Genomic DNA, 144,179 nt, shown 5'->3' with positions numbered 1-144,179 from the left:
CTGGTGTGCCCTGTAGGCGATGCCTTAGATCACCCAGTGGAGCTGTGGGAAATGGAACTGTCCTGGTGACTGTCCGCATCTAGGAGCTCACCTGCAGTTTGACCTGCCCACGCGGGAGTGTGGGGAGGGAGCAACGTGGCCACCTGCCGGGATGCCTCGCATTCCCGGTCGGATCGCTACAAGATCTCCTACATGGCTGACCCAACGCTCTTGCACTAGTGCTGTATCACTGGGCACCATGTGCAACGTATGTACCATGCGTACCAAGTACCATGTGCAATAGTACCGTTGGGTGCCATGTGCAATGAGCACTGTGTGCACCTAGTTACAAAAGTACCAAGGGCTATGCGTGCACAGTGGTACCGAAGCACCAGGGGGGTGGGGTGAGTGGGGGCTAACCACATGGTCACACACCTCGTCAGCGCATAGCATACACCAGGAAGACACAAGGGCTGACACTGCGGCAGACAGCAAAAAACCACAGTAGAAATAGATAGATAGGGGAGAGCACACTATTTGTTTACAAGGTCCAACTCATTGAGGGCCTACATATATGGTGAGGTCTACTCGACAGTGGGGATGCGGCAAGGCCTAATCCCGTGGAGGAAACACACGGCTGTAAGGGTCACTCGACAGCGGGTGTGCGGCAAAGCCTAGCCCCGTGGAGGAACTGTGCTCTCCCAAGAAGGAGTAGACAACCTCTCATGAGGGTGACTGCACAGGCAGTCACTCACACACGACAGACAGATAAGAAATAGAGGCTTACCATGCAAGTGAGGAGGTCACTGAAAGACAGAAAAGCAAAGCAAAGATTTTGCTTAGGAGGTTTATTATTGTCTCGCATTTCAGGGGCCAGACCCACAGCTGGTGTCTGCCTGATTCTAGGTGCCAGAGGGTGTCTTGCGCCTGACTGAGGAGATCCTTGTGCAGCGGGATCTCCCAGGGAAAGTGTACAAAAACACTTTATGTCATTCGTTGGCTAGTGCACTGCTCGAAGCTCCAGCATATTTATGTGCAGGGATATCCAACGGCCTGTCCAGGACCTGCTGACTCCTCTGCCTGCCCAGACTGCACCCCAACCCAAGTTGGATGAGTCACCACTTGATGGTTGTGTATCACTCCATCCTTACGCCTTCGCTCAGGTGAGAGGCTTGCCTTCACCAATGTAGGGTTTCCCAGCATAGGCAAGACACGGTCAGCGGACAGTGTCTGTCATGCTTGGGGTGTAGCTGAAAGGCACTGAGACAAGCTTGGATTGGGCACGTGTGGAGTAACCCCAGTTGGATGGTTGATAAAGCTGCAGCCATTGACCCAATAGTGCTAGGGAAATGTTGGCTCGACTAAAAACTGCTGTCTGGGAAGGAACATTATTCCATTTTATCTGATCACTCCTGTATTAGACCCAGTACATTAGAATAATATGGTATTTCAATATCTTATAAGTAGTTATTAAAAGGTTTTGACATATTAGTGACAGACATTTTAACAAGGACTTTTACAATTAGCCTGTTGCTAGTGGTATTTGCTGGTGTTACTCTTCCACGATACAGAGATGAAGGTTTATTACCATAAAAAAGATATGTTTGTTGCATTTAAATTGCTTCTTTCTGAAGTACACCACCATCACGCCTTTAATCATATTGTTACATTAATCACCCCGCAGCAAATTCAAGGGAGTTAAGAGTTGCTAGACACCACAGAGCAACCTAATAAAGCAAGCAGTTATTAAAAAAAATTAAGAAAGCTGAACAGTATATATTTTAATATTAGCTACTCCTGTAGAAGAATGTGAACCTGGAATAATTACTCAATGGAAAAAGCGAGTTCCAAAATGTCATATAAATAAAGTAGTAAAATTGTGCAGAAATTACAAGTATGATACCAGCACCAGTTTATTGTCATAACTGATCATATTACAATAGCCCTGTGTTTTCATTAGGTTTTCTAGAACCACTGCTACATTCCCATATTCTCACAAAGGAATTCTATCAGGAATATCACTGCTGTTAAATGACAAATCCCACTCAATAGCCTTTAATGCTAGGCAAACTTTTTTTTTGATATTATCCATTATAATATCGGTTGAGCTATAATGTTTTATTGTATTAAAAAAACATCCCAGTATCACTTTAATTTTAGGCTGCAGACAGTAGTTACAGATTAAGTGCAAATGAACTGTACGTGCATATGTATTTCCATTGTATTACAGTAAATATAAGTTAATTAAATATTTTATGCATATTTGTATTTTACTCAGTTTGCTTGATCAATTCCCCTAATATGATTATTCCTGTAGGTGTTGCATTTTGTTATTCTGACAATACAAATGCAGGGATTTAAAAAAACAAAAACAAACAAAACATATACAGTATTTGCTATAATAAAGGGATCTGGTATTGGAAAACATCATTTCTATGTCTAGTTGCTGTTTCCAATAGACTTGACAATTTAAAATGACCACAATGACAGTGACTAAAATATCAGTAAGTAGTTTAGGCGACAGCAAGGTCTGATCTCTGATCAAGTTTCTCTCCCCAAAAGAAGAAATTACTCTTAAATTACACTTGAATGCAAGTGAAGAGTCTCTTCCCCAAGCTCTTCCCCATGAGGGACACAAGTGTATTGGCAAGAGATGCAAAGATCCTGTTAAATAAAGAAACCCATGGATTTATGTCAATTAATTTAAAGACAGAAAACACATTACATTTCAGTTACATTGAAATATAAAGTAAATGTGTAATTATAGAAGAAGAAGATCTTTAAAAGAAAAATACAAAAATACATTTGCATATTTCATTTGTTATTTTGACTAAGTACGATTTTTACCTTACATCATTTTTTTCTAAATATTGATTTTTTAAATTTATTTTTCACTTCTGTATGGTGGCTCATTGAAGACAAAAAAAACCCCCAAAAACTTGTTATGTCGAGATCACCTGGGGCTGGTTTTTCAAAATTTTAGTAATCAGATTTCCGCGTTTGATCAGTATTATATTGTGAAATTGGGTTTTTCAAAACATCAAAATTCGATCGGGATTAGTGTGATCCAGATTTTGTTTTGTAATCCGATTGCACTTTTAATCATGATGAAATGTTGCAATTGGGTTTCTCAGAATTTAGATAGGAGATCAGGATTACCCAAGGGGCTTTTTCAGCCTGAAAAAAGAAACAAGGACCAGGGTTCACAAATGGAGATTAGACAAAGGGGCATTCAGAATAGAAAATAGGAGGCACTTTTTTACACAGAGAATTGTGACGGTCTGGAATCAACTCCCTAGTAATGTTGTTGAAACTGACACCCTGGGATCTTTCAAGAAGCTGCTTGATGAGATTCTGGGATCAATAAGCTACTAACAACCAAACGTTTGTAAACTTTCTTATGTTCTTATGTTCTTACTTTGATCCAAAATACCAAATTATTGTGATCCTACTGCAGAGGTGGATTTAGCTTTTGAATGATCATAGAGCATCAATATTTTGTTTTATTTGTCAGAAAACACACATTATATGTCCAAATAGTGTTATAATATTATATTTATATATTTATTTAAGTTTTGTATCCATGCAAGCAAAAAGGAAAACATGTATTTTAGTAGTACAGCTTTAATAAAAATGCATTTTATTTTTTTATATATACATGATGTTCAACAATTATTTTTAAATGCATGTTTGCTTGTTATGTAGAAATAAAGATGTGGGGGGAAATTACATATTTATTTCATATTGCATATTTTAATGTGTACATCAAAATAAATGTTCAGGTAATGGAGGCTCCTTTCCTTACAATGGCATCCCTCTCTACCAATCCACCAAGACCATCCTGTTGTGGTACAGCTACAGATACATCATGGTTTTTTGGGGTGGAGCTCCACTCTGCCACTTATTTATTACCTAAAGTCAACATTACATTATTTATATTTGTATGTTATTGATACAGATACATTTCGTGGATCCTGGTCCAAATTCATCAAGGGTGAATTGCCTATACTGCTGTCAAGCTCACAGTGCGTAATACAGCACTGGCTAGCGGGCAAGGTTTTTATTTTATTTTTTACATACCATACATAGAAATACTCAAATCCTGTGACAAACTACTTAATTCATAACGCGCTCCTTGTTTTCTACACAAAAATATGAATAAGTGTTATAATAACCTTTTCGTCTTCACCTTCTTACTTTACTGCAGCATATCACAGCTGATGGGATTGTAAACTATAATTCATTGTATGTACTGTTAACACTGACTTTCACAAACACAGGTGCAGAACTTCATGAGGGTATACAGTAGTTTACACTGGGAAGAATTCTTAAAAAATAGACTACCGTTTGCTTTTAGACACATGTTAAATTATAACTTTTGAATTTATTAGGAGGCAAGTGCAAAACAACCACAAATGTATTATTATTATACTTCAAGTAAATTATGTAACTATGCTGTGCCACTTGAGTTAGTACACATTCACTGAATACATCGGCCCATATTCATAAAACTTACCATCCCCTATATTGTGCCAGTAATAGTGCTTAATATGTATTCGATCAGGTGATGCATAAACGTAATTAACCATCACAAAACATCACTCATCACAACGTTAGAATAATGTGCCCTTAGAGACCAATTAGCATATTTACCTGATTCATAAATCTGTATTGTGATGTTATTGACCCTTACCGGTGATGGAGCAAGGTCCTCCACATTTTTGATTAACAAATTGATTAGACAAGTGTGGATTGACATTTGATTTTGCAGTTTAAATGTTGTGTTTACAGTAGTCTTGTAATATGAATAAAACAATACATGTTGTATTGTTTTTTCCCTCTAAAACTGTATTTAAACGTTATTTCAAACTCACTTGAAGTTTAACCTATTAGGTCACTATCCTCCTAAATTGCATAACATGACCCCCTTGCAAATGAGGCCACATGGTCTGAATGGGTTAACTTCCTTCATATATAATAAATACATACATCATGAATCAATGACATGTATTTTATAAATATCATTTACTGCTTTTATGTTAATTTAACAATAAAGAAAAAAATTGTATTAAAACTTTTGTATTTCACTAGATGCCCATTTTTCACACCCCACAATTAACTGCTAATTGAAGATTGAGCAGCATCTTTAAAATCTGTTTGGGAACTTTTTGCTCAAAGCACATTTCACAATTTGAGTGTCCCTCTTTACTGAAAGACCGAAGAAGCTGTTTAATCTTTTGCATTTTATTACAGTACAGTTACAAAAAAGTATGCTTATTAAACATTTATAATATTTAGACAGCAAACATTAAACAAACCAGATTATGCACAGACACGCATAGTGAGCTCTCTGGTAGGCCATCTGGGTCAAAAACACGTTATGCTGCTTTAGAGCGAGTCAGAATCTCATGGGACATAAAAAAGGCAAGCACATCATACAGAAGTGCCCAACTTGTGGGAAATTTTGTGTGTGTATATATATATATATATATATATATATATATATATATATATATATATATATAGATAGATAGATAGATAGATAGATAGATAAATATATGAGTTTCTGTTAAGTGGAATTTAATAAACAAGAACCTACACGGTGAGTTTTTTCCCCTTCATTTTACAATGCCATTTCCACATTTGTTTTATTTGAAATGTTAAAAGTTAAATTTCAGTTTTTGTTTGCTTGTTCAGCTACAAAAAGGCACAAGTAAACATCATGTTATTACTTTATGAAAACGCGTCGATGGCCACTGTTTACTATGAAGAAACAGCAATGGCAAGGAATGAAAAAAAAAGTTAAATAATTCAAATGTATATATATATATATACCCATGCACTTGCAACAGTAAAGTAACCTCCATCAAACATAACAAGAGCTCCCCGATCAATTCATATGAGGAAATACTGGAAAGCATCAGAATAATTTTCTGTTGTTTTATGCAGTACCTTGCTTAAAGGGTATTTTACCTAAGAAGTACTTGGAACACCTTGTTCTTTTAGTACATGGAACATATATACTGCTCAAGGACTCAATTTCTCACAATGAAATAAATTCTGTTGATATATGCTTTTAAAAAATTATCATATTTTTTAAAGCAATATATAGAAAATGTCATGTGAGCTATAACGTGCATATTCTACTTCATGCCTCTGAATGTGTTAAAAACTGGGGTCCAATTTGGTGTTGTAGTACATTTCCATTTGAAGGAAATAACGGAATCCTCCTGAAATTGTTTCACGGAACACAAGGAATACCTGAACACATTTTTTAAAAGTTTTGTATGTATCAGAATATTCCTAAATTTCTGACACTGGCATATAAAGAAGATAGTATGTCACCAGCAAATGTTTTGTTGATAAATGCTGAAAGGTTATCCGAGAACAAAGAAAAGTGTTAAAAAATTCAGTGTTTTGTTCTTGGGATCTCCAGAGTCAAGGTTTCCTTCACCACGAGAATCATATTTACTTGAAGCATCTGGTATCCATGCATAAGAAATTTGCAACTTTTATAAAAGGGCAATAATTAATGGAACAAGGATACATACAAAAAATGTTAAGCAATTACAAAAAAGGGTCACACTGGGCTATCTTGTTAGCAATTTGTAATTTTCCCAAAACAGACTAATGGGTGTGGAAAGTCACAAAGTCTATACACAGCCCAGTTCTGCGCTTCTGGTACTCTGTACATCCCACAGCTTTGCAGCCTTCTCTTCTTGCTTTCATTAGCAACGGCAAAGCAGTCCATCTTGACAAATCGAATCTCGACGGACACCCGACTGTTTGTCGTACCTGCATGGGCCATCGATAGTCTCCCAGCTCCTTGGGGCAGTGCCTTGTATCTAGTGAGGTAGGTTTTAACGATATCCATCCTGAAGTCAAGCTGTGGTATGTGCAATCCTGCGGACTGGGCCAGGATCCAAGCATTATGCACAGCAATGTCAATGAGCCAAGAGAAGAGGGTCTACCACCACTTCTTGCCTTTGATTCCAAACCTGTTCTTCACAACATTTTCAACCATTCTGTCAGTTCCTCCCATATAAATGTTGTGTTGTCTGAAGAGTAGGGGACAGTGCACTTGGATCTTCTTCTTTGCCGACTGAGAATATCGTCGCACAGTCGAGACAGGAGACACACCATGCCCCATTGAGGCAATGGTAACAATGGCATTGTCAACCCAACGATTCGCATTTGGGTTCTTTCCTTGCTATACATCGAAGTTGAACAAGTATCCCCTGACGTGTATTGAGATACCACACTTTGTAACCAAAGCAGATTGGTTTACCATGCAGAAACTTTGTAACCATGGTGACCATAGTAGGCCACCATGCAGTCGAAGTCCAGCTGCTGTTCAGGCTTGAAGTGAGAAAGATTTTTTTTTATCATTTCCATAAGGAATCTCAGCTTCCACATTCTGTCCTTGGGGTCCATCCTGGTATTATCTGCACAGTGGATGAACCTCATCATTTGTACAAAATGCTCCTTCTTCATGGCTGTGTACACAAGCTCATTTCAGCTATCACCACCACTTTCCCAGTATCAGCACTTGACAAGCAGTTTGTTATAACCACTAAGAATAAGGATCACAATGAAAACTTGCATTTCAGAAGTGCTGATCTTGGGATCTGCACACTTCAAACACAATGCATAATGGAGTAGACTCTTCCAGCAAAAAGGATATGATCATCAAATATGAATTCAGATATTTTTTACTGTTGTGTCATTGCAGAGATCGAAATAATCAGATGCAGGAAAAATGTGTTTATGGTTTTCAGATCTTCTCGAATCCAAGTGATCTGCCTATTCTTTTTCTTGGACCTACTTTCGTAGGACTCTTTCATCCTACGTTTCATTGGGGCTCTTGTCTCCCACGTGCTCCCCATTAGCAAGGACAAGTGCTTCTGATCTCAGCTGCCTCCCACTAAGGTTGTCAATCAAACCACCCTCATCCTCATCAGCTGAGTCATCAGATAGAATTGCTGGCTCAGGAGGCTCTATATGGATTTCTTGTTTATCCTCCTCTTCAGTTTCCAGAAGATCAAGGACCTCCTGCACTGTCAATGTTCTGGAATTGGAGATAAGCAGTAGGAAAAAAAAAAGTATTTGATGGGTTTTGACCCCACCTAAACCTAGCATGACCAAATGGTAACGCATGTGTTTACACAATAAAAAAAAAATATAATATATAATTCATATGTACAATAAAAGTTTTAGACTTACCAATATTGACTCGCCATGTTCGGTGACTCAGCAGAAACTGATATTTTCTTCTGCTGTAAAAATACTTTTGTTGAAAATATAGTACTGTAACAACACAACCAATACAGTATATCTAAGACTGCTTATTTTAAAAAAGTCGTTGGAACAGGACAAAATGAAATAATCAGATGTGGGTTACACCAGTTTAATAGTCGCTGGAGTCAAGATTTTATAGAGTTGGATATTTGAGTGCCGACTGTATTATCAATTAATGGGATCATTCAAAACAATTTTTAAGGTGGTGTCATGGAGTGTGTTTCTTTGTTTTTCCCCAGATAAACATAAATTGAAAAGTTTGTTTTTTGCCTTTTTGATATGTTCATTCCTAGTTCTATACTGTAAAAAACATTTTATTCGTTTTTGAAAATTAACTTTTTGCTTCACAACAGGTTGACACTGTTGCTTTAAATAAAGTTAAGCATTGCAAGGAATTTAAAATCATTCCAGTTAAGGAAAGGAATCAAAAAATCCTTAGACATGTATCAAGTTAAGTTTCATAATATCAGGCCAAACCACAAGGCAAATATGTTCTCATGGCTCTCTGGGTCAATCCGTGGTAAGTATAACAAGTTTCTTGTACCAAGGTAATAAAAGGATAGACTGGATGTCTACATGTATAATGTAATCATATTGTCCAGATAGCTTCTAGCATATATAATTAATTCTATTCCCAAAGTTGTGGTGCTCCTGGTTAATCGAGAGGAAAGGTATACAAATTGGGAGCAACTCATGGCAATCTTTTTTCTTGATGAGTCAGTTAATAAAATTCTCTCAATAATGGAAGAGAGGCCTCCAGGTCCAACAATAATTTAAACGAACTGCTTTGGGTTATGACATCAATCTTTGCAAACTATTTGAACATTCTTGATATAATTACCTTAGTAGTAATGCATGCATATGTAAGTGCCTGAGCAATATGATGTCGCAGTTAGCTTATGACGTAAAACTCCATGACAAGTGACATAGTGAAACCAGGCCCTTAGGCTAGTCAAGGGACCAACAAAATGTGGCGTTACTACTATTGAAGGTACTTTAATTAATTATAACAAATAACTATTATTTTAATTATTTTTTTTTTTTCTTTCATACACGGCTTGGAAAAATAATAACCTCTGATTGGTTAAACAGCATCACATGACTGTGCGTATATATAGCGTATACCGCTTCACACTAAATAAATCAATACGCACCACTACATTCTAAATTCCAAGCCAAACAAACCACCATTTTATTTGTTAAAAAAAAAAAAAAAAAAAAAAAACACTGCCAAAAATGAGCGGCATTCCACTTATTTCCTTTAATATATTTGGGGATGACACTCCAGATAACTAGTACAACATCAACTTTGAGTGATGTCAGTGGGTCACTGGAGAAAATACAAATAAGTGTACCAGAAACTGTCAACGCATAACAGCAGATGAGAAACAGCTAAATGAAATAGAATTAAACTAAGATTGAAAAAAAAACTAAAAAAAAAACGACAGCATGGGCTGTTAATGTACTTAAAGACTGGTTTAAAGAAAAAGATATGGGTATTCATTTTAAGGGAATAAGTCCAAAATATCTCAACAACATTAAGGGAATTTTATGCCAGTGCTAGAAGTTAAACTGGGGACCAGTACTCGGATATATAAACATGAAATGTTTCTGGTTTTGTCTTAATTTAAAATGTGTTTTCATTATTTTAATTATTTTAAAAGCCATGTTATAAGCGGTACTTCGGCCCGTGCAGTTCCGATAATATATACCACTTCTGCGGTGGTTAAAGACCCTTTCTTACACCTCTGTAAAGTATTACAGATTTGAGCAAACTAAAGGGATGCCACTGGTAGACATGGAGACTCCTGCTTCACTTGTCGGAAGGAGGAACGTCAAGAGAAACTTGAAGTCATACAATAACAGCTTAAGAAATCTCAGTTTTTAGCCTTGGCAATCAGAACAACTTCAAATATCTGAAAATGTAAAACCAAACATTAAAATGTGTTTTTTGAAACTACAGTACTTTATGGGACCTATGTTATCAATTACTGCTGCAATTAAATCTGAATTATGTGTTTAATGGCAATAATCACGGTATCAGATTTAATTCATTCATCATGTGTCAGCTTCAATGAACCGTTGTGAAGTGTAATTTTTTTTAAAATTTAGAATAGCAAGATCAATCATATGTGCTTTAAAATTGACTGAAGTACATTGTAGTAACACTTGATTAAAATATCATGACAAGGAACCCCATCACGGCCTCATAGGGGACCCTCTGAGGGTTCCAATAGAATCGTATGACATATTAATTAAAATCTGCTGACAGACTCATGAGGACCTTTTTTAACAAACCCATAAAATACTATGGGAATTATCTGACATCCTCCTTAAAACCCCAGAAGAATCTAACAGAGACCTTTTGACAAGCTCATGGATGCCTCAAGATACACTACCATACAGATACTATTCTTCTTGGTTCTATATTTTCTGATAGCATTCTAAGGATTTTTCTCAAGGGAAAAAATAATATATCATGTTTAAAATTCAGTATTACATGGTTTCAGTGCTCCAGACATTCAAGATTCAGTTGATTTTTGGTTTCATTTGGCGACTTCAAAATAGTGTTTCCTTATTGGGTGGATAAATACTACAGTATATGACTGTACATTTGGCTAAGGACGAGTCAGGCTGTTGGATGTTTAATTTGATATCTCTCTCATTCTTGCTTTCTTTCTTTACTAAGAATGCATGCAAATAGTTAATTATATATTTTCATTCTTATTTGTTCGACAGAAAACAGTGGGGAACAACAACCAGCCCTCAACCCACACCAAGGAGGACAATAGTAAATATAATCAATTGGGTTTTTTATTTAGGGATAATAGGTTCAATAAAAATAGTAATCCATATGTTGGAAAATAAATAATGAAGAGAGATATAAGAAGGCAACAAATAAACATAGACAACAAATCACAGCTAGATATTGCCGATGCCCTGGCTGGATCTTCGGTGAAGGACATGGCTCCAGTCACCTGCTACCCAAATTTAGTATAATCAATTACCATTTTCCCAGCCGGGGGTACCCCTCTGCCACTGGGTCCGAGCCAAGCTAAATAGCTCTGAGCCCTCTCAATCTTATTTCCCCAGCAGGCAGCCGATCAGTGGTAACTCCCACAGACTGGATTGGGTTCGATGGGGGGGGATTCAGTCAGTGTTCTATTAGAACTGGCCTCCATCTCAGATTCAAAAGCCTTTAGATAATGCACTCCCAGCTCCTCAAATAATAAACAGATCAAGATTAGTGCATTTACTTTCTAAACAATGCAATCATTTCTTTCTCGATTAGTTTATACCTGTTATATCTATATATGTACTATATTCTAAACATAAAACAATTGCCTCCTCTCTGTTCACATAGATTACCAATAACTTAAAAACAACAAGTCATTCCAATTACTAAAAATGTGATCGCTATAATTAAAATAGAGTAGCATTTTACAGACAGGCAGAAAGGATGGACATAACACACTTGGTTCCTGTTCTTCAAATCCTTTTTATTTACCCAAAGCTGTTACAGCAATACTGAACGCTCTCATACCACCCAGTCCCGAGTCCACAGTTCAGTCAGTAATACAAGAAACAATAGACCATTTAAATACAGCAATCAGCTTTCAGAACATCAACAACATATAATTGGCAACACAGTGCCCTTTTATAACGTAGCTCCGCCCCTTATGCACATCGGATGCTGGAACTTACACACATCCCATTGGTCTTCAGCTGCACACCAGGACCAATGGACACAGACAAAAAGGGGAGACACAGACAGTACCACACACGCAGGTTATAATCAGTGTTGTCCAATTGGGCTTGTATCTTCGTATTGTGCGTGAAAAAATGGCTTTGGGCGGGTACCTATATTTTGGGCTAGTTTTGGGCATTTGTGCGGGTATTACATTTGGATATATTTTGAATAGTATAAAATATTTACAATATTTTTAAGCAAAATACTAAGCTATATGATGCACAACCGTTAGTGTTTACATCACCATTGCTAAACATTGTAACAATAACTCAAACTCTTTCTTGTGACCCCCGCCCCAGATTTTACAGTGAGTGGCTCATGTGAAATCCATATTGTATTGAAAAGTATATGTACAGTAGACCCCACTTGTCTGAATAAACATATAATACGACCCATGCTGTGATAACACTATGTAACACAATTTTTGTTTCTGGGTAGTAAGTGTTATTTCCTAATTGCTTATGCCTCAAAAGTATAGAAAATGTCTATTATTCCCCACAAACTTTGCTTTTGTGACCAGGACAGTGATATTTTGAAATTTACCTATTTCCAATGAGAAAACGGGAGAATTTGTGTCTTTTCGTTCACATAAAGTCAGAAAAAAACAACATATGAATCCAAATTAACATATATTTATACTAAAGTAATATAAAAATGACTACAAAAGATTTAGAAGTGAGTAGTTTTTCTAGATTTACGATTATACTGTAAATCACTTTCAAATGTAGTCTCCCATCATGTTCTCGTTATACTGTTCTTGGTAGTGACATTCAAAGTCCAGTAAATCCTGGTGGAAGCGCTCGCCTTGCTCCTCCGAGTACGCTCCCATGTTCTCCTTGAATTTATCAAAATGAGCATCAAGGATATGGACTTTGAGGGACATCCTACAGCCCATTGTGCCGTAGTTCTTCACCAGAGTCTCAACCAGCTCCACATAGTTTTCGGCCTTGTGATTGCCCAGGAAGCCCCGAACCACTGCGACAAAGCTGTTCCAAGCCGCTTTCTCCTTACTAGTGAGCTTCTTGGGGAATTCATTGCACTCCAGGATCTTCTTTTTCTGTGGTCTGACGAAGACACCGGATTTGACCTTTGCCTCAGACAGCTTAGGAAAGAAATCTTGAAGGTACTTGAAGGCTGCCGACTCCTTATCTAGAGCTCTGACAAATTGTTTCATAAGGCCCAATTTGATGTGCAGTGGTGGCATCAGCACCTTCCGGGGGTCCACCAGTGGCTCCCACTTGACGTTGTTCCTCCCCACAGAGAACTCGGTCTGCTGTGGCCAGTCCCGCCTGTGGTAGTGTGCCTTGGTGTCCCTGCTGTCCCAAAGGCAAAGATAACAGGGAAACTTGGTAAAACCGCCTTGGAGACCCATCAGGAATGCCACCATTTTGAAGTCTCCTATGACCTCCCAGCCGTACTCATCATACTTCAAGGCGTCCAGCAAGGTCTTGATGCTGTTGTAATCCTCTTTGAGGTGCACCGAGTGAGCCAGGGGAAGAGATGGGTACTTGTTACCATTATGGAGCAGCATGGCTTTGAGGCTCCTGGATGAGCTGTCAATGAAGAGGCGCCACTCATTCTGGTTACAGGCGATTCCGATTGCCTCGAACAGACTGGTCACATTGTGGCAGAAGCAGAGCCCATCTTGACGGGTGAAGAAGCTGGAAAAAGGTTGGTGATGCATCCTCTGATCTGCGACTTGCACACTTTCATCCAACAAGTTCCACTGCTTGAGCCTAGATGTCAAAAGCTTGGCATTGGACTTGGTGAGACCAAGATCTCTAATCAAGTCGTTGAGGTCTTTTTGGTTGGGGTAGTATGGGTTTCTGTCCTCAGCTCCACCTCTGAAATTGTCATCTGGATCTACAACGTCTTCCTCGCTCTCTGACTTGCTGCTCTCTTCTAAAGATGGCTGCTCTCTCTCCGGAGGAGTGGGTACGGGGAGCTCATGGCAGTGTGGCACCGGGGCGATGGATGAAGGAAGGTCCGGATACATGATAGCAGGTGCATTCTTGCCAGTCCGACGTTTGGAAGGGTCCACCATGCAGAAGTAGCAGTTGATTGAGTGGTCAGTGGGTTCCCGCCAAATTCTTGGGATAGCGAACTTCATGGCTCTCTTTTCCCCTCTGTACCATCCTACAAAAATACATTTATTTCACCCATGACTAATGTGTAAGAGATTCTCGCAACATTTTTCATATATGATATATTTTTTCAATAACATTGAAAATTGTAAAACATTTTAAAATTAAAAACTTTTATAATTTAAAAAATTTTAACAAATTTTATAACATAAAATTCCGAGCAACAATTGTCCATCTTACCTTCCAGAGTTTTTTTGCAGTGTTCGCAGGTGAAATGAGGTGCCCAGGGTTTGTCTTGATCCCCGACAGGCATGCCAAAATATGCCTTGTAGGCCTCACACATCTTAGCAGATGCTTCCATGGAGTACTTTTTCGCTCTTGTCTTGATAAATTGGCCGCAGACATAGCAAAACGCATCTGCCGGATGCTTGCAGCCTCTTGATGCCATCTCAGAAAAATGCAGACATGTATCCACTTAGGCAGCTGGAACTAAATTGAACTGGTGGGCTTAAGGCCCCTGTATTTATACTGCTATTTATATTACTGGAAAGTTCTAGAAAGTTCTAGAAGTTACTCCAAGTTTACTCAGCACTGAATCTATCTGGAATGTTCTGGAAAATACATAAATTTCAAAATATCACTGTCCTGGTCACAATAGCAAAGTTTGTGGGGAATAATAACCATTTTCTATACTTTTGAGGCATAAGCAATTAGGAAATAACACTTACTACCCAGGAACCAAAAAAAAAAAAAAAAAAAGATTTGTTACACGGTGTAATGAAATCAGTGCTGAAAGTAGCTGTAGAAAACAAATCATAATTCTGATGTGTGTGTGTATAAAGCATTCTTTTCAATTGTTTTTATTACTAATTTTTGATTAAATATAAGCATAAAACAAAAAAAAGAAAAGACTAGAAAAAGATCATTAACAAGGCAGGCTGGGATTAGTGTGAGTCTACTGTAGGTGTTAATACAGAAATAACAGTAAACAAAACAAATTAATAAAATATGTTATGTTACAGATGTTTTACTTTTGTATTTCTTAAGATCATAGTGTCTTCTGCTATTCCTCTTTTCTCAATAAATAATGCATGCTTTTATAATATTGATGGGTATTCAGTTTTTTAACGATTAGAGCTGTAACCTGGTAAAACAATCATTTTTTCAGTCATATTAGATCTTAAGTTTACCATAGCTTTTCCCAGCAATATAGAAAACTGCAGAAGTCACGAGTTTATTTAAATGAACAAGCTATCAGATGTCATAAATGAAACAAGCCCTGACTCATTTCAGAATAATAATCACAATTGAACAAAGAGGTAGGGAAGAAGGCCCATTGTCTTACACTGTACATTAGAAATAATAATGCAGTGGTTTGCTTTTTTTGTTTGTTTTTTTATCTTACCTCTTGTTGATGGTATAATATTGAGATACAGCCAGTGTACAGGGAATGACACTAAACATTAGAAATACAGTTTGATACTTTAGAATAATGCTGACAATGATATTTCACATTTTATTTTTGTAGTCTAATGGCAGAATAATTCCCAACTATAGACTTTTACTTGCATTAAAGATAGCATCTTGCCATCCATTGCTTTCATTAGCCATCCTTATTCTTTCCAAATTACATAAATGCAGAATCTTTTGCTGCTATAAAACACGAATGCACGAGTGTAGTTCTTTTTTAAACAAGACCTGAGTTAAACTATTGTCAAGTTTATATTAGGCCTTAAAATACATCGAATGCTAGTTGTCCTCTGAGCTAGAATTGAGACATAATGAATTACTCCAGGAGTGAAACTTAAAAAAGTGGCCCTTTTAAATGTACTTTTAAACCTACATTAAGATAGAACAGATCATGCAACGTTGTAAAGACAAAAATGACAACAAAGTTTTCCTGGATGCCCGTATGAATTATATTCCTTTTGGAATAATATTGGTTTAATATTAAACTCTGTTTAGCTGCGTGTCCTCCCTCTGGGGTTTGCAGCCTGTGTTCTGTGCTTTTGGAGTCATGATTCTTTTGCTCCAGAGGGGTTGCCAAGATGTTGACTGATCTCATAACATCACATGGTTTCCAGTAAGTCAAGAAGCAAGTTAACTTGAGAAGGGCCAAGCTCCACTGGGAAGCCACATTGTAAGCTACCACAATCCAGATCTGTACTAAGTTACACTATAAACATGTTTTGCAAGAACAATACAGCTACAGAAAGTACAAGGCAATCAATTTGCATTCTTCACACAAATGTCTGGCTAACAATAATATACAAACCTTGGATAAACTGAATGCAGTCAAATGCCATAATATTTCTTATGAATTTCAGATTCTTTGTTATAAAAAAAAAACACAATTCTATCTGTTTTAAATAATTGTTGATATAACAGTTGTTTTCAGCCTGCCCTATGAATGTTCTGTGGTTTTATTGTTTTATAAATGTTGAGAGTTACATAATCACATGGTTTGAAGGAGATATAGTGAGAAAAGTTTCCAAAGAATACCAGGAAATGCCCATGCTTTTTCCATGCCTGGGCCTTAAATGTCAGGATGTAAGCTTAGCTCTGAGCCAACATCTTTCTAGCCCTTAAACTAGCCCATTGACTTGTCTCTTAAATCCATTTTCATTTCTTTGGAAAAAACATTGTCAAATGAACAGACTACAGTCAAGGCAGAAGTGTGTAAAATGTTGGAATATATGCACAAAATGGACAAAAAAAAGTATTTTAAAAAGTAAGCATGTTGATCCTAATAGTTATGTGCTAAGCCTATAAAGCACAACACTTGTACTTGCCTTTTTAATTGTTTTTCAGTATCTGGTATTTGCACATCTTCCAGTGTCCTTTTTCACAGTCTTCAAAACAGACTACCTTGGCAGCAGAAAAAAATAAAATAAAAAATCACCTTCACATTCATGAAATAAAATGTTTTATTGAAATGCCAATGGCTTCCAATTCCTGACCTTCTCTAAAAAAATAGATGTCGATATACTGAACAGTTACAACAATAAAAAAATACATTTTATTTGACTCTTCATCCCTCTTTAATTACTGTGCAGTGTTGAAAATAGGCTTACAGTACACAATATAAAGATGTTGCATTAAACAAGCCTACACCTACGTTAAGAATGAACAATAATGACTGCCAGTTACATGTGGACACATTTTCAACTAAATACAAATCAGCTAAGAAAGACAGTATTTAAACAAAAGGCCTTTGGCTAGGGATTACTTGTGGTATTCATAGATAACACGTGGGTTTGATAACGGCAGTATTAATGTATTTATTAATGTGTTTTTTTTTTTTTTGCCTTTTCTAAACAATAGTTTACAAACATTTAATTATCATCAACTAATACAGTATGCTTACTGAAGCTTACCAACAACTCCCTTCACCTTCACTTCCACCTCATAGAATAATATACTGTTAAATCAGTCTCTAAGATGAAAGCAACTAAAATGGATCTTAAGTGAAACTTACATTAATCAAACACTGTCAGTGTCCATAGAAACTACAGAACACTGTTTTCTTTTTTAATCGAAAGCTATGTTATTTTGAAAGGTTAACCTCTTGCGTTTCTTTGTTTCACAGACTGATTAGCATAATGCTGACACAGCTGTGACACTCCAGTTTTGTGATGTATCTTCTAATCGTCTCAGCATTTTTCTCCATTGCTATGTTATAGCATTTTGGAAACATTGTGTAAAAATAATCTCTCTTGATCTATTATATTAGCCCACCTGTAGGTGTGATATTTTGCTGGCAGATTGTAGTTGCTAGCATTTTGGACTCCACTGGAGACTAAAAGCCCACTAATTTAAAACAAGCAAACTGCTGATAACATGCAAACCAGCTTTAATCATAAAAAAGAGGGGGGTTGTGGATGGGGTGGTTGGCTCAATGAAATTCAGACAATATATTTACTTAAATACCTTCTTACTGGACTGGAAAATACTATGGAGTCTATGCCATGTTATGTGAAGGTTGTGATCAAGTGTCCCGAGCCAATTACCATATTAGTTACAGGTTTTAATAGTGGCCACATAGTATAGGTTTTTGTGTGTTTGGTTACTGTTATTCTGTTTGTTCTGTCTGTATAGTGAGCAACTACCAGTGCTCTCTATAGAAACAACATTCAATGTAAGAATAAGATAGTGTAGAACCTATCACAAGTCTATGATAAGTTTAAGACAGTCAAAATTAGAAATTTTAAATAAATTAAAAGTACTGCTGTGTTGTTAAGAATTTCAAATCTTTTTAACAAACAATTTGTTTCAAGGCATACATGTCCCTCAGAATGCTACTGTAGGTGCTAATTGCTTATCCAAAGAGCATGTGGACAGGATGATATGTCATTTTGTCACTGCTACAGTTTCTAAATTCTGTCCTCAAGATAATGCCAGTGTGACACTTATTCAAGTGCTGCTGAATGTTTTAATAAATGTCTCAGTACTGACTTGGCAAATGTTAGAGTAACAGAAAGCATTGTGCGACACACTGCCATTACGGGTTCTGTCCCCTTTTGGTGAGATGAGGTTAAAATCTCTAAAACCACATATGAGCCTGACTCTTTTGTATAATGGTTAAGACACTCAATTGCGGCCTCTGCCTTGTTACATGAAGTTCCATAAACTTTTTATAGGTATTTATTTCAACTGACACACTGAATTTATACAACCCAAATTTTACCCTGCCTTTTAAACATCAACAAAACAGCAAGTTCATCTGAAATGGCTGATTGACATGGAGTAGGTTTTGTTTATGTTAATTACCCAGAAAAATTAGTATTGGAAGAAACCAGTAAAGGCATCATGCTTATAAAAGTAGAAGACACTTAATTGTTTTCATAAACTGTAGCTATACTAGCCATTTAATTGTTTTTAGATTTCATCGATAATAAAGCCAAATAAAATTATTGACAATACACGTGATTGTTAGAGTAATTGTGCTGTCCTGCCATTTCATTACATTTTTAGACATTTGGCAGCTGGTGAAGGCTGGTCAGCAGCTGAGATCACTGTCTTGTATTATCTGTTGTCCCAAAGGAAAATGATTAAGGACAAATGTCAATTAATAATACAAGAAAGCAATTCATCCATTTGATATCTCGGACAAGAAACAGGTACAAAAATAGAATACTTTGGAATTATCTACAAACATTTGAATTACCTATTAAAATTCCTGTTTCAGATTTGCTTTATACCTAGAGAGGAAGGGAAAACTTATGTGTTTGATAAGTCTGTTTTATCTTTCCTCGCTTTGATACAAGATTGCACCCTAGGAAGTTATGCACCGTGGGTGGTCCAAAGGGGTGTGTTTTCTATATGATCTTACTAATTGCACAATAAGATTAGCAACACCGCTACAGTATATAATTTTCTCATGTGATTATAGCATCATGGCACGTGGTAGTATAATTTTCTCATGTGTTATAGCAGATCATGGCAAAGCGATAGCAGAAATCAAGCAATTAAAATCATCTTATAGTATACTGAGGTGGTCAATGACCATATTAATTCTTCTGAGCTTTTTAGCCGACCAGTCAATTTGATAACCTGTTTAGCTGTGTTCTGACATATCAATCCCATATATATATAAATATAATATATATAATATATATATATATATATATATATATATATATATATATACACACACACACACACACACACACACACCTTGCAAAAGTATTCAGACCCCTGACCAATTCTCTCATATTACTGAATTACAAATGGTACATTGAAATTTCATTCTGTTCGATATATATATATATATATATATATATATATATATATATATATATATATATATATATATATATATATATATTAAACACTTAAACTCAAAATCAATTATTGTAAGGTAACATTGGTTTTATTTTGGGAAATATTTTTAAGAAAAATGAAAAACTGAAATATCTTGCTTGCATAAGTATTCAACCCCCACACATTAATATTTGGTAGAGCCACTTTTCGCTGCAATAACAGCTTTAAGTCTTTTGGGGTAAGTATGTACCAGCTTTGCATACAGTGTTGGAGTGATTTTGGCCCATTCTTCTTGGCAGATTTGCTCCAGGTTGTTCAAATTGGTTGGACGACACTTGTGGACCGCAACTTTCAAACAGTGCCTCAGATTCTCAATGGTATTGAGATCAAGACTTTAACTGGACCACTGTAGGATATTCACCTTTTTGTTCTTGAGCCACTCCAACGTTGCTTTGGCCTTATGCTTGGGATCATTGTCCTGCTGAAAGGTAAATTTCCTCCCAAGCTTCAGTTTTGTTAGCGGACTGAAGCAGATTCTCTTGCAGTATTTTCCTGTATTTTGCTCCATCCATTCTTCCTTCAATTGTAACAAGATGCCCAGTCCCTGCTGATCAGAAGCATCCCCACAGCATGATGCTGCCACCACCATACTTCACTGTAGGGATGGTGTGTCTTGAGGCATGGGCAGTGCTAGGTTTGCACCACACATAGCGCTTTGAGTTTTGGCCAAAAAGATTTATCTTGGTCTCATCTGACCACAAAACATTTTCCCACATCGCAGCTGGGTCACTCTCATGCTTCCTGGTAAACTCCAGACATGCTTTCAGATGGTACTTTTTGAGTAACGGCTTCTTTCTTGCCACCCTCCCATACAGGCCAGTATTATGCAGAGCTCTTGATATGGTTGACTGGTGCACCATTACTCCACTCCCAGCCACTGAACTCTGTAGCTCCTTCAAAGTGATTGTTGGCCTCTCTGTGGCTTCTCTCACAAGTCTCCTTCTTGTTTGAGCACTGAGTTTTGAGGGACGGCCTTTTTTTGGCATTGCCTGGGTGGTGTGATGCAGCTTCCACTTCCTGATTATTGATCCAACTGTGCTCACTGGGATATCCAAACACTTGGATATTATTTTGTACCCTTTCCCTAATCTATGCATTTGTATTACTTTATCTCTATCTTCTGTAGAATGCTCTTTGGTCTTCATTTTCCTTCAGATTCAAGAACGTAAGAACATAAGAAAGTTTACAAACGAGAGGAGGCCATTCGGCCCATCTTGCTCGTTTGGTTGTTAGTACATCCCCAAAATAGGTTTCAGAGTAGTTCTTGAAGGATCCTAGGGTGTCAGCTTCAACTATATATATATATATATATATATAATATATAAATATTAAGATATATATATATATATATATATATAGTTAAAATAAAGCTGTAGATCGTACAAATAACATTTAAAGTTACAGGGTGCACCAGTAATATTCAGGTCCCTATGGATTATTTGTAATGTGGTCGATTACATTTATCATAAATATCACTGTCATTTAGATAATTAAAACAGGACCCTTTGTGTGCCAATTTTATGTAATTGTGTTCGCCCTCAGAGTTCCTTAAATCATTTACAAGATACAATGTCTTCACTTTGTCTCTCGTGGTAGTTAGATCCCTGCTCTATTTTTTTTTTATGTAGTTGGGATCTCGGTTTTAACATCTAACGCAAAGTACAACCCTTACAATAACAGAGTTTATTATTACCCAACACTGATCCCATACTGTCTATTTAAAAGCTTTTCAGAAAAGTAGGGCAAAAATGCTTGTGTAATCTACGTTTTAATGATACTCCTGGAATAGTTCATTAATATTATCACCACACCTGTAGCACTGCAGTAGATGCTATAAATAACTGCTGCCATACAGTGACAGTACCAATCAAGAACTAAAGAAATGGATTTAGACCGACTGGTGCACAGCAAAAGAACATCATCTAATATAATGAACACATATTCATGGTTAGTACAAGATTATTAGATATCAAAATTAAATTATCCTGCTGCAATCTATGTAATGCAATATAAGATATTGGAGAACAGCTACACAAAATGTATTACTTTGTCAAAGATTTATTTAAAAACAAATGATTGCCTGTACAGACTTGCCAACTGCATGTACTGTACTGTAAAAAAATAAATCTTTATGTAAAGTGTACTTTGATGCTGCAGTAACTTTATTGTGTTTCAAACTAAATATAAAATGTTTTGGAGATACACATTATTTCAAGCAAAATTGGGGAACCCTCTTCCTTTCTGAGGACCTTTTTAATTAGTAACCCTGTTGGGGTCCTTTTGTGCTGAACTGGTCTGCCTGCACCATATGCACAATGAGCAATGTAAGGGTAGACCTGACCAGCATGACATGGGCAATTCTCTCTTACATATGTATGCTGTACTTACAGTTGATCTGTTCAGTGTCGTATAATAATCTTAGATGATAATGTTCAGATTTAGTCAACATCTTCAAGTACAAAAATAAAATAGAGAAGTCAGGGAGATAATTATATCTTCATTAGAACAGTGCCCACAGAGATGCAAACTGTAACATGATGGAGAAAGTTTACATAAACATTCTTACCTAAGGACACATTGGCAGATAAATAAAAATTCTAACAGTGAATAAAGGATTGATATTTCAAAGAGCTGAATTTGGCAGAAGGTTTTAAGTGAGGTTGGCATCTCGTTCTAAAAAACCTGACCCCTGCAATGAAATGCTGCCTCATGGGTGGAAATAATCAACACAGTCATGAGATTCAATGTTGGACAAAAAAAAAAAAAATCCAAACAGACTTCCAAGTACTTAAACTACTATAAGGGAATAAAATGGTTTAGGTGTCAATAATTGAACATGTGGGTGTGTGGAGGTCAAATTTAGTCAACACTTAAGAGCAGCCCCCTACTTGTAAAATATAGACAGACTCCCTCAAATGTAATTAGTGTATATAATTGTTTGATTATTGTTGTGAATATGTAAGTAGTGTGTATAGTGAAGCGCCCAGTCTCATATCTCATCAGAGTACCCATATCCCAAAGATTATACATATGCCATTGTCAGTTTGGGTGGATTGTTTAATTTACCTCAAATTGAAAAAAAAACGACCCCCCCCCCCCCCCCCCCCCCCCCCCCCCCCCCCCCCCCCCCCCCCCCAGCACTTACGTAAGCAGGCTGGAACATTCAGGGAGGCTGTAAGTCCCTCCTGAGATAGGTTCCGAGGCTGTAGGAGGGAGCTGAGATAGGTTCTAATATAGGTGTTGCATACTAAAAGGGGAAGCTACTTTATAAATTACAGATCTGCTGGAGATAGTGTTTATGTTTATTTTTTTCCGACCTATTTTGTATTTTTAAGTGCTGCAGAAAACATTAGTTATTCTGATGCTTTCTTTTTGGCGGAATATATAATGACCTAAGAATCTGTGCCTATTTTACAAAGATCAAAGTGGTAAATAATTAATATTTCCAACAGCTTGTTTTCTGCCTGTGACACTGTGTACATGTGTTAGAAGCTTGTATAGAGCGGTTATTGAAAATATCCTGAAAAAGAATATCCGGTTTTGTTTGTAAATTCTCAGTGGCACCACATGCTAAACCAGCTCATCACGAATACCAATAACTAAGGTACTGCTTTGTTAGTAAAAGAAAGTAGGCATGCATACACAGTTTCTCATATGACAAAAATGACAGCAAGAGATGGGAATTCATTGCATGTTTTTTTTTTTTTTTTTGTTTCTTTTTAGTCTATAAAGTTACTGATGCACATCACAGGGAGAGTAGCACCTATAAATAAATGTTTGGGTGCTCTACCAGTCGGAGCCTATTTGAAATGCATGTATGTGTATACAGTCTTCCTACATATTTTTATTTGGATGGATAACGTAAAGCATTGCATGTTGGTGCATCTTAATAAATAGCCATTACTTGAACAAGATGTACAGTTGATAGGAATGAGTGAAAACAGCTGCTTTACGACAACACTTTTACTTTTAAATATTGCACAGTTAACAACTTAAATTTTTCACACATACTAATATTGTTTCCTGATCTATTTGTACCGTTTAATTTCAATTTGATCAAATAATTGTTAATGTGGACAGTGATATTGCTTCTGGCTGCCATAACTGTCAGTAGATCTGCCAGTACATTATATACGTTTTTTGACAATTTACATTTACTACAAACAATCTGTTAAGACTACACTGCTGCATTGTCCTGCAATATTACATATTTTCTTAACAGTGTACATGATATATCATGTTTGTTTGTTTTATGCTGTCCTAAGTTAAACAAGCAGTTCTGATAAGACGTATGACACAATCAGCTCAGATGGGTTTTTAATTTATTTATTTGTGCATTGATTGTAAACCTATACGATTCATTAAAAAACATTCTCAACAGTGTTAATTGTCTATTTTGTTTAATAACTGTATCGTAAAAGCATGTGCGCTGGGGTATCGCAAAATCACATAAAACAATGACAATTAATAACACAGAGCCCAATGTACATGTTTTATTGATGATGCAATTAGGCTATATAGTAATTAATCAATAAATAAATAAATACATAGCCAAAATGTAGCACCTACAGTCCTCTTAAAGGAACCAGTGGCAAAAAAAAAGTTAGTGCAGCCATGACCTTAAATGCAACAGGCAATGCGTTATATATTCTCGTATCTCTTTCCAAATCTGTCTGCACATATCGGCTATAATTTGCTTGCTTAGTCAGAGGCGATGTATGCATTCGGTGTGTGATAGGCATAAAAAAGAGACACAGATTCAGAAAATTCTATTTTGATATATCTTTCTTCTCTCCCTTCGATGCAGGAATGCTGATCCATATTCCATTCTCTCTATAAACAAACAAACAAACAAACACAACATTAATACATTTTTGATTTATACAGTATAGATATGGATATGTATATCAGGGTTGTAGCCAAAATCATAATCATTATTTATTTAGGTTTGTTTACATGTTGCTTTGCTGCAAAATAAAATGCATTTCATCCCTTGTTATGGGCATACATTGAAAGTCCTGCTGATATCTATAGCCTCTTCAAAATATATTACTGTCATTGCAGAATACAGACACACCATATGGGGATGGGGGGTGGGGGGGCTGGGGTGCCTCTGTGATTTTTCATGGCTGGCTACAGCCCTGTATATACTTATGTTTTGTCTTTATGTTCCTCTTCTCTTGTTTCTCCACGTTTCTCTTCCTTCTACCCCCTGAGCCAATGAGTGCACTCCAAATAAGCCAGCCTGAGAGGTCTCTTTCAAAATGCAAATGCAACACCCAGCACTGAATCATTTCACAATGACATGTTAATGACACCATGCCTCAAAAATTATGCCAACACTAGCGCTAGCCCTAAAAGACGATGTAACGCATGGCTCCATCTCATCTCATTCCAGAGACTTTCAGCTCCATGAATCGTGCCCAAACGACCTTTGCACTTGCGACACTACTTTGCAACATCATGAAAATCAGGCATATAGTGTCAAAACTGAATTTGTCAAGTTTATATACTATAAAGGGTTGGTTTAAAATAAATACTATAGTATTGTGCAGGAACAATACTTTGTGGCATTAGTACCCTGCAGAGGTTAATGGAGTCAGGGTTGACTCAGTTTGAGTTAATTGCTTTGGTAATTGTTTAAGGATATAATTAGTTATGTTTAAAAGGTGTGTGTGTGTGTGCATATTCAGAACACTGGAGGTGGCATATTCCACTAGTATACGAAATACTAGTGGAATATAAAGCCATGTAAACAGCACACTTGCACATAAACAAAAAGTCACAGCAGTAAACATGACAACACGTGAGAGAAAACACAGCTACTTTTGGTCTGATGAGGAGACATCCCTTTTATTAAGGGTTTTAAAATAATTGGAAGTCATAAAACAGCTTGAATCAGTTGAATCTATAAATGTTTCCTTACTCAGCTTTATAAATGACATACTTGGTAATTCCCCTTTGTCTTCACCATGCAAACGTGCATCCCATGAAATAGTGCACCCCTTCAGTGTAGCAGTGTGCCTTTAACATGTGAACGTCATGCATTGCAAGGGGAGACGATGGAAAAATCCCTGAGTTTAACATTTTAAAACTAGAAGAAGAAACAAGCACATATTCTACATTTTCCTCTTTGCAAGCTTATTCCGCATCTGTACATTGTAGGTGTGGTTATTCACACTACTTTTAACTCTTATTACAAAATTTGACGATATTGATATTTGACGGTAGCGCTGTATATAACTAGTATGTAGCAAAACTTACAAAAAAAAAAAGGAAAATGTATTTCTTATGTAAGGGGTGCACTGTCTCATGGGTGCACTTTCGCACTGGAGTGGTGTGGACATCGAGTTTGAATGATGAGACTGAAGGAAAATAATTCTATCAGTATGTCACCACATTCTAAAATATATTTGAGCATCAAAAGATACGTATCACTTATATTTGAGCATCAAAAGAAACGTATTACTTGTATTTGGATAACATTCACTAGATGTGATCGAAAAATGACAAACTCCGTTTTTATTGTGCTGATTAACAACTGACATCACAAAGATGCTGCAAAATGATCTGTCAATCTTGGGCAGGTGTTGTAACTCTTGATCTCCCAGGTGATTAAGTGATTAAGTGCATATGCTTCAGTCATAGTCACTCAAGCGTGTCATGGTCAAGGATGAATGATCGAGTGATTAAAAAGAAATCAAAAACATTTTGTCAATGTCCATCATTTGTATACCTCATTTTTTTCCAAAAATAAATGTGTTATAATAGTGATAAGTCTCTTTTGATGCTCACTATATTAGCTATCACATACATATTATCTATTTTATGTATTTATTTTTCAGAATTTCAGAAGTGCGTCGGAGCACTGTATAGATACAATATGAAATGCTCTTACAATTTCAGTACAAAAGAATATACAGAAAACAAGTATCATTACATGCTAGATCTGCAAATATACATCTACATTTAAAAACAGCTTACTTCTATTTATTTATTTATATACACTCACAGCTCTTGGATAACAGAAATTCAATCAAATGTTCTTTGAAAAAGCAACTATGCATGTGATGACACACACACACACACACACACACACACACACACACACACACACACAGTATTTGCTTTATTTGTTTATTTACTATGGTTATTATTCTGCTGTACATTTGTTTACTGTAAGCTCTGTTGATGATGTGCTTGGCTAAGCAGGGGCAACTCAACTCCAACCTGTCTCCTTGTTATATTGATAAAGACATAAACGTGCATGTCTCTGTTAATACATTGCACTGAAATAACCCACAAGCACCTACACAATCTCAAAATATCAGATTCCATATCTGAAAAACAAATAACAGAAATATACATCCACACCACCAGCTCTTTACAATAAACAACAAACTATTCTACTACAATCAGTACTCTTGGTTTGCAGTGGGAAGCAAGGTACATGTATTAATGGTATAAAAGGAATATTCTGTGTACCATGTAAACGCAGAATACGAAAGGAATAAGAGAATTCCGCCTGCATGTATACAGAGCATTCAGAATATTCTAGTATTCCAAATACTTCATATTCTGAATACTTGTGCCATGTAAATGTACGGATAGATGCATGAATTGACTGCTTATGAAAAGTGAAAGAAAAATTGTATTCCAAATGCAAGCCACCGGTCCATCCTCAAACTAGAATTGCCTTGACAGAACTAGTACTGGTCTGACCAAAGTTGAGGTACAGTATAATTCTGATTGATTAGTGCAATTGGGTGAAAAGCAAATTCTCAATTTATATATATATATATATATATATATATATATATATATATATATATATATATATATATATATATATGTGTGTGTATATATGTTTTGAAAGGTATATCATTTTAGAATGACAACCTGACCATGTAAAGTCGTCCCCTTGTCTCATGGGATTGCACAATTGTACCACTGGTTTTCAGTAAGATTTACACATCTGCGAGATATAAGACTATAGTAACAATATTGCTGCTTTTACACTGAGAAGTGGGTACGCAATGTTTAGAGTTTTTTGGGTTCTGTTCTGTGATGAAGCTGGCAGCTGAAAAAAAAAGCATAATATACGTTTTGTTTCGTATGTACAGAACGGTATCTAATTATTTTGTGGGCCATTTATTAAGTTTAACAGATTAAGTCGATAGGATGTGCTTGATTTTTGTCTGACACTCACAAAACAAAAGTTATGCAAAGTATATTAAAGTGAAGTGGTACTGAAATCTAAATGCTAAATTAGTGTTGTATTTTATACATACGTTGGCAGTGAGTAACAGTTAAGTTTATTAGAATAAATTACGGTGAACTGGTGGTTTTCCAGCCAAATTTGGTTTGTATTGAAAGCACCGAGCAGGTAAATATTGGCTTTGATGGTTTGGTAATTTTTTGGCTCTTTCAAAATGCCATCAAATGTACATGCCCAGTGGAGTTCGGCATGCACAAAATTACAGTGGTTGACTGAAAATTGTCAACCAAAGAATCAGTAGTCTGACAGCTACAGTAGTGCTGCAAAAGGTTAAATATTTGTCAACCCCCCAAAGACACGAGAAGTAGCTGTGTAACAGGATGCAAAAAAGCCAGGCTCCTCTGCTCCTTTTCAGTGCTTACAGCGCTTTAATCTCCGGACAAAGGGCAGAAGAGGCAGAATCACTCAACACTGCCTGTTGCATCAGCTAGAAAATAAATTAAAAAAATAATTGTACGCAAACATAAAAGCAAGCTGATATTTAACCAAACATGTCTGAAAATAAATAACATTAAAGCACACCCCACTGTACAGAGTAAGGTTGTAGTTTTCTCCTGGTGCTGTGGTGACACTAAACCAACTGCTGCGAAGCTTGAGTGGTACATTGATATCTTAAAAAATAAAAAAATAAAAATCTGGTTTAATTCATAGTAATTGTTCTTGTCAGCAGTATTTTCTTAATTGATGTAATTTTGTTAAATTTGCTCTTACTGCTTTTCTGAGGCAAAATTGATTAATTATCTACAGGAGGAATGTTTCATCTTACCTTACAAGTATTCATAATGAGAAGGTACTGACATGAAATTGGGTGTCTGAGTTGTACTTTATTAAAACATATCTTGCTTTTGTTGCTGCACAGACAGCTGTTGTACAGACAGGTATAAACGGGATTTATTGTATGCCTACTTTAGATTGACTATTTGTTTATATTATTATTATTATTATTATTATTATTATTATTATTATTATTATTAGAGTAGGCCTTGTTGTAGTAGAAATAAAAGCCATATTTCCCTTACATTGGCTGCACAACAACTGGAAACTAGAATACACTTCAGCTTGGGATTAAATATAATTGATAACCATACATCAAGGGATTAACATACTGTAGATCCTCACTAAAATGTAGTTTTGGTTACACTTTGACTGCAGCATATACAGTGCAAGTGTGTGATTAAGGATTAGATATGTGTTATGGGTATTAAAGGACTCAATGCTGTATCATTATACAGTACAATAGAGCATTTTTTACTTATCTCATACAGCCATCTGACGCTGGCAGAGTTGAAAGTGATTTGAGAACAGTCTTGTTTGTTTTCACCGGATCAAACTGGTTAGGTTGTTTTTTTTTTTTTTTTTTTTTTTTTTTTTTTTTTTATATATATATTCTATCAGTTTGACATTTCTACTTTGACACTATTAAAATTCTAAAAGCTGACACAATGCTATATATACATTGTATGTACATATAAAAAAAATACTGTCCTTCAGCTTTTGCCTACTTTATATTTTGAATGTCTTCTAATTTGCTTAACAGCTTGTGATTTTGGCAAGTAACACACAATTATAATCACATGACAATTTTAGCCTTAGGGGATTACTATCGACTATTACTGGATGACACCATATTTACTGGATTTCATGTGTGGTCAAGTGGTGAACAAATCAACAGCTAAACAGTAAAAATGCCAATAAGAACTGCCTGTGGTTTTAGAATGATGCTTATAATGTTGTCTAATGGTAATTCTGAAGTCACGAGAACATAAAAAACAGAGCATTGTAGATCCTATTGAAACATAAGAAATGTTGTATAACTGTCAATAAAAGTGTACATTAAAGGATAACAGAAATTGGGAGAAGTGCAGAACACTTTACTGATGGATTTGGTGTCAGAAATGCAATGATCAGTGAGATTAGAAAAGGTATCCCTGAGGCTAAAAGCTGTCAGCAATTGAGAACACATTTTTGTTTTCAGTAAAATACACATCAGACAGGCAAAGGAGAAATAGGGTGCCATGCAATATATGCTTAGCTCTGCTTACAATTTAGTTTTTTTAAAGCTAAAATCAAATAAACCCCACTGCCTTTGTAGGTTCTGCAGTGTAATTCTGGCATAATCCGTTATCGTTAGGAGTTGTTGAAAGCTTTTGCTGTGTAGAAATCAGTCATTTTAATTAAACCGCTGAATTGTGTTCTATTTCTGGAAAAGCTGTTCCTGATCATAACACTCATTAATGTATATAAACAATGCAAATCAAGTAATATTGAGAGCACATGTGTCCATATTGCTTATTAGCAGCTGCTCATAAAATTTTGACCTCAGTGTCTTTTGCATTTTGTGCGCTATGGACCATGTGAAAATGCCATTATAAACCCCTTACGTAGGATATCAAAAGCATGGAATTTGCAAAACAAAAACCAAACAACCTTGGTTATGTACTTTAGACTTGAATGTATTTGAAAGGTCTCATTTTTGTTTATTTGGTCTCAAAAAGCAATACAGATAATTTCTACAGACTGCTATTACACCTGTTTTCCTATCTGAATATGTTGTTAAATTAAAGTATGTGCTGATCTATTGTTATCTTCATACTTTTACTATTTAAATGCATAAAAATAAAATACTAACATGGTGTTGCCATTAATTTTTGCTTTCTTTTGTGGAACTCTTTCTCACTTAGGACCTGGAATCATCCATCATCCTGAATTGTAATCATCCAGACAAAAAGCCCTAATTTATAAACTAAATATTGTTGTTATTTCTTACCGTTATGTTAATTGAATAAATTAACAGTGAGTTAGAACAATAGTGTACATGAAAATGGAAGATACAACAATTGTTTTCTTGACATGTTTATTGGCTTTTAACAAGTAGTATATGTGCAGAATTTATTATTATTTTTTATTTTTTTTTTTGTAATCTGTCAATACTGTATATCTTCTGAAATGTGCTTGTATTTAAAATAATATCTAATTATTTCTTTTTGCAAGACTATTAAACAGAGACAAACATAAATTGCCAGCTGCCAACTCAGTTGTTATACTGTATTATAACAATCTGGAATTGTAGAATTGAAGCCATTATTTTAAGAATTGTATACTGCTAGTTTATAATAATTTTTTTCAGTAAATTTAGACATTTAACTGCAATGTGATATCTTCTAATTTTGCTTCAAGCTCATCCTGAGACAGATGTAAATGACATTTTAACAAGATGGATGTAATCAGCTTATCAATTAGTGAGGATTAACTCTGCATTTTGCACATTGTGTGGACCTTTCATTTGATTAACTAACGAGGATCATCGCTCTTCATGAGGACCATTACGTTTGTGGGATTTAATTTCAGCCCTGTCTTAGGCTTTAAGACCATTAAAACTCAATAAATCCTGTAAATGGAAGCTTTGAAGTAAAAAAATAAAAAAAAAGTGTGCTAGAGTTAGGATTAATCCTTATGGGTTATGCTATCATGTTGAATTAAAAAAAAAAAAAAAAAAAAAAAAAAAAAAAACTGTAAGCATAACTGGATTGTGTTATCTATTTTCTGTTTTCTTCACAACTTAGACATAGAATGTATTAACAATAATACAAGAGAAATACCCTTTTTCACACGTGATTTAAGCGTGATTTAAATGAAGCAAATTAATGCTTTTAATGTGTGTTTATCCTGAATAATTTACTTATCAGAGCTGCTATCAGTTTATCTGAATTGAGCAATATTACTGAATTGTCCATGTCTCGGTTTGTTGTCGTTGAAAGACGCTGAGCTCCATCGAGCTGACAGGCTGTGATTGGCTGTCTCAGCAGTTGCAGGACTGGTTGCTTTTATCAATGCAAGTTATTTATTAGCTGGTTTTGGTGGATAATAAAATACATTTGGACCAATTGTGTCTTTGTTTAGTATTTGTTGTCCAATAGAAATAAAAATGAAAAAGCGGGCACTTGGGTGGACTGATTTTAATTTGGATTCACAGCTGATGCTGTGACGTTCCAGCAGGCAACTACCTTTCAATAGAAGCCACTAGATTGGCAGATGGTACTGAAACGTTTAATTAGGTAATAATGTGCTCATGTATACATTTTCCCGGTGCATCGAGAATAGGCTGGTGGGTTGTGGTACTTTAGTGAGGGTCATTTCTTTTTACTGCCCTTTTTACTGTGTGCGGCTGTTTGAAATCATGACAAAGACATGAAATATTAAAAGAGGAAATTATAAAGTTTATTAGGGACCAGTGAACAGCGTCCTTTTTCCGTTGGCTGTTGTTTGGTTTGTCTCAAGAGGTGTACTCAATTGTGTTTATCCGTATTTTTTCGCATATCACTGACAGCCAATCAGAGGCAGAGATTTTCGTTAGCTATGGTTGAATACCGGTTAGTTTTGCAAAAGATGTCTGGCACTTGATTATTCTGGTAAAAATAAAGTCAGTTCAGGACTGGTTGAAGGAAAAAGTGGAATCTCTTCCAACCAACTTGGATGGGTTTTCTTAGAAAAAGTTTCATATTGAAATAAAGCTTTGAACACAATAGCAGGTTTATATTAATAATGAGAGGCTCTGGAAATAAGACATGAAATGCCATGCTGCTGGAATTGTGTATCAGAGTCATCTATTGACCTTTGCTATTTATATTAATTAAACTGGCTTTCTCTGGCATGTTATGACTGATGCATTCTGCCTTTACTAATGAATCTGAACACAATTAAGGCTGATTTATTTTAAAAAGTATACGACAACAAGGATATGTATATATTAACATGATGATGTACAAATTAATCAGCTCCTCATAGCACAGTATGCTGTCATAGGCGGGACTTGGAACTAAAAAGTGTGTGTGTGTGTGTGTGTGTGTGGGGGGGGTGTGGGGGGGTGGGTGGGCCACCCGGTCCGCCCCTCAAAAAGGTCCCCTATGGGGGGCAGGCGGGGAGGATTAATACACTTCCCTAGAAAAAAAACTAAGTTTGCTTTCCTAGCTTTGTTTTACATACATTTAGCAAGACCAATCAGTTCTCCAAATATATTACATGTTTTGATAGCTTTTTTTTTTCCAAATTGAAAAGCTTTACATACAAAATGTATCCTCTGTGTATCTAACTCAACAAGGGAAACAAAATTATCGATGAAATGTTGTGCTATATGCTAAATATGTAATTTCTTTAATATAAATGAAATTATTTTTTAAACCCAAGAGTACAGCTTTGCCCCTTCAACACATGTTTATGTTATAAAAAGCCCCCCCCCCCAAAAAAAAAAAGAAAAAATCTGCCTGTATAAGGCCATAGAACTAACACCTCTTCAAATCGATATCATTCAAAATGAAGCTCTTTGTGTGTGTTGGATTCTAAATTTGTCAGATTGGAAACCTGCTGGCTAGTTAATAGGTAGGTTTACTAAATTATGCTTCTAAAATCAGATTTATTAACTAGGCTCTCGTATTTTGTCTGAAATAAAATGCTGACAGCCTGTAAACTTAATAACCTTTTGTAAAAAAATAAATACAGATATAATAAAAACATGTGCTGGCATACAGTCAGCACTCACATATCTGACCCTATAAAATTTTTACTTCAGTGATGGTTAATCAAGTGTGATGCCTATCTGATTTTTTCAGGGAACACAAAGATAGAATGTCAAAAATACATAGCTGAAAGGATTGTGTTTTAAGATAAGCAGGCCTCCATTTAGATGTACTGTAGTTGATTTTGTTGGTACAGTACTATATTTTCAACAGATGACACCGACATTTCCTCCCGTATCTCTACCTGTCTCTTGGCCATCTCCTCCTGGATGCACTTACATCATATTATACTCAATATGACCAAAACACACCTCCTTTTCTTGGCACCTCTTTCTCCCCCAGAGCTAATCTCCCTATCTCTATTCCTCTTGAATTCACCACCCTCTCTCCCTCCTCATCCACCAAGAACCTCAGTGTCACACTCGACCCCTCCCTCTCCTACTTTCAACAGCATATGCAGAATGTGCCCCTTCCTCACCAACTACTCCACAAAGCTCCTAGTTCAGGCCCTGGTACTGTCCCGCCTTGACTACAGCAACTCCCTCCTGGACGGCCTCCCTGATTCTGCCCGGAAATACCACCGGTTGTCCTTCCTGCATATCCTTCCCCTCGATATATCTAACCCGTTTCCAAGCATACTGTAACGTGGGATCATTTTGTTGTTCATATCCCAAGTCAATATCTCGGTCCCAATGGTTAGGTACACAGAGAGGAGTGTCTTTTATTACATGACCTTCCACCTCAGTAACCTCGCAGCCCCGGTTACACTGAATACCTACTCCCTTTCCTTGCCGTTTCAGCGATTGGTTTACTTTTGTGTCAGACCCCTCCCCTTGTCGTCTCAGAGTTCCCTCATATTTTTCCACCCGACGCTCTCTTTTTGTTTTTCTTGGGCGGATTTTAGGGTTAAACAGGTCGGATTGCAACGGAAAAATCTCGCCAATTGTTTTCTCCTGTTGCTTTAATTGTCCCCTGGTAGAAACTAAGACCATTTCCCGACCTAAAATACGATCAAAAAACGGCCAGTCTCTTCCCAGGAGAACAGGGTATGGTAAACATTGCGCTACAGCCACTTTAACGCAAGCTGAATAATCACCTACAATAAGTCTAACTTTAGTGGTGGGATAAACCCGAGTTTCTCCATGAATACAGGAGATAGCCACTTTACCCTGTGGCTCCCAGGCTACCCCATCCAAGAGAGCTTGCCGAATCAATGTTTGTGCACACCCAGAGTCCGCAAATGCGTAAGTACTCTTTCCCCCGACCTGTACTCTTAACTGATAAGGGCCCTCCCGACATTCCCCAGTGTTCCTACCTGTTACTGCTGACCAGGATCTTGTCGCCAGGTCCACCTTTATTACTGGACAATTCCTGGCAATGTGTCCAGGCTCATTACATTGGTAGCACACTTGGTTAGGAGGCATCAACGGAGTTAATCTGTCCTGCGAGTCCGCGACCGGCAGGTTAGGGGGATTCTCTCTCGCCCAGGATGGGGCTAACCTCGACCTCCATGGTCTGAAGGTCCGGTTACCCCCTCTGGGCTTCATTGGTTGGTTGGTCCGAGTTAGTTTAGGGGCAGGAGTGGGGTCTGACCCGGCACCTTCGTTTGCGTCTTCGTAGGCCTCCGCCAGGAGGAGGGCATCCTCGAGAGTGGTAGGTCTATTCCTCTTAATCCACTCTCGATTCCCTGGCGGTAGTATAGACGCAAACTGTTCTATAACTATTTTCTGCACCAGTTCTTGGGGTGTATGTTCTTCTGGCCGCAGCCACCGGGTGCACTGATCTAAAAGATATTGTCCCGCAACCCGGGGCCGCATCCCCTTGGACAGCTGGTATTCCCGAAAACGGCGCCGGTATGTTTCCTCCGTGATCCCGAGGCGTGAGAGAATGGCTTCTTTAACTTTAACATAGTCCCCTGCATTCGTGGCCGTCAGGGCTCGATATGCTGCCTGAGCTTCCCCTGTCAGGCAGGGTGCCAATTTCATGGCCCAGTGTTCCCTAGGCCACTCTGCAGCCTCTGCCACTCTCTCAAACGTAATCAAGAAAGCCTCGGGATCATCTTCCGAGGTCATCTTCTGAAGATTAGGCTGAGCTGCAAACATCCGGGCAACCGCTCTCTCTGATGTTGATATTGATAGTTTTTCTACCAGCTGTCCCAAGAACTGGGCGAGCTGTTCCAGGTGCCGTGTCTCTCTCTCCTCTCGCTTCTCCTCCTGCTCCCTAAACATTGTCAAAACTGTAGCTGGATCCATTTTCACTTCTGACACCACGTGTGAGGAGAGAGTGTATTAAATGGAATGTCCAGACAGTAATTTATGTGTACAGAAATAAAATAATTTATTTTTATTTTCTATACACAACAAAAGGATTAAATAACAAACAAAAAAACAAAATGGTGTGAGGGAAGGAGTGCAGGGGTGAAATCCAAAACAAACTGATGACTCGTCTTTAATTTGTCTTCGTGGTGACCATAAACAAAAAAAAGACAAAAGAAATGTTAGTATTTCAAAAATCCCGCTGCACAAAACCAGTCTCTCCCTTCACCCGTTACTCCTCCTACTTTATTTTCGGACCAACCCCGAACACAGTAGTACGTTCCCTTTAGTATGTAATGTCCCGCCTCTGTAGTCAGTGGAACACCAATCCCCAACCGACACGTGTCCTTCTCCTTCACTTGACTCCAGTGGCTGGAAGTTACATACTCGTACTTCCGCCCCTCACCAAGGTGCCGCCCCTCAAAAGATGACTTTTGCCATGGTCACGAGATCTTGGTAAGGGAAGTCCCGAGTTGGTTTGATGCCATCTACTGTCGGGAGGCTGAATCACAGACCGAAAACCCTTTGACTCATCACAGGGCCATACAGCAAGACAATGATCCTAAATATACAAGTAGATCTACAAAAGAATGGCTGCAGAAGAATAAATTCTGCGTTTTAGAATGGCCTAGTCAAAGTCTGGACCTAAACCACATCAAAATGTTATGGCAGGAGCTGAAGTGAGCTTCACATACTTTTTCAATGTTGAATGTTGAATCATTTGTAGATAAATAAATGTAGAAAAGTATCATGTTTTTGTGTCATTTGTTTAATCAGGTTGTCTTTATCTATTATTAGGACTTAGACTAAGATCTAATAACATTTTAGGTTTGAAATATGTGAAAATCGTAAGGGGTTCACAAACTTTTTTTTCTCGGCACTATATATATATATATATATATATATATATATATATATATATATATATATAGTAAGGGATTGGTCAGTTAAAAAAACGTAAAAGACAATGTAAGCAAGCTGGTTGGTAAACAAAGTAATTAATGTGAAGTGTTTGGAAGTAAAAACTAAAGATGGGTTAATGAATACCCTGGTAAATGATACTGGTGTGGTAAATAAGGGATATTAAAAAGAATTAAATCAGGTTTAAAATAAATAGTTCTTATTGTGCAGAGACTTTACTTGGGGGCATTAGGACCCAGTAGTGGTTACTGGAGTCGGAACCAACCATGTAATTAATCATTAATTAATATTACCATATATATATATATATATATCATATATATTATATATATCTATATATATATATATATATATATATATATTACACACACCACACACAACACTGCTGTAAGGATAGCTGAACCATAGTTACAAATTAGTTGTAGGGATTGTCCTTTATGAGAAGTGATAAACGGTCAGATTACTTTAAACTTTGGAGAATGCAAGTAAAATATTTCAACAGAATGGCAATACATACATTTTTAAATGAAATAACTGTAAAAAGAGATTACAGTTAAAGGTCAGTCAAATGTATGACATCAATAAAATGTAAATACTGTGCACCATTGGTTAAATGTCAGTGCTAAGCAAGGTAATTAAAATATGTACTTACATGATCAAATAAAATATTGGACCCATAAAAAATTCATTAAAGATCACAACAACATGATGCAGTCTTAGAGTTGTCTTTTAGTTACCGGTATAGTTATGCATAACCAAGAGTTTCTCAAGCATGTGAAAATAATGATTTATCTCCAGTACATTTATGTAAAATAATACATTTTTTTGGTCATTATGAAGCTATCTATAAAATAAAATAAAATATAGGGCCTTGATTTAATAACATATTTGATATGCTACCTGACTGACTCTGGTAATGTATTTAAAAATTAAAAAATTAAATAAATAGTCGATGAGGCCAATATGGATCATCGGTGGCCTACTGTTAGATGTAACCAATATTTCAAGATGATGTCGGTGAATAATGAAAATGAGTAACACAAGACATACACTGTGGCCTTTCAAGAATAGGATTTAGACAGTGTCACTTTCACTATCAATCACATTATAATCTTCTCACCACCAATGCCTGGCTCTCAGGCGGTTTGGCAGCATCAGAAAACCGTCTCTTTAGAGACATTTCATGGAGACCGCCCCTTGACCACAAACATTCCTGTCTGGTTTACTTCAGACTTCAAAGATGTAGGTTTTTATTACAATCCCTTGAAACCAGCTATTAGATGGTTTTCGAAAGAAAGTTTATACATTAAAGTAATTGATGTAGATTCATAGGAATTCTACCAGATTTGCTGCTATTCCTGTTAAACTTCATTGTAAATGCAGATTTTGATATATGGTAAGACTTTTGAGTTAATTATGAATGTGTGGCTATTTTACTCCTGTGAATCCTGTACAATAAAGACATGTAATAAGTGTAGTCCTGACAATGCCACACTCTTTAGTTGTGGTGAGAGACCCCATAGAATATTTAATTAATACTTAGCACTTTAAAAGTAAATAAAATAATAACCCAATAAGTCAATGTCAATAGAAAGCAAAAAAAAAAAAAAAAAGTAAAACAACTACCAAAATTATTTTGGTTTATTCAGAGTCTGTGAAACCAGCTACCAGCTTCATTACAGAACCAACCCCAAAAAACATGAAACATTGCGTATTCACTTCTTAGTACAGAAGCAGCAACAAAATACAATTCTTTATCTGAGACAGCCATTTGGAGAAGGCATCAGCCCGTGCTGTTGTGGATTATCTCAAAAATAACTCCAGACTGTCAAGCATTTTAGGTGATGATGAGCCACTATTATGCTTGTAATCCTATGAACCAGGGGGTGGAATGTTTAAACACTACAGTAATGTACAGTATGTATGCAGTAATGGATATACAATTACTGTTCCTAGTAACAGATTGCAAATCATAGGGTTCAGGGGTCCAGTTCTAAAGCTTGCTAATTGATAACTTTCTGGTTGCTCAACTTCAGTTTTTTTTTTTTAACATTTTGTCTGTTATAGACCACTATCAACCACAGAAGAATTTTTGACAGTTCTTTTTTAATCTGCCTGCATTTACTGACATCATCTACAATGTCAGGGTTGACAAGCAAATAGCTTTAAATTATTCTCTTTCTAAGTGTTCCTTATAGCAATTACTGGGTGTGTTTAATTACATTTTTGATCTACTCTGTGTCAGGGTAGTTGAATGTCATGTTTTTTTTTTTTTTTTGTTCTTAGTCTATAAGAGGAATTTTCTTTTGCTTTTAATTTTCACTTCACCCAGAATGACTGGAAACAGTGTAAAAAAGGTTGTAAATAATGTTCTGCTCCTATACAGGTATTCATAATTAATCTAGCTCTGCTGCTAAATTTGTTAACGTGTGTAGGGGTGCTGTGTTCATTTAGTTTGACAGTTAGTTTACTAACGTTAGTTTGTCTTTTACTTTATAATTAAAGTTTATTAACATACACTTGCCTATTGCTTTTCTCTTACTTATTCTGTTCATTTCATATGTTGATGCATGTGCTTAGTAAATAATATGTATTTATTAATTAACTGATTCATATCTTAAACAACGCTTTGGCTAAGACAGCAATTCATTTGCTTCCCGAGGGATGTTCTCTTAGCTGGAGACAACTGTATTTCTTCACAGCAGGTCTTGTCTTTTTATATAAAAGGTGTATTTGTATACAGAAGTTTATAACCAACATTGTAATTGATCTTTGCCTGCAGTTATAGCTCTGACTGGTAGCAGCATGCTTGTTCATTTTCCTGTCATTCACTTCCATTTGCACTTGTTCCCTTCTGAGCTTGTTCTTTTTATCAACTGTCTCAGTCACTGAATGATTGCCCTTGCCATTGCTGATACATTCTGTGTGTTTTTTGTTTTTTTTTTCTCAGTAACATCTTTTTTAAAAATTGTTGTTATCCACACTGCTTGCTTGTATTTTTTATCCTTTATTTTTTGTAACACAAAACAAAGTAATTACAGTATACTATACAGAAAGTAACTAAAATCTGTAAAATGTAAATGGTTATCTTCTGTAACTCCTCATCTCCACAAGCAGTTTATGGATGGGCATTATCCTTGTGCAATATGCCAACATATTAATGTGTTGCCAAAAACAAGTTCTTCAACATACCACCTTCGAGATAGGCAGCTATGAAGTATCTATGAACAAGTCCTGGTTAGCGATAGTGAGTTGGTGCTTGACACTTTTAAAGTTTAAAAATAATTTTAGAGCAATTGCATTTCAAAAAAATATGTTGCCACTTCACTAGAATTCTTCAGTCAAAATCCTCAGTCAATATTTAACTGATATATTTAACTGATACTGAGGGGGTATATCATGCAAATAGTCAGTTTATGCAGCACAGCTGCTACCTCCTGAGACACCACCACAGTGTCCTGTGGGCCCGTGACTGATGCTACAGTCATGCCCCAAAAGGGAGGGAAACGGTGCTTGAACTGAAGTGAGTAGCTGGTCTGAAAGGTAGTAAGCACCTAAATGTCCATGGTGCACTGATGCCAATACTTCAGATGGCTCCTTGAAAAGGGGCCCTAGGCCTGTGGCAGCAAACTCTTAGGGCTGCTGCATGGCTTGTGGCTTGGCCTGAGGCTTCTGCATCTGCGCCATGCAGCGAAACCTATTGTACCAGGTGACTGTGCCGGTCTTTGAGCTCCAGTTTAGAGCTGGTTTGCACACTGAGGGTGGTCGCTTGGGAAGCAAATGCACCAGCTCATTAGTGGATTCCTGCACGCGGTGAGAGTGCTGCAGTGTCAATGGGACCAAACTTTTGCCCTGGTGTAATTGAGGCATCCAACAGTAGTGCTTTGTCCCTGTCAGGCACACGTGCCTTGGAAAGCCAAAGCTTCTCAATCTGCTCCAAGTTTGCCGATCACTTGGAATGGCGACTCTTGTTCTTCCTTGGGGATGGAAAAGGAGAGGGAGGAGGAAGACCATGAAGACAGCTTCCTGCGTGGGATACTTTCCCGGGTGCGTCGTCCACTCTCCCTTGGGAGAACCATGGGTTGAGGACACAGCCACCTCTCTACCAGAGAGTGATGGGGAAGAGTGAGGGACGCAGAGTGCTTTGTAGAGCTCTGGGAGATTGGACAGTTCATTATTACCCACACCTCTCACCTCCTGACAGTGGTATATACCCATTCAGTAATGATTACATTTCGTAGTTGAAAGGGAACTTTGTAATACAAAATTATCTAGTTAAGCAAGTTTTCTTCTGTCCCCAGTCAATGCGATGAGGTTAAAAGTTTTTGTGGTTAAAAGCGCTTTGTGATGAAAGGCGCTATAAAATAAAGATCAATTGATTGATTAAAAGTTTAGTAATCTTAAATGCAGGCAAGCCCTGTATCTTTTACATAGTGGTTAAGACGCTTCCTTGCGGTATACGGGATCACCTAGCCTCCACCCCTGTTACATAAAGCTCATTATTGGAGGTTTATTATCACAGACCAGCTAAATGCTCTTCCTATGGTTCATTGAGAATCATCAGGACACAGCAACCCCCACCTCGGTCCAATAGTGTAACCAGAAAAGTATCGTTAAAACTTACAGTTTTTACTAATCTATATCAATATCATTGGAAAATATCGAATTGCAATTAAAAAATAGTAAACAACAATATATACCCAACGGGACACTAGAAGAACTTAATGAGGATGAAAAGTAAATGACAATCATGCACTTTTACAAATAGTGATAAAGAACTACAGCCTGCAGCTATAACACATTCAAAACATGTGATGTGACCTGTTATTAATCTATTAGGAGGTCAGTGAAGTCAAAAGGGGTTATAAATATTGGACACAGACTGTTATAAAGGTTTGTATCAAAAAATAACTAACAGTTTTTTAACTTGACTGCCATGCCTTCTGATACTGTAACATGAATCAGCAACATGCCTGGCCTACTGGTTGACCTGTGTCATTTTACTCCATAGTCTTTTATAACTGGGGTGATAGGGTATTTTAGCTATAATATCTTCAATGTGTCTTCAAAGCAGTTCGTGTCATTTTGACAAAGCTGTACTGTACTGTTTTATTAGTAGTATAAAAATTGAGTCCCTTGGAAATATACTGCAATCCCCAATTTCCTTTCCCATGTGACTGGTATTTTGTTGATCAACTCAGCACATAAAGACATTTGGATTAAAAAATAAGGATACAACTACTTCTATGACTTTCAGATAGGGAATGAAAGATAGACGTGTATGGTGTGTGTGTGTGTATGTATACCTTGAATCACTTCAGAAGACACAGATTCTGATTATTTACCCTCATGCCCACCTGTGAACAGGCTGGCTGGTGGTGATGTCAGACCAGGAAGGATAATGGACACAGAGTGTTGAGTGAGTGCTTTTTTGCGCCGGTTTATTACAAATAAATGATTTAAACGCAAGACAAAAGACAGAACAAACAAAATGGCACGATGGCCAAAATAAATAGACAGACAAAACTGTGAACAAACCTCAAAACAAGTAACCTCAAAACAAGTGAAACAGTTCAGCCAGTTATTATTAGTATTATATTATTCACATATTATATTATGAATTATAATAATATTATAATTCATATTAATAATAATATTATGAGGAGAGAAGACAAGATTTTTCTCCTCCTCTCTTCTGTTCTCCACTCTGAACACCCACCCTATATATATATATATATATATATATATATATATATATATATATATATATATATATATATATATATATATATATATATATACATACAGCTGTGCTGGGATTCAATTGCTAATTAATCATTCACTTGAATCCCAGTATGTGAACTAATCTGTGAAATCCCCATGCCTAAATACAAATATATAGTTTACATCACTCATGCTACCTATCCCACATTATATCCTGTGGTATATATATCACCAATATTTTTTATATCATGTTATGGTGTCTCTGATTACATGATGTTAAATAATATCTCATATATTATATATATATATATATATATATATATATACTATATATATATATATATATATATATATATATATTTTATATGTATCATGTCTTAATCCTAAAATTTTAGGTGATGTAAAACTTTTGGCCTTAGCTGTAGAGTCGTCAGAGGTTGAATACTGAGTCCTTATAAAATCTGGTGTATACTTATTTAATTCTTCACATATAGAAAATAATTGACTATATACCAGCTTCAGGATCAGTGTCTCAGCTTTTCTCCTGCTGATATTGGGAAGAAATAAGCAAATAAACAACAAATCAGAATATTGGTTTTGTTTGATATTTTACTGTTAATGATTTAAACAGAAACCACAGTAAATTGCACATATACATTTCCTTATGGGCCATAGACAATTTTTTTATAGGAACATTTGAGCCAACTGTACGAGTACAAGCTATCTTATGTAAGTGACTTAATTGGTTGTCATAAAGTTTCATGTGTCAGAATTTTAAAACAGCTGTGGATTTGCCAGATGTTATAATGGATGTAGTTGCAAGATATATGAAAAAACTAACAAAAAAAAACCTACTGTAACTCTTTTGTAAATGTAATTCTCATTCTATTTATTGTTCTTCTCACCCATCTATCAAGGCTAGGAGCTCTTGTATGGCACCTGGAACTAAATAATACTATCAGATCACGCAGCACTTTTTGAATAAACCTGTATGTTGTCTTTATTACAAATCCTCAGCCAGCTGTGATTAGGGCTTCTATTTTGGAATCCATTTCACTATACCAGTACAGGCACTCTATTTGGTCTTTCACAACAGCTATGTAGTCATACACAATCTGTTTGGTATCTTTGAGTAATCAAGAGAGCTGATGCTCTATGCCATCAGACTGGTAATGATGCAATATCAACAGATTTGCTGCCAAGGCATGCAGTGTTTACTGTGTTCATAAAGTACTGGATTAAGGTGGTCTGCTATATTAAAAAATGCTGCTTTGAAGGAAAGCCTTGAAGTTCCAAAAGTATTTGCATGCATGCAGTGAAATGATTTTCCTGAGAAAGAGGAGGCATTGAAGATTGAAGTAAAGCATTAAAATGGCAGAGTGAGTTTCGTTGATATCAAGTGGCTATGTTGTTACCCAAAGAGAAGATTTATGCTATTGATATAGTTAAGCTTTTGTTTTGGATACATTCCAAGCTCATTTTAATCCATAGCTCACTGTCCTGTTCTGTGTAATTATGAATCTATTTACATGAATCAAACATTGGCTCTCTGTCTGCCATTCAATTTTTTTTTTTTTTAAGACACAAAGAAATGCATTGAAATACCCTACATTGAAAAGAACTTGATCTTTTAGATATATTTAATTGTAGACTTGCATTAGGTTTTAAACATTAATTACTAATGAAGTACCAGCAATTTAAAATGTGAATCAAATTTACCAGAAGGTTAGTAATTATGGATGCCATTTACAGTGTTTAACCTGGTCCACACCCGAGTGATTTGATAGCTTGGTGTCTTTGTCAGTTTTCACTTTTTTTTTTTTTTTTTTTTTTTTTTTTTTAGTCAAAGACTGTTCTATTTTCATTTCAGTTGAAGGAATTCGTACCTGATCCCTGTCTAGTTCAGAATTACTTCTGTTAACTAGAAAATGGATATCACGGTTTGCAAATTAAGTATACATTTATGATTATTAGATTGGCACACAAGAGTCAATTGGAGCTGCAAGTTAGTGATCTATGGGCCTCATTTACTAATTTAAATTTAGATTTAGTGCATGTATTAAGTAGTGAGCATGACATATGCGCTAAATCTAAATTTACTGCCCAAATTTACTTGCCATAGCGCAAGTATCAGCTAATGGGGTTAAAAGCCATGGCCTAAGCCCATAGCCTGTATCACCTAATAAACAAGTAAATAAGATTGTTATTATCAACATTAACACCTGGAATCTAATAACATCTAGCCAACACCTCCCTTCCCCATATTTTCTGGTCTCAAAAGCATCAAACAGACCCATGAATCATTGCAGTGGCACTACCAGGATAGCCAGCAACCACATTGAGGATTCTCATTTGAGAGTCATATACCATTTGTACATTCAGGGAATGAAAATGCTTCCTTTTCTAAAAAAAATATGCTCCCTTTTACTAGGTAGCAACAGTAGTATGAAAATGCAATCAATAGCACCAATCACATTGGGTAAGCCAGCCACCTGGTAGACACCTACTTTCCTCTGTGTGGGAAATGTAATATAATTCCCGTTAGTTTCAGCAGGGCTTGAAAAGGTTGGTTGGGAAAACCCAGCAACTGCACCCACAGTAGACTTAGAAGAGCCAGAGGCTAAATAATTAGGCCTGTTGTGATTAAACAGATTAATGGACCGATTAATCAAGTCGATAGTAACTTTTTTACAATTTAATCATACAGAATTTTTATATTTTTTTTGTGTCTGGAAAGTGGGGGCTCCTGAGTGGCACATCCAGTACAGGCACAGAATGCACCCCATAGCATGGACATCACCGGTTCAAGTCCAGGCTACTCCACCACTGACCATGGACAGGAGCTCCCAGGGGGCTGCGCATAATTAGCCAGCCAGGTCAGCCAGGGTGTCCTCAGCTCACCATACACCAGCAACCCCTGTAGTCTGGCCAGACGCCTGCAGGCTTGCCTGCAAGCTGCCCAGAACTGCATTGTCCTCCTACACCGTACCTCTGAAGTGGCTGCATGGTGGATCTGTAGTATGAAAAGAAGCTGTCAGCTGATGGCACATGCCTTGGAGGACAGCATGTGTTTGTCTTCACCTTCCCTAGTCAGCATAGGGGTGGTAGCAGTGAGCTGAGCTAAGCCTAAAATTAATTGGCTAGTCTAAGTAAATTGATATTTACTTATCCCTTACATCCCTGTGAATGTTTATCAGGATTTTAAAAAGTTTTATTTTTCTATATTATTTCAGAGAACACATAAGTGTAAATAAATTATGTATAAGCTTTAATTTACCAGTACACTTTTATGCATCTGTATAACTGGTTTACTGGAATCAATGCTGGATAATTAATTGATGTATGTAATTCAATTGAGGAATGGTTCATTTTGAATGTAAATTACACCAAGATAACAGTTTTAGAATCTAAGCAAAAATTGATGAACAAATATCCGTGATATACCAGGTGTGGTGAATCAATTGGTAATTTGTCTTGTGTGCCCCTGAACTAACACTTTACTTAATTGTAATTATCTGTTAAACTCAGTGTATTAAATCGAGGTATTGAAGCTGTGCATACATACTGATGAAGACTTTTTGGCTGAAACATGTGTGACTTTCCTTATGGTTTAGAATTTTAATCTGTTTGTTCTTCAAAAACTTAAGCTGTGAAATGAAAATAAAACAATGAAAATGACTTTTTGGAATTAGTTTGTTTTTCTTATAAGTGCGGACCTTCATCACATTGGTTTGAATTTATATTAATTTTTGGGTCGACGCATTGATGAGTTAAAACAGAAATTTGGAAATTGAGCGCGGTGGTATTTGTTTTATGAATTAACAGAAGGGGAGACATTATAATTTGCTATTAAACTCTTTCATGGATTGACGTTGTTCTGTGAACATTTTTAACCTTTATTAAAAATGTGCATGGATTAATCTACCAGTTAATCAACTAACACCCATAAATTAACCGATCAAAATTTTAATCAAGTAACAGCATTATAAATAATGTAATGAACAGCATCTTCACAAGACCAGGCACCACATTACTTCTGGCAATTATTGTCTTGAGATCAGCTTGTATCTGATCGTACAAAGCCAATATAATCTCTGTGCTCACCACTTCCTCCTCAGTGAGGCCTAGGAAACTTCTCCACCTGTACTTTTATTATTGTAATGTATCTTTCTCTGGTATCTCAAAATGTGTGGTGTCACTTAAAGCTCATGCAGAACACTGCCGCTAGAATTCTAATGTTTACTCCTGTTTTGGCCTCTTTGCACTGGCTCTCTGTACAGTTTAGAATTGATTTGAAGATTTAGTTTTTTTTAAACTTAGAAGACCCTGAATGGATTAGCACCCAATTACTTACAGGAAGCATTTACCCCGTATACTCCTAAAATCACAAGATGCAGGCTGTTGGTTATTCCAGGGGTGAATAAAAATAACACAAGAGCTTTTTCTTGTAAAATTCCTATATTTTGGAATGCTCTGCCTTCTTCTGCCAGGGAAGCTGGGACTTTGTGGCAAAGTGGTGAGTAGGTACAGGTGAGTGCAGTGCAGGTACAAATCACACAGATAATTACAAACAAGTGCAAGGGTGTTTACTGAAATGGTTTACAATGTCCAGAGCCTTATGGCGAATACCTGTAAATAATAAATGATGGAAGCGATACAGCGGCGTGTATCACTTCAGTTTGTATAATCTCACGGGTTTGACCCACAAACAAAAGTCCAGTTTTATCATCCACACAAAACACAGACACAGACACAATTCTGACAGTGCTTGTGCTGAAAAGACAGTTCCTATCTTAGTGTTCCAATTTTACAATCTAAACTGCAATGTATTTTTGTCCTTTTTTAAATTACATTTTTTTTTACAATTAAAAAAAAAAAATCTATTTTTAATTGCTGTTTTCAAAATATTTGAAAACAGTTGTGTATGTGACACGCTTTGGGATCCTGATAAAAATGTATTTTATTGTGATTCTTTGCCTTGTATTGTACAGTGTTTTAAAATGTATCTCATCTCATTAGTCTGACCTGGATGCCTCATTTAAATACATTAAATACAATTCACATGTTCTTCTGATTACAATAGTATGAAGCAGTAAATAGAATGCGTGCCAATTAGCGGGCACGCTAATGAATACCGTGTATGCTATTTGCAATAGTTAATTGGGCACCAAAAAACATGCACACCAATTTTTAGCGCCCTTTAGTAAAAGAGGCCCTGGTCGAACAGGGATCGAACTAGTGGAGGCGCCTTAGAGGGGGCAAAGGAGGCACAGCCTTAACATTTCAAAGAAAAAAATACATCTATAATAATGTTAAATACAATAATACAATTACTGGCTAAAATTTAAGAAACAATAAATTTTAACATAAACCCTAGATTCAACATTCCTAAATTAACAGCACTTCTGGCTGCTGAGAAGTAGCAGATGGTCCTGGAGGAGCGTTATTTTTATGAGGGGAGGCTCTGCCTCCATAGCAAACTCCTATCCTTCAATAAACACATTTTTTTATTTTTTTATTTTGTATTTTTAGTTATTGTATATTTTGATTGTGTCAAGCTGCACACAGCAAGGACAGGCTGGGTATTTACTTGAAGAGCCCAAAGCCCATGTCATCGTTCAATGCCTCAGACTCCTTCACCTCCTCCTTCTTAAAGGCAGGGCCTGCAGCAGCGGCAGGAATAATCAGTTTCTAAGGCAACAGCCAAGACTCTATTGTATCCATTGATGACAGAGTGGGGCGTAGAGGCAACAGTGTGGTAGCTAATCTGTAGGTAGACACTGGCAATGTTCCTCACTCCCTCCATGAAGTGCTGGTGCAGGGTATCCTCAGTGATGTTCAGAACTTCTGGGCTGTAGACACTGCTGTTGCCATACACCTGCTGGATAATGAGACCGAAGTTGAAAGATGAGATGTTCAGAAGCGTGACTTCGCTGGCACCCACCTTGTTCCCCAGCTTAAGTAGTCGCAGTAGAAGATTGCATGATTTGAGCTCAAATTTTAATTGGAGGAACTACCCACCACCCTGCTGAAGCACTACTGTAATGTACTGAGCATGCACTTATGAGTGTTGATTGAAATTGCATCGTTTTGGTTTGCATCACATCAGAGGTAAGAAACACAATATATTTTGTTATTGTTTTATTTTGGTGCAGGTCTTGTACAGGCGTGAAATGTAAAATGGATGATAACACAGTGGCTACTTTTTGGCTTGTTACTTCCAAAATTTGGTGGGGGGATGCAAAAAACAATCTGGCAGCACTGCCCTTGATTAACCTCCGCCAGCTAAGTCAGAGACATAGGAAAAACATGGACAAACATTCCAGCCAACCAGATCACAGTTTAGCATACACTTTTTTCCCCTGCAAATTTACATTGTTACCCTCAGGGCACAAAATGCCATACTACGCCAGTTGCAAGGGCAGTCGTTCGTTTGACCAAAATAAATTTAAACCCTTGTTTATGTCCACAGTTGTAGGATGCACTTTTGCTGTATTCTTAGTCAGCATTTTTATTAAAAAAATGTAAGCCAGAGTAGTCCTATGGTTTAATATATTCCTAATGTTCTCTTCATTACATCACAAGGATAACTGACTGAATCAGACAATTGTGCAGGAGATGTTTGTGACTCTTGACTCTGCAAGTTTTTAAAATATGTTCCGGTTATTGAAGACTCTGATTCGTAGTGTACCACCAAAAGTGACATGTAGGGAATCGAACACTGTTTATTTTGTTCCTAGTGCCTATTCAATGGCAAGGCGCAGAAAGACTAATTTGATTAGAGATCACCCAGGCACTAAAATTAAGGCGGTCAGGCTCCATATAACCATTTTAATAACAAATTGGTAAAGTTAATTCGTGTTTGCCACTCCTCCTACTCCACTCGTCTGCAAATTTAACAAGTTTGCTTACTATACCAGAATCTAAATCATTAATGTATATTAGGAATAGCAGAGGACCTAATACTGATCCCTGTGGTACACCATTGGTTACCACACTCCATTCTGAGGTTTTTCCTCTAATAAGTACTTTCTGTTTTCTGCATGTTAACCACTCCCTAATCCATGTACATGTGTTTCCTTGAATCCCAACTGCGTTCAGTTTGAGAATTAATCTTTTGTGCAGAACTTTGTCAAAAGCTTTCTGGAAATCTAAATAAACCATGTCATATGCTTTGCAATTATCCATTATCAATGTTGCATCCTCAAAAAAATCAAGCAAGTTAGTTAGACACGATCTCCCTTTCCTAAAACAATGTTGACTGTCTCCCAGGACCCTGTTACCATATAGGTAATTTTCCATTTTGGATAGCTCATTGCATCAAGTCAGAAATGGATGCGCTATATCATATCCAGTCATTTACCTGACACTTTTCAAATATGGCATTTAAATATGGGAGGTAACATCCAATAGAAACACTGCAAATCACAGTTAATTAATAAATATCAAGTAAGAAATTGAATAGCTGCTTCTTATGCTCTGTAACATATAGCCAGAGACAAAACCAATTTCCTGCTATGAATACTAATGTGAACACATGAAAGCAGGGCTTGTACAACCTTGGTTTTGCTAATTGCCATTTGCGCATACACTGAGCACCTTCCCATAAAAAAAGTGTACTTCAGTGATTCATTTATTATCACTTTTTATTATCACAGAAATATGGTTCGTTGATATATTGCTGGGGTTTGTGAGTTTTTTTTCTTCTGCTGGAAGTGTCATTAGAATTTGATGGCTCCCAAGTGTAATATTCATGTATTAAGGCACTACATAGAAACTACAATGCATTTTTTTCTCTTGTTAGAATGGGTCCACTTTATTTATTCACAGTCCTCTTGAGGATGCCAGAATATTGGAAAGTCTAATGCCAAGGTGCCAGTATGACTCAGTGCTCTTCTGTGAATGCACTGCTGAGATGAATGTAAGAATGTGACAGTCATTTCCTTTGGTTCACTTCACATATTGAGTGATTTTAAGGCTGACTTTGATAACACACATGTTGCTGCTGTTCATTGATATATTTGCTGCTAAAGTCACATCTCACAGCACAGGTACAGTAACATCCTATTTTGTTCTCTGTCATACGTTGAGATCATGTGTTGTGTGTGCATTAATGTAGTACCATAAATTATTTTTAAGTCAGCATGCTGTATATATTCATATTTCACTCTGTGGCAGAAACTGAACAAATACTGGACCTGTACTGGTACATACAAAGCACAAATTATGGTTTGTGATACAATTTGGTTGTGTTGAGTTGTGTTGTGTTCTTCTTGTAACATCAACGCAGCATCATTACTGGATTATATCGAGCTCCAGGGTATTGAGGCTATAACAGGAAATGTAATATGGTGGAGGTAGACTTGAATTGGAATTATTTTTCTTTTTTTTCCTTTCCAAAATGTAACAGAAATTACAAACACAGGTAATTAATTTAATATTGACACTGCTTTAATTATAAACTTTTTTCCTATTTCTTATACTTAGAAATTCAGGACATATAATATTATTATATATAGCCTTGACCACGAGTGATAAAATGACAGGTGTGGGCCTAATTTTATCTTTAAATTGTGGTGGTATTACATTAACGCCAATGCCTTTCGCTTCCCAAAGTGTTACAGTAACCAGGAAAGCAGTCATGACTGCTTGATGAATACACAAATAATGAGAAGACAGTTAGCATTCACAAAAGACTGCAGTTCCCCTTCTATAGTCTACAGTGGTGTTTGGTGTATGTTGGTATTATATAATGCCTATTTTATATTTCATTTATATGTTGTGTTATTGTTTTTTAAATCTGAATCTTCAAGCATGTTATACAAGACCACCTTGTTTTTAAAAAGGGACCTACATTACCTAAAACAGGTTTTGACACACATTAATGAATTTGCTTGCAAGCTACCTTAATGACACACAAAATCCTGTTTGTGCAGTGAATTTGACAGCATTGTGATTTTTTGTTTTAATACTAACATAGAACACTGAATTTTACGTACTCTGGCCCTAAGTTACTTTTAGTATTTCTAAACAGAACTGTAGAATGTTTAATGGATGATGTCTACTTGGATTGAAAAATCTTTCTGGGCTATATTGAGAGGACAGCAGGTGAACATATTTTACCAAAATATGCTTTAACTATGTGTAAATGTCTGCTCTACCTTAGAAAATAAATAAATAAAAAAATAATACTGTTGCTCAGCAACTACAATCAATAGCAGGAAAACACGAATCTAAAGAACAATTTACTTTTTGTCACTTATACAATATTAGCATTGTGGATGAATGGGGCTGTTCATTAGTGCACAAGTCTTTGAGCCCTTTTAAATCTGCATGCCTTCATGGCACACACACACTGTGATTCAAATAGGAATGCTGATGCTACACAATACAATACTAATGTATGAGGAGTGGCAAACACTGTTGCAGCAGCAAAGGTCATTCAAAATGATCTAGACAAGATTCAGAACTGGGCAGACACATGGCAAATGACATTTAATAGAGAAAAGTGTAAGGTACTGCATGCAGGAAATAAAAAATGTAAATAATAAATATCATATGGGAGATATTGAAATTAGAGAAGGAATCTATGAAAAAGACCTAGGAGTTTTTGTTGACTCAGAAATGTCTTCATCTAGACAATGTGGGGAAGCTATAAAAAAGGCTAACAAGATGCTCGGATACATTGTGAAAAGTGTTGAATTTAAATCAAGGGAAGTAATGTTAAAACTGTACAATGCACTTGTAAGACCTCATCTTGAATATTGTGTGCAGTTCTGGTCACCTCGCTATAAAAAAGATATTGCTGCTCTAGAAAGAGTGCAAAGAAGAGCGACCAGAATTATTCCGGGCTTAAAAGGCATGTCATATGCAGACAGGCTAAAAGAATTGAATCTGTTCAGTCTTGAACAAAGAAGACTACGTGGCGACCTAATTCAAGCATTCAAAATTCTAAAAGGTACTGACAGTGTCGACCCAAGGGACTTTTTCGACCTGAAAAAAGAAACAAGGACCAGGGGTCACAAATGGAGATTAGACAAAGGGGCATTCAGAACAGCAAATAGGAGTCACTTTTTTACACAGAGAATTGTGAGGGTCTGGAATCAACTCCCCAGTAACGTTGTTGAAGCTGACACCCTGGGATCCTTCAAGAAGCTGCTTCATGAGATTTTGGGATCAATAAGCTACTAACAACCAAACGAGCAAGATAGGCCGAATGGCCTCCTCTCGTTTGTAAACTTTCTTATGTTCTTATGTATTTTTATATAGCGCTCTCTATGCCAAGGTATCCCAGAGCATTGTATAAAGTTAAAAACAAAACAAAATGGCTCATGTGTTCAATACACGCCAGTTACAACCAATTATTTAAAAGCACCTTTTAAAAGTATGTTTTCAATTTAGATTTAAAAGAATCAGGTGTGTCAGCCTGCCTAATGGTAATGGAACAGAGTTCTACACCGAGGAGCACAACAGCAAATAGTTTGTCAAATACAGTATGGCTTTTAGGGCAAAGAGGAATAGACTTGATCAACCAGAATATTTCCCCCCTGGTAAACGTCGGTTTCTACAGTATGTTTGTAGTGTCAGAATAGTTAGTTTCAAGTCAAACTAATTCTGCATTTAAGATTTTAATTATTTAAATCTTATGAAGTAATTTCAGAAGAATTCTAGTGGCACAGAATGTTGAAGAATAACAGCATTGTTCAATAATTCTAGTGGCACAGAATGTTAAAGAATAACGGCATTGTTTAACATTGATGAATGAAATTGACTCAAAATCAATGGCATTAAAAATATCCTTCCTAAATAAGAGGTATTCGAACCTGCAATTGTATTCTTTCTTTTAAGTGTTAAACATGATTATTGAATACTGTAGCATTTTCATTTTCCCAATCCAAACCTCCTTATCTTTTTAGTGAACCAACAATTCCACTGACATTGTTTAAGATACCAAGCATGACAAGGAGGGACACATCCACCCTTGTTAAGCAAGTATTGAGCTTCTGTCAAGAAAATTGCTGAGTTGCTCATATACCTATTGACTTAATCAGTAAATGCAAAATGGCTCTGCTTAATACACTTAGTGCCTTGTTGGAGCCTGTGCTTGTAATTTGACATTATATTAACCTATTAAAAGTGTTGAATCTGTTAGTGATGCAATGGGCGAGAAAAGCAATATAATGATCAATTCATGTGTTTAAATTATGCTTGGCTTTAAACAAATGTGCATGCGTTTTTCTGAATATCAAGTCAGAAATTGACATCCATGCATTAGCATGTACATGTAATTGCTTACCCTAGAACATCTCTAAATGTGATAGCGATTACACTTTTGACAGCTATACCATGCCTATTAAATAACAAATCTACCATGTTCCCATTCATCAAGAACTTCAAGAAACCACTCAGTACAATAACTCATTTTTGCAATATGTTTCTTTTCCATATGTTGAAGCAATTAAGAGGTAGTGTATGTCGATGAAGGCTCTTCTATCCATTAGTTGACCTTGACTTTTAATATCATGCATGGTGCGGTTTGTCTACTGGCACTGTAGCTTAAGACCAAGGTAGACATCAGCAACTGTTTCTTCTTTTTTTTGTCTTTAGCTCAATTAGGCTAACAACAATTTTTAAATTCAACAAAAACAGTTACCATGCCATTAATAACCTATTAGTACCTTCTTTGAGAAATGTATGTACTGTAACTGACTTTAAGCCTTGACCATGTAAGGTGATTCAACCATTAGCCCAAGGCACAATATAAAAGCAGGTGGTTCAGTCAGTCAATCTTTATGTTTGTATAGCATCTTTAACAAGGGCTGCCATAAAGCGCTTTAAATGAAGAAAAAAGTCAAAAGAAAAAATAAAGTAAAAACAGTCATTGTAATAACAATAAGAATACCATACAATAGTTAAAAGTATTTGAAATAAATAAAACTTTCAAATAATGCTAAAAAGTAAAAACAATCAAATATGCCATATAGAGACAAGAGAATATCTTTTTAGATAACTGGATTCGCCAGATTATAAAATGTTTTTAATCAAGATTTGTTTAACCGAGGGAGCTTTCCCTTACAGTACTGAGCAGGTCATTACATCATTTAGGTGCAATATTGCAGAAGCATCTACCACCTGAGGTTTTTTTTTTTTTTTTTTTTTTTTCTGAATAATAGGTATTGAAAATAACCTGGCATCCTTAGATCGGAGTGACCGATTGGAGACATATGGTCTTTAAGGTAAGGTGGAGCAAGACCATTCAGATCCTTCTATGTTAATAACAACACCTTAAAATCTGTCCTAAATCGTGCAGGAAGCCAGTGTAGAGATGCCAGCTCAGGAGTGATATGACCTCGTCTCTTAGTCCCAGTTAAAACTCTTGCAGAAGCATTTTGTACAAGTTGCAGATGAAATATCACATTGCTACCAATATTTCTTTATAAAATACAGTGCTACAAAATGTAATTATGATATCCATTTTATTAAAAATGATTCAATAATGTATTTCTACAAATTAATACATTGTGCATTTTGTTTTTAACAACTACTGGTAAAGTATTGTGAGAAATGGATATTAAGTGTTGTTGGAATTTGCGGTTTACTTGCTATTTATATGCAATTGTACTTACAATAATAAGATTATTAGGGCACATATACAATAAAAAACAGATACAAAAAAAAAAAAAAACATGCACTGATTAAATTTATTAACAGTGAGGAATAGTAGTTGGGGTGGGAGTGGTCACCCAAATAAAAAAAGGTTTATTTTTATTCTTCCCAAAGGGTACCCAAAATAATACACAAGTATATATATATATATATATATATATATATATATATATATATATATATATATATATATATATATATACAGTGCCTATAGAAAGTCTACACCCCCGTGAATTTTTTTTCACATTTTGTTGTATCAGTGCCTTAGAGTTTCATGTATTTAAATGAATTTTTTTTTTCCCCACTTATCTACACACCATACTCATAAGAACATAAGAAAGTTTACAAATGAGAGGAGGCCATTTGGCCCATCTTGCTCATTTGGTTGTTAGTAGCTTATTTATCCCAAAATCTCATCAAGCAGCTTCTTGAAGAATCCCAGGGTGTCATCTTCAACAACATTACTGTGGAGTTGGTTCCAGACCCTCACAATTCTCTGTGTAAAAATGGGCCTCCTATTTTCCATTTTGAATGCCCCTTTGTGTAATCTCCATTTGTGAACCCTGGTCCTTGTTTCTTTTTTCAGGTCGAAAAAGTCCCTTCGGTCGACATTGTCAATGCCTTTTAGAAATTTGAATGCTTGAATCAGGTCGCTGCTGCAACAGTGTTTGCCACTCCTCCTATTTTTGTGTCATCTGCAAATGTAACATGTTTGCTTACTATACCAGAATTTAAATCATTAATGTAGATTAGGAATAGCAGAGGACCTAATACTGATCCCTGTGGTACTCCACTGGTTACCTCACTCCATTCTGATGTTTCTCTTCTAATCAGTACTTTCTGGTTTCTACATGTTAACCACTCCCTAATCCATGTGCATGCATTTCCTTGAATCCCTACTGCATTCAGTTTGAGAATTAATCTTTTATGCAGGACTTTGTCAAATGCTTTCTGGAAATCTACATAAACCATGTCATATGCTTTGCAATTATCCATTATCGATGTTGCATCCTCAAAAAAATCAAGCAGGTTAGTTAGGAACGATCTCCCTTGCCTAAAACCATGTTGACTGTCTCCCAGGATACTGTTACCATATATCATTTTCCATTTTGGATCTTATTATAGTTTCCATAAATTTGCATATAATAGAAGTCCAGCTTATTGTTCTGTATTTACCTGGTTCGGTTTTGTTTCCCTTTGTTTCCCAATGTTCCAGTCTGTCGGTACAACACGTGTGTCAAGAGACTGTTGCATGACTTTGGTTAGCTGTTTGTAAATAACTTCTTTCATTTCTTTGAGTACTATTGGGAGGATCTCATCTGGTCCAGGGGATTTGTTTATTTTAAGAGCTCCTAGTCCTTTTACTTCACACTGTTAAGGGGAAAAAGTTTTATTGAGAAAAAAATTATATAATAAAAATACAAAACTGAAAGTTCATAATTGGATAAGTCTCCCCCCCCTCTGAGTTAATACTTTTTGAAAGGACCTTTGGCTACAATTACAGCTGTTGGTAATTGGGATAGGTCTCTACCAACTTTGCACACCTAGATTGGGCAATATTTGACCATTCTTTGTTATAAGCTCTGTTCAAGCTCTTTCAAGTTCCTTGGAGAGCATTGATGGACAGCAATCTTCAAGTCATGCCACAAATTTTTTGATTGGATTTATTGGGGCTCTGACTCTGCCACTCAAGGACATTTACCTTTTTGTTCCTTAGCCACTACAGTGTAGCTTTGGCTGTGTGCTGTGGGTCGTTGTCATGCTGAAAGAAGAACTTCCATCCCAGTTTCAGCTTTCATGCAGAGGGCAGCAGGTTTTCCTCAAGGACTTATCTGTACTTTACTCCAATCATTTTTCCTTCTATCCTGACAAGTGCTCCCATTCCTGCCAATGAGAAACATCCCCATAACATGATGTCGCCACCACCATGCTTCACAGTAGGGTTAGCGTTCTTTGGATGATGCGCTGCATTGTTTGTGCCAAACATAATGCTTTGCATTTAGGCCAAAAAGTTCCATTCTACAGAATCTCCTGAGTGTTTTTTTTGTACTTCAAATGGGATTCAAGGTGGGCTTTCTTGAGTAATGGCTTCCTTTTTTCCTCCCTAACATACAGGCCAGATTTGTGGAGTGCTTTGGATATTGTTGTCACAACACACTTTGAACAGTCTTGGCCATAAAAGCCTGTAGCTCTTGCAAAGTTGCCATTGACCTCTTTATAGCCTCTCTGATCAGTCTCCCTCTTGCTCGGTTATCCAGTTTGGAGCGACGGCCGGATCTAGGCAGGGTCTTGGTGGTGCCACACACTTGGTGGGAGTGGACACTTATCCAACCAAGCTATTTCAGTTATTAATTTGAATTAATTCCCTACAAATTTCTAGAATATTTTTTTAGTTGGAAGTTGTGGGGTAGGATGTGTAGATAAATGGGAAAAAAAAACTATTTTAATGTATTTTAGTTCCAGGCTATAAGGCAACAAAAGGTGAACATTTTGAAAGGGGTGTAGACTTTCTATAGGCAAAGGTTGGTGATATATATATATATATATATATATATATATATATATATATATATATATATATATATATATATATATATATATCTGATGATGTGATTCCAAAGTGGCAGTGACAGTTTGTCAGTTCAGCCGACAAAGTCAACCCCAGTGACTGATTTCAAGATTTTGAAGAATAGTGTTGTTTGGTAACGTGACGTGCAGTCAAGGCTGGCCAGCGGCAGAAACAGGAATCCAGTCGGCAGACTCTGATTCAGTGCTTTGGCACACTTTCATTCTTTCACCAACAAACAAAAAAAGGTTTAAACACACCAATCAAAAACACTTCAAAAGCAAAACAGCCCCCATAGACCGGGCAGAAAGCACAATCTGCTGCTCTCAGCCCTTCTTTCTAAATGTACTCTTTTTTCTTCTCTGCTGTTAACATTTCTTTCTTTTTTTTTATAGTGTAGTTTCTCTCTCAGGTGGCCAGCTGACTAATATTCTTATTTCTGTGTGCGCGTCCGGCAGAAATGTACTTATTTAATCAATATATGTGTCCAAGAAAGAGAGATCAGAAAGCTCAGAAAAAAAGACTAGAAAACAGATAAACCTCTCGTTTATCTACATTTTGCAGGGAGAAAAAAAAAATGTTCAACGGCAATCTGAAATATTTTATTGTGTATGTCAGTGTCTCTGTGTGTGTGTCTCAGTGTGTGTGTGTCTCAGTGCGTGTGAGTGTGTCTCAGTGTGTGAGTGTGTGTCTCAGTCGCTTAGTCATACAAAGAGCATTTCAAGTGGATCGAAGCAATCAATAAAGGCGTCAAGTTAGAGGCAAGAATTGCGTGAATCTTGGGCTTGAATCATTGTTCCTTCTGATTGAATAGAAGTGTTCAATTTCTTGCAAACTTTCCCACAACGTGGTGTGAGAAACAACGCTGTTTTCATAACAAATCCAACAAAACATGGCAGCAGGCATGATAGGGGTTTTCAACAATATTGTGATGAACACGGGTTCCCGTATGTGAGGTGATCGAGACTGAACCCGGCACCTTCCACCCTGAAACGCAGCACCGATACCGCTGTACAAAAGAGCTGTGGCCCCTTTGCTAGGGGCGTATCAGGCTTATGTCCTTCGTCACCTACAACCCGACCCCGTGTACGTTACACTATGTTTCTCGGAGCCAAATGCTATATTGATTCCTTTGGGGCTACAGGATTAATATATATTATCACTAAGACATAGCCTATAAAACGGGTATTAATTTATATAAGTTACAAAATTATATACAATTCAACAGCTACCCAGTGGTGCAGCGGGTTGCAAGTTCGTACCTCAGGATTTATTTATTTTATTTTTTATTTTTGTGCAATGTGTGCTGTTTCCAAACATAAATAAATAGCTTAGTGTAACTGGTATGGATATCAAAGTGCTTGCATTCTCTGGTTTATTTTGATGTAGATCAACCTGTTGAATGAGGTATTTATGGGTTTTTTTCACATTTGATCTAAATAAGCTTAAAACTTTATGTTTAAAGTGGAATGTAGTTTTGCCGCTGCAACATGGTCGAAACAGCAAAACTCTTGGTGCTGTATAGAGAGTCTCGGCAGTTCTGCCAAATTTTTCTAACTTGTTTCTAACTACCGTTCCTCTCAATCACAACTAGGAGTTTACAGTAACATTCTATCTGTGTTCAGAATTTCAACAGCCAATTAGCAGGCAGAAAGCAAGTGTTAAAACAGTTTTATAATTAATTATAAAATCAAGTCATTGTTGTACGTGTATGTCTGTATATCAAATGGGAAGGAACTTAACTTTCAACAGTGAAGATATACAGTAAAGTAAATAAATATTTTTTTCTGCAAAAGACACAGAACTTTATTATTTTGTTTTCATGAGACAGTATTTATGTTACAGTACTTAGTGCTGAAAGACACAAAATCTAATTCTGTACTTTAAGGGTAGTGCTGCGTTCAGTGGCAGGGCTTGAGATTGATTGATGCCTTTGGTATGAAAACAAGTTGACGACGTCAAAAAAATACGACAAACGCTGGTTCTTTTACGCGATGTGTTTGGTGTGAAAAGACCTTAACTGAAAACAATATTTTCACAGTATAGAAAAAGTGAAAACACAGAAAAAAACAATTCACATAAAGCACATAGCTAAAAACAATCACTGAATAATCAAATTAATAAAAACAGCTGCCCTGTCTATAATATATTGCTGCTTTATTAAAGGCTAGGTTGGGAGCAATGCTCAGATGTGTCTGTATAGCAATTATATAGAAATTGTACTCTTCTTGTATCCTTTGAGGAACAGAACATATGGCTGAAGCAAACATCTCCCAGAGAAAAAAATTATTAAACCTGAAGCTGTTTTCTGTACAGTTGCTGCTATTCAAGTCCTTGGTTGGCACTTTGACTCACTAATTGACTTACTAATTGAAGAAGTGAGACAGCAACAGGATCTTGAGGAACTGGCACACCCACAATTCATGGAAGTCTGCATCACCCCTAACAGACTGAAAGCCACCAGGGAGATAGAAGGTCAGAACAGCTGGGTTCAGGTAGGCAGAAGCAGGGAAAAAAAGATACTTCGTCAAACACAACCACCAGAAATCAAAACAACCAACAGATTTGAGTCACTTCAGAATTGTGATGAGCAGAACCAACAACAAGAGAATGAAAGGAACAACATCCAGGACCCTATTGACAGTGGTGACCAGACAGCAAAAAGAAGGGAGGTCATGATTGTTGGGGACTCCATATTGAGAAACACAGCAAGTTCAGTTCGCAGTTTGGACCCCCTTACTACAACAGTGTGCTGCCTTCCGGGAGCCTCGGTCAAGCACATCACTGAGAACGTGGACAGGCTCCTAGAACGAACAGGAGACGACCCGGTAGTAGTCGTCCACATCGGTACAAACAACATTGGAAGAGACAGACCAAAATCCCTGCAAAATAAATTCAGAGAGCTAGGAAGGAAATTAAAAGAGAAAACCAAAACTGTGGTATTTTCTGGTATACTACCCGCACCTTGCAAAGGACCATATGGACAGCTGGAAATAATTAATCAAAACGCATGGCTGAAGACGTGGTGCACACGGGAAGGCTTCACCTATCTTGATCATTGGACCACATTCTACAACGAGGACTATCTGTATAGACGGGATGGACTGCATTTAAATAACAAGGGAACCAGTCTACTCGGAGAAAAGATCCTCGAGCAGGTTCGGAAGCATTTAAACTAGAAAGGAAGGGGGGAGAAATCAACAAAAAAACAGAAGGGAGACCGCATCAAAACAAGAACAACAACTCAGGTAAGACAACCATTAAATGTATTTATCTAAATGCTAGAAGTATCAGAAACAAAATTCTAGAACTTGAAGCTACTGCACTAACAGGTAACTATGATGTGATAGGTGTTACAGAAACGTGGTTATCTGAGAGTGATGGGGACGAATATAATATTTGTGGGTATACACTGTATAGGAAAGACAGGCAGGACAGAAGAGGAGGAGGGGTAGCGCTATACATAAGAAACAGTCTTGAAGCCCAGGTGTTAAACCTGGACAAAGAAAATAAAACCGAATCAATATGGGTCAGAATAACAGACAAAAATTCAAAAGGCATAATAATAGGAGCATGCTATAGACCGCCAGATTCAGACGGTGAGCAAAATAATCTGTTATACAATGACATTAGAAATGTGTGTAGCAAAGGAGAAGCCATACTAATGGGGGATTTCAACTTCCCCCAAATAAAATGGGAAAACCCGGTGGGTAGCGCGAAGGATGAAATAGAAATGGTGGAAATGACAAATGACTGCTTCCTAACACAATTTGTCAAGGCACCGACTAGAGGGGAGGCATGCCTTGATTTAGTCTTTTCAAATAACGAAGATAGAATAACTAAAACAGAGGTCAGAGAACCACTGGCAAACTCAGACCACAACATGGTCTCATTTGAAGTGTTTTTTAAATCCCCAAAAGTAAAGACTAAAGCTAAGGTTTACAATTTTAGAAAAGCAAACTATGAAGGTATGAAACAGAGACTAACAGAAGTAGATTGGAGTAAAATAGAGAAAACACCCACAGAAGAAGGATGGTTGTTCTTCAAAAATGTAGTACTAGAGGCGCAAAACAATTATATCCCTAAAGTAGACAAATCTAAATGTAAAACTAAATTGCCAAAATGGTTTAATAGATCAATTAAAAAAAATATTCAGCGAAAAAAGGCACTTTACAGAGCATTAAAAAAGGACCAAAAAGAAAGTACGCAGAAAGAGTACACGGAACTGCAAACGCAAGTCAAAAAGGAAGTTAGAAAGGCCAAGAGAGAAATAGAAATGAACATTGCTAAGGGAGCTAAAACCAATTCCAAAATGTTTTTCCAATATTACAACAGCAAGAGAACATTCAAAGAGGAGATTAAATGTTTAAGAGATACAAATGGCAAAATCGTAGAGGAAGAAAAAAAAATAGCAAATATGTTAAATGATTACTTTTCACAAGTTTTTACAAAGGAAGATACTGACAACATGCCCCACATGTCATCCAGTTCCTATCCAGTTTTAAATAACTTTAGCATAACTGAGGCAGAAGTGTTAAAGGGACTAGGAGCTCTTAAAATAAACAAATCCCCTGGGCCAGATGAGATCCTCCCAGTAGTACTCAAAGAAATGAAAGAAGTAATTTACAAACCGCTAACCAAGATCATGCAGCAGTCTCTTGACACAGGGGTGGTACCGACAGACTGGAAAATTGCAAACGTAATACCGATCCACAAAAAGGGAAACAAAACTGAACCAGGTAACTACAGACCAGTAAGCCTGACTTCTATTATATGCAAACTTATGGAAACTATAATAAGATCCAAAATGGAAAATTACCTATATGGTAACAGGGTACTGGGAGACAGTCAACATGGTTTTAGGAAAGGGAGATCGTGCCTAACTAACTTGCTTGATTTTTTTGAGGATGCAACATCGATAATGGATAATTGCAAAGCATATGACATGGTTTATTTAGATTTCCAGAAAGCTTTTGACAAAGTCCCGCACAAAAGATTAATTCTCAAACTGAACGCAGTTGGGATTCAAGGAAACACATGTACATGGATTAGGGAGTGGTTAACATGTAGAAAACAGAAAGTACTGATTAGAGGAAAAACCTCAGAATGGAGTGTGGTAACCAGCGGTGTACCACAGGGATCAGTATTAGGTCCTCTGCTATTCCTAATCTACATTAATGATTTAGATTCTGGTATAGTAAGCAAACTTGTTAAATTTGCAGACGACACAAAAGTAGGAGGAGTGGCAAACACTGTTGCAGCAGCAAAGGTCATTCAAAATGATCTAGACAAGATTCAGAACTGGGCAGACACATGGCAAATGACATTTAATAGAGAAAAGTGTAAGGTACTGCACGCAGGAAATAAAAATGTACATTATAAATATCATATGGGAGATATTGAAATTGGAGAAGGAATCTATGAAAAAGACCTAGGAGTTTTTGTTGACTCAGAAATGTCTTCATCTAGGCAATGTGGGGAAGCTATAAAAAAGGCTAACAAGATGCTCGGATACATTGTGAAAAGTGTTGAATTTAAATCAAGGGAAGTAATGTTAAAACTGTACAATGCACTAGTAAGACCTCATCTTGAATATTGTGTGCAGTTCTGGTCACCTCGCTATAAAAAAGATATTGCTGCTCTAGAAAGAGTGCAAAGAAGAGCGACCAGAATTATTCCGGGCTTAAAAGGCATGTCATATGCAGACAGGCTAAAAGAATTGAATCTGTTCAGTCTTGAACAAAGAAGACTACGTGGCGACCTAATTCAAGCATTCAAAATTCTAAAAGGTATTGACAGTGTCGACCCAAGGGACTTTTTCAGCCTGAAAAAAGAAACAAGGACCAGGGGTCACAAATGGAGTTTAGAAAAAGGGGCATTCAGAACAGAAAATAGGAGACACTTTTTTACACAGAGAATTGTGAGGGTCTGGAATCAACTCCCCAGTAATGTTGTTGAAGCTGACATCCTGGGATCCTTCAAGAAGCTGCTTGATGAGATTTTGGGATCAATAAGCTACTAACAACCAAACGAGCAAGATGGGCCGAATGGCCTCCTCTCGTTTGTAAACTTTCTTATGTTCTTATGTTCTTATTTTAACTTATTTTTTATGTATTTCATCCCATCCCGGAGGAAGAAGCCACCAGCGCAGCCGAGTTTCCGGGGGGAGGACCCACTAATGGAGAAGCTGGTGACCCACTCCTGCCACCCTCAGCAGCCATTGCATATGCTGCTGAGGGGAGCCCGGCTTGTCCATGCCAGCTGTGCCAGCACCACTGCTCCATGAGTGCCAGCACTACCACTGCCAGAGTGTCCAACAGCAGCTGGGAGTTTGCACCGAGGCAACTGTCTGGAGAAGAACCCTGATAAGGGACACAGGAGACACTTGGCTTAGATGGTAGCACCATGGCCTCCCCCTCACAGAAGCCCAGGGGTCACCATAGGGGTTAAACAGGCACCCTCATACAAAAGCACAGGGTTTATATTGGGGGTTTAAATACAATCTTAGAAAGTTAATGTTGGAACTAGCTGGCACCAGATGGCAGGTTGTCTAAGTTAATGAGGGCAGCCCTGTCTGTCTGGTCTTTGATCGCGGTCGATTGAGCCACAACATTCTCTCCCACTCATTAATATTGTTGAACTGGGAAGTGGTCGGTTGTGTATACAATGTGTACTTTGAAAGAATTGGTAGGGTGGGGGGGGGGGGGGGGGGGGGGGGGGGGGGGGTGTATGTAGCAGGGCTGAAGCCCTGCAGATATAAATAGTGTATTTTATTAGGTTTTCTCTTTTTTTTTTTTTTTTTAGTACGTATTCAATATGGTAGGGCTGGGGTTAGAATGCCCTCCCTGCTAAAACATGTATGGAATATGGCCAGGTGCTAATTGATTAATTGATGATCAATTAGACCTAGCCACATGCTATAAAAGAGGAGCTGGACACATTGATTCCCTTGTTAACTTATTTCTGAGACGAGCTGAGTAGTGATTCAGAGTGTATAAGTGCAGGCCTGAGACCAGCTACGCAGTACCTCTCTTTTGCAAAGCAAGGGCTGCATTAAAGAAACGACATAATAGCAAACTATAAACCTGTAACAAAAAATAATAGACTTATCAATAGTTTATCCCAGCATAAGCACAATATAAAACTGAACAACGTATAGCAGCAATGCATGTTTATGGTAATAGATGAACCACATTTATTATGTTTTATTTGTATAGTTTAAGAGAATCGGTAACTTATTTTTATAATCCTGCATAAGGCTTGTTGCTTTTGCTAGGGAGACTTAGTCTAAAAAGTAAAGTTGTTTACTTACTTCATAATCTGATAGGACGTTACTTCCTGCTTTGCTGTTGTGGTCTAGACTGGAGACACACACAAGATGGCAATGTAAACAAGGTTGAACTGTTGTTGCATGGGATGGTAGAATTTATTTTGGGTTAAATAAAACCTATTTTATAGATTAACGATGCATCGGAGTCCTTATTAAAATACTCATGCTTACACAAACTATGTATATAAATTTACACAAAATCTCAGACTTACCGTCGGTTGTACATCAAATAAAAAATCCATTGTTGTGTGAAAAAAAAGACTTGCAAGTCCACTCATTTCAGAACCGCATTCAACAACAACTCGTCTTATTTGAAATCCAACTATTTTTCAGTGGCAGCGTTCATAGTTCAAAACACAAATTGCAATACTGAGGCCAGCATTGTACCCAGAGCTGACATTCTACCAAGGTCAAACTTAGGTTTCAGGTTATAGCTGGCACTATGTATATGGCTGCTTGGTATTTACTGTTCAACCTGCAAATCTGTTACACAGCAAACCATCAGAGAAAATTAAGGATTCTTTTGTACTTTACCACAATTTTTACATGAGCATCAGCATTGATGATGCCAAAAACAACCGAGGACATGAACTTGTGTCCTCATAGTTAGTTACGGCCATGACTGATGTAAGCATATCTTGTTATGTTCAAAATTAAATCCTGGGTACAACTTCCTAGAGTTACAGTTCCATCTTAAAGTTGAGCACAATGCTGGCATTCAGGGATTCTTGAAATGTGTATTTTTTTGTAACAACTGTAAGAGTTAAGTGGCACTGGCAAAGGGCTTCTGGCAGAGGCAACTAGTGGCTTGAAAAAAATAAATACTAAAGAAGCGAAACCGTGCTCAAACCCGATGCATGATTTTAACAATTTTTATGTAACCATTAAGCTAGCTTTCTAACATTACCAGATCTTTCATAACAAACTAGTTATACGCCAGATTGTCACAATCAAAAGAGCTGCAAACAACACTTTACAGGCAATAGAAGTATTCTCACACTCTTGTTCTGTTAATAACATTCTGAACTACAGAAGTCAGGTTTGGTTTCTATTGATGTCTCTGGAGTTGCTGGTTTAGCTTTTTTGTTGTAGAAAAACTCCAAATGTAGCTCTTTTTACTATTGTACAGGGCTACATCAAATTCACTTTGTTTTAGCACATATTTTCGCTGACTGACACTTTTGGTTATGTTATTAGGGTTTGAAAGTTTGAAATAAACTGTTCACTTACATATTCTCTACCCACTTACGAAAAACATAAAAATATATATTTATATTTTTAATTAATAAACCCTGGCAGCCGGGGCGTAGCCAGGATTTTATCTCGGCAGGGGATGAAAATGGTAACTTTAATGTGAGTAATCACAGTGGTGCAATTGGCAACCTGATTTCTTATTTGTGCATTGACGTTTTATTTTCGAAAAATAAAGAACAATCTTTTTTTTTTTTTTAACATTAGACCAAATGCACCATTGTGCAAAATTTAAAAAAAAAAAAATAATTAAAAAATCTGTTTAGAACACTTTGATTAAAAACAAAAAAAGGAAGTAGAAAGCAAATTATTTGAACTTTTAACATGTGCATCAGATTTCAATTTCACATTATGATAATAAATAAAAATAACTATATATAATTTCATTTGTACTTATGGTTGTTTATTTTTGTTTACTAACATTTTGTGTTCAAAGCAAAGCAAACCATTTTATTTACTCTCACAAATCCTGACTAATTTAATTACCGTTTGACTGGCGCAGGACTGCTGGTGGTAGCTGCTAGCTTGTTGTCTCGTCACATTGCGAGTCTGTTTCTACTGTAAAGTGTAAAAGCTGTGTGCATTGTCCAATCAGAAGAGTTCAAGGTTGAACCTCTCATGAATGACAGTAAATAGCCCAATCACAAACAGAAATTTCAAACACGCGCTTTGGCAGACAGCAAGCATGTCATTGGTCAGTTGTGAGTGGCGGTTTATGTTTACTAATTGAAAACAAATACAGTATAATTGTAAATCTCGAAAAACTACTCACTTCTAAATCTTTTGTAGTCATCTTTGTATTATTTTAGTATAAATACATGTTAATTTGGATTCATATGTTGTTTTTTTCTGACTTTATGTGAACGAAAAGACACACATTTGCCCATTTTCCCATTGGAAATAGTGATATTTTGAAATATCACTGTCCTGGTCACAAAAGCAAAGTTTGTGGGGAATAATAGCCATTTTCTATACTTTTGAGGCATAAGCAATTAGAAAATAGCACTTACTACCCAGGAACAAAAATTGTGTTACATAGTGAATAATTCAACAGAAATTAACAAGTTCTGTACTGGGTCTCTGTAAATTAAACCACCTTATTTGCACGTTGTATAAATACATCAATTCTTGCTCTCTCTCTCTCTCTCTCTCTCTCTCTCTCTCTCTCTCTCTATATATATATATATATATATATATATATATATATATATATATATATATATATATATATATAAAGAGCAAGTCTGAAGTCTGAAGTGAACCCACCTACTGTACCAGTTAAGCAGTTTGTGCTGGAAAGCCCAGTGGCGGTCTTACTTGACAATTTTCCTTCTTTTCTGGCTTTGTCAGCTCTTACTGTCACTAAAAACATAGTTTTGTTTTTAATATATAATATAGATGGAATCTGTAAACCATATGTGGTTGTACCAGTTGTTCAACTCATACAAATGCCTGCTTAACATTCTAATGGGCTTCTCCTGCCTTCCTCATTAGGAAATTTCAATTGGTTGTGTCAGCCTGTCTTTCTGGTAAAGGTCTTTGTCAGCAGCAAAACCCACAAAGGATAATTAGCATGCAGCAGAAGCTGATAGCCTAGTAGGAATAAAGATGAAACAGTTGATTTTGGGGAAAAACACATACATTCACACCTTCCCTAAGGTGTGTTAATCTACCTTACACAAGATCACATTTTTAAGTCAGCATATTCCCAGAGACGGTTTTTCATACTTTTTTTTTTCAGGAATCTGAACTTTACAACATACAGTACGGATGCGAATGGTAATTTACCTGTTTAGAGTCAGCTTTTAACTCCAAAGACTGCCAATGTTACTAAACCCAGTCAGTGTATGCTTGCTGAACAGCACACATATATTCTTCCTTGATTTCAGCAAGCAAGATAAATAGATCCTTTTGCTTTACAATTAAAGGGAAACTTTAAAGAGTAGAAAATATAGTTTAGAGGAGCTGGGCATAACTTATACAGTATATTTTTGATATCTGTTTTAAAAATGTAATTCTGTATTATTTTTTAGTAATCGATGACAAATTTTTTAGGTACTGCTTTTAAGGATCTTGCTTCTAATATACCAGCTAGACCTTGTTTTGTATATCTGTTTTAAAAATGTAATTTTGGATATTTTTACTAATCTATAGAACATTTTTTAGGTAGTGCTTTTAAGGATCTTGCTTCTAATATACCAGATAGACCTTGTTATGTATACAGTTGCACATTAAATAGTTACGGCTGTAAAAGTCTACCTAAAAAACAGAACTGAACTACAGGCAAAGACTTTAAATGACTAAAATAATCAGGCTTAGTTTGTGCAGCACTCGGACACCTTTATACCACTTCACTTAGACTGTCCATACAGAAACCCTAGATGGAATTATGTTCCTGTAACTCACTGAAGCCCACCTATATCTATCTATCTATCTATCTATCTATCTATCTATCTATCTATCTATCTATCTATCTATCTATCTATCTATCTATCTCTCTCTCTCTCTCTCTCTCTCTCTCTCTCTCTCTCTCTCTCTCTCTCTCTCTCTCTCTCTTCTCATATATATATATATATATATATATATATATATATATATATATATATATATATATGATACATGATGTTATATTTTGCATAAAAGAGTTGAACAGTAAACCCATGCTGATTGAAAGACAGAAAATACTTTCTGAAGCTTTATTATTATTTTTGCACTCATGTTAATGCATATACTATAACTAACTTAGCTAGCTAGCATAGTATTTAATATAGCGATGACAAGGCTGTTCATGGCTTCACTGTACAGGACGATTAGAAAGTAAGTTTACCACATCAATGATATGGTCTGTTGATGTGATAAGATCAAGCGGGCAGCAATAGTTTTAGTGGTTATTTGCATTACAATTAGCAGGTCACTAGTTTGTGGTTTTTAAAGTTTTTAAGTTTTTAAAGCTGCGCTGGTCTGTGCAGAATCTGCACAGATTTCTGCTGGTAGAGATGAGTGATGTCACGCAGCAGCGCTTTAAGAGCGTGCATCTCAAATAAGCACTACAAGCACTAGACCACAGGATTCGCGTCTCTGATTAGAGATATAACGAGAATAGTTTTCATAGCAAGACACAATTAAAACACAGTTGTACAGTGTTTCCACAATTTGCAAGGCTTTTCCAGGCCAATTAAAAAATAAAATAAAAAAAAAAACAATCACATTTAAGGCTGTTCAAGGCCTTGAATATTACCAAGTCAAAATCAAGTCTTTTCAAGGTTTTCCAAGCCCATAGGAAACCTAATAAGTCCATGTTTTTAATAAAAAATGTAGCTACTGTAATTGAATAGAATACCATTATTACTGTAGTATTTTCAATAGACAAGCTTCTGCAGTGTGTTCCAGTGTCAATAGAATAAATTAATTTTCTACATAAATTGCTTGATACGACAAGGAATGAAGACACTCATTTACACATTTCACAACATATTCTATGGTTGGTTGTTTTGAAGTCATGGATACACATTATAACATATGTTAAATCTTTCTGCACGTATGCTCATTGGAACTATAAATCCTGTTATCATGCAATAAAACATGGTGGTTAGATTAAGATGTAAAGACTGGATCATCTGTTGTTGTTAGTACAAATAACTTTATATACATGTTCAATAAGCACAGAGATACTGAAGTTGTGGAGTCTGTTTATTTTATGGCTCTGTTTTTTATGACTGATTATTATGAAGTCCTCATTGTTGAGCTTGAACTCTCCAGGCCCTCAGTTTGTTTATTAGTTCCTTAATGTCAATATGAAGTGTTAATTTATTAAGCTATCTGGCACTATATTACAAAAAATGTAGTCCCTGGATTAATAACCTTTACAAACATTTTGACTTTCACTCTCATCGACCCCTCAATAAAACTACTGCCCTTTTAATGCTCAGAATATATCATTTATCTTCTCTGTATTTATTTATTTATTTATTTTATCATGGACATCAGTGTTCAATTTTAATATTGCGAATTGTCCTCCTAATCCCAGTAGTGGAAATCATTCAGTTGCTTGTCAGTTACAAAGGGTCTCGTTCATCACCTTTGATAGCTGGCTGGCTGTAAGGGGATCGCTGATGCTGCTATGATAGAGAAGTTTAATATATCTAAACAATGCAGAACAAGGACAAAGGAATCAATAAATTTTCAATGTGGTCTAAAAATAACTAACTAACTATATATATATATATATATATATATATATATATATATATATATATATATATATATATATATATATATATATATATATATATATACACAGCTCTGGAAAAAAATTAAGAGAGCACTGCAAAATTATCAGTTTCTCTGGTTTTAATATTTATAGGTATGTGTTTGGGTAAAATGAACATTTTTGTTTTATTCTATAAACTACTGACAACATTTCTCCCAAATTCCAAATAAAACATATTGTCATTTAGAGCATTTATTTGCAGAAAACGACAACTGGTCAAAATAACAAAAACGATGCAGTGTTGTCAGACCTCGAATAATGCAAAGAAAATAAGTTCATATTCATTTGTAAACAACACAATACTAATGTTTTAACTTAGGAAGAGTTCAGAAATCACTATTTGGTGGAATAACCCTTATTTTCAATCATAGCTTTCATGCGACTTGCCATGTTCTCTTTCACATTGATGTTGGGTGACTTTATGCCACTCCTGGCAGCTCGGCTTTGTTTGATGGCTTGTGACCATCCATCTTTCTCTTGATCACATTCCAGAGGTTTTCAATGGGGTTCAGGTCTGGAGATTGGGCTGGCCATGACAGGGTCTTGATCTGGTGGTCCTCCATCCACACCTTGATTGACCTGGCTGTGTGGCATGGAGCAAGGTCCTGCTGGAAAAACCAATCCTCAGAGTTGGGGAACATTGTCAGAGCAGAAGGAAGCAAGTTTTCTTCCAGAACAACCTTGTACTTGGCTTGATTCATGCGTCCTTCACAAAGACAAATCTGCCCGATTCCAGCCTTGCTGAAGCACCCCCAGATCATCACCGATCCTCCACCACATTTCACAGTGGATGGGGAAACTGTGGCTTGTAGGCCTCTCCAGGTCTCTGTCTAACCATTAGATGACCAGGTGTTAGGCAAAGCTGAAAATTGGACTCATCAGAGAAGATGACCTTACTCCAGTCCTCTACAGTCCAATCCTTTGCAAACCTCAGCCTGGCTTTTCTTTTCTTCTCATTGATGAAGGGCTTTTTTCTAGCTTTGCACACTTCAGCCCTGCTCCTAGGAGCCTGTTTCAAACCGTCCTCGCTGCCATTTGCCATTCATTTTGTAGATCACTTGATGTCATCCTACGGTTGCTGAGTGACATTCGAATGAGTTGGCGGCCATCCCGATCAGTGGAGAGTCGTTTGTGCCCTCTGCCGGTCTGTAGCTTTGTTGACCCCAATGTTTGCTGCTTGACCTTGTTCTTATGAACCGCCATCTTTGAAATGTTAAGGATGGAAGCAACCCAACGCTCACTGTATACCTCTGCCAGTAAAGCCAGAATTGAACCCTTCTTTTCCTCACTCAAAACTTTCCTTTTCAACTCTTTGGGCATGGTCAATAGTTATTTTTTGATTCCAATTACTTTTGAGGTACTACTAGCACTGTTTTGCCAAAGATTTGACCAAAGATTTTTTTATTAGATTTTGTGTGTGTGTGTTCCATGTTTCATGTCAACAGTTGATAATTTACATTTTTTAATAATACATATTTACATATCTGAAATATGTGGAGCCTCCTAACCACAACCCCGACACACTGGAGGAGGCGGTCGAATTGGCCGAAAACTTTGAGGACTCCCTGACGTCGGCCCGGGTCAGGATCTTTTCAGTCCCTGCCCTTCAGAGTCACCAACCTCTCCCTCCCTCTCCTCCAACACCACCACCACCTCACAGACTGCCGACACCGTTGGGCCCCCTTGCCTTCCCCCCATGGAGACCGAGGTTGGCCCCCAGCTGGGGTGGAGGTGTTGCCACTGCCCCGTTGCCCTACCAGCAGTGGGACAGATATGTAACCTATGCGCCCTCTGTCCCCCCCTCTCTGTTTCAGATGCAACCAGCCGGGACACCTGGCCAGGTCATGCCCCGCTGCCATGGAGTGTGACGTGGCTACATGCAATTGGGCATCTGGAACTGGTAAGCATGGGGAAAAAGGTTGGGAGGGGCCCTCTCTGATTGACGTTGTTTTGGGAAATGTGAAAACCCACACATTAGTTGACACAGGGTGTGAGCAAACCTTGATTAGGACAGCTCTCTTGGGTGGTGTGTCGTGGCAGCCATAAGGTCAGGTGGCCATCTCCTATATCCATGGAGACATGGCGACATACCCCACACTAAAAGTATATTTATCGGTAGGACCGATAAAACATCACCTCGTAGTTGGGGTGGCAGAAAGGTTGCCACACCCAGTTATTCTGGGCTGAGACTGGCCAAACTTCAAACAATTGATGCAAATAATGGCAGTCTTAGCCACACATGTAAACGTGGCAGAAAAAAAGGGAACCTTTTGACTCTGGGTACACACATATATTAGTAGTGGTGATTACGCAACACGATACCCGGAGGCAGTTCCATTGAGGTCCACGAGTGCCGTTGCAATAGCCACCGAGTTAGCCCAGATTATGGCTAGAGATTTTGACCGATCACGGAACCAATTTTTTGTCCAATACGTTACAGCAGGTGTACAAAATATTGAAAATACGTCCCATTAGGACGTCCGTTTATCATCCACAATCGGACGGTTTGGTTGAACGCTTTATTCAGACCTTAAAGTCGATGCTGAGGCGATTCGTAACACAGGAGCAGAAACATTGGGCATCACTTCTTCCCTACCTCCTTTTTGCAGTGAGAGAAGTGCTGCAGAGTTCAACGGGGTTCTCCCCCTTTGAGCTCCTGTATGGCCAGCAGCATTCTCGTCCTGCTGAGAGAGGGGTGGGAGGATCACAAAAATGTAGTGAAGTATGTGCTCCTACTACGAGATCGCCCGGATTTGGTCGGTTGTTTTCCCCAAGACAACCTCAGATCGTCTCAGTACCGACAGCAGCAGTATTACAACAAGAACCTTTCGACCAGGGGACAAGGTAATGCTGCTACTTCCCTCATCAGAATTGAAACTGTGTGCTAAATGGCAGGGGCCGTATGAGGTAATACGGGCTATAGGGAAAGTAAATAGTGAAATTAGACAGCCCGATCATCAGAATAAATGTGAAATTTACCATGTTAATTTGTTAAATCCCTGGCAGGCAAGGGAGGTCTTATTTATCACCCCAGGCAATATGGAGGATGATTTAGGCCCCTGTCCAGAGACCCCGAGCACCAGAGCGATTTCTATGGGGAACAATTGGTTCTGGATCAGTAAAGAGAGCTGAGGAAACTTATTGAGGAGTTCAGCAATGTTTTTTTCTGATGTGCCCAGCAGGACAAACATAGTTGAATATGACATTATCTCTCCACCAGGTGTCACGGTGTGATAGAGACCGTTCCGGATCCCGGAAAGTCTACGAAGTGGCGTTCGCAAAGAGGTAAGGGGTATGCTCAAGCTTGGGGTGAATGAATCTTCCAGGAGCAAGTGGTGCAGTCTGATCATCATAGTGGCTAAGAAAGACAGCACCAACCGCTTCTGCGTGGATTTCAGAAAGGTGAACGCTATTGCTAAGTTTGATGCATATCCCATGCCTCGGGTTGACAAACTTTTAGACAGACTGGGAAAAGCGAGGTTTATTTCCACTCTGGACCTGACGAAGGGATACTGGCAAATCCCTTTAACCCGCAGCTCCAGAGAGAAAACCGCATTTTCAACACCAGAAGGGCTGTTCCACTTAAAACCATGCGATTTGGGCTACATGATGCGCCGGCTGCCTTTCAGAGACTGATGGATCAGGTTTTACCCCCACAACATGAATATGCAGCAGCGTATATTGATGACGTGGTGATTTACAGCTCCACCTGGCGAGAGCATTTGGCTAGGGTTACAGCTGTTCTTCAGTCTCTATGGGCAGCCCGGCTGACAGCTAACTTGAGGAAATGTGCGTTTGCCAAAACAGAGACTCAATATTTGGGATTTTTCATGGGGAATGGAAGGGTGAGACCTGTAGTCACGAAAATCCAGGCTTTGGTTGATGCAGCGATCCCCAAAACTAAGACTCAGGTGAGGTCACTACTGGACTTTGGGCGCAATCTTGTCCCCAAAAGTAGCTGGAGTAGAGCACCAGATATTGTACTGTAGTAAAAAAATGTTACCTCAGGAACCCAACTACTCCGTAGTCGAAAAAGAGTGTTTGGCCATTAAATGGGCTACTCACTCTTTACGATACTACCTGCTGGGACACTCATTTGATTTGGTCACAGACCATGCCCCACTCACGTGGTTAAGCACAATGAAGGACAGCAATGCCCGGATAACTCATGGTATCTGGCATTGCAGCCCTATATGTACCATATGGTACACCGTGCGGGGAAAGACCACCAAAATGCAGATTATTTTTCCCGGGAGGGGGGAGTAATGGAGAAGGTAGTTTTAGCCGAGTGTTCCTTCGGCTCTACTCTGAGCGGTGGGATATGTGACAGAAATATGAGTTCTGGTCGTCCTCTCAACCTGTGAGGGCACTTTCTTCCCAGCAACAGTGAGTGGTAGAGACAGCGAGTGGGAGAAGTACAGGCGTGGAAAAGTACAGAGCAGTTTCGAAGCAGAAAGGAGAAATTGCATCTTGAATTGCTTTAATCAGAAAACAGAGGACATTGGGGAAACACAGCAGCAGCTCAAAGTCAAACAGCCGCGTGTGTTTTTCTGATAACAAACAAGCTGAAACTCGGAGCAGCTGATTCAAATTCAGCGCCGTTTTGAGACACGGGCGAGGGGAGGAGCCGACAGCACAGCAGAACAACGCAGTTAAACGAGGCAGTCTTCCCAGCGACAGCGAGTGGGAGAAGTACAGGCGTGGAAAAGTACAGAGCAGTTTCGAAGCAGTTTGAAAGCAGGTTGACGGCTGCAGAAGAAACTAAACTTCAAAAAAAAAAAAACCTCAACATGGTCTTCAAGCCAGTAATCTGTGACACCTGCTTGATGTGGGAAATCCGAGAAAACCCAGCGGAGCTAAACCAAGTGTGCGTAAAGTGCCGCGCGATCCAGGATTTGCATAAACTAGTAAGTATGCTAGAAATGGAGCTGGAAGAAGTGAGACAGCAACAGGATCTTGAGGAACTGGCACACCCACAATTCATGGAAGTCTGCATCACCCCTAACAGACTGAAAGCCACCAGGGAGATAGAAGGTCAGAACAGCTGGGTTCAGGTAGGCAGAAGCAGGGAAAAAAAGAAACTTCGTCAAACACAACCACCAGAAATCAAAACAACCAACAGATTTGAGTCGCTTCATAATTTTGATGAGCAGAACCAACAACAAGAGAATGAAAGGAACAACATCCAGGACCCTATTGACAGTGGTGACCAGACAGCAAAAAGAAGGGAGGTCATGATTGTTGGGGACTCCATATTGAGAAACACAGCAAGTTCAATTCGCAGTTTGGACCCCCTTACTACAACAGTGTGCTGCCTTCCGGGAGCCTCGGTCAAGCACATCACTGAAAACGTGGACAGGCTCCTAGAACGAACAGGAGACGACCCGGTAGTAGTCGTCCACATCGGTACAAACAACATTGGAAGAGACAGACCAAAATCCCTGCAAAACAAATTCAGAGAGCTAGGAAGGAAATTAAAAGAGAAAACCAAAACTGTGGTATTTTCTGGTATACTACCCGCACCTTGCAAAGGACCATATGGACAGCTGGAAATAATTAATCAAAACGAATGGCTGAAGACGTGGTGCACACGGGAAGGCTTCACCTATCTTGATCATTGGACCACATTCTACAACGAGGACTATCTGTATAGACGGGATGGACTGCATTTAAATAACAAGGGAACTAGTCTACTCGGAGAAAAGATCCTCGAGCAGGTTCGGAAGCATTTAAACTAGAAAGGAAGGGGGGAGAAATCAACAAAAAAAACAGAAGGGAGACCGCATCAAAACAAGAACAACAACTCAGGTAAGACAACCATTAAATGTATTTATCTAAATGCTAGAAGTATCAGAAACAAAATTCTAGAACTTGAAGCTACTGCACTAACAGGTAACTATGATGTGATAGGTGTTACAGAAACGTGGTTATCTGAGAGTGATGGGGACGAATATAATATTTGTGGGTATACACTGTATAGGAAAGACAGGCAGGACAGAAGAGGAGGAGGGGTAGCGCTATACATAAGAAACAGTCTTGAAGCCCAGGTGTTAAACCTGGACAAAGAAAATAAAACCGAATCAATATGGGTCAGAATAACAGACAAAAATTCAAAAGGCATAATAATAGGAGCATGCTATAGACTGCCAGATTCAGACGGTGAGCACAATAATCTGTTATACAATGACATTAGAAATGTGTGTAGCAAAGGAGAAGCCATACTAATGGGGGATTTCAACTTCCCCCAAATAAAATGGGAAAACCCGGTGGGTAGCGCGAAGGATGAAATAGAAATGGTGGAAATGACAAATGACTGCTTCCTAACACAATTTGTCAAGGCACCCACTAGAGGGGAGGCATGCCTTGATTTAGTCTTTTCAAATAACGAAGATAGAATAACTAAAACAGAGGTCAGAGAACCACTGGCAAACTCAGACCACAACATGGTCTCATTTGAAGTGTTTTTTAAAACCCCAAAAGTAAAGACTAAAGCTAAGGTTTACAATTTTAGAAAAGCAAACTATGAAGGTATGAAACAGAGACTAACAGAAGTAGATTGGAGTAAAATAGAGAAAACACCCACAGAAGAAGGATGGTTGTTCTTCAAAAATGTAGTACTAGAGGCGCAAAACAATTATATCCCTAAAGTAGACAAATCTAAATGTAAAACTAAATTGCCAAAATGGTTTAATAGATCAATTAAAAAAAATATTCAGCGAAAAAAGGCACTTTACAGAGCATTAAAAAAGGACCAAAAAGAAAGTATGCAGAAAGAGTACACAGAACTGCAAACGCAAGTCAAAAAGGAAGTTAGAAAGGCCAAGAGAGAAATAGAAATGAACATTGCTAAGGGAGCTAAAACCAATTCCAAAATGTTTTTCCAATATTACAACAGCAAGAGAACATTCAAAGAGGAGATTAAATGTTTAAGAGATACAAATGGCAAAATCGTAGAGGAAGAAAAAAAAATAGCAAATATATTAAATGATTACTTTTCACAAGTTTTTACAAAGGAAGATACTGACAACATGCCCCACATGTCATCCAGTTCCTGTCCAGTTTTAAATAACTTTAGCATAACTGAGGCAGAAGTGTTAAAGGGACTAGGAGCTCTTAAAATAAACAAATCCCCTGGGCCGGATGAGATCCTCCCAGTAGTACTCAAAGAAATGAAAGAAGTAATTTACAAACCGCTAACCAAGATCATGCAGCAGTCTCTTGACACAGGGGTGGTACCGACAGACTGGAAAATTGCAAACGTAATACCGATCCACAAAAAGGGAAACAAAACTGAACCAGGTAACTACAGACCAGTAAGCCTGACTTCTATTATATGCAAACTTATGGAAACTATAATAAGATCCAAAATGGAAAATTACCTATATGGTAACAGGGTACTGGGAGACAGTCAACATGGTTTTAGGAAAGGGAGATCGTGCCTAACTAACTTGCTTGATTTTTTTGAGGATGCAACATCCATAATGGATAATTGCAAAGCATATGACATGGTTTATTTAGATTTCCAGAAAGCTTTTGACAAAGTCTCGCACAAAAGATTAATTCTCAAACTGAACGCAGTTGGGATTCAAGGAAACACATGTACATGGATTAGGGAGTGGTTAACATGTAGAAAACAGAAAGTACTGATTAGAGGAAAAACCTCAGAATGGAGTGTGGTAACCAGCGGTGTACCACAGGGATCAGTATTAGGTCCTCTGCTATTCCTAATCTACATTAATGATTTAGATTCTGGTATAGTAAGCAAACTTGTTAAATTTGCAGACGACACAAAAGTAGGAGGAGTGGCAAACACTGTTGCAGCAGCAAAGGTCATTCAAAATGATCTAGACAAGATTCAGAACTGGGCAGACACATGGCAAATGACATTTAATAGAGAAAAGTGTAAGGTACTGCACGCAGGAAATAAAAATGTACATTATAAATATCATATGGGAGATATTGAAATTGGAGAAGGAATCTATGAAAAAGACCTAGGAGTTTTTGTTGACTCAGAAATGTCTTCATCTAGACAATGTGGGGAAGCTATAAAAAAGGCCAACAAGATGCTCGGATACATTGTGAAAAGTGTTGAATTTAAATCATGGGAAGTAATGTTAAAACTGTACAATGCACTAGTAAGACCTCATCTTGAATAATGTGTTCAGTTCTGGTCACCTCGCTATAAAAAAGATATTGCTGCTCTAGAAAGAGTGCAAAGAAGAGCGACCAGAATTATTCCGGGCTTAAAAGGCATGTCATATGCAGACAGGCTAAAAGAATTGAATCTATTCAGTCTTGAACAAAGAAGACTACGTGGTGACCTAATTCAAGCATTCAAAATTCTAAAAGGTATTGACAGTGTCGACCCAAGGGACTTTTTCAGCCTGAAAAAAGAAACAAGGACCAGGGGTCACAAATGGAGTTTAGGAAAAGGGGCATTCAGAACAGAAAATAGGAGACACTTTTTTACACAGAGAATTGTGAGGGTCTGGAATCAACTCCCCAGTAATGTTGTTGAAGCTGACACCCTGGGATCCTTCAAGAAGCTGCTTGATGAGATTTTGGGATCAATAAGCTACTAACAACCAAACGAGCAAGATGGGCCGAATAGCCTCCTCTCATTTGTAAACTTTCTTATGTTCTTATGTTCTAAAGAACGAGAGGAGAAGTACCTGGAAGGGCTGGCCTGACAGTTCGTTTCCAGGACAGGGAAGGGGGTCAGCCTGGAAAGAAGTGAGACTCTGTTGTAAGACCGTATTGATTTGAAAGGTAAACGAGAGGCAGCTGCAAGTAATAAGGCAGCTGCAACCATTTACCTAGATATCATGCGGGATTACATATAGGGGCCAGGGTAACGCTGATCTTTTCCTTCGTTTGGATTAAACGCTTGGAGAGAGAAGGACTGAGAGAGGAGCTCTCAGAGTGGATTGTGTTTGTGTTTTGTATTGTTGTGTCTGTCCGTGTAACTGTCTGTTTTTGTATTCACCATTAGACAGTTAAGCACACCTCCGGAGCTGTCGCCAGGGTCAGCACGATCCGGAGCACCACTACGCTCCACACAAACCTGTGTCTGCACCGAGCACCTGCACGTCTGCACGCACTCAGGACTGGTGACCATGTCTTGTGTTTTTGTTCGGAACTGTGCCCCGTTTTTGTTATCCCTGCGCTTTACACATTGTTCTATATAGCCGGAGATTTATTATTTAACGGTCACCAGACCCGAAATAACAATTAAAGCACCTTGTTCACTGAAATACAGTTGTCTGCCTGTCACTCCTGCATCGCATCACCGCAACACCTGTTCCCCTTACCAGCCACTTTGCCACAATCATACAAGATACTAAAATATCTGATCAGATCATTATAGATCTTTGTACGCACTGTTGTAAGTGTTGCATTTTCTACACCCAATATAATTATATTTTATGGAAAAGTCTGCCTAAAAAGTGAATATTAAATTGTGCAATATTAAATCTTCCCTGGATCAGTATTAAATAATACTGCAATATACATTCCACCAAGGTAACAGGAACATAACCACAACACACATCTAAATAAAACCCTTATGTTCTACACATGTTTCTTTTATTTTTATATTATTACTTTTCTACAGCAGGGTTTGAAATACATATGACACTTTTCAAAAATGGGATTTGTTTCAAGTTTAATTAGCACAATTTCCTCTTTATAATGTTATCATAATTGTAAGTACATTATACAATACAGGTATATTACAGTATGATGTGCTGTAAGTAATAACATTTGACAGGCTGTGTATAATTAATATTTTGTCGATAAAATGCCAATCTTCAAGAAGTACTTTATTTAGAGTAGAATGTGATACAAGTAATTTTGAGATACAAAATACAAACAAATAAAAACAAACCCATTTATATATATATATATATATATATATATATATATATATATATATATATATATATATATATATATATATTAGCATCAAAAATGTATATTATATGACCTCTGTTGTCTTCAAATTCATTTAATTGTATATATATATAAAACTTAAAATGAACAAACAATGCGTTTCAGCACGTCCGTGCCTTCATCAGGTCTGGTCTTATCTTCAAAGCATTCAGACTATGAAAAAAAAAAAAAAAAAAACATGTTAACAAAAGAACAGGAATATTGCCATCAGCAATTTTCAAAATGACAAAATTTCTTGCTGGCCTGGTAGCGAAGATTCTCATTAAGTTAGGTTAGTCATATAAATACTTTACTGTCTACATGTACTTACATGTACTTATAGATAAAAACATGCAAATTAGTTTCAAAATGCTGCTGTAAAAAAATGCATGGCAAGTGGTCCATGGAATAAATATTTACCTTGGGGTGTTTACATTATTAATGTTCTTCAGTTGTGGTTTTTTTTGGTGTTTTTTTTTTTTTTTTTTAAATCATTTCTATCTTTCTCTTAAAGCAAGCCTAAAATAAATAAAAATGAGACCTGGGAGAAAATTCTGCAGGAGCTTAACATAGTCTTCTGAATTAACGTGGCTAATTAATTTTTTCCTAGTTTTTTTTAAACATGAATAAAAAAGCAGGAGTCAATTTTGATCCAAATGTGTCTTGTTTAACTGAGCCATTTTTACATTATTACATCTTTAGAGGACTGACCCTTTGTTCTATACACCTATTTTTAGATATCACATCTTTAGGCTAGACCCTTTGTAAATGTTGCTGTTTTTGTACAGGTGAATTTGTTTTGTTTGGATATAATAAACTTTTTATTATTAATATTTTATTTTAATCAATTAATGATTATAATTATCAATCAATATTTTTAGATAATTTCTATTAATTATTCTTAATTATCTTTTAATCTAATTTATAATAGATATTTATTCTCGATATTTTATTATTTAAGTTTTTATTAATTCGTATCAATTTAATTTTAACATTTTTTTTTATATATTTTTTTTAGATAATCACTTTTTTCTTTTCATTTTGTAAACAATTTAAACTTCCAAATTATACTGATACTCAGTCTTATTCCTCACTACCTGCTGGACAATGAAGCAAAAAAATAAATAGTTTTTTTAACTGTCTGGGTCATTTAGTTTACAGTGAATTTACACATTATAAAGGCTTTTTAAAGCATCAAATATTAATTTGTTTTATATTGTCTTTTCTATTGGACCATGACTTTTAGTCCAAATTGATTTCTGCCGTGTTGTTGTTCAGTATTGTGTGTTGGAAAATAAAAACATCTGATTCTTCCCTGGTGAGGTCCCTTTTCTCTTGTTGTCCGGGTGGTCACTTCAGAATCCAAAGAACCTAAAAAGGGGGAGACAGATAGAAACAGTTATTTATTAAATATTACTTACTATTGTCATGAATCCTAATGTCACATTTCTTTGATAATGAAGTTGTTGTTTTATGATGTGGTGTATTGTGAACTGTACACTCCAACTGCTCCATCCAGTAACCTACTGTCTCCCTATTTTCCTGTCCATTGGCTGCAGTTGCTTGATGCCTATCTCTTGGTACCCTACTGCATGACTGACATTTCACAAAGGAGGAAAATATGTCTTTGATGCTTCTTCGATTTTAATAGGTGACTTGACTGTGGTCTGAATTAAGTTGGGGTCAGGATAACTTTGGTCCAAATGACCTGGGTCTGATAATAATGTGTTTTTATTTAATATGTTATATCTATTTGTTGTACTTCAGCCTATTGATATTGCCTACATTTTTATGCAAATTTATAAAGACATTGCTATCACTGAGTCTATGATCTCACCATAGATATGTGTGTATTATTATTTATTTTTAATTATCATAGTAAATAAAGTTCCAAAACTATTTTTATCAGCAAATTCTACCACTCAACAGTTTAAAATAATATAGATAAGATTCCAATTAGTTTGTATAAATACAGTATCTGAAAAATATGGATTTTATTTTTAAGACATAAAAATGTTAAAGTGACAGAAATGTTTGCGAATAAAGGTCATGCCCACATTACCAATGTCAAAATTGTGATTACCAACCAAGGGAATTCCTCTATATGCTGCCCTCATTCTACTTCCTAAATGAACACTTTTATTGCTCATGGGGGGCATCACATACATGTTAATGTACTCACAACTCATTGCCCCAGAGCTGCTCCAAATGAACAAGGCCAATGATGGTATTACCGCATGTTAGCTGACTAGGGACAATGCCCTAACCAACCTACCCCAGATAACTGGACTGGTCCCCTCACAGTTCGGTAAACCTTGGCACAGATTGATTAAAACCTGTTGTCAAAGAAGCCTGGATTAGGCGCGATAGTAAAAAGTAGAAGTACCATCTCTTAGATTAATTTCTATAGAAATGCACTAGGGCCAAGTGAGTAATAAAAAAAAAAAAAAAAAAATAGAAATTTCAACTTTGAAACTCGAACTTTCATCTTTGAAATTTAAAATTTCCTATTTAAAACTCAAAATGCTAACATTCTATGAGCTGTTCATGCACGATTCCAAAGATCCACTGAAATGTAAAATGTAGGGTGAGACGAAGGCATTAAAAAAAGTGTTCTTTAAACAATTCTCTAATTTATTTATGTATTAATTCATGAACTCCCAAAAATAAACAGTAAAGTGTAGGAAAAAAAATAGATAGAGAATTGTTTAAACACCTTTAAAGTTTAAACACTTTCTTTAACGCCTCTGTGTTACCGCGTTATAATGCAGCCTGTTATAGTGCGGAATCTGTATAATGCGGTAAGGTTGTGGCTTCCATTTCCGGTATAACACAATTTGACTAGCAAACATTGGGTGAATGTTCCAGGATATAGAGTACGAAGCATGGCAGAAAACAAAAAACTAAAATCTTTCTCCGTTAATATGAAACGTGATGCGGTGGACAGAGTAAGTAAACGTGAAACTGAAGCAGCAGTATCAAAAGATATGTTACAGAATCTACATTACATGGATGGCTACAAGATGAAGAAAAACTAAGAGGTTTTCTTCGTAAGATTGACTCCAAAGAGAGCTCTAGGAAAACTATGTGGTGTGCTAAAGAGTGAGACAAGCTGCTGTGAGAGTACAAGACTGTTGTTTTTGGTGTGGGCCAGGCTAGCAGGGTTGGGAATAGTCGTCCGTGGATTTGAGTACCTGATAATTGTGTATGTCTCCTTCCTTCATTTTCCACCATACGCTACAATAATAATTTGGCTTGTGGGCATTGTAAATCATTTCAGGAACAAAAAAGTCAATATTCATAAGAAGACGAAACACAAATAACACAGTCTCCTAATAATGCAGTCTGACAACCACATTATGTGTGTGTGTGTGTGTGTGTGTGTATATATATATATATATATATATATATATATATATATATATATATATATATATATATATATATATATATATAGTGGGTAATAAATGTCATGAACCTAAATTTTCCATGACCCCTATTTTTTTTTTTTTTTTTTATTCAAAGCTCTAGTGGTTAAACTGAACACTGTTATATAAGGAATAGGTTAAATGTCAGCAAAACTTGCAAAGAAAATGTACAAAAATGAAATGTACTGATTGCATAGGTATTCAGACCCTTAAGTGAGTACTTGATGGAAGCACCTTTTGCAGCAATTACTGCTATGATTCTATTTGGATAGGTCTCTATTACCTTTGCACAGTAGGATGGTGACATTTCTGCCCATTATTCATGGGAAAATTGCTCCAGTTCTGATAAGTTAGTTTGGGGTCATCTATGGACTGCAATCTTCAAGTCTCGCCATAAATTTTCAATTTGGATTCAAGTCAGGACTTTGACTCGGACACTCAAAAATATTAATTCTCTTCTTGTTCAACCACTCCTGGCTTTGGTTTTGGCTTTGAGCTTCGGGTCATTGTCCTGCTGAAATGTGAGTCTTGGCTGACTGAAACAAGTTTTCCTCAAGGATTCATTTGTACTTTGCACCCTCCATTCTCCCCTCTATCCTGACAAGCTTCCCAGTCCCTGCTGAAAAGAAGCATCCCTATAACATGATGCTGGGTAGTGTCTGGGTGGTATGATGCATCTTTCACTTCTTAATGATGGACTTCAATGTGCTGAGAGAGATAATCAGGGCCTTTGAAATGTTCTTGTACCTTTCTCCTGCTCTGTGCCTCTCTACCACTTTATCCCTGACTTGTTTAAAAAACTCCTTGGTCTTCATCGTTGCTTTGTTGGATGACTATGTGTGTTGCAACTTGAACATCTCTACATACCTGAGGGAAAGTATCTACAAGTTAAACCACTTTGAGTACACACAGGCTAAAACCATTTCACAAATTTTTTTACCTTTCAAACAAATCATTTACACCTGAGTAGCAGTAGCAAAGGGGTTGAATACTTATGCAAATGAGATTCATAAGTCTTACTTATTTATATACTATATGCATTTTCTAACTGTATCAATGTGGAATAGTTTGTGTAGATTCTACATGTAAAGTCTAATTTGAAAGCGTCGTGGAGTACGCTCAGGTGCCAACAAAATGTAAAAACTTTGCAGGGGGGCGGGGGGGGTGAATAATAATTTATATATGTATAAAATAATATAACTCAAAAATGGCTGCATGTTTAAACACCATATCTGGCAGACGGATAGTACTCATTGACTAGGAGTGCCTTCTTTTGGAACCGAAAAAAATGATAAAGTATTTAGCAAGTTATTTTAATATTTATGTCGTACACTTTTAATACATACAAGAATAATTAATACGGTTTCAATTTTGATATATAGAGTATATTACAACTGTTACGTGGAAAAGTACACAATAAATAACTTATCTCACTCCAGATGTGTTAATATTCCAGCTATTTTAATTAGCTTTTCCAATTCACATATAATTCTATAACAACATGAAAACAACCATGGCTGTTCTGGTTTTACACCTCATCTGACCTGCCCAGTGGCGACTACACATGTTGTCTGAAGTGAACCTACTGTACAAGTTACTTGTCCGCTCTTACCTTTCAGTAAAATGTATTTTTTTGTGTTTAATTATTTCTCTAGAATGAATTGCTGCTGACTGTACAACTACAATAAATATGATAGTCACTCGATGCGTTTTAGTACGTAGGTCTGTATGTGAAAAAAAAAATCTTTAAAATGCGCATTTATGTATACTTTTCCAGAAGGAATACTGTTATTAATACAGTATAAGCAATGGCAAAATGAAAATAACATTCAAAAAATGCTGTTTTCTGCCAATTATTACCAGAAAGATGAATAATAGAACAGGATATGCAAGATCCATGGGTGAGAGTGTTTGGTTGGTAGCAACAGGTTTCATGAATAAATACAAATAATATTTTTAGCTAATAATAAATGCACTTATCTTTTGACCAAACATCTCAACTGTAAAATAAATAACCAGATTATAAAATGAAACCATGGCATAATATTAGACCCAGAGAGGTGGAAGTGTTTAAATAAACAGCAAGCCTGTTATTTGTATGACTTGTGTGTTTCTGCTTCAATATGGTCGTTCTGTGTGAATTAAGATTTACTTTTGCCATCAGAAATGGAGTAAAGTATCGAAAACTTGTATAGTCTTGGTACCCTTGTCACTGGACATTGGTAGATAGTGAAAAGTTTTGCGCAAATTTCTGAAATTAAAGGGAGAGTTTGTTGAAAATTGAATGAAGATACAGGACTGAAGAGCCACAAAGTTTCTTTTGTTTAAACATGTGACATGTGTCATCTTAAATATCTAGCTGTAATGCTTAATTTATTTTTCTCTTCAGGAGAGCGAACGTACCATTTAATTTTTTTTTATTCACAATTTGAATATTTAATTAAATGTGTTTTTAACAAAAAAAACAAAAGATATTTAATATATGTTTTGAAAATATAAAAATATATATATAAACAAACTCAAATTTTCAAAGTTTTATACTGTATCTGTGTGTGGTTTAAATCACTCCTTATTTTTTGCTTAAAAAATGTCATTCCTACCATACCTCACTGCTTCAATATGCAGGTTTAAGTTTGTAATGCATTTTTCTATGGTAAATGTTTATAAGAGCTGTACTAACTATTTGTGACTAGAGTTTAGTAAATAATAATTCAGCGTGGTATAACTGCAGATAAAATATAACTGTATTTCTTTTGCAAGCATGTTTGCTTTAAATCCCGATAATAAGCAATAACACATTTTAATTGCACATAAAATAAATCGCACGCTAGCACTTTATACACAGCTATATACAAATAGTAAGAAGCATCTGGACACATGGCAGGAGGTCTGGCTAGTACCTCCTTCACTGTTAAAGATTAAGTGTATAATGTAATGCTAGGCATCTTAAAGTTATGTCAATATTTTTTCCATCACACGACCCCCTTTTGGGTCAGGACCCCCAGTTTGAGAAGCGCTGCTTTAGACATCATCCCTTTAAAAACAGATTATTGATAGTATTTTCTGGTACTTTTTTTTTCTTTGTACCGCTATCTAGAGTTTGAAGGATTTACTGCAGCCAGTCATCCCAATATGTTAAATGATCTTCATTTCATATATTGTACTGCATGCAACCTTCTCAAGACCCTGTTATTAAATTATCTTTAACATACTTTAATTTAGTTTACAGTATTTAAGTATTTGAACATAATTTAATCCTGATCATTGTTTTATAAAGTTGGAGGATCCTCAGTCAAAACTAACTAAAATGTATGTAAGTTTATTATACAAGTACACATGTGTGACAAAGCTAACTAAAGTAGAACACACACGCACACACACACACACACATGGAAAATGCATAGCATTATTCAATTTCTGCAGGCGTATAGAGCAGAAATAAACAAAAGCTGAGAAAGGCACAACTTGAAATCAGCACAGATGATGATAATGAAGAAAAATCTCAAAAGGAAAAACAGAATCGGTCAAAAATCTGTCAGATCGTTGAAATAAGATTGATACTTAGAGAGTGTGGTGTGATTAGACAAGTAAGAACAAAACAAGGAGGTGAAACTAGAAAAGTATTGTTGCCAGAGAGTGCAGCAAAAAATGAGATCATGCAGCAGGGAAAGTAGCCTTTGTGCGACATTCCGGGAGTGGGAGCTGGGACGCTTCATTGGCATCTATCATTACTAATTTCTTATTTAAGCACCTGTCACACACACCTTCCCTGTCTGGTGTTTTTGTTTTTCCTCCTCCTCCTTTTGCATGTGCCTTTGCATCAGTCTCCTCTGGGAGGTGAGTCTCACTTCCCCGACCTTAGATCAAGCTACGCTTCCTCTACTTTCATTAAAAGAAGGTTCTCACCACGTGAATCAGAGAGGAACCCCAGCCACACTATATCCTTTTGCACCTCATGTGTTATCTTACCTCATCACATGAGGCTCTGCTCTATCACCAACTTTTTGGGACATGGCCCACTTTCTAAGTGCTAAGTGCACCTTCTAAGTGCTCGAGTCCTCGACTAACCCATCTACTCTGTTTCTCTACAGGTTCCCTGCAGGATGCTCCTCTGCTCCTGGGTTCAGAGGCCTGTACCTCATCTCATCCAAGGGCAACACCAGAACAGTCAGGGAACCCTTGACTATCATTTCCTTTTTGTTCTCAACAGCACAAGGACCAATTTCCTCACCCCAAAAGATGCCTCTGCCAAGCCAGAGCTCTCATGAGTTTTCAGATCCTCAGGGATAGCAGCCTTCGAGCAGGATGGCTCCCCGATCAGGGATCTCTTTTCTATCCTAATTTCCAAGTCTGGGCCGTATCAGTCTGCTCCTAAATCTGGGCTAGCAGTCCGCTTCTCTGCTAATGAAACTTTAATGCATGAGACTTTAATCTATTGGCCAGAACAGCTTTTTTTCTAGTCCTCCTGATCCAGATAGTGTTCAGATAAAATAATTCATCATGTGAACTGTCTAAATGACATGATAGCTGAATTTTCAGAACCAAACATTTTGTATTGTCTACTGGAAATCAAATGTACACCTCCTGATTCTGTGTTGTTGGGAAGTGTATCTGGGATATTTATTTAGAGATGTCATTAACAATTTTTGGCAACATTTTTATGACTGTTGGAGCAGCCTTAAAAGTACCACACATCAGACATGAATTCACTACAGAAACATGGAAGGCTATTGGCTGAATTTTTGTAAAAGGTTAGTTACCTTCAAAAGGTGCACACCCTTTCATTGAAGAGGTACTTTATTGTGCTGTGTACAGTGATTGGACTGCAAATCTTCTTCAGCTTGTTAGCTATTAGGAGCAAGAATTATCAGTCAAGTGTTAGATGATTTTTCCTCTGTTGATATTCAATACCCATGGGTGTCGGCGAACAGTATCTGACAAGAACTTTAAGAAACTTCTGTCAGAGATTGCACACAAGGAAATTGTGCAAAGACCCATGTTTGTGATCGATTGTTGGAGGGAGGTTTTATGACCTAGAAAAGTTGTGTAAAGTGTGCCCTGACCTCCAGCCAACAGGGCAGAAAGTTATCAGACTTCTTAAATGCCCTGAAAACATGACACCAAAGGAAAAAGAGGTTGCAAACGATCCAAGACGATACATTAAAAAACTTGATCTTAGTATACTGCAGAAGTTCCTACTATACTGCAAATTTTCTGATTTAATCGTCAGTGAAAGAATAAATGTCCAATTTGAAAAAATGACAGCATTCACCAGAAGACCCATAGGTCATACCTTTGGAAGGAGCCTGGAAATTTCATATGACTATAAGAATTTCCCAGATTTCAGAAGTTCAGTGCTGTTCTTGAAAGCAATATCTGGATGATGGACATTGTTTAAAGTGCTTTAATTTCTACCTCTGGAAAAAGTTATTTCATTTTTTTTTTTTTTTTTTAATTGAAAACATTTGAGAGTGTAAATAATTCAATTATATTTATAGCCTTTAAATTCAATCTGTTTTATATTTTTGTGAAGTGAAATAATTCCAGTTAAATTCTAAGTCAGTTAATCAAACATTTAACTTTTTCTAGCTTTTGTAACCCTTTGGTATCATCATTTATCTTGCCATCAAAAGTTATCAATACTACTATAGGCTTATTATGTACACTTCAGTGTAGTTTGTTATAAATAGTTGTGGACATTTACAATATGTCCTATTTTCACCAGCAAAATAATTCATGTGCTCCCTTCTTAGAAACTTCTGCATTTGTTCAACTTGACCATTTTCAGTACCCCTGTCAACATGCATTTTTTTAGGGAAAACACCTTTAGATGATATCGATTCAATAAAGTAAATGGCAATAACTTTGGGGTCATTATTGGTTGTGAAAGCTTCCATCCAGATGAAGTAGCATCTAAAACTATCAATGCAGCCATTAATTGCGATGCCATATGGCTTAAGCTTGCCATATGCCAAATAGCATTGGGACCTCTGCTGCTGTAGTGATGTCTTCATAATCTGTGAGCTCATCTGAGTTGCATACCCTGCGGATCAATGACATTCAGCACCTGTGCTATTGGTATCCTGTGTAACAACTAGCCCTTTTTGAATTGCTCATAGGTGTAACCACTGATAACCTTGCATCTGCCTAGATTTCTCAATTTCACTTTGTAGGAAAGCAACCACATTGAGCAAATCTGAATAATTATTTATCCTGTACAGACCAGGTTTCTTGTGTAATCTATTTAAATTTCTATAACTCAGGTACATCATGTCCATATGCTACCATTGCAAGTATTTCATTGTTGTTGAACGCAAGTCTAAAATATAATCTTATGAGATCATTTCTTTGAGACATTTTGTGAAGTATAAAACTTGATTCCCTCAATATGTTGCACTTTTACACCATCATTTGGAGTTTCAAAGTCGAAATTTTGAGTTTCAAAGTCGCATGGCCCTAGGACTCTCCCATACATTTCAGAATTTATACAGGTAGTACTTTTTTTTTTCATCTTTTAGCACCCATCCAAGTTTTACTGCACCAGCACCAAAGTCTGTTAACATAAATAACAAAGTTCTGTGACTCATTTGTGATGGTGTAATAGCATGATAAACACTTTAGGGCATACATGTATTCATTTGCTACCTAATTAAATGGACATTGATTTCTTAAAACCTGCCATATAAATTCATTTAATCCCACTTTATTAATCTTTACTATGATTTGTTTTTAAGCATATCTTTTTTTGCTCATCCACGCAAACTAGAAATCATTATGCTTCCTCAGACTCTTTATTTTTAGATTTCCCGAGAGGCAAATGTGGAGTAAAATCATTTACAGTGAAGGTTGCAAGTTAATTAATGTTGTTTGTGTATTTAAAAAAAAAAAAAAAAAAAAAAGCAATGATATTTTCACCCAATAGTCACAAGGGCCTCAGTATCTGTATTCTGTAGACTATATAAATAAATACATTACATGCATGGATTTTATCATTCTTACATCTAATGACAGGCAAAACCTGGCTGTTTTAAAGCTTCGTGAGCCACAAGTATTTTTTTTATTTATTGCGTCTGTGTTTGTTGAAGTAAAAAGAAAAAAAGTGTAAGACAAAACAACCAACAAAGAAGGTCATTTGTTAGAGTCATTAGGTCTGTAGCCGTGTGACTTGGAGTCTTCTTGGATAATGCTATCAGCTTTCAAAATCATATTAAGTAAAACCCATTTAGGCGCCACAGGCTTCTCGGAATCACCAATACATCTCTAATAGAAAAACCACAGTGCAGCCACTCGACTGCTATCAGGAACCAACTATATATATATATATATATATATATATATATATATATATATATATATATATATATATATATATATATATATATTTTTTTTTTTTATTAATATTTCACAATTGAGCAGTTATAAGCCAGCAAGACAACAGACTGGAACGTGTCATCAATTTGTCTATACACATTTTAATCCTTCCTCTCAGAAGAATACAAATTATAAAGAGAAAATCTACCCTAAGAATGTGCACGAGATACATGACTAATAAAGAGGTAATGGTTAGCCAGCCTTGCGGCCAACCCCCCCACAATCAGACGCACACACTTGAATTTAATGTTCAGTGCTGCACCTAATCTGTCCACTTATTATTAATTCCTGTCACTGCCAAGCTTGACAAATAGTTAAACATAGTTGGTAATAGTCTTTGAATGCAACATGATATAATTAAAATGCTTTTTTTTTCAAACTTAACCCATTGCGAACTGTGAAAATTCTTCCATTTTGAGGGCCGATTGACATGACTTAACTTTACTGATCTCCTAATTAAAGTATGTCAAGTTATCATTGTTAGCCACAAACCACAGGAATTAGAATCTGAAATATTTATTTATTTATTTTTTAATATCATGTGTGGTCTTGATTTTACACAAAATTGTTGACAGGTGTGCATTTTTACCTTTTTGAAAAGTGATTTTTAGGCAGGGTTTTAGCTTATTCTGTGAGTAAATGTATATATCCATTTAAAGCATAGAGTGTGATACCTTTTTGAAAAGCTGAGTGTCTGTAGAACCTGGACATACCAAGAGTTACACTGTGACATTCAGTACAATCTAAATTTACCCAAAAGCAAAACAAAAGTAGAAAAAACCACACACATTTTTGTCTTATAAAAACAAATGCTTTAAAAATATTATTTTTAATTTATAACAAATGTCGTCTGTATACTTATGTACATACATATGTTAGAACATGAATAATGTTTGTATAATAGCAAACATTATTCTTAAAATAATCAAGCAAATAAGGCGTGCAATTACCGGCAGCTTTAATAAATTAGACGGAATATTTAATAGACCTCATTTGCAAAATCCCCTCCATATTTTAGCGGTTTCACTCAGAAATGCCTCAGAATTACATATGCATCAAGGGCTAAAGTGCACAGAGACATTACCCCAGAGCAGATCGCGTGTTAATTGTGTGTGTTTTATAAATCCCATCCAAGAATTCGGAACCCTCAGTGTCCATTTTACAGTCGTAAACCATATGCAATCCTTTTATAAATCTGGGCCTAAATGTTTTGTTTGTTTATAAACATTTTGTAAGCCGATTTAGTATGCTGTCAGGTAATTCTTTGTACTTGTAGAATGAATTGTGGTTGCCAAAAAGAAAAAGAAGACTGAAAAGCCTTTTAAATTGCACCATAAAAAAAAGTTGTGTATTACACCATTCCATGTTCTCTGGATCTCCAATACTGGACAGAGGCCCAGGATATGGGGCAGCTCTTCCTACGGCAAGCCAAATGAGACACAAACTTATATTTAACACTAGAACCGCTGAGATTTCGGACTACAAATAACCGTCGCATCCGCAAAATGTGTGGCTCCATTTTAAAACGGCTTTTAAATCGTTTTAAAATGGATGCCGCCCCAGGCAGGCATCCTTGAGCGAAGCGAGGCAGGCATCCTTGGGCAAAGCGAGGCAGGCATCCCCTAGCTCCTGCTGCTCTGATCCTGCCGGTGGAGGTGGTGGAGGTAGAGGCAGCTCCTGCTGCTCTGCTCTGGGCGGTGGAGGTGGGAGCAGCGATTAGCCTCCTGGCGATGAAGGTGGAAGCGACGTGTCTCCTGGAGACGGAGGTGGGAACGGCGTGTAGTCTCCTGGTGACGGAGGTGGGAATGACGTGTAGTCTACCCTTGTTTCAGGGGACTGGTGCGGCACTCTCTCATTTGCAGGGGACTGGTGCGGCTCTCCCTCTCTTGCAGGGGACTGGTGCTTCTCTCCCTCTCAGGGTGAAACCAGCAGGCATTCTTCTTCTGCTGGTGAAGGTGGAAACAGCAGGCATTCTTCCTCTACTGGTGGAGGTGGAAACAGCAGTCCCTCGGGCTTTGGATTCCCGCGGTCCCCCCGTCTGGGTGCTGGACACTCACGGTCCCCCCGTCTGGGAGCTGGATGCACAGGCATTATTTCCACCTCTGTATATTGCATGGGGTAGATGGCCAACGTGTGCCCATACGCCCCACAGTCGGGGCACAACTCCGCCGCACGGTTCTATAAAAAGAATCTCCCAACTCTCATCCCCGTCCTCCTCCTGCTGTTGCTACGGTTGCTGCTGCACCTTTTTCCTGCCACTCCTTCTCCTCACCTTCCTCTCCTGGGCCGGTTCCTCCTCCTCCTCCTCTTTGATGGGGCAGACAGTCACCACATGCCCGTACACCCCGCAGGTGAAGCACCAATCTTGGTCCTCCATACTGCCGAGAAGCTCCTCTAGGTCAGTGCAGCCGTCTCTCCATCATTCCATTTTTTCCTGCTCTGATCTTTTTTAGGAGGTGCTGGTAATACCACGTGTCACAAAGACAGCTGCAGTGGGTGATGTCAGACCAGAAACCAGGAACCAGGAAATAAACTACAGAGCGGTGGAGTTTGGTGAAGCTGAACGATTGGTTTCGCTCAGCGTTTAATAATGAAACAGACAGAAAATAAAAGGTTGTAAAGATAAAACACACAGGACACGGCACTTTTGCCAAAATAAAGAGACAAAAAAAATGGACTGCACAGACAAACACGGTGAGCTGATATTTAAATATTACACAATGTAACACAATTTTTGTTCCTGGGTAGTAAGTGTTATTTCCTAATTGCTTATGCCTCAAAAGTATAGAAAATGGCCATTATTCCCCACAAACTTTACTTTTGTGACCAGGACAGTGATATTTCAAAATATCACTATTTCCAATGGGAAAACGGGCAAATGTGTGTCTTTTCGTTCACATAAAGTCAGAAAAAAACAACATATGAATCCAAATTAACATGTATTTACAGTATAATCGTAAATCTCGAAAAACTACTCACTTCTAAATCTTTTGTAGTCATTTTTGTATTACTTTAGTATAAATACATGTTAATTTGGATTCATATGTTGTTTTTTTCTGACTTTATGTGAACGAAAAGACACACATTTGCCCGTTTTCCCATTGGAAATAGTGATATTTTGAAATATCACTGTCCTGGTCACAAAAGCAAAGTTTGTGGGGAATAATAGCCATTTTCTATACTTTTGAGGCATAAGCAATTAGGAAATAACACTTACTACCCAGGAACAAAAAAAAAAAAAAAAAAAAATGTTACATGGTGTTATTATTATTATTATTATTATTATTATTATTATTATTATTATTATTATTATTATTATTATAACCTCCGTCTCCAATCCTGTTCTCCACTCAATGAACACACAACCCCAGGTGAGTGAAAACATGTAGCTTTTATGCAGCTGTACCGAGACTCGATTGCTAATCAATTATTCAATTGGAGTCTCGGTACAACTGCACGTGAATTAATAAAGTGCAATTCCCAATGTTCGCATATTATTACATTTTACCTGCACGTGAAGCGCTGTGCAATCCTCGTGCCTAAATACAAATACACATTTTAAACAACTCGTGTTCCACAAACCCATTTATATCCCATGAACCAATGACTATACACCAACATTAACACACAACAGGCAACATATAACACTGAAGTACACACAGCGGCAGGCAATATTGCCACAGGAGGGTTAATAATGATCTCTGGTTAACTATAAGAATGCCTCAGGCTTTGCCCTTTATCTTCATTGCCCATTCACAGTGGTTACAAAAAAAACAAACCACATTTATCATCTATAAAAATGTAAACACAATTGAAAAGTGTATTAACATATCGTAATTGAGAAGTTGGATACCTTCATTTCATGAAATTAGATGGCCTCTTACCTGTAAACTCAGTATACATACTGATTTACAGGGAGTGTTAATGTTATGAACAATGACATCGAAAGTACAGTCTAACATATGCTCTGAAATGCACATGCACTAAAGCATAAGAAGAATTTCGCATTTGAATTCCAGTGGTGTAAAATGTCTAATATTTACTAAAGCTGCTTTTTTTTTTTTTTTTTTTTTGAGGGTATACACTTGTATATTTACTCACTTGTATCAGCAAATCAATAGAAAGTCTTTCTACAGTCATTGAGGTACTTAAGAAAGTGGCTGATTGAAAATGTTTAACCCGTCTGCCACCCCAGGGGCTTGGGTTCAAACTGCAGTAAACACATAGTGTTTAGCTCTTCATATGCTGGTTACAACTTCTGAGTCACTTTGTATTTGTCCCTCCTCCACACTGAAGAACCTTCACAGGTTTAAAATTTTCAGTGTTGATTTTAAATATGGTACATTACTATAAAGACACTCATGAAGGAGAAAGACAGTACAAATAGTCTCATGACCTATTTTTGACTTTATTTATGAAATACATTGCTTCGTTATTGATTTCCACACATATCTGATGATCACCATCACCTGAGAGATTATAGTCGCAAACAGAAAACATATTACCTAAATACTGTAGGTCATGGCTTTTCAGTACATATTCTCTTTGTTGTTTTCAAACACACTTTCCCTGAAACATTGGGAAGTTGGCTCTTTTGAGCAAAAAAAGGGGGGGGAGGATTTCCCTTGCTCTGCTTTTTTTTTTTTTTTTTTTTTTTTTATCATTGGCTCTGCTTTTTTTTATCCCTGGCTCTGCACTTTCAATTTTCATCCCCGGCATAGAAAATTGATTTTGCACTTACAATGTCTTTCTGCTGGAAAAATTGAATTTATACAGATGATATTCATACCAAAATACATTTATGCTTCATTTCATGCAGCACGCTGCCTCGCGGGTTCTCACTGTCTCTGTGGACTGTTTTGCAGCTACTGCATATGATTCTTTCGACGATACAGACACCGGGAAACAGAAATTCACCGAAGACGCTGTTTTTAAGGGGAGTCAACCGATAAGACTAAACAGAACACACAATTTTAAAAGTGCATGGAGAAACACAATCATTCTCGCTGAAAAAATGGACCAGCAGTGAATCTTAGCACATTTAAAAAAAATATCTAAAAAAACTGAAAAAGCATTTGCCCCTGTCTGATTTTCTGCATATTTTTGACACTGCATGTTATCAGGTCTTCAACCAAAATCTAATATTAGATGAAAGGGACCCTGCGTGAACAAATAACATACATTTTTGATACTTATATCATTTATTTATTAAAGAAAGATATGCAACACCCATGCCTCCATGTGAAAAAGTAATTGCCCCCATAGACTCAATAACTGGTTACACTACCTTTAGCAGCAATAACTGCAACCAAACGCTTCCTGTAGTTATTGATCAGTCTCTCACAGCACCGTGGAGGAATTTTGGCCCACTACTTCACGCAGAACTGCTTCAACTCAGTGACATTTGTGGGCTTTCGAGCATAAACTGCTTGTTTCAGGTCCTGTCGCAATATCTCAATGGGGTTTAGGTCTGTGCTTTGACTAGGCCATTCCAAAACTTAAAATTTCTTGTTCTTCAATCATTCTAATGTAGACTTGCTTGTGTGTTTCGGATCATTGTCTTGCTGCATGACTCAGCTGCGCTTCAGCATCAGCTCATAGATGGATGGCCTGTCATTCTACTGTAGAATTCTCTGATACAGAGCATAATTTAAGGTTCCTTCAATGATGGCAAGTGATCCAGGTCCTGATGCAGCAAAGCATCCCCAAATCATGAAACTACCACCACCATGCTTGACCGTTGGTATGAGGTTCTTACTGTCGAATGCAGTGTTTGGTTTTCGCCAGATATAATGGGGCACATGTTGACCAAAAATTTCCACTTTTGACTCATCTATCCATAGAACATTGTTACATAACTCGAGGATCATCCAGGTGCTTTTTCGCAAAATTGAGACGAGCATTCATGTTCTTCTTACTGAGCATTGGTTCTCGCCTTGCTACTCTGCCATTAATCCCATTTTGCCTAGTGTCTTTCTGATGGTGGAGTCATGAACACTGACCCTAGCTGAGGCGAGAAGACCTGCAGATCCCTGGATGTTGTTCTAGGGTTCTTTGTGACAGGTTTAAGTCTTTAGGGGTAAGTATGTACCAGCTTTGCATACAGTGTCGGAGTGATTTTGGCCCATTCTTCTTGGCAGATTTGCTCCAGGTTGTTCATTTGGCTGGATGACGCTTGTGGACCGCAGTTTTCAAATAGTGCCACAGATTCTCAATGGGATTGAGATCAGGACTTTGACTGGGCCACTGTAGGACATTCACCTTTTTGTTCTTGAGCCACTCCAATGTTGCTTTGGCCTTGTGCTTGGGATCATTGTCCTGCTGAAAGGTGAATTTCCTCCCAAGCTTCAGTTTTTTAGCGGACTGAAGCAGATTATCTTGCAGTATTTTCCTGTATTTTGCTCCATATATTCTTCCTTCAATTGTAACAAGATGCCCAGTCCCTGCTGATGAGAAGCATCCCCACAGCATGATGCTGCCACCACCATACTTCACTGTAGGGATGGTGTATCTTGAGGCATGGGCAGTGTTAGGTTTGCGCCACACATAGCGCTTTTAGTTTTGGCCAAAAAGCTCTATCTTGGTCTCATCTGACCACAAAACCTTTTCTCACATCGCAGCTGGGTCACTCTCATGCTTTCTGGCAAACTCCAGACGTGCTTTCAGATGGTACTTTTTGAGTAATGGCTTCTTTCTTGCCACCCTCCCATACAGGCCAGTGTTATACAGAGCTCTTGATATGGTTGACTGGTGCACCATTACTCCACTCCCAGCCACTGAATTCTGTAGCTCCTTCAAAGTGATTGTTGGCCTCTCTGTGGCTTCTCTCACAAGTCTCCTTGTCTGAGTGCTGAGTTTTGAGAGACGGCCTTTTCTTGGCAGTGCCTGGGTGGTGTGATGCAGCTTCCACTTCCTGATTATTGATCCAACTGTGCTCACTGGGATATCCAAACACTTGGATATTATTTTGTACCCTTTCCCTAATCTATGCATTTGTATTACTTTATCTCTAACTTCTGTAGAATGCTCTTTGGTCTTCATTTTCCTTCAGATTCACAGCCTTACCAATGATCCTTCAACAGTGGGGTTTTTATCCAGAAAATGTGACAGCAACTATAATGGTTTACAGGTGGAGGCCAATGGTAAGGTAACTGTGTCCTCATTAGGGGAATTTCTTTCATTGGTGCAAACTGTGAGCTTCCACAGCACAGGGGTTGAATACTTATGCAAGCAATTTTTCCTAAAAATATTTCCCAACATAAAACCAATGTCATCTTACAATAATTGATTCTGAGTTTCAGTGTTTAAAGATAAAATATTAAACAGAACGAAATTTCAATGTGCCATTTGTAATTCAGCAATTTGAGAGAATTGGTCAGGGGTCTGAATACTTTTGCAAGGCACTGTATATATATATATATATATATATATATATATATATATATATATATATATATATATATATATATATATACACACACACACACACACACACACACACACACACACACACACTCACACAACTGATCTACGTACAATTCCACTGATTATATATTCTGTTTTACTATCTGGTTTAAAACACATAAAGATAGTTAACCAGTGGCTTGATTCAGTTTTTACACACTGAAACTTAATTATTCAGGCATGTTGGGTGAATTCTTTCAGTAATTCATGTCCTGACCTACCAAATATTTGCACACTGAAGGTGTGAGCCTCTAGCTTGAAACAGACTTTTTTTTGTAATTTTTTCTACAGCATGATCATTCCTATGTTTTACACCACCTAGTGGATCAACAAAAAGAAACTCATTTATCCACGCTTGTTTGGACTGGAAAGCAAATCCAAAAAAGATTAACATTGACTAAATTAACATTGATTAAACAGGGATTCTTCTTTAATTTAATGAGAAATTTATCAGCCCTCTAAATATGTACCATAAATACATTAGTGACATACAGTATAGTAAAATAAAATAAAAACATAATGTTAAACATAGCAAAGCAAAATAACACAATTTTCTTTAAAGATCATAGGTAGCTTATCATAAAAATTCAATTAAATGGAGTGATTTGTGCATGTGTATTGTATATTTAACATATATTGTTTTTGTAAATCAACGTTGTTTCTTAGGCAGATCTCCAACTCAATATTGTAGTTTTTTTTTTTGTTTGAAGTCTTGCTTTTTACTACTTTGTAGGGTATAGTCTATCCAGTGATACTGTGTGTGCATGGTTTAAATCTCTCTCTCTCTCTCTCTCTCTCTCTCTCTCTCTCTCTCTCTCTCTCTCTCTCTCTCTCTCTCTCTATACATTTCATTTTATCAAGGGAAGCTGGTACATCAAAGAAGAACTTTTTTTAAATTATAAAATATAATTAAAATGTTTTAAAAAATCTAAAGAACATATTGTATAAGAACAGGACGAGAATAGGAATTTGACCCTCCAACAACTTGGTTTATAAAGCGGCTATTTTGCCACTGTATCACACAATATCCTACCTTTTACAAAAGCCAGCATCTCAGAGGTCTGCTTTGGAGGATGTCTGGTGGAATCATCAGCAGGGCTTCTTTTTACGTCAGCTCAATCCTCAATCCAGGCAGTGGAACAATATGTCTCCATTGTAAATGCACCAGCAGCATCCACACTTTCAATAGCATTTGTTAATTAGACAAAAATATTTCAATTGTCCAACTGGAGGAATAAATAGCATTTTTTTTTTCAATCTGATAGTGACTTTATGGTTAGGATCTTTAACTCAAAGACCACTCTTTTAAAGATGTAATCACTGCCAAACACACAGATTCCATTTTGAAATTTCAGCATCTGATTTGGTTGTAACATTCCATAGTTGTGTAAAAATAAATGCTATAAAACAAGGTTTCTACGAGTTTGGCTTAAAAAAAAAAAAAAAAAAAAAAAAAAAAAAAAACAACTTTAAAACATTAGTAACTCTTCTCGTGTCAATTTTTTATATCCTTGATGGCTTAACCTTTGTCAAGCTCAACCCTCCAATGTCCTAAGCAGAGCTGTTTTAAAACAAACAAACAAAAAAATAAATGTGTATTAAAGCAAAGCTGTTTTATAAGCTCTCACTTCAAGGTGACATGTCATGATGAAATATACATCATTCTCACAGTGTACCAGAGGCACCTCTATATTACATGTATTACTTATTACTTACTTGTGTCTACTATACAGTATAATGGACATCTTGGTAAGTAGATGCAAATTCAACTTTTTATTTTCGATTTTTTCAGATGTCTTCAGGAATTTTTCCCTAATTATGTAATATCCTATGTGTCTTATATCCCTTGAAGCACAATACATAATATGATTGCGCTCAATCATAAAATGCTTGTGCAAGCCTGAGTGTATGAAAAGTGCCTAATTTGTCTTGAGAGTATTCCTGTAAATACAGATAAGGATGCACATTATATTATTTAACTTGTACAAAACCTGTTCCAGATGAACAGATTTCTATTTTTTTTTTTAAGAAAATTCAAATGCTATTCCTGTTCCACTAAAAATATTTTCTAATTCTTCTTATGAGGCCATAAGTTCTGTGTTGGTATATGTCACATTAACCTTACTTATTGGAATGTAATTAGAATGTTAATTAGTATAGCACAATCCAGAAAATAAATACAGTGATAAAGTTTGGCTCCTTTATGGAAGTTTGGAATTCTGATTAAAATGCAACCAAATTGTAGTTAATGTCTGTAGTTAAACTTTGGCTCCTTCTAATTCATATTTAAGCCATATCTATTCTTATTATTGAACATGTCAAAGTCAATGATGTGTTAATCATTAATCTGAAATCAACATAATAAATTATTCTGTTTGATACTTGATATATAATTAAATTGGTGTTTATTGTTTATTAAACTCTTCCATAATTTAGAGTTCTGTGTTCTTTGCTTTAGATATTGTAGATGCTGTAGTCAGTACAATTTGTTTAGAGACTCATGCTTGCCAATATGGAACTGTAACACGTTCATCCATGACTAGTACAGGATACAAACATGGACCATTGAGGCTCTAAAGGAACTAGGCTCCATTAGTGAAGCAATAAGACACCTATATCCTATACTCTATATACCATGTACATCAGGGCAATAGTGTTTTGATAAGACACCGTTGAGTACAGCCAACCGTATGTCTAAAAAAAGAGAGAGAGTCTATATTGATGTTAAAAGACAAACTGAAAATACTTCTAATTGTGCAGAACTCTCTTGCTAAATCCAAGTATATTGTGGTCCTCATCACAGCAATGCAGTATGACATCATTTGACATGTTTGGTAGGCTCTGCTCCAACACTAAGCTTAACATTTGGCATCTGGTCTGTGAATAATTGGCTTCAGTCACCGCTGCTGACATTTTCTCACATTTTGTGAGTTCTAAATTCACCCTGACAGCTTTAATCTTTGGCTGTTATGTTCTAGTACCATGGCTACAATTGGTGATTGCCTCTTTTTTGTTGTTTTTATTTATTTTTATTTTGAACAAAGATTACTGGTTCGTTGCAATTGAGTCGTTTTGAAATTTAAATAGTATTTGGTCAGCTTCACAGATACAAGCAACTAAATTAATATAATGTTTCCAGCTACTTTAGAGAGAAATGAGTCAAATTTTGTTCTGAGACTGGGTCCAGCAAAAAAAATAAAAATAAATACACATAGCACAGACGTTCTGAGGACATGTGAGGGTCCTCTGATCTCAAGTCTAAAGCCAGAATCGCTTTTACGCCATGTAATTCAGAGCAGAGGTGACGGGCTACCGATCCTGGAGACCAGAGATCAGCCCTGCCTCTTATCCACTCTGAATGTGCTCGGTGTCTGGCCAGTAAGGTTCACTGTTGCGCGATGAGAAGCAATCCCTGCCAGTTTCCCACCCCCACCCGAGAGCTTTAGAGCCAATGTGACGCCCTCTTCGGAGTCCCCAGCAAAGTTTGGCCTCTTTGCACAGCCCAAACACGAACTGGTGCCATCCAAGCTGAGTGAATCATCCTGCGTGCCCAATGGCAGTGCTTTAACTGGATGAGTCACTCTTGGATCCCCCAAAATAACTTTTTTGACTGTAAAATACTGAGCCCTTTTCACAAAGTTGTATGTGTATGCACACATTATAAGTCCCTTTTGAAACAACAGTAGAACAAGTTTATGAATTCATACATTTTTACTTAATGTTTTTGAACAAGTAATTTATTTTTCTCTGACAATTTGTACTCTGTTAATGCAGCTCTCTGCTTTGATGAAAGTGCACTTTCCCTTGTTTGATAAGTTTGTTTTCCACAAATTTAAGTGATAATCTACATGAAAGCTCTCTGTTCCTGCAAAAGCCAGACTTCTCAATTATGACTATTGTTCAAATATAGGGCACAGTGCAGCTGCTTAATCACCCAAATGGCCCATTTCTGTAAATGGATTCTGTCTTTTTTGGCCATCACATTAAAATACCCAGACACAGATTAGATTATTGCTTTCATTATATTAATAGTGGATAATCCATACTAAAGAACAAACATGGATATATTTGGTTTAAAGCTATGCTGTTAGAACATTTTAGGAAGAGGACTAAATGCAAAATCTGAACGTCTTTAATATACATAATGCATGCTTGTGCTGCATTATGTTTAAATTCTCTTTTATGTCTGACCTTTTAACCATTTCAGCATTACCAAAATCAGATATCATTTCCACTTTCCAAGAAATAGAACATAATTTGTTGGATCAACATGGAAAATATCTGTTTTACTGCAAACATCTATTCCTTGCTCTTCATAGTAAAAGTGAAATATAAATATACAACTGGTATATCGTTCCCTCAGAAGAGACTTTCTTTTTTCATCTAGCTCTGAGCTTTCTAATAAAATGGCTGTCTTTATAATACTCTGAAGTAAAACATATTTACCAAGAAGTGGATTGACATCAATATGTTTTTGTAATTTATTACAATATTTTAGCAGTTTTGGAAAGATTTGTGATTACACTTTAAGCAGGGTTAAAAAATAAATAAATAAATAACTTTTGAAAAGCAAGGGACTTCCAGATACAGTACTAATTACATTAGTGAGGAGATTGGGGAGTTATTATATATCCCAGATACAGAGTTGAGACCAGCAAACATAATGCATGGGATATACAATAGAAAATATAAATTCAAGATTGTTTATTCTACTAGTAGTATTAATATTAGTATTTGCAATAATACTAACAACAACAACATGCACTTTGTAAACCTGCTTTGACATATCAAACTAGAATGACAATATAAAAAGCCTGCAAACATAACAAGAAATGAACGCTTTTAAAAATAACTCCTTCATATGATTTTTGAATAAACAACACAAAATCTTTAGCATTTATACTTGTGATGGTTCAAACACCACTCTCTTTGATGGGCCTTTAAAAAAAAAAAAAGATTTTACAGCAGTTTAAAAAGAAACATTTGCTTCCATAGGAGCACACAAAGTCCTATAATTTATCACTCACCCTTTAAGCCCATTTCACACAGAGGAGTTATTATAGCTCAACCCCAGCACTGAAGCGGCATGTTGGGCTGTGTGAATTGCTTATACCGGCACAGCTGACATATTTTATTATGGCTCTGAACCACCCCATGAGGTCCAAAATTTCTGCCTGTGAGGTTTAGAACTTCCATAGCTGCAAAACAAATCGCCTCATAAAAGATATCTTTTGAACCTGTCCAAATAGATGCAATGCACCTGTCACGGTGATCTTGAATTTCAAAGAAACAGTGTTTTGTCAAGTCTTTTTGAAATTATTCTATTAAAATATCACTATCACTATCAATAACACTGCACTGGTAAGACATTAAAGTTACTTTCACCTCTGACTCATTTACTTTAACTTCAATTTGGGTAAAATCTGCCAATCTGATTTAGACATTGCCAGGCACTATATATATATATATATATTATAGCTGATATATATATATATATTATATATAATATATATATATATATACTGCATCTTAAATAATTAAGTATTAGAAAGGTATTTCTAGTAAGTCAGGGTTTTCAATTAGTTTTAAAGTACGTGGCACTTCTAAGGTAGTAGGGGGCACCCATCTCATCTAGACGTGTTGTGCCTTGGGGGGTATGTGCAGGAGGGGGGTTTCCCAGTGGTGTTTGAAAAATAGGATTAAATGGTGCATTCTGCTGTATTTTTGCATGGTTTAAGCATGTGCGAGACTAGTCATGGTCTGCTTGTAGTGTCTGACAAATTACTCCATTAGTGCAGTGCTCACAGCAAGGCAAGATCAACAAGAAGAAAATGGACTTTGGGCATCACGGCTACTGCTACACAAGACCTTCTGAAAATATGTGTGGAATTGGTGAACGCACCTTTAATTATGTCCTCTTGTAATATGAGAAACAACATGCTGCAGCTCCCATGCTCAGTGTTAGTAAAGTACTGATCTGAGAGCATGTAACACAGACAGCTCTTATGATTACATGTTACTGTTAATTTTTCAGTAAAAACAAGTTTAAATTGAGTTTGTTATATTATTTACTATATTAAATACACCACAGCAAGCACATTTCAATACATTTTAGATGTTTTCATTAACACAGAGAGATACATTTAGTGATTGTTTTTTTTTTTTGTTTTTTTTTTACTGCAATAAAGTAAGCTGCAGTGCATTTCACTTTTATTTTTGGTCAGCAAAATAAAGTCTAAGTTTTCTGCTTTCAATTTAAAATGGTCAGTTTGAGAAATAAATGTAGTTGTCCTGCTTTAGTCCACATACATACTGTTTTTCGTTATGGTTATGTCTTAAATTCCTCTGCATGCTTCTTTGGCTGAAACATTATCAGCTCATTAGCTAACTAGGGAACCTGCTGCGGAATTAAGTCATCATTAAACTCCTGATGGTAAACAATGTAACCAAATCTATTTCACCTGAAATAGCTGTGGCTGCTAAGAAGATGCATCAGATGAAATAAAGCTGTTAGTGTTGACTCAAAACTTTATTAATGCACTCTACGACTTGACTGACAAAAGATAACGTTGGTTTATTGGAGTTCACAAAACTTTCTTTAGCTTGATACGGTAACCTTTTCATTGCCCTTTTTGTTTAAATATTGAGTTTTTGCTGCATTTACAGCATTTCATTAAAATTATTTTCACTGCATTTTGTTGATGTTGCATGTCCAAAACTCAAACCTTAAGCGATGTTCTTGTTCTAAATTTATTTAATGCAACTGTTCATTCTAAGATACATTTTTACACAGCAATACTACTCACAAACGTTCGCAACTTGTAAGAAACTCTATACATGAACTCTCAAAATGACAAGCACCTATAGGTACATATTTTATGATATGATAAAAGGAATATCTTTTTTTTTTTGCATGTGTATAGCTATTATGTACTATGTATAGCTTTTATGTATTGTATCTTACAGTGCGATAATAGTACAACATCTGTATTGAATGATAATACCCCAAAATAGTTAATATTAAAATAGTTAATATTTTTAAATAAAAGTAGCCAGCACAAATATCATTTTAGATGGTGGAAACCCTTTTACAAAAAAAACAAAAACAATAAAAAACAGTTTAAAGTACTAAAGAGAAAAGCACATTAAACGCCAAATAATTGCTTACTTGTTTACCATGCTGACATTATTTATTCCTTGCAAAACGTAATGCAAAAGAGAATTAAAAAAAGGGTCTGGGTTGGATTTGTGTAGGGGTGATTGTACAACGTTTTGTTGGATGGGTATTTATTGTGCACATTTTCCTAGTAATTATAATATTACTTGTGTAATAGAAAATAAAACAAGCACTTGTCGTTAATATCGCTGAGTCACAGAAAATGTTAGAGTCCGAGTATTTTGCGGCCGTGACTCAAGTCCGAGTCACGAAAAATGCGACTCGAGTCCTACAAGTCTGTACTTTGATAATGTTCTTTATTGAAGGTTGCAGATCAGTTGTCAAATTTTCATAACTTGACAGTTCTATGGATGCAGGTTCCAAAATTTGATGGGTGCGTGTGGACTGTCAAAATGTCATGCCTTGGCAATTCTCTATTGAAGGTACACAAATATTATAGTGTCTGTGATATATCATACATTTTCATCTCTACCTTGAGCCGCCTTAAATACTCAGGTTAGAATTAAGGGTGTCTTCAGTCAAAGACTTTTGTTGAAGGGGTCTCTGTTACCATGAGAATGATTTGTTGACTGACAGGTTTGAAAGTTGGTCTCTCATCTCTTTGGCTGTGTGAAAGGGTTATTATGGTATCATACCGGCAAACTATAGATGGTGCAATTTTGTGCTGTGTGAATGGGTCTTTTTAAGAATTTTTTATACATCTCTCTGAGATGGCTCAGTACCAACATTTGTGTGTGAAAGTGGCTTTTGAGTAACGTGCAATAGCCTCTCAATACTATCAAGCAGTTGAGACTGAACCCTGTTAAGTTCAATGATTTACCCAGAGAACTGACTGTAGTTATTCCATATCATTCTTAAATGCCTTATATAGACATATTTAAAAATAAGTAAAATGAGTAATATCCATTAAAACAAAACAAAACAAAACAAAAAATCATAGACAGCTGTAAATGTGTACATACTTGTTATTATAGGGTACACACATGAAATTCAGGCATTAATTATTATTTTACTTATATTCTGACTTTTTTTTATATTACATACTGCCATTGGTTTATAGTTCTCTGAATACCAAGAACTGCCTATGAAGCATGAATGTAGTATGAAATTTGCTACGCTAAAGAGTTTTCCATCTATAAACCTCAGCTAGATTTTTTTATTTTTTTCACTGTTCTTTCTTAAGAATATCTCATCGATCAGTAGCTTCAGAAATTGCATATACTAATACTTTAGGGAACCAGACAATCAGGAATCACATATGCTAATTAAGCCATGCACCATCCTGGGAAAGGGATAGTTTGCATCATAGCTCTACAGACTTTACAATGTGGTTTTGTATTTGTGCATTGCCGTTATGGAATTGTATTACAATTCACTTGCAGTCTGTTTGTGCTGCATTGACAGGTTTCTTGTAAATTATGCTTCAGTCTCATGTCTCAACAGGTACAATGATACAGGTTTATTTATATATATATATATATATATATATATATATATATATATATATATATATATATATATATATATACACACACACACACACACACACACACACACACACACACACACACACACAGAAACATATACAGTTGCAGTGTTTTTCAGTGACTGTTTTACAGTATCAACTTGACATGGTAAAGAGATCTACGAAGAACAATAGATTCATAAATTTGACAGAAGGTTATGTTCTACAATGATGTCATCTCAGTGAGTTCTCAGGGCAAAACACATGATATTCATCAGACAAGGGCTTGACAGAATCTAATTCCAGTGGACACTCAATGCCTTTTCCTGTTTGGTGTCAGAATCAGAAAAATGACTTGGATGATTTCACCAGGGTATGGCCCAGGAGTAAGAGACTTGTTGCTAGTAGACACCAGTGTAGCACCTAATGTGAGCCGATAGCATAAACAGGGGGCTTCATCAGAGAAAATTGGTCAATAAACTAGACTTCTTTTATTTTCTGATATAACCATTGCAGTTACAGTATAACCATTGCAATGATATAGTACTTCATTGTGTAACTTGGTTTACAGTATTATACAATGCATAAGAAATCATCCTACAATGCATAAGAAATCATCCAATCACTGCTACATTGCAGAACAATTCTAAAGTGAACACCTGTTCATGTTTAATTGTAGTTCCTGAGTACAATCGTATTTTCTTTATTCATAATAAGTTGCTGTATTGTGTGTAGGGACTCTTTTTACAAAAGACAACATTTACCACACAAACAATACGAAAGATCTATAACATATTAACCAAAAATGTGAGGTTTGCCTAAGATTTGCAATTGAAAATATCTAATAAATGTACTGTTTCAAGGGGCTGTTCACAATGCATACTAGTTGTCATTTTTTTACTGGCCTCATTAGAGAAATTGCGTATATTTGCTCAGATATTTTTCCATGAGTAAGATTTGGCGGTGGCTTTCTCATGCTGTACATTTCAAATATTAATCAGTGCAGAAAAAATATGATTAAGAAACACATATAATGGGATAATAAATAAAGTATTTAAAGAGAAAATCAATAAAATAAAGTTATACATACTTTCTTTTCTTTGCTGGGGGGCGGGGGGTGGGGGTGGGAGTGGGTATACCTCGGCAGGGTAGCACCAACACACACTAGCATGAGTGCAATGTGCAAGCTTAGTTCTTATCTTGAGTCACATTAAGCGGTACCTATCATGTCACCAAAAGTTTAAGAGAAAAAAAAAATACTCTAATGATGCCCCTGCAGGAATCAATTAACTTCATATACATGAACATCAGCTTTCCAGGGAGCGTTCTTATTAATGCAGTCCTTCTTTGGTTGATTAACGAAATTAAAGTGTTCAGGATCTTTGCTGGCTTTAGGGCAGCGCTGTAACTAATTCTACTTATGGGCAACCGGGATTCCAGTCACAATAATATATGCAAAATATTCATCACATTGTGCAAATGAAGTTAACATAAGTTGTTAGCCATTCATAAGCCTGACTTCATTATCTTAGCAGCAATCTATTTCTCTAAAGTACAAGGTACTCATTCAGATGAATTTAAGATTACCTCTTGGGATTTTAATTATTTATTTTAATTGGAAATGTTCTTTTAGAGAAAAGTTGAAGAGACTGGGAGGAAAGTAAAAATATATTAGAAATCAATTTACCAATCAGTTGCAAAGTACTGCAAATTTATGAACATCTTAGGTCTTGCATTTGGATGAAACCAAAGCACTAGCTGCCTTTTCACAGCACATCCAAGTATAAAACCATGTGCCTATTTGTGCAATTATTCAGGAAGGCTTCACCTTTAAAGGTTTTCCATTGTGTGAAATGTATTTGAAGGTAGTAGAGACATATGAAGCGACACAAGGCAATGCTAGTTAGGTGCCTTAACGGGCTATGATACTGGATAAAGTACAGGAAACCCTGCAACTCATATACAAAAACAAAAAAAACAAAGCAAAAGAACATATGATTCAGCTTAGCATTGCCTTCATCGGAGCATCAGTGTGACAGTGGAGCTAGCAAGATTTGCTTTCCTGATTAAAGCATTGAGACTTAACCATTCATAAAACAAAAATATTATAGTCATTGGAAAGGGATGCTCAGTGTAAGTTTGACAACAAGTTGCATAGAATTTGATTTGTATTTGTGTCTTATCTTATTATTGTGTGTGTGTGTGTGTGTGTGTGTGTGTGTGTGTGTGTGTGTGTGTTCAGCTGGATGTTACATTGTATATTGACCATCAAGCATACAACCAAAGTATTTGTCAGTCTCTAAATTAGTGTCAGTGGACTGAGGTAAAGATTGTAATGGTATACAGCAGTGACTGGCCCAAGCACAGGAGAATGTCAGCAAAAATAGAAAGCCCCCGCTGTAGAAGTATAGGTATGCACATTTTCGTGATAAAGTGACGTATCATGGGATCAACTAGTCCTATGTAGTCAGATATTAATTAAAATACATTTTTCCTTAAACCCCCCCCCCCCCCCCCCCCAGGATCTTCTAGTCCCTCTCAAATAATTTTTCCTGCTGTACATGGCAGCTTCAGCTGTCGGTCTCCAGTAAGTTTCTAGATTTTTGCAACTTAAGTCTGTCGGTTCCTTTTCAATACAAAAGCAGAATTGCTTTATCTTTAACTTTTTTTGAACTAATCTCAACCTGTTTTTCTGGCAAGGTCAGTGTCATGCTGATTCTTTCATATGACATGTTTGTTGTGGAGTGTGGCAGGAAATGATGTTGGAGAGACATCAGGCCAGAAGAAGGACGAACAAAAAAAAGGTAACTGCAGTTCAAAGGCGCGGTGTGCACCGTTTATTAAATAACAACAATCAATAAAATACTTAAACAAAAACACTGCTCACAGAGCAAACAAAAAGATGAACAAAAACAAATCACGAACACAAAAAACAAGTATAGGTCGGGCTGGGCGATCGCTTTCACTGTTCCTATATCGTGCTGTTTTAAATAAAGCTCCCCCTCCCCCCCGGAGAGCAGAGAGCAGAGAGCAGAGAGCAGAGAGCAGAGAGCTGCAGGTATTTATGCAGGTGACCATCTCCCGATTAGCAATAAATCAATCATTTAATTACTTCGGGAGATGGCCACCTTCTGCACGAGTTTTTAATGTGGATGGGGCTTACCATCAATGCTGCAAAACATAAACAAAACAAAATACGGTCCTGTCGTCAAAACAATAATACGGCTCATGCCGTCATTTTTACACATAACAAATAGACACCATTCTCCGACATTTATATAAACAAATAAATCATAAAATAGAAAATACAGTACAGGCGCGGAGGGGGAAACCTTGTTCTAAAATAAATACTGAACAGGGCTGCTCGCCCTGTTACAGGTGTCATAACTCTTGTGCTCTTTGGTTTTAAAGAAACAGGGTTTGGTTTATTCCAACATCCAAATAAAATAAAATAAAAAGTTGTTTTCTTCAAGAATAGACTAGAATGAAGTGAGCACGATAAACTATATAAGTTGACACATCTGTATATACAGACACACCCATAAATAATGTTCTGGCTTATGTAAATATACAGTAATTATTGAGATATATATATTTTAAATATTGATGAGAGTACATTCTCAATATTAACTCTGTACAAAGTCCAGAAACTGCAAAATAACCGACAAGTAGATTACAGTTACGCAGGTGCTGTAGATGTGAAGAATAAAAAAAAAAAAAAATCCCCACAGTAAGATTATGCCTTATTCAGTTACAATGTTGCAATACAGGGCATTTCCATGTAACTGTGGCATAGATGATTTTCCAGCTGGGGAATGGCTGAATGTAAAACATACTATTAGATGCAGTAAATGTTTCACTGAAAGATCAGTAATCTTGGGAGTTCACTGTATCATTCTGCCTGTTGGTGAGGTCTGCAACTGTACTATTTCAAAGGCACTGAAGAAACTGTTTTGACCCTGGGCCAAAGCCAGTCTAAATGATATTGTGTGCCCCTGTAACACTCTAACACTTGTGAATGACCAACTGTGGCATTTCCTACATGCAAGGAATCTGGATAATGGTTAAACTCTGGCCACAGGGGTATGTTAAATTTCTGTGTTTTAAAAAGTCACCAGGATATGAAGTATATGCCAGGGAATTATATGTAATGTGAGTCCAACCAAGATGAAGTATACATTCGTTAAGATATATTAGTAGATTTGTAACATTTGTTTTTTTCCCTTGAACAGAAATTGTCTAATTTGCACTCTTAAGTAAAGAGTTTAAACAAGGGTCAATGTGAGAATTGAATTTCCAACACAAATTGAAGATGCTTTAATTGCATATAACACTTTGATACCATTCTCTGAGTCACATGTTTGGATGATAAGTTGATGGAGAGTGCTAGATAATTCATTTAATATCTTGATAGCTGCCCTACAGTGTTTAATCAGAAAGCTACTCATTATTATAAGAAATTTAGCTAATGGACTGGCGTTTATGTTACTTATCAGTTTAGAGGCACACATTTGACAGATAGAACAGGCACAGAATTGTCACAATAATTTTCTTCTTTAAGACTTATCACCACTATGTGGTTTTAAGATATAAGTTTAATTTTTACAGTTTAAATCTATTGGAGTGATAGTGTGATATCTGAATCAGCCCTCTATTGCTCTAATTCTCCAGAGATTAGGGCAATTTAAAAAAACAAATTTAATCGGCAAAATCAATTGACTGCCTGCTTGATATTTTAGTTATGACTTCAGTATGTCAGAGGCAAACTAATTAATAGGATGGAGATGCAGATGGATCACATTAGTTTACTGTAAAGTTTGTCTTAGTTGGTGCTTATCTTGGCGAGAGCCGAGTTCAAATCAGCATGAAATTTTAACATCTGCTCTCATGTAATGGAAATCATGAAGATCTGGATATGTCCAGTGACTGCTGTGAATAGTAGGAAAGACCTTGTGACAGTATGGAGAGAGCTGACAGGAGGAAAGAGACTCCATTGGGGCTGGCAAGGGTTAGCTACCCTTGTCGGCAGTATCCAGCTCTATGTTTTCAAAGGAAAACAGGATGATAGAGATACCTGCCCAAGGCTTCTAAGAAATTAAAGAGAAAAATACCCCTATAGTCCGCGAGAGAGACTCAACGTTGGATAACATGGTTAATGACTTAGGAATGGAAATGGATATGAGAATGAAGAGTACTTCACGAAAGACTACTTCAAGATCTGTAGTTAGAAATGACTTTGTAGCCCTTTCCAGACTGATAGGCATCAACAACTTTTTTCCGGAGGTCTTCAGGAATTTCTTTTGATCTTGGCATGATGTGCCTCTAGAACCTGTGTGCTGACAACTTCACTCTGATGGTAAGGGCCAAAGTTAGTCAGATTTATATTGGGCAGGGCCAGCCCAAATCAAACCTGATTGTTAAACAAAGATTTTTTTTTTATTCAAACAGCTGACCCTAATTATCCCTTTAATTGGGTTGAGTTAACTGGGGGGGGGGGGGATAACTTTTTCACACCTGAAAATTGCATATTTGATTACCTTGCACACCAAACAAATGAAAGAAGCATTAAACTTTGTTGTCATTTTTTCTGTCAGACTCCCTTTATATACTACTACAACCCACAAAAAGATCTGGCCAAATTCAATGTGAAAAATGTGCAAAAATGCAGAAAATCAACAGGGGGCAAATACTTTTTTACAGTACTGTACATCATCAGATAGAAATAAACCCAAATGGATGGAGATGCAGATGGATCACATTAGTTTACTGTAAAGCTACGTCTTAGTTGCTGCTTATCTTGGCGAGAGCCAAGTTCAAATCAGCATGAAGTTTTAACATCTCTCATGTAATGGAAATCATAGCCTGTGTTGTCTTTGTTATAAATATTTCAAACAGGTATTCGTTAGAATGATGCCAAACTGATCATCCAAACTAAATGCCAACCATTAAGAACAATATTTAGTTTCTTTGTAAGCCTGGGAATGCCTCAGTGTGTGTGCAATGTTTATACAATATTTTCTAAATGAAGAAATCTAAATGTGTTTTGAAAGTTGTTCCAGATAATCCAGATGTTGCAGATGTTTGTTGGTCTGCTAATTAAGTCAGATTGTAAGTAGCTCTCTAATTTTAAAAATTTGAGTTGGAAATAGGTTAGGTGTCTTTCTAAGATTTGTAGATAATGTGTTTATATTTTTATTTCTAAGATTGTATGTATGCAAGTAACATAATTGGTACAGACAGATATTTTACAATGGACAATATTTTTTTTTTACTTAATGTTATACTGAAAGAAACCACAGGATTTAGCTTTATTAAGTAAACCAAACTCCATTACTTTTCTCAGATCATAGAGAGGGGTAACACTTTGTATATCTTTGAATAACAATACTGATATGTCATGTGTAAGGCTACAATTTGTCATGCAAATCATGAAAATTGTGTATTTCAATAAGGTCAGTGAAATCTTGAAAATGGATGTAAAAACACATTTGATTAGGTGCTTCCTTTAAAAAAATGCAGTATGTCATAGAAAAACCCTGGCAAAGAAAAACAACTTAAACAAAATGGTCTGTCTGTTTCTAAAGGTTAGTACATTCAAATCATACTCAATCTCCTTTATGCTCCTGAGGTTTTTTGTTCTTTGCATAAAACCCATTAACTTTGGCGAATACAAATGAACTTTTAGCCTCACAACCACAAAAGCTGTGCTGGAGAATTTGCAATCATCTTCCCATCCCCTCATATAATACTGTATCTGTAAAAATTCTATTTAATTTATTTGCTAAAAGAGCAAGCAGCTTCAGATGCATTTCATTTATTTATTTTAACTTTTTATGGTGTTTACCTTTCTGTGTTTTTGTAAACTTCCAACTGACTTGGACTAAACAGACTTCAAATCAAAAGTGACAAAACCCCATGTTTATATGTGGAGTAGGCTGGACCAACAGAGTTGAAAGATCACATAATATTCCATATCTCCCATTTTGTTTTCTTGATAAACACTCATCAGGATCTTTGCTCTATAGAAAACATGGACACAGCTCAAACAAGTCCAAACAAGAACAACATGGACAGGAGGTAGGGTTAAATTATTGTTCTCACTTACAACCAGCTACTATTTCTGATAAATAATAATACAAAATGAATTTAGTCAATTCTAAAAGTGGTTGTAAACTATCATTTTATTATTATTATTATTTTGTTTATTTATTTATGTTTTTAAGTAAATTGACTGCAAGTTAACAAATACAATGTATTATAAAAATGTAATGCAACATACACATTAATCAGAAAATAAAAAGGCATCTTTGAAAGTTATACTTATTAACTTGGCAACTTGTGGTGTCTGTCTGGTAAAGTATATTTAATTAATCTAGTTATCTGCATGCATTCTATAGCTACAGGACCATTACCACCATTATTATATCTCTGGGGTTGTTCACCAGGCAAGTCAGTGTTGGCATTTTCACATTGCTACATTGGCTGTATTAAAATAACAACGGCTTGAAGGGTGACTTTAATGACCACTCTAATTAAGCCAATTCAATATAAGAAGCATTATTTAATAAAAAAAAAAAAAAAAAAAAAAATATGCTGTACATTTGTGAACACCTTTATTAAGTATTAATATGTAATGGAGTGTATTCATAATGAACAATGTCCTATCACTCAACATTGGATGACCTATTTGATTGCAACCTTGGTCTACCATTGCAGATTTATTGGTTATTCAATGTCACATGGTAGGATGAAGTCAGGCAGCATCTTTTGTCGCTGGAATACATTTAACAAACACAGAATATATACATTTTACCCCCCCCCCACCGCCTCCACCAGCACCACAAATGGTTTGACCACCATATTGCACAGATCAATCCAATGCACCTGGGTCAAAAAAAAAGTAATTGGGGTCAGAATACACCATTTAGTATATATACCTAATGAGTGTTTTATAAAACACATAGGGCCCGATATTCGAAAGGTTAGCGCACCGCGCAGAGGGGTATGCGCGTCGCAAATGACCGTTGTGCTGAAATTGTGCCAAGTTGCCATATTCGGAATGTCCTTTTGCATGTCACAATTCATTCTGCGCTGTGCAGAAATAAAATGTATGCATCGCGCAATATGGGGGGAGTGGTCGACAATTGTATTTGTATTGTACATCAATGCTGCATGATATAGCGAGTCCAGTTTACCTAAAGTTGATATGATGCAAACTTATATACTGCATCACCATAGTCAATTTGCGGCAAAAACCTACAAGCTATAAGCCTATTTTTTTTGTTTCCATAACATATATAACATGAGAATATCATAGTGACGTTTATAGCGTATTCCCATGTCCAACAGACGCATGTGGAAACATGCACTCACCTCTGTCCAGCACACTGCCTTCCTCCTGTTCCTTTAATACGGTCCTATTAGCATATGGTAATGCATTAGCAGATAGAAACATGAGATGCAAATATATTCTAGGTGGACATTCAATATGCACATGGAGTTGCTATATTGCTATATTGGTAGTGAATGCACAGACGGTTTTGCGAGGCACAGACAGATTTGCGAATTGCTCAAAAAACTACTATATTCCAAAGTTTTGTAACTGCTTTGTGCAGTTTTGGAATATCTCTCATTTTGTGCCAAAGCACTATTGTTTTGCGAGGCACAAATTTAGCGAGGGGATTGCGTGAAGATCGAAAATCGGGCCCATACAGTTTAGTTATTTGCACAAATGTTCTACTTCACAGCTGATACTTTATGTGTCAAGTTGCAGATAATCTTAAAACATTTCCAGGAAAGGTTTATTTTATTAAAAAGCTATTGATTTTTCTTTTATCAGATACAACTTGCATTAATTTTATTGAATCTGACATAAGTTTAATCAATGGGTTTATATAACAAAATTCTACCAATTACAAAAGCTGACATACAAGTTCACTTAGAAAAATGTTCCTTTTTTCTGGTTTCATAGACAGACTGATGTTATTTTTCATGTAGAACTGCATTTAAAAAGACACAGTTGAATGTTCTTACCTGTGACTTCATATACCATTTCCCCTGATGAACTGGAAGATAACAACAACAAAAAAAAAACAATCACTGTCTTTGTACTCAGTCACCCCGACTTTGTCACTTAAAATAATGTTTTTTTAGCAGTTTGTAAATGCTACAGAAAAACACAAAGACACTTTTTCACATTGTCCTCCCCTCACAGAAACATACCTTGAAAAATTACTGAAATCCGAGAGGTCGCTGTGTTTATTTTTATTCCTCCCGTCTCTTCCGTTCAAACAGTGTGTCTGCACTGTCAGTGACAGGGAAAAACTCACCCCCTGGTGTCTTTTCAGTGGAAATGGCCACAATATCAAAAATGATAATGTAATTTCTTGTACATGTTCCAATAAAATTAATTTACTCAGCTTTGCTTGGTGTGTAGTTCAAAGTTATAAATGGCACTACTTTATTGGCGTAAGGATATTTAATTCAAAAAAAAATTTTTTATTGCCCTAAACATGATTTATGCTTTTTTTTTTTTTTTTCAAATCCACTGTTTGGCCTGGATTATAAATGCAATAAGGCCTTTTAGGGCAACCTTATATGTTGAATATACAGACTTCTCTGGGGTTGGATGCACTCGACTTCTTCTCTGACTTTATTGCATACAGTGACAGAGAAAGAATGAATCTTGGTTATAAATTTACCTCCCAACCTGTGAAGGCACTGTATAAGGAAAACAGAGTGCCCCGGACTGGATGGTTTGGCAGTTCATTTCAAGGTCAGCCGGAAGCCGGCCTTTCAGAAAGGGGATGGAGTCTAAACACCAGAATTCATCGCCCTAATGCGGTAGGTGATGTGTCACTCATGGACTGGACCATATGTGATTGCACTCCCTACCAATGTGGGCGTGACTGAAGTTATATCAGTCTAATGTTTGTTTTGTGAAAATATGACAAATTTATGCCCCGTGGGTATTGAGTAAGCAGAATCCAGTAATATTTAGTTAGTTTTAATAAAGTCTATTTAAAGATTTTAATTTTAAATCTATAATGGTGTGCTGAGCTACTGTGGCTTGTAGGCCGTTATCATTACCATTTAAATACATGCATTTACTTGTATGGTCTTGCCAGATGTTTAATTTTTTTTTTTTTTTTTTCTGGGACTTTGGCACTTAGGAGCTGAGATCAACCAGCTTCTTGAAATGTAATTTATAAACTTGCAATTGTTGTATTGTCGTTGAAGAAAGGGTCACTAGTGTATTACTAATATAATACACATGAAATGGAAGTTCGAACTTGATTGTTTTCTTAACATCTTCACAGTGTTGTAATGATGAGTCGGATACATTGTGAAAAGTGTTGAATTTAAATCAAGGGAAGTAATGTTAAAACTGTACAATGCACTAGTAAGACGTCATCTTGAATATTGTGTGCAGTTCTGGTCACCTCGCTATAAAAAAGATATTGCTGCTCTAGAAAGAGTGCAAAGAAGAGCGACCAGAATTGTTCCGGGCTTAAAAGGCATGTCATATGCAGACAGGCTAAAAGAATTTAATCTGTTCAGTCTTGAACAAAGAGGCTCAGAGCGTGCCATTTATTAAAACAAAACATAAAATAAATATGTAAACAAAAACACAGCACACAGAGCAAAATAAATGGTTAAACAAAAATAAGTCACGAACACAACATACAGGTCAGGCTGAGCATATTGCTTTCTCTGATCCTATGACTATTTTAATCACCGTTTCTTTCTCCTCTCATTCACTCTGTTCCTCCTCGAACACCCACCCAGAGTGCCGAAAGCTGCAGGCTTTTATATTAGTGACTGAGGGATTAACTAGCTCTCAATTATTTATTAATCCCTCAGTCACAGTCTGCACAAGTTTTCTAATTATTCCTAGCAGAGGACGAGCTACCAACCTCGCCTCTACCAAAACACGTTTTAAATAAAAACAAAACAATAACAAACCATGGCTACACTGTCAATACATTTAAAAAAATACAAATAAACAACAACACTGCCCTCATCGTCATATTTACACATAATAATAATAATAATAATAATAAATAATAATAATAATAATAATAATAATAATAATAATCATGACAAAAACATATATACAAGCAGGGCTTTGCCCCCCCCCCCCCCCCCCCCCTTTTTTTAATAATGTGCAGGGCTCTCTCCTGCTGCCCTGCTACAGTAATCTTAACAGATTGTTTGTCATTAAACATATATAATATATTGGCAAATGTATGGACATTTACCAATAAAAATGTATGTGTGCATATAAAAATGATCCTTGCCATTCATTACTCTGGCAGCCAGAAGCATTATCGCTATCCACATTAACAATTACAATAAAGTTATGAGTATTTTGATCAAATTAAAGGATATAAATACATCAATAAGCAATATCTGTCTATGTATAAAAGACTTAGGTTGTTAATTGTGCAATATTTTTTAAAATTGTGATCGTAAAGCAGCTGCTTTCATTCATTCCTATTATAGCACAAAGGAAATAGGGTATTATTCAGGAAAAAGGACATTATTATTATAATAGTATTATATTATATTAAGTCTATTAATACAGTAGTAATGCCGTTGTAGCGTGTGATAGCGCTTCTGTCACACAGTGCAAGATACTGGTGTACACTCACCTTGGATTAGCCTTAACAACGAGACACCAAGCTGAATGCAGTAACTTGTAGATGACTTGTACCAGACCTGGGTGCATGCAGTAGTGCTCGTGATGTGTGATAACAGGTTATTTGTGACTGGTGTAGTGTTGTTCCGGCTTTGTGCTCGTCCAAGGTGACAGCCCTCGATACATGTAAGCCATCTGGTGGTTTACAAAGACAATTACTAACAAGCACAAACAAACACTCACAAATGTTCTCTCTTTAAACAGTGGTTACTTTGTCTCTCACGGTCCTTCAAGTTCAAGTGCGAACCAAGCGAAGGAGTAGATTGCGATTCTCCTGTCTCTACACTCTGCAGCTGCTACATCGTTTCCCTTCTGGGTCAATACGTTCTTGAAACAGAGTCTCGCGTTCTTCCAGACTGACTGACTTCCAGACCCTGGGAAAGAACTGTCAGGCCAGCCCATCCAAAGGGCTCTACTTTCACTGCTTAGCGCCATCACAGGTCGGGAGGGAGATTTACAACCAAGGCTCATTATATTTCTGTCACAGCATATTCAAATTATTTCAATTAATTCTTGTCTCTTTCTCTCTGTCACTCTTACTTTTGTCTGAAACGCTTACCGGTTTCAAGTGGTAGGGTTTTTCTATACCTTGTATGAGCAACATAATTTTTTTTAGAGATGTATTATTACAGTTTGTTAGAAAGCCGACTTTGTTGCTATCACAGCTTTTGTGCGTTCTCTGAAGGTTGAGCTGTATGCTTACAATCATATGATACAGTGGGATAGGAAAAGGTTTACGTTTGTAAATAGTTACTGATTCATTTAACTTGAAGTCAATGAAAACATACTTCTCAGCTTAATTTAATATTCTTAGTTTGTAAAAATGATTTTAGTACTATAATGATGCCTACATATGTTTGACATTGACATTTGTATCAGTATATAAAAAAAAAGCTTATGAAAAAAAAGTTTTTTACTTCACAATGAACTTTACAATAAAGTTTGCAGATGACATTCATAAGCACCTGTTTGACCTCTTTAGTTTGAATGTCAAAAATAACTGTTTTTATATATCTGCAGTTTAATTGTTTGAAAGAGTACCCAAACTGGAATGGCAACATTGTTTTGTATACAATGTTTTATATTGCTTGACCACAATCTCTTCTTAGGGATAAAGTCATTTCTGTTTGTGAATGCAAACAAATAAATACGCAATGCCACTCTCCTTTAGATTCCCTCCCATAATTTCACAATATTGATATTAAAAGTACAGCATGTGCAAGCCTTGAGCAACATGTTAAAGACAGTATCTTGTAATAATAAGTCTTTCAGCACCCCTTCTCTCCCCCTTCTCCTTGGATTTTCTTATGTTTCCTCAATGATAATAGAATCAATGTTGAAAGTCAGGGTGACTGGATCTGAAGTGCTGTAACTCTTTAAATACTGGCATATATACGTATTGACCATTCTGAGTGGAAAAAAAAACTGTTAAATATTTGCGTATAGCACTATCCTCCAGCAGATCTCCTTTGAAAATAACCTCTATATGTTTTTAATATCCCTTTCACAATGATATGCTCTACCCAGGTCACAACCCAGTGTCATGTGGGTCAGCTATGCAATTTCAGTGATTTTTGAAAAAATACTACCTGGGCAACAGTGGCAAATAAATGAGCTTCAAAGCTTCCCAGAAGCAGCTTGTTACAGACCCTTCCATCCAAGCTTGTCTGGATTGAATTGTCTGCCCAAATGTTGATTAGAGCAAATGTTTCTACATCCCTTCTGCAATCTTGCTCATGGTGTGTTTTAATCAACAAAAAATATAGCTAAACAGAATAAACAGAAATGTTGCTTACGGAAGTAAAACCTTCCCTCAGGCATGGCTGTTTGTTTCTTACGAACGGCCATCATGCATTTTGTCTTGCTTGACCCGGGTCAAAGCATGTCGACCCGGATAGCCAGAACTCGAGTCGGGACTCAGGTAGGATCGTCAGTGTAAAAGTTGCTTATGAGACTGTTCTGGTAATTTGCTTTTCTATTTGTCTGACAGTATATTTATTTAACATTTATTTCACTATACCATGTGTTCCAAATGTATTTTAAATTTAAACATTATTAAACTCTACCATTTTAACATTGCCCCACCTCAATTAAAATAGAATTACACCCACCTAAGGCCACAGACAAGTTTCTTGTAAATCCTCCTTAAAAAAAGCTGGTAAACTGAAATTCATATTATAAAGGTACACCAATACCAGAGTACTTCCTGTTGTAAACAGCCAGTGTTGTTCAACATTCATACGTCAAGTTAACTTTGCTACCAGCAAACTCTTTCCATTCAACCAGCTCTTAACTTGACAATGTCCAGCAAAACACACACCTTGTTGGTACTTTAATGCTGAAATGAATTCATGACATGTATTCACCAATTCCTTCTCTTTCAAAGTGAAGTTTTACAAAAAAAGTCAAACAATCAGAGATTGTTCAGTAAATACACATACAAAAGAAATCAAACCACTGGTTACTTTTTTTTTTTGTTGCGGTCGGGGGGCGTAGGATTCTGTAAGGGAGAAATCCATGATTCCTTTTCTTCTTCTTCTTTTTTTTTTTTTTTAAATCATACTGCTGACACAAAACCCGAAGGAATTCCAATGTAGGCAAATGACATATGTGACATTGAAAAGTAGGTAGCCTACATGGCGTTGCTCTCAACCACGGAAATAAAAAAAAAAAGATATTATTCATAATAAAAGAAGCACTGTTCCAGTGGCTATGCTGTGAACTTTGAGACCTTGAATACTAATATGCCAGTAACAATAGGAGGTGAGGAAGGACATGGAAAGTCATTGTTAGTTTAATGCAAATCCAGCCTCCTTGATTTAGTGTTAAGTGCATTTACTGCTTATTAGTCCATACAGAAGTAGAGTTAAACAGCAGGCTGCTACAGAACTTTGTTTTGGTCTGGAAATACAGAGTGTAAAATAGGTGTTTGTTTTATGTGTTACTGATTCTTCTGTAATTGTGACCATACAGTATGGTAGCATCTTATTAGTGGTTTTCAATTGGTTTAGCCAGTGTTTGTAATGTTGGCACATCCAACACTTCAATTAACTGACAATGACACATTGTATTGCAAATTGTTATTACCCTTTTTTGTTTTGTAAAACAAAAACAGAACAAGGAAACTGAAATATTTAAATAAAAAATCAACACCACCGTTCTTTAAATACATTGACATTGTATATATTAAGCAACTAGTATTTATTTATTTATTTACAGTCACATGTTGATAAAAACAAACAAAGCATTGGCATAATCAGCATAATTATATTAATGTTTTTCGACAGTGCAAATAATGTCACTGATAATGAAACTCTTTTCCTTTACAGTATATAAAAGCATCACATGTTATCAGGTTGTCTCTAGTCCAGCTTACGTAATGTATGTGAAATGAGTCTCCATATTGAGGATTCATATTCATTTGCCGCTACACAACTAACAGAGGCAGGTACCAAAAGAAGTGATATGCGTTTGCACCTAAAGACTTTGATATGAACAAGCTTTATACATACAGCCCAATATTAATAAATGGCTGCACACTTATTATACTTTCTAGTATGCAGTACAGTTTGCTGTAAAAGGAGTCAATCTCAAAATAGTCTGTATTGAAACAAATGCAAAGGATTTGTTATTTCCCCTAACTTAAAAATACCCCTTTGTATAACTGATCTGTTTTAAAATTGTGTTGTTGGTGTTTATTCATTATTATTCTCAACTCAAGTGATTTAATAAGCATTGGCTTGCATATGTTACTAACACTGTTACTGAGTTCCTGTGATAGAAATACAATTGCTGGTTGTAAATCTCCCTCTTGACCTGTAGGGTGATAAATAGCAAAAGGAAAAGTATCTGGACGGGCTGGCCTGACAATTCGTTTCCGAGGTCGGGAAGTCAGTCAGCCTGGATGGAAGCGAGACTCTGTTGCAGGAACGTATTGACCCGCAAGGTAAACGAGGTAGCAGCTGCAAGCAATAGACGCAGCTGGAATCGTTTACCAAGGGATCATGCGGGGTAGTATAAAAGGGGCTAGAGAAATGCTAATCTTTTCCTTCGCTTGGGTTGTGTACATAAACCTGGAAGGACTGAGAGCTGCAGTAGGAACTGCCTAAGAATATTCTTGAGTGTTTGTTTGTTTTTGTGTGTTAGTAATTGCTTTGTTTATTGTATCACCAGATGGCTAAATATGTTCCGGAGCTGTCGCTTTTGGGCCAGCACAAGCCGGAACTGCACTTCACAAACTGTCACCAATAACCTGTTATCACCCACCACGAGCATTACTACACGCACCCGGGACTGTTGACCGTGTTTTAGTATTGTGGGGTGGTGTCACAAAGATGGCCGGAGTGGGTGGCGTCAGACCAGAGCCAGGAAATAAGCAACAGAGAGGTGGAGTTTGGTGGAGCTGAGCGGATGGTCTCGCTCAGCATTTAATAAGTGAACAGACAGTCAGGAAGTAAAAAGGTTGCAACAAACAAAAACACAGGACACGGCATTTTTGCCAAAATAAATAGACAAACAAAAAGGACTACACATACAGACACGGTGAGCTTCTGTTTTTCTTACAATTATCACAATTACCTCCGTCTCCAATCCCGTTCTCCACTCACAACCCCGAGTATATGAAAACATGTAGCTTTTATGCAGCCATACCATGACTCGATTGCTAATTAATCATTCAATTGGAGTCGCGGTACAACTGCACGTGAATTAATAAAGTGCAATTCCCCGTGCTCACATATTATTACATTTTACTTTCACGTGAAGTGCTGTGCAATCCTCGTGCCTAAATACAAATATACATTTTAAACACTTGTGTTACACAGACCCGTTTATATCCCGTGTACCAGTGACTATACACCAACATCAACACACAAAACAAAATACACACAGGGGTGGGCACTTTGCCACAGGCGGATAACGATTATTGTTTGGGACTGTAAACCCGTTTGTTTGGCTACGCGCATTACACATTGTTGTGTATTGCCGGAGCATTTTTCTTTTGTTGGTCACCAGGCCCGGATTATAATTAAAAACCCAGTTTCCTACAGGATTACAGTTGTTTGTGATTTCTTCTGCACTGCATCACCTCTACACCTGTTCACAATTACTGGCCAAATTGCCACAGTCTCATAATAAGAAACAAGCTTAGCTATGTATGTTATTCATTTATTGCAAAAAATACTATCAGTTGCCCATAAATGCTTTGTTTTTGCTTCAGAAATTTTTAATAATTAATCTGCATAAATGTTTTTTTGCCCATTAAATATTTACAACGTTGTTTAAAGTATTTCTTGCTGTTTAAATCCCGATTTTTAATCAGAAGTTTTGGCCTTCTTTGAATTAAATAACATTTCATAAAATAAGTTTTAAGGTATTCAATCCTACTGGATTTCAATTGCTATAGTAGTGTGCTTCAAAAACATACTTTATTTCATGATAAAGGAGAACATGTACAATATTTATTTGCATACCAACTTCAGAACCTCTGACAATCTCCTACTTTTCACTGGAAGTTCTAATTGGTTGGTTCCAATAATTAAGCCAACATTCTATACCATATATTCAACATGCACATTTAAGGTTAGCTGTACTTGAACAAAATAATAATGTTGAATATACTGAATGTGCAAAACTAATCAAAGAGTTGCAATGGTTTGTAAGAGACAGGAAATAGGAATAAATTAAAGCACTGTACCAAAGGCAAGGGTCTGCATTTATTTGACTTGAATGTCTTCAGAGCCAGAAAAGAAAGCAAGGTGAAGTCTTTGAAATCTCGGGCGGGGGTGGGGGTTTGAATAGGAGCAATGATCAGTTGGCTGACTGCCAAATTATACAAACGATAAAGCCATCATGACAATTCTGTCACCGGTAAGCTGTACATAAGAGAATAAAAAGGATAGATGAAAATAACTCTGAAAAGAAATACATTTCCATTGGATATCAAACTGCACTCAGGAAGAATAAAACAAAATGAGATATTGTTCAAGGTGCATTTAACAAAAAAGATTTTGTTTGAATTTAATTGAAATATATACAGCTGTAGTCAAAAGTTTAGATAGCCCAGTGGAAATTTCAGTAGTTTGGGACAAACACCAATCACGATTTTTTTTAGTACAACTATTTATTGTGGAGAATGCGGAGTATGCAATTTTACAGAGAATTATGTTGTAAATACGCTCTCATTTGGCGTCAAAACTAATTTGGTTTGAGGGCTCACTGCCTGGCCGAGTGGACGAGGCAGAGACCCCCAATGATAAAATATAGAAATTGTTTTTAAGAAAGGTGGAGAAGTGGAGGTGGTGGGTTACGATGAAATCGAAACGCAACTGAGAGGAAAGTGAAGAGGGTATTTATAGTGCTAAAAATCTTAATTATCTAATGTGAACATTGAATAATTAAATTTGTGAAACAGAGATTGGTTTCTGACCATCCTCCTGAACTTTAGTTAAAAATATCAATTATAATCTCAAAAAATAATAATTATAGGAACAATCTTTTGTAGCAGAAATTGTGTGGATGAGGAAAAAACGTCATATTTACTTGAGACATTGACCGCCGTGTGAGACATTAGAGAGAAAGCAATGGATATCAGAGACTTTCCAGCTACCTATACTGTTTATGACATGCCAGCACACCAACTCAGACAAGTCCCTTGCTTTTTGTGTGGTGTTAAAGAACATAAGAACATAAGAACATAAGAAAGTTTACAAACGAGAGGAGGCCATTCGGCCCATCTTGCTCGTTTGGTTGTTAGTAGCTTATTGATCCCAGAATCTCATCAAGCAGCTTCTTGAAGGATCCCAGGGTGTCAGCTTCAACAACATTACTGGGGAGTTGATTCCAGACCCTCACAATTCTCTGTGTAAAAAAGTGCCTCCTATTTTCTGTTCTGAATGCCCCTTTGTCTAATCTCCATTTGTGACCCCTGGTCCTTGTTTCTTTTTTCAGGCTGAAAAAGTCCCTTGGGTCGACACTGTCAATACCTTTTAGAATTTTGAATGCTTGAATTAGGTCGCCACGTAGTCTTCTTTGTTCAAGACTGAACAGATTCAATTCTTTTAGCCTGTCTGCATATGACATGCCTTTTAAGCCCGGAATAATTCTGGTCGCTCTTCTTTGCACTCTTTCTAGAGCAGCAATATCTTTTTTATAGCGAGGTGACCAGAACTGAACACAATATTCAAGATGAGGTCTTACTAGTGCATTGTACAGTTTTAACATTACTTCCCTTGATTTAAATTCAACACTTTTCACAGTGTATCCGAGCATCTTGTTAGCCTTTTTTATAGCTTCCCTACATTGTCTAGATGAAGACATTTCTGAGTCAACAAAAACTCCTAGGTCTTTTTCATAGACTCCTTCTCCAATTTCAGTATCTCCCATATGATATTTATAATGTACATTTTTATTTCCTGCATGCAGTACCTTACACTTTTCTCTATTAAATGTCATTTGCCATGTGTCTGCCCAGTTCTGAATCTTGTCTAGATCATTTTGAATGACCTTTGCTGCTGCAACAGTGTTTGCCACGGCTCCTACGTTTGTGTCATCTGCAAATTTAACAAGTTTGCTTACTATACCAGACTCTAAATCATTAATGTAGATTAGGAATAGCAGAGGACCTAATACTGATCCCTGTGGTACACCACTGGTTACCACACTCCATTCTGAGGTTTTTCCTCTAATCAGTACTTTCTGTTTTCTACATGTTAACCACTCCCTAATCCATGTACATGTGTTTCCTTGAATCCCAACTGCATTCAGTTTGAGAATTAATTTGTCCAGGACTTTGTCAAAAGCTTTGGAAATCTAAATAAACCATGTCATATGCTTTGCAATTATCTCGCCCTCTGAGTCAACGTTAACCTTTTAATTAGCTGTGTTTAATAATAATCTAGTTTTAGTTATCAGTGTTTAATGTGTGTTTATATCTAGTAGATTTATTAGGACACCCATAACCCCCTTTAGTAGGTCTGGCTAACCAGATGGTCTGTATTTTGTACCCTCCTCCTACAATTGGAGTTTGTGAAACTATGTACCTGGTACTATATACTCTTTGGATAAATGTACTTTTAAGCTTGTTTGTAGTGCCATTTTGTATTTATGTATGATTATTATTAATCTACATTAAATAAAGATTATTGTTGAATTTGCACTCTTGTCTGACGAGTTGTTGAACCTCCACCCTCTCCCACTCTCTACCACATCCAGATCTTCTTGGAGACAAAGGTGATGGCAGTTTGTTCGCTCCCCGAACCCATATACCCTTGCTGGTGAACAAGCTGAGTGCAACACACGGACAAATTAACAAACAACGAAATGAAAGGTTATTTTGGCATTTGTGCAAATTATTTTAGCAAAGAAGAGACAGCTTCTTCAGTCTTTGAGTAAAGCAATATATTCAAATTTGGAAAAGTGCTTTGAACAAATGCACAGCTCTCGAGCAAATTTTAAAGATGCTGCTCAATCTGCGATTAGCAATTCATTGCGGGGTGTTAAAAATGGGCATCAATTGAAAGACATTTATTACATAATACATATAAGCAGTACATTATAAGTATAAGATCCAGTCATTAATTAATTATTTATGTTTTTATTATTTATGCCGGAAGTTAACCCAGACCGTATGGCCTCATTTGCAAGGCGGTCATGTTAAGCAATTTAGGAGGATAGTGACCTCAAACATTAAACTTCAAGTGAGTTTTAAATAACGTTTGTAATGTTCTCGTCTCGTTATTTAGAAAATACAGTTTTAGAGGAAATAAAAACACAATTAAAAATTGACTGTTTTATTCATATTACAAGACTACTGTATGCACAACTGCAAAATCAAATGTCAATCTACATTTGTCTAATCAATCATTCTTTATTTTATATAACACCTTTCATAATGTTTCATAGTGAACTACCATCAAAAAGCACTTTACAAGATACAGTAACAAGAAAATCTATAGTACTTTAAATACAGAGAAATGCTTAATACAGTAAAAAAAAAAGAAATTGCATAATACATTAAATACAGTGAAAAATGCATAATACATGAAATAATAGCAACAACACAGCAGCTAAAAGCAGATATGAAGCATGGAAAGCAAGAGGTGTGTTTGAGAGTTGATTTAAAGCGAGCGACAGTGGGAGTTTCATGCACCAAAGCTGGGAAAGGGAAAGTCGGAGCCATGAAGCTAAACAAGTGTTCCAACTGTGGTGCACGTTTGCTTGGGTATAACAAGCAGGCCAGTGTCGAGGACCTCGGATTGTGGGCAGAGACATAGCGGGTCAGCAGGTTGAGGAGGTATTCAGGACCTGTGTGATGAAGGAAATTGTAGGTGAGCAGGAGAGTTTTGAAAATACTAGGTAGCCAATGCAGCCGGGCAAGATGGGGGGTGATGTATTCATGTTTTTTTACATCTGGTAAGGATCCTGGCACTCTGAACTAGCTGCAGTTGTTTAAGGTGCGTGCCTTGAGACCCCATATAGAGTTGCAGTAGCTGAGTCGAGAGGAGAAAAATGCATGACAAAGCACCTCCACATCTGGGAGGGAAAGGTAGGGATGGACTTGGAGATGTTTCGAAGATGGTAGAAGGAAAATTTGACCACAGAGGAGATGGGGGCATCAAAGAAGAGGTTGCTGTCAAGAAGTACGCCAAGGTTTTGTACTGTGGGGGAAGGGGGCAGCAGACAGTTTCCGAGGTTCAGGAGAGAGATTAAGATTAGCAGTGATTACGAAATGGTCAGAGAGAGATATCTGAGATGGAGAGATTGGAGATATCAAGACCCCTGATGATGGCCAGATCCAGGGTGTGTCCTCGGGTGTGACTGGGTACATTGACAGATTGAGAGAGTTCAAGACAGTCCAGAAGCATGTTGAAGTCAGTCATTAGGGGGGAGGAAGACAAGTCAACAGGAATGTTGAAGTCACCTACGAGTAAGCAATTAGGAAATAATACTACCCAGGAACAAAAATGTGTTACATAGTGTTTCAAAAACAGTCTTTGTCAGCTGAGCAAAATAAAATGGGAAATGGGTAGACCTTGCACTGGTTGCTTGGGCAATTTACTGTAGCTTAAAGATTGCTGATTTATGAAATTTCCTGAAATTTAGTATCAGGACAGATACTTAAAGAAGTATGGTGCCGGTAAAGTTTATTAGGAGTGATATGGGTGGCTATGAATCTACGGAGTACAGCTGTTCCTACTCAAAATTAGCAATTTGATTGCCGACTTTGGTTCAAAGAAACATATTGAATAGACTACAGTCACAGTTTATTGGTAAATATGTTTAGGTTGTGGTTATTTTAAAACTATTCAACTGCATTCAATCTCCAAACAGGTGTTGTTGTCACTAGGATACCAGGGAACATGTTTGCGTTTTCTAAGACACTGACTTGTTGTAATTTCTCGATAGCAATGCTGACATCATGTCACAGAGACGGCCGAAGTGGGCGGCGTCAGAACCAGGAAAGGTAATGCAATACACAGAACACAGGACGGATGAAATGAAATGATGAAGACGCCTGTTGGCGCCGGTTTAATGCAAAATAAAAGGTTTAACAAACACGAAACACACAGGACACGGCACTCTACGCCAAAATAAATAGACAAACGAAAACAGACTAAACTTAACACAACGGTGCACAGACAGACACTGACAAACACGGTGAGCAGATACTTTGTTGTTGTTATTATTATTACTACTACTACTTTCCTTATTTCCTCCGTCTCCAATCCCGTTCTCCGCTCACCGAACACCCAACAACCAGTATGTGCCAACGTGCATCTATATATACTATTGTGCTGGGATTCAATTACCAATTAATTATTCACTTGAATCCCAGCACGTGAATTAATAAAGTGCAATTCCCCGTGCTCACATATTACTACATTTTACTTGCACGTGAAGTGCTGTGCAATCCTCGTGCCTAAATACACATATACATTTTTAAACACTCGTGTTACACAGACCCGTTTATATCCCGTGTACCAATGTCTATACACCAACATTTAAACACACCACACGCAACACATAACAGATAATACACAGGGGCGGGCACTTTGTTACACATCATCAGAAAAATCCCATAATAAACAGCTCAGAGATTAACTCCCTTTTGTTTGGATACTTTTTTTTTTCTTTATAGTTTTAACACATATATTTTTTTAAATGTTATTCGTAAGAACAAAAGGTGAGGGTTGTTTTCCATGTAAAGCCCCCTCAGACACAAAAGTTGTTACCACCAAGACACTTCTTATTTGCCATAATAAAGTGAAGCATACACAATGCTCACCTATAATATATGTATTTTGACCTGCACTAATTGTTTAGCAGAAAACAAATTCATCTAATTTAATACACATCAGAATTAGAATATCTGTGGGCCAGAATAGGACTACAAGAGATCTGATTTGATTTTCAGAGGCTCAGGCCCAGAGCCAGTTTAAAGGACGAGGGGGGCCTATGCTAACTGATATTTTGGGGGCCCTATGCACAATAGCTTATGAAACGGTGTTGTAATTAATAGCCTGTAGGTAAAGTGTATCTGCAAGGACAGCTTTCAGTTCTACATCAGATGCATGTTCACCATTTAGACCTTGTAAAATAAATGCAATGTGTAACACATACTGATCTTGGGCATCAGTCGACTCGTCAGTGACCACTGACAATTAAGCAACCAGACTTTTAACAAATTCCATAATCTCCTGCTTGTGATACTCTGTAACTTTAGATAAGTATTCACATCTCAGCTGGGCTGATGAAGGAATTGCTCCACCATTTGCTATACTCAGGCTGAAGAATTTACATAACTGTTGATTGTCCAATTTTTCAAAAGGGAAATCTGTGCAAACAAACAAGGTCAAAATATAACGTGTTTCGTGCTTCATGGTTTTCAGTGGACTTTTGGAACATGGAAGTCACTGTTTTTAGCTTTTTACAGAGCTGTACAGTTTAGTTAATGTGATTTTTTTTCTTTTTTTGTATGAAATACAATTACATTTATTTTTTTATTTCTTAAGAATATTGAAAGAGTCTTGGTATTGGGCTTACCCATTGAATTTACTACAGTGTAACTCTAATATATAATATATATATATATATATATATATATATATATATATATATATATATATATATATATATATATCCATCCAATTGGATTTATGACAAATATATGACAAATGAATTACATATTAGAACACAATACATTGATTTCATTAGCATTTAAAAAAAAAAACAAAAAAAAAAACATTTTAATAAAATAAAAACTTTTTTATAAAGCCATCAGTTTTAGATCTTAGTATTCAAAAATAATTGATAAATTGATGGACAGTAGACCTAGTTGTTAATTGGGCAAACAGCAGCAATCCGATCATTAAGACAACTTGATTAAATTTCAATACACAATAGAGGTTTAAACATTTTCTATGTTTGTTTTAGAAAAAAAAGTCAAGACATTTAGCAGTAACGGTCCATTTTTACATAGACCCAAGTATATATGTTAAACACAAATACCAAATAAATAATTACATAATACAATCATCACATTAATCACAAACAGAATTATTTAATGAATACATTGGCTTGATGCAAACCCCAGTTAATTAAGAGCTTTATATGTATAAAAAAGCAGTGTGTGTACCACAATTCCATATGTTACATTCAAAGAAAGCATAGTAGGCCCAAATCCTCATTCATCCCCTTAGGAAATAATGTACCTAATGTAAATATCCAAAAGGCTTTTCTCTGTAATATTTTAGTGTCCAATCTCCACCTCTACGATGGGATAAAATTCTTTCTAAACCAAAAAACTTTAAATCAGAAAGAGAATGTTGTGCCTCATTAAAATGCCGAAAAACAGAAGACTTTGGGCCTGATCTTCGATATTCACGCAATCCCCTGGCTAAATTTGTGCCTCGCAAAAAATAATGCTTTGGCACAAAATGAGAGATATTTAAAAACGGCAGAAAGCAGTTGTGTGACATTGGAATATAGCAGTTTTTTGAGCAATTCGCAAATCTGTTTGCACCTCACAAAACCGTCTGCGCATTCACTACCAATATAGCAACTGCACACTACAGCCAAGCGAGAATGCAGAATGATGGACAGTCACCATTAGTAATGCGACAAGCTGGTGTTGCCACAGTACATACCAATATGACAGCAGACGAGCCCACACAATATATCGTGCACACATACATATGGACCATTCAAATACACAATTGGCTCCATAGCTGGCACCGAGATTTCAAATTAATGAACTGATAACGCCACTGTTTTATTGAATATGGACAGTACTGTATCATGAAGAAATACTACATAGGTTTCTTTAAAGGCCAGCTGATCCAACATAGCTATATGTTTTTGAAGTAAAATTTTTAAAAAAGGCATTGGATACTGTCTTTTTTTTTCTGAATGATTTTGTTTTTTTTATATATATAAGTCGAGCCGTGACAAAGTCTAACTGTGGTAGCGCACTCTGATTTGTAAATGTAATGAGGTCATTCACCTGCAAAGTAAACATCAATCAAGCATTTTTATATACACAATACACAGAAATGCATTATGTTATTCATGATTAAGCCCAGTTTGTAAGGTTTTGAGTGTCGCCGGAATGGATTTTTTTCGTTATGCCATGTTTTTGTAAGAATCATAATTAATTCTAAATACGCTCCTAAAATGTTAATTGTAGCCTACTATGATTTCTCAATAAATGAACAGTCTCTGTACAATTAGCAACAACGACATTCAGCAAACTGGACAGCTGCATAGAAACAGCCAGAAATTAAAGTTAACAGAACTGTTTGTTCCACCTCAGCTAACGTTTGATTGGACTGCTGCAGAGAAAATACAGGTCATTGATTGGTTGATCGTATCACCGGTCTGATTTTAGGAAAACGTTAATTGCAGCTGCCCACCCCTCACCCTTGTATGTTCGTACTATTGTACCCAACTCCAGAGTGGACTGCTACGCTCACAATATTTGTGCCAGCGGTGCGCAGTTATTGGAACTAGCGGTGCACAGTTATTGGAACTAGCGAATCGCAATTATCATGCAGATATTGGTATATTCAAATTTGATTGCTCCATGTGCATATTGAATGTCCACCTAGAAGACATTTGCATCTCATGTTTCCATTTACCGATGCATTACCATATGCTAATAGGACCGTATTAAAGGAACAGAAGGAAGGCAGTGTGCTGGACAGGTGAGTGCATGTTTCCACACGCGTCTGTTGGGCACGGGAATACACTATAAACATCACTATGATATGCACATGTTATATATGTTATGGAAACAAAAAAAAGAGGCTCATTGCTTGTATGTTCTTGCTGCAAATTTTTTGTTTTAGTTTTAGTTATTCTGTCTTCGTTATTTGAAAAGACAAAAACTTTTGCATGTTTAGTTCCCTCTAGGTTGATCAACCTTGACTGTTTAACGTGTAATCCTGCGTTATCACAGTAAAGGTCCACCATTTCAAGTTTCATCCACCAAGGTAAACCCAAATGGAAAAAGCTACACCCTTCATGTGGGAAGTATAAAGTCTCCTTCTGTTGCATATTGTCTAATAATTACGAGCCGCAGTCTTGAATTTGATATCTCTATAATAATACGGATCTATTAAAACAGTATAATTTTGTCCATTGTATGACCTAAACCGATGTTACAGAAGATGTCTTAGGTTTATATTGTCGAACAGCTTTATATATATATATATATATATATATATATATATATATATATATATATATATATATATATATATATATATGTATAGCGCTACCCCTCCACCTCTTCTGTCCTGCCTGTCTAAACAGTGCATACCCACTAATATTATATTTGTCTCCATCACTCTCAGATAACCAAGTTTCTGTAACACCTATCACATCGTAGTTACTTGTTAGTGCAGCAGCTTCAAGTTCTTACATTTTGTTTCTGATACTTCTAGCATTTAGATCAGTGGTCCTCAAAGTAAGGTTTGTTTCAATTTGACAAATCTGTCAACACTACTGTTTTAAAGATCGCCAATACAATTATTCAGAAAAAGTGGATTCGTAACTAAATATACTACTATGTTTCCCTTGTCTGGTGAAATAAAAAAAAATATAGAGATACAAAATTAAATTCTACATACTGAAATGTATTATTTTTCTCAATAACAGTCGGCGAAATTCAGTGCTTACCCGCCATATTAACATCCGCCTCTGCTCACGAATTATTGGACAGTTGTCAGATCTTTCACTTTCCCATTGGCTACTCGCTCGCCTTCAATTTTTATGCAAAATACCGTGAACAGCCTCTGCTTGCTTATGACAGTTGCGTAAAACTTGCCAGATATGACTCTGCTATTGGTTAAACGTACTGCCAATACCTCTAACTGAAACAGACACAGTTTGTGTCCCAGCTAACTTATGATTGGGCTACCGCAGAGACAATGCAGATATTCAATTGGTTGATTGTAACGCAGAAGCCCTTCAGGAAAAAAAAAAAAAAAAAAAAACACAATGTAGAGTACGTACAAGCACAACATAAGCGAGCAACACTGTCAAGTTGTGTCAACAGACTCCTGTGGCACTTTTGTTGTAAAATGTCTTTAAAGCTTTCTTTTTTTCCCCATGATGTGACCCACCAGAAATGTGTTCACAACCAAAAATTATGAACAGCTGCCGCAGGTATGATGGCCTGGCTTCGTGGACGTGATTTTGAGGACCACTGGGCTAATAGTTAAGTCAATTTGGTTTAAAATGTAGTTTAAAAAAAAAAAAAAAAAAAACATCTATGTGAAACATGAGGAGTAGATGCTTAAGTTCTGAAATATGAATGACTTAACCCTTTGAGTTGTGAGTTTTAAAATGCACTGCCGATCCTACAGGAGTGAGGTTTTTTTTTTTTTTTTTTTTTTTTTTTTTTACTGTCTACTGAAGGCGCTTGATTATTACGAGTACAGCGTATATATTGAAGAATTCCACAGAAGCCTACATGACCAGGACACAGTCGAATTCTGATCTCCAAGTAATTCCTAAAGATAAATATGAGGTGTTGTTTCAGACAAAAGTCTGTCACATACGGCGTTGAGGAAATCAGGCTATGCTGCACAGAGACAATCAGTTTATGCTGCACAGAGGGTATCAGTTTTTACTGCACAGAGGGAATCAGTTTAATTGAGTAGTCAATGGGAAAGTGAAAGATCCGACAGCTGTCCAATCATTTGTGAGCAGAGGCGGGGTGTTAATATGCCGGGTAAGCATTGAATTTTGCCGACTGTTATTGAGAAAAATAATACATTTCAGTATTTAGAATTACATTTTCTAGCTCTATTTTTTTTTTTAATTTCACCAGACAAGAGAACACCGTAGTATATTTAGTTATGAATTCACTTTCTCTGAATAATTGTACTGGAGATGAGCGATCTTTAAAACAGAGTAGTGTTGACAAATTTGACAAATTGAAACAAAGCGAGACACTATGCACACTTTTATTCACGGTTATCTGTGTAAATATGCTATTTACAAATATTTGCATTGTGTATAATAACCCCACTAAAACTCTTAAAGATATATATGTCGCGAGAAGGCAGTGTGTAAGATATGTACCTATGCAATAGTCAGAGTGCCCGCAAACAGCCAAGATCAATTTATGCCCGTGCCGAAATTACTTTGAGGACCACTATATTAGCCTATGTGACATCAAAGTGGTGCAATTACAAAAAAAAAAAAATCACAAAAGTCATGAATTTATCATGTATATTCTTTTATATTGTTTCAATACTTGAGATTCGCATTCCATGGCGTACATGAGCATATTGCCAGCGTACCTCCCCACCTGGAGAGGAGAAGTATTCTTTGAAGATTTCACGAACACGACATGCCTCAGCAGATGACCGATTGCCTCTTAAATTTGGGATATTCATTATGCCTGAACCCTCACTTGCACCCTCAAGGTAGTCATAGTCGTGGATAGCAGCTGTATCACCATCTATGTTGGACCTCTGGATGTAGTTCTGGAGAACACAAGCAACTTTAACGATCCACTCCACTACATCAGGATTTACTTGGATGCAACACAGTATAGGGCCTCAGAAGGTAAGGTTTGCTCGTCAGCCACAATGACATGGTTTACTTGGTCCAAGTGTTGTGCAAATGGAAGCTGTGAAGGTGGTGGAATATTTAGTGTTTTAATCTGTAGTGCCTTGCCCAGTGCAGAATTTTAAAAAAATGCCCCTATTGCTGTTACTGCCATAACTACTGACATCAATAGCCGTAAAACAGTGTTCTGCATTAACAAGCCGGAGTAACACAATTGAAAATGTTCCTTAATAATTAAAGAACGCTGATCCCGAATTGGATGGTGCCTTGATTACAATGTGTTTTCCGTCAAGGGCTCCCAGACAATTTGGAAAGTTTCATTTTATATTCAACTATCCTTGCAATATCAAGCCACTCTTGTTCAGACGTACCATATCTCTGCAAGGCAGTTTCACAGTATTTGATATGTCAAAACCCGGGTTAAAACAATTTTGCCACACCATTAAGTTCAGCTTCGACCAACGATACCAACATCATATGTTTTTTTAAAAAAAAAAAATATGATATATCTATATATATACATAATATTATATTTTAATAAATATATTAATATTAAGATAAATTATTTAAAAAAAGTTATTTAAATTAAATAAAATTTTTTTCTAAAGATTATTTTAAAAATAAATAATATCTTATTTATTTTAAGATAAAATTGTATTTTCAAACTAAAAATACATTTTTTTTCAAAAATAAAAAAATAATTTGTTTGAAAATGTCATTTTATTTTTAAAAACAAGTTATATAGGCTTACAGATATACAGTGTGCATGTGTGAGTGTATGGCTATTGTTATTGTTGTAGTAGGGTCTAGTAGTAGTGGAAGTACTGCAGATTATTGCAGATTATCGCGTCATCGTCATTGCTGCTGGAGCTGGTTGAAGATACCCCTGTGTTGCAGAGTGTCCCTCCCCTTTATGTTTATTGGTGTTTTATGTTGTATGTACTGTGTTAATGTTGGTGTTTATGTATAAAATATACAGGATATAAATATGGGTTACAAGCACAAGTGTTTAAAATGTATATTTGTATTTAGGCACGAACCTGAACCCTCACTTTACAGGAAACTTCACACGCAGGTAAAATGTAATATGTGAGCACGGGAAAAATTACACTTAATTCACGTGCAGTTGTACCGAGACTCCAATTGAATGATTGGTTACCAATCGAGTCTCGATGCAAATGTATAAAAGAAGCATGTTTTCACTCACTCAAGGTTGTGTGTTTGGTGAGTGGAGAACAGGTGTGGAGAGGAGGTAAAAACAAAGTTGCTACAACGTGCTGGAAACACCAGCACGGTACTTGTTTACTGCTCGTCCACTTGTTTGTTTGGCCAACTCGTCCTTTATTTTCAGTGTTGTGTGTTAAATCTTTTGTTTCTTTATTATTTAATAAATATATTGACCACAATAGCGTCTCAGTTTTCATCTGACATCCTTGTTGTGGAGTGTGTTTCTGGTCTGATGTCACCCCTGCAAAGCCATCGTGTTCACACTCTGCCATGGTTTTAATGCATCCAATGGGCAATGAACTTGACGGATGATTTTTCGGATGATGGACTAAAAACATTGTATTGGATCCAGTGTGCAAAGGCCTTTACTGAATGAGATGTCCAGCTCCAGAAATCTGCTACACATGATTGAGGACCGGCACAGCCAATCACTCACTGCCCTTCCTCTCAACCAAACCTAGCAGGCAGCACATCTCAATCGAGCGCCTGTCTGTACACAATCATTTTATCAAACATAACAACTCCAAAAGGCATACAAAACAAACCTGGTTCCACATATAAATTATACCAACTATAATTTCCCCCTGTGCGGGCAATCACCCTGCTACAGGTATGTTTAAAAGAAAACAGTAAATAAATGAAAAAGTACACTTACATGTTGAAGACAGTAATTACATGCTCTTTATCTTGAAAAAATTATCCTGCGTAGATTGCTCCTCAGACTCTTTGCCTGGTTGCAGTTTGTGTGAAGATGACAGACAGGTAATGATTGCATGACTCATACAATAGGTCATCCTTGAATTAGCGTTATCTTTGAATTAGTCAACCATGGTGTTTGTTTTCACTGAGAGAATAACACACTTGACACTGGAGGAAGTTCAGTGTCAGTCCGTATTGAGATTGTTGTATCCGGGTCGATCCTGTACGTGATCGTTCTAATAGGGCTAATTTGCATTGAAAAAATCGGTTGGGATCGTTAAAAACGGGTGCTCGTTATAAGAAAGGTTAATTACAGTGAAGTTAGCCTGTGTGTGTGTGTGTGTATATAATATATATATATATATATATATATATATATATATATATATATATATATATATATATGCATCTGCAATTTTGTTATTGGCAGACATGTAAAACAAAACACAAAAACTGATGAAAAGCAATTAAGCATATGTGGTATTCCTCCTAACATTAATATGTGCTAGATAAGGATTAAAGGATTTCTCATCACTGCGTCTCTTTAGAGAGAAACTGCAGCCAGATTGATCCTGCTCATGTATAACATTTAAAAATAGCTTGATTTCCATTGTGTGCAGAGTGCTGTGGACTTGAAATAGCAATTGCTCTAATAAAATGTACTTAACATTTAGCACAAATGCATTGAGTCCAATAATTTAGAATGTGTAGCACTAAAGTAATGTTACCGTACGATCAGAACACTACCAATGGAGTCCTTATAATATATATATATATATATATATATATATATATATATATATATATATATATATATATATATATATATATATATATAGCTCTGGAAAAAATTAAGAGACCACTGCAAAATTATCAGTTTCTCTGGTTTTATTATTTATAGGTATGTGTTTGGGTAAAATGAACATTTTTGTTTTTTTCTATAAACTACTGACAACATTTCTCCCAAATTCCAAATAAAAATATTGTCATTTAGAGCATTTATTTGCAGAAAATGACAACTGGTCAAAATACCAAAAAAGATGCAGTGTTGTCAGACCTCAAATAATGCAAAGAAAATAAGTTTGTATTCATTTTTAAACAACTCAATACTAATGTTTTAACTTAGGAAGAGTTCAGAAATCAATACTTGGTGGAATAACCCTGATTTTCAAGCACAGCTTTCAGCTTTTTATTTTTCTTAAAAATATTTCCCAACATAAAACCAATGTCACCTTACAATAATTGATTCTGAGTTTTAGTGTTTAAAAATAAAATATCAAACAGAAGGAAATTTCAATGTACCATTTGTAATTCAGTAATATGAGAGAATTGGTCAGGGGTCTGAATACTTTTGCAAGCCACTGTGTGTATATATATATATATATATATATATATATATATATATATATATATATATATATATATATATATATATATTAAACCTGCATGTTCAAAAGCACTTTTTGTTAAGAAACATATAATATTATATGGTCGTCTATTATAGTGACTATGCATTATGAAGGAATTAGGGAGATTAAACTTTTAATCAAATATACAACCTATACATTTCTAGCAATCTTTTCTTGCAAAACATAATTTAAAAATACCATTGTTTGCCTCAGAAAGCAAGCTTAAGGTGTTCAGTAAAGATGCATTATGCATTACAGCAACTGATGGAAAAGCCTTGGAGCAAGTTCAACATTTTAAATATTTAGGTTTAATTTTTGATGAATCCTGGAGCTATTTGTTACATGTAGGCACTCTGATTTGCAAAATATCTGCTTGACAGTGCATCTTGCTCTGTGTCAAATTCTGTTTGTCTTCAGATGACAGGACATGCATAGTCAAACAAATAGTATTGCCTCTACAACACTATTGTGACACAGTGTGAATGCCAGTGAAGCTATCCTTTCTAACATTGACATTTGTGACAACAGCATGGATCATTTTACTTTATTGTTCTCTCAATACACATTTTAATGTTATGCTCCTGACTTCTAAAGAAAAGTGTTTAGTCTCTGTTACCCTTGCAGTCAAATCTGATACTAACTTTCATGCATCACACAGACATGCATTTAAACAGCACATATACATACATACATACACTGAAAATCGACATGTTGTTGGAATAGTTAATAAGCATGGTAAAATATAATGTACAGTTGTCTCCACATATAAGAACACTTAAGAGAACAATTCACACTTGTGGTGAAACAGATTTTTCCCATTTAAATACTTCACCTAAAGGAACAGGAACTTCACTTAAAACATTAGTGATTCCTTCACAACTGATAAGTACTGTTTTGTAACCTGATAACTCATCATCACCAAACTTAAATTCAAATGGTTTATTCAAGCTTTCCAAATGTCACTTGTCATCGGGAGAGTGTCTCGAGACATAATGATTGGTTTATTCATTCTTTCCAGAAGAAAAATTGTAACGTTGGACCTGGTCCGACATAGGACCGCAAGGGGCAAGTGTAGTATTTGACACTATTCACCATTCTATCTTGATTGGCCATCTTGTACATCTTGCGGGACTGTCAAACACTCTGTTGTCTTGGTTTAAATTACATATTTCAAATAGGCAACAATATGTTAAAATTAGGGAAGATACTTTGTTTCTATCTGAAGTTACATGTGGCATCCCACAAGGTTCTGTTCTCAGATAAAACAGAGGTAATGGGATAAAAAAAAAATAAAAATCTACAAAAAACACAGACCTATCTGTTTTTAGAGAGGATAGTTTCACACAGTTTGTACAAAATGCTGAAGCCAGGATTCTAAGTAGAACAAAAAAAAAAAAAAAAAAAAGAGTACATTACCCATGTTAGCAGCCCTCCATTGGCTCCCAGTTTGGTCCCGGATCAAATTTAAGGTTATTCTCATTACCTAAAAGGCCTAAATGGTTTGGCTCCAGCCTTTTTGAAGGATCTTTTAGTACCCTAAGTTCTTTGGCAGGCCTCTACGAACCCAGGAAGCAAGGCTACAAACTGTCCCAAGGATTTTAAAGCAAAAGAAATGTGGTAGAGCATTCAGTTATAGACCCCGAACTTTTCTTGCTTGAGAAGAGACGCACCTATTTTGGCAATTTTTAAAAGGAGATTGAAAACTCACTTTTATAATAATATGTCTTGCACACTTTCAACCTGTTCTTTCGTTCTGTTTTATTATTTTGTTTTATTCTTTAGTTTCACTGTGTTTATTGAACTTAATGTTTTATTGTACTTAAATGTGTTTCTTCTTTGTTAAGCACCTTGAAATTGCCAGGAAAGGCACTCTATAAATTTGATTTGATATGATTTTGGTTTGATTTATTGATTAATGTTGTGTCTGGTGGTTAACTTCGTCTTAGAGAACACTTTTGCTAAGAGAACATTGTGCTTGCTACTTGAGGGGTGTCCTCTCAGCTAGAGATGACTGTATATAGAAAAAGCAATAGAGAATGATACAGTACTAATTAAATATTATGAAAATGTTTATGATTTAAAGTAAGATTGGCAATGGTTATTTTTTTGTGTAATACACAGTATTTTGTGTTTATTTTTCATTGCAACTTTTCTATGGCTATGGAAAAGATATCCTGTGAATGACAGAAGAAAGAAATTAAGGTTTATTTTCTAGCACTGCATTATAGCGTCCTATTATGAGTAATACGTAGGAGTTTTCTGACATTTTTTTATTATTATAATTTTACATTACATGCATATTGTAAGCATGACATTGAAGGTAAACAATTATGTCTCCTAATATTTTATACATTTAATAAAAAAAACCTGTAAATAAAATCAGAAAAGCTTTCCACACAGTAAATAATAATAATAATAATAATAATAATAATAATAATAATAATAATAATAATAATAATAATAATAATAATGTATGGTTATTGTGAAAGTATCCTAACCAATCAATTGTGGTTTTTACATTAAATATTAATTTTGCTGAACATGCTTCCAGTAAATCACAATCTGGTCAACACAGTTTACCGTATACTTCATGCTGAAATTAGAGAACTAAGAGACAATTATATTTTGAAGTTACTTAAAATGTATTTTTGACATTAAAACAGTGCTTTTTAAAAAAAAGCACTGTAGTCAGCTTTTGTGCATTTGACTGGTTAATTGCACACATAATAATAATAATAATAATAATAATAATAATAATAATAATAATAATAATCTTCATTTTTATATAGCACCTTTCATAGTGGACCACCATCACAAAGCGCTTTACAGAGGTGGGCTGTGAACTGTGCATTATATGCAGAGTCACTTACAACAGGACATTGATTTAACATTTCATCTGCAGGAAATCTCGTTTTCATGTTTTAAAAAAGCAGCGAATTTACTCAGCTATTCAACCACCAGGTGACAATGCATTATTTATATCAGGGATTTGTGCAGCTGTGTGGTACTTATAAATGCATCTTGACAATTCCTTGACGTACCTTTTTTAAGAAAAGATTTGGTTCGCTCTTAAAAGAGACTGTGGTGGCTAAGCAACAAGGCACGACATGGTGTGTGATATACTCTAATATCCCCCAGGCCCCGGGTGTGTTGCAAGTCACGAGGCGAAGGGGCTTCAAATGCCTGAGGCGTGGTAACATTAGAGTATATCACACACCCTGAAGTGTCTTATTGCGCTTGTAAAATGGGTTAACTTACTAAATTAAAAAAAAAAAAAAAAAAAAAAAAAATATTTTAATACAAAAGAAGAGACAGCTTCTTTGGTCTTTGAGTAAAGTGATATACTTATATATGGTTTAAGCAAATGCATGTTTCCCGAACAGATTTTAAATATGTGATTAGCAATTAATTGCGGGTGTTAAAAATTGGCATCAATGAAACCAACTTTTTAATAGAATATTTTTTTATTGATAAAAAAATCAGTAAATTAGACACATTATTGATTCATTATTTGTTTATTATTCGTGCAGGGCGTTAACCAATTGAGACCGTGGCCTCATTTGCCTTGGGGTCGTGGTAAGCATTAATCTTCAAGACTGAAATAACATTCATATTATAGAGGAAGAAACAAACAAAATAAAAATGTATTGCTATGATAGGACGAGTGTATCCACAGCATTTAAACTGCAAACTCAAATGTCAATGCATGTTTCACTAATCACTGTATTTAATTGAATAAGAAAGAAAAGTATGCTTCTTAAATGTTTTAATACTCTCACAAATCATAGGAAGGGGTGATTTTTTTTTAGAAAACAGGTTTTGCAGACCCCAATCAGCACCAGACAGTGGCACCCCTGTGGAATAAAGACAGAGACTGCTTTTTGACAGCAAGAAACCTTTCTTAAAGGTTTTTGTTAGAGAGGATGACAACATTTTCAAAAGAAACCATATTGAGAGCTCTGCTGGACTATTAAGTCTCATTTTAGAACAGTGTTTTGATTGTTTAAGTAATAACAATCAGGTCAAATGAAAGTAGTTTAATCAAAGTAAATCCATATAAAGAAACCATAATGAGAGTTCATTTTTTAAAAAAAATCTCAATTTAGATTTAGACACATACAAATCACTGTATTTGTTTTTGTAAGGCTTGCTGCGGTGGCACTTAGAATTGCACTGAATGCCCTTACACACACAAAAGCCCTACTTTGTCTGACAAAAATGAAGCCTTGCATAGCCCCAGAAGCAGCTGCTGCTTCTGTACGAAGAGAAAGTTTGTTTTCTTTGGGTACTTTGTCCAAATTACAAATGAATGAATTTGACTGTAAAGGTGCACCAGAGATCCTCCAGGAGACTGAAGACCGGAGAAGCTGTCTCTTCTTTTGCGTTTCACTCTTTGCTTGTTTGATATTTTCCATTTTGCAATTTTATCAAAATAATTTGCTCAAAAACCAAAATAACCT

At 36.5% G+C, this 144,179-nt stretch overlaps 1 pseudogene; it reads right to left on the bottom strand.

Moving 5' to 3' along the window:
• Positions 1-48,272: 48,272 nt before the first annotated feature.
• Positions 48,273-137,883, bottom strand: LOC121298302 (annotated as a pseudogene).
• Positions 137,884-144,179: the final 6,296 nt, after the last annotated feature.

The sequence above is a fragment of the Polyodon spathula genome, chromosome 2, assembly GCF_017654505.1.
Source record: "Polyodon spathula isolate WHYD16114869_AA chromosome 2, ASM1765450v1, whole genome shotgun sequence".
In the NCBI taxonomy this organism is placed as follows: Eukaryota; Metazoa; Chordata; class Actinopteri; order Acipenseriformes; family Polyodontidae; genus Polyodon; species Polyodon spathula.
The sequence above is the reverse complement of the archived record's forward strand: the minus strand, read 5'-3'. Positions and strand labels throughout refer to the sequence as shown.